Source organism: Atractosteus spatula, chromosome 20 (assembly GCF_055471065.1).
Source record: "Atractosteus spatula isolate fAtrSpa1 chromosome 20, fAtrSpa1.hap1, whole genome shotgun sequence".
Taxonomy (NCBI): domain Eukaryota; kingdom Metazoa; phylum Chordata; class Actinopteri; order Semionotiformes; family Lepisosteidae; genus Atractosteus; species Atractosteus spatula.
Genome location: NC_142725.1, coordinates 1,416,899 through 1,561,077, shown reverse-complemented (window position 1 = coordinate 1,561,077; position 144,179 = coordinate 1,416,899).

Genomic DNA, 144,179 nt, shown 5'->3' with positions numbered 1-144,179 from the left:
TGTTCCTGCCCTATAACTTACATGGGGGTGACCAACGTTGCCAAAACGTGTTTATTTCAGCAGAAAATCAAGTTGTGACAATTTCTGCACACTGGGGTTAAGGGCTGACTCAGTGTGCTCTTCTGAGCCAGGCAGTTACACTGTGATTCTAAGGGCTGAGAAAACGCGTTTATTTCGGGCTGAAAAACACGTTTTGAAAACTGTGCTGTTCCTGCCCTATAACTTACATGGGGGTGACCAAAGTTGCCAAAAAGTGTTTATTTCTGCTGAAAAGCACGTTGTGACAATTTCTGCCCACTGGGGTTAAGGTCTGACTCAGTTTGCTCTACTAAGCCAGGCAGTTACACTGTGATTCTAAGGGCTGAGAAAACGCGTTTATTTCGGGCTGAAAAACACGTTTTGAAAACTGTGCTGTTCCTGCCCTATAACTTTCATGGGGTTGACCAAAGTTGCCAAAACGTGTTTATTTGTGTTGAAAAACACGTTTTGACAATTTCTGATCATTGGGGTTAAGGGCTGACTCAGTGGGCTCTTCTGAGCCAGGCAGTTACACTGTGATTCTAAGGGATGAGAAAACGCGTTTATTTCGGGCTGAAAAACACGTTTTGAAAACTGTGCTGTTCCTGCCCTATAACTTACATGGGGGTGACCAAAGTTGCCAAAACGTGTTTATTTGTGCTGAAAAACACGTTTTGAAAACTGTGCTGTTCCTGCCCTATAACTTACATGGGGGTGACCAAAGTTGCCAAAACGTGTTTATTTCTGCTGAAAAACACGTTTTGACAAATTCTGATCATTGGGGTTAAGGGCTGACTCAGTTGGCTCTTCTGAGCCAGGCAGTTACACTGTGATTCTAAGGGCTGAGAAAACGCAATTATTTCGGGCTGAAAAACACGTTTTGAAAACTGTGCCTTTCCTGCCCTATAACTTACATGGGGTTGACCAAAGTTGCCAAAACGTGTTTATTTGAGTTGAAAAACACCTTTTGACAATTTCTGATCACTGGGGTTAAGAGCTGACTCAGTGGGCTCTTCTGACCCAGGCAGTTACACTGCGATTCCAAGGGTTGAGAAAACGCGTTTATTTCGGGCTGAAAAACACGTTTTGAAAACTGTGCTGTTCCTGCCCTATAACTTACATGGGGGTGACCAACGTTGCCAAAACGTGTTTATTTCAGCAGAAAAACAAGTTGTGACAATTTCTGCACACTGGGGTTAAGGGCTGACTCAGTGTGCTCTTCTGAGCCAGGCAGTTACACTGTTATTCTAAGGGCTGAGAAAACGCGTTTATTTCGGGCTGAAAAACACGTTTTGAAAAATGTGCTGTTCCTGCCCTATAACTTACATGGAGGTGACCAACGTTGCCAAAACGTGTTTATTTCAGCAGAAAAACAAGTTGTGACAATTTCTGCACACTGGGGTTAAGGGCTGACTCAATGTGCTCTTCTGAGCCAGGCAGTTACACTATGATTCTAAGGGCTGAGAAAACGCGTTTATTTCGGGCTGAAAAACACGTTTTGAAAACTGTGCTGTTCCTGCCCTATAACTTACATGGGGTTGACCAAAGTTGCCAAAACGTGTTTATTTGAGTTGAAAAACACGTTTTGACAATTTCTGATCACTGGGGTTAAGGGCTGACTCAGTGGGCTCTTCTGACCCAGGCAGTTACACTGCGATTCCAAGGGTTGAGAAAACGCGTTTATTTCGGGCTGAAAAACACGTTTTGAAAACTGTGCTGTACCTGCCCTATAACTTACATGGGGGTGACCAAAGTTGCCAAAACGTGTTTATTTCAGCAGAAAAACAAGTTGTGACAATTTCTGCACACTGGGGTTAAGGGCTGACCCAGTGTGCTCTACTAAGCCAGGTAGTTACACTGTGATTCTAAGGGCTGAGAAAACGCGTTTATTTCGGGCTGAAAAACACGTTTTGAAAACTGTGCTGTTCCTGCCCTATAACTTACATGGGGTTGACCAAAGTTGCCAAAACGTGTTTATTTGAGTTGAAAAACACGTTTTGACAATTTCTGATCACTGCGGTTAAGGGCTGACTCAGTGGGCTCTTCTGACCCAGGCAGTTACACTGCGATTCCAAGGGTTGAGAAAACGCGTTTATTTCGGGCTGAAAAACACGTTTTGAAAACTGTGCTGTTCCTGCCCTATAACTTACATGGGGGTGACCAACGTTGCCAAAACGTGTTTATTTCTGCTAAAAAACACGTTGTGACAATTTCTGCCCACTGGGGTTAAGGGCTGACTCAGTGTGCTCTACTAAGCCAGGCAGTTACACTGTGATTCTAAGGGCTGAGAAAACGCGTTTATTTCGGGCTGAAAAACACGTTTTGAAAACTGTGCTGTTCCTGCCCTATAACTTACATGGGGTTGACCAAAGTTGCCAAAACGTGTTTATTTGAGTTGAAAAACACGTTTTGACAATTTCTGATCACTGGGGTTAAGGGCTGACTCAGTGGGCTCTTCTGACCCAGGCAGTTACACTGCGATTCCAAGGGTTGAGAAAACGCGTTTATTTCGGGCTGAAAAACACGTTTTGAAAACTGTGCTGTTCCTGCCCTATAACTTACATGGGGGTGACCAACGTTGCCAAAACGTGTTTATTTCAGCAGAAAAACAAGTTGTGACAATTTCTGCACACTGGGGTTAAGGGCTGACTCAGTGTGCTCTTCTGAGCCAGGCAGTTACACTGTGATTCTAAGGGCTGAGAAAACGCGTTTATTTCGGGCTGAAAAACACGTTTTGAAAACTGTGCTGTTCCTGCCCTATAACTTACATGGGGGTGACCAACGTTGCCAAAACGTGTTTATTTCAGCAGAAAAACAAGTTGTGACAATTTCTGCACACTGGGGTTAAGGGCTGACTCAGTGTGCTCTTCTGAGCCAGGCAGTTACACTGTGATTCTAAGGGCTGAGAAAACGCGTTTATTTCGGGCTGAAAAACACGTTTTGAAAACTGTGCTGTTCCTGCCCTATAACTTACATGGGGGTGACCAAAGTTGCCAAAACGTGTTTATTTCTGCTGAAAAGCACGTTGTGACAATTTCTGCCCGCTGGGGTTAAGGTCTGACTCAGTTTGCTCTACTAAGCCAGGCAGTTACACTGTGATTCTAAGGGCTGAGAAAACGCGTTTATTTCGGGCTGAAAAACACGTTTTGAAAACTGTGCTGTTCCTGCCCTATAACTTACATGGGGTTGACCAAAGTTGCCAAAACGTGTTTATTTGTGTTGAAAAACACGTTTTGACAATTTCTGATCATTGGGGTTAAGGGCTGATTCAGTGGGCTCTTCTGAGCCAGGCAGTTACACTGTGATTCTAAGGGCTGAGCAAACGCGTTTATTTCGGGCTGAAAAACACGTTTTGAAAACTGTGCTGTTCCTGCCCTATAACTTACATGGGGGTGACCAAAGTTGCCAAAACGTGTTTATTTGTGCTGAAAAACACGTTTTGAAAACTGTGCTGTTCCTGCCCTATAACTTACATGGGGTTCACCAAAGTTGCCAAAACGTGTTTATTTCAGCAGAAAAACAAGTTGTGACAATTTCTGCACACTGGGGTAAGGGCTGACTCAGTGTGCTCTTCTGAGCCAGGCAGTTACACTGTGATTCTAAGGGCTGAGAAAACGCGTTTATTTCGGGCTGAAAAACACGTTTTGAAAACTGTGCTGTTCCTGCCCTATAACTTACATGGGGTTGACCAAAGTTGCCAAAACGTGTTTATTTGAGTTGAAAAACACGTTTTGACAATTTCTGATCACTGGGGTTAAGGGCTGACTCAGTGGGCTCTTCTGACCCAGGCAGTTACACTGCGATTCCAAGGGTTGAGAAAACGCGTTTATTTCGGGCTGAAAAACACGTTTTGAAAACTGTGCTGTTCCTGCCCTATAACTTACATGGGGGTGACCAACGTTGCCAAAACGTGTTTATTTCAGCAGAAAAACAAGTTGTGACAATTTCTGCACACTGGGGTTAAGGGCTGACTCAGTGGGCTCTTCTGAGCCAGGCAGATACACTGCGATTCTAAGGGCTGAGAAAACGCGTTTATTTCGGGCTGAAAAACACGTTTTGAAAACTGTGCTGTTCCTGCCCTATAACTTACAAGGGGGTGACCAAAGTTGCCAAAACGTGGTTATTACTGCTGAAAAGCACATTGTGACAATTTCTGCCCACTGGGGTTAAGGGCTGACTCAGTGTGCTCTACTAAGCCAGGCAGTTACACTGTGATTCTAAGGGCTGAGAAAACGCGTTTATTTCGGGCTGAAAAACACGTTTTGAAAACTGTGCTGTTCCTGCCCTATAACTTACATGGGGTTGACCAAAGTTGCCAAAACGTGTTTATTTGTGTTGAAAAACACATTTTGAAAATTTCTGATCATTGGGGTTAAGGGCTGACTCATTGGGCTCTTCTGAGCCAGGCAGTTACACTGTGATTCTAAGGGATGAGAAAACGCGTTTATTTCTGGCTGAAAAACACGTTTTGAAAACTGTGCTGGTCCTGCCCTATAACTTACATGGGGGTGACCAAAGTTGCCAAAACGTGTTTATTTCTGCTGAAAAACACGTTTTGACAAATTCTAATCACTGGGGTTAAGGGCTGACTCAGTGGGCTCTTCTGAGCCAGGCAGTTACACTGTGATTCTAAGGGCTGAGAAAACGCGATTATTTCTGGCTGAAAACACGTTTTGAAAACTGTTCTGTTCCTGCCCTATAACTTACATGGGGGTGACCAAAGTTGCCAAAACGTGTTTATTTGTGCTGAAAAACACGTTTTGACAATTTCTGATCAGTGGGGTTAAGGGCTGACTCAGTGGGCCCTTCTGAGCCAGGCAGATACACTGTGATTCAGAGGGCTGAGAAACCGCGTTTATTTCGGGCTGAAAAACACGTTTTGAAAACTGTGCTGTTCCTGCCCTATAACTTACATGGGGTTGACCAAAGTTGCCAAAACGTGTTTATTTGTGCTGAAAAACACGTTTTGACAATTTCGGCACACTGGGGTTAAGGGCTGACTCAGTGGGCTCTTCTGAGCCAGGCAGATACACTGCGATTCCAAAGGCTGAGAAAACGTGTTCATTTCTGGCTTAAAAACACGTTTTGAAAACGGTGCTGTACCTGGCCTATAACTTACATGGGGTTGACCAAAGTTGCCAAAACGTGTTTATTTGTGCTGAAAAACACGTTTTGAAAACTGTGCTGTTCCTGCCCTATAACTTACATGGGGTTGACCAAAGTTGCCAAAACGTGTTTATTTGAGTTGAAAAACACGTTTTGACAATTTCTGATCACTGGGGTTAAGGGCTGACTCAGTGGGCTCTTCTGACCCAGGCAGTTACACTGCGATTCCAACGGTTGAGAAAACGCGTTTATTTCGGGCTGAAAAACACGTTTTGAAAACTGTGCTGTTCCTGCCCTATAACTTACATGGGGGTGACCAACGTTGCCAAAACGTGTTTATTTCAGCAGAAAAACAAGTTGTGACAATTTCTGCACACTGGGGTTAAGGGCTGACTCAGTGTGCTCTTCTGAGCCAGGCAGTTACACTGTGATTCTAAGGGCTGAGAAAACGCGTTTATTTCGGGCTGAAAAACACGTTTTGAAAACTGTGCTGTTCCTGCCCTATAACTTACATGGGGGTGACCAACGTTGCCAAAACGTGTTTATTTCAGCAGAAAATCAAGTTGTGACAATTTCTGCACACTGGGGTTAAGGGCTGACTCAGTGTGCTCTTCTGAGCCAGGCAGTTACACTGTGATTCTAAGGGCTGAGAAAACGCGTTTATTTCGGGCTGAAAAACACGTTTTGAAAACTGTGCTGTTCCTGCCCTATAACTTACATGGGGGTGACCAAAGTTGCCAAAAAGTGTTTATTTCTGCTGAAAAGCACGTTGTGACAATTTCTGCCCACTGGGGTTAAGGTCTGACTCAGTTTGCTCTACTAAGCCAGGCAGTTACACTGTGATTCTAAGGGCTGAGAAAACGCGTTTATTTCGGGCTGAAAAACACGTTTTGAAAACTGTGCTGTTCCTGCCCTATAACTTTCATGGGGTTGACCAAAGTTGCCAAAACGTGTTTATTTGTGTTGAAAAACACGTTTTGACAATTTCTGATCATTGGGGTTAAGGGCTGACTCAGTGGGCTCTTCTGAGCCAGGCAGTTACACTGTGATTCTAAGGGATGAGAAAACGCGTTTATTTCGGGCTGAAAAACACGTTTTGAAAACTGTGCTGTTCCTGCCCTATAACTTACATGGGGGTGACCAAAGTTGCCAAAACGTGTTTATTTGTGCTGAAAAACACGTTTTGAAAACTGTGCTGTTCCTGCCCTATAACTTACATGGGGGTGACCAAAGTTGCCAAAACGTGTTTATTTCTGCTGAAAAACACGTTTTGACAAATTCTGATCATTGGGGTTAAGGGCTGACTCAGTTGGCTCTTCTGAGCCAGGCAGTTACACTGTGATTCTAAGGGCTGAGAAAACGCAATTATTTCGGGCTGAAAAACACGTTTTGAAAACTGTGCCTTTCCTGCCCTATAACTTACATGGGGTTGACCAAAGTTGCCAAAACGTGTTTATTTGAGTTGAAAAACACCTTTTGACAATTTCTGATCACTGGGGTTAAGAGCTGACTCAGTGGGCTCTTCTGACCCAGGCAGTTACACTGCGATTCCAAGGGTTGAGAAAACGCGTTTATTTCGGGCTGAAAAACACGTTTTGAAAACTGTGCTGTTCCTGCCCTATAACTTACATGGGGGTGACCAACGTTGCCAAAACGTGTTTATTTCAGCAGAAAAACAAGTTGTGACAATTTCTGCACACTGGGGTTAAGGGCTGACTCAGTGTGCTCTTCTGAGCCAGGCAGTTACACTGTTATTCTAAGGGCTGAGAAAAGGCGTTTATTTCGGGCTGAAAAACACGTTTTGAAAAATGTGCTGTTCCTGCCCTATAACTTACATGGAGGTGACCAACGTTGCCAAAACGTGTTTATTTCAGCAGAAAAACAAGTTGTGACAATTTCTGCACACTGGGGTTAAGGGCTGACTCAATGTGCTCTTCTGAGCCAGGCAGTTACACTATGATTCTAAGGGCTGAGAAAACGCGTTTATTTCGGGCTGAAAAACACGTTTTGAAAACTGTGCTGTTCCTGCCCTATAACTTACATGGGGTTGACCAAAGTTGCCAAAACGTGTTTATTTGAGTTGAAAAACACGTTTTGACAATTTCTGATCACTGGGGTTAAGGGCTGACTCAGTGGGCTCTTCTGACCCAGGCAGTTACACTGCGATTCCAAGGGTTGAGAAAACGCGTTTATTTCGGGCTGAAAAACACGTTTTGAAAACTGTGCTGTACCTGCCCTATAACTTACATGGGGGTGACCAAAGTTGCCAAAACGTGTTTATTTCAGCAGAAAAACAAGTTGTGACAATTTCTGCACACTGGGGTTAAGGGCTGACCCAGTGTGCTCTACTAAGCCAGGTAGTTACACTGTGATTCTAAGGGCTGAGAAAACGCGTTTATTTCGGGCTGAAAAACACGTTTTGAAAACTGTGCTGTTCCTGCCCTATAACTTACATGGGGTTGACCAAAGTTGCCAAAACGTGTTTATTTGAGTTGAAAAACACGTTTTGACAATTTCTGATCACTGCGGTTAAGGGCTGACTCAGTGGGCTCTTCTGACCCAGGCAGTTACACTGCGATTCCAAGGGTTGAGAAAACGCGTTTATTTCGGGCTGAAAAACACGTTTTGAAAACTGTGCTGTTCCTGCCCTATAACTTACATGGGGGTGACCAACGTTGCCAAAACGTGTTTATTTCTGCTAAAAAACACGTTGTGACAATTTCTGCCCACTGGGGTTAAGGGCTGACTCAGTGTGCTCTACTAAGCCAGGCAGTTACACTGTGATTCTAAGGGCTGAGAAAACGCGTTTATTTCGGGCTGAAAAACACGTTTTGAAAACTGTGCTGTTCCTGCCCTATAACTTACATGGGGTTGACCAAAGTTGCCAAAACGTGTTTATTTGAGTTGAAAAACACGTTTTGACAATTTCTGATCACTGGGGTTAAGGGCTGACTCAGTGGGCTCTTCTGACCCAGGCAGTTACACTGCGATTCCAAGGGTTGAGAAAACGCGTTTATTTCGGGCTGAAAAACACGTTTTGAAAACTGTGCTGTTCCTGCCCTATAACTTACATGGGGGTGACCAACGTTGCCAAAACGTGTTTATTTCAGCAGAAAAACAAGTTGTGACAATTTCTGCACACTGGGGTTAAGGGCTGACTCAGTGTGCTCTTCTGAGCCAAGCAGTTACACTGTGATTCTAAGGGCTGAGAAAACGCGTTTATTTCGGGCTGAAAAACACGTTTTGAATACTGTGCTGTTCCTGCCCTATAACTTACATGGGGGTGACCAAAGTTGCCAAAACGTGTTTATTTCTGCTGAAAAACACGTTTTGACAAATTCTGATCATTGGGGTTAAGGGCTGACTCAGTTGGCTCTTCTGAGCCAGGCAGTTACACTGTGATTCTAAGGGCTGAGAAAACGCAATTATTTCGGGCTGAAAAACACGTTTTGAAAACTGTGCCTTTCCTGCCCTATAACTTACATGCGGTTGACCAAAGTTGCCAAAACGTGTTTATTTGAGTTGAAAAACACCTTTTGACAATTTCTGATCACTGGGGTTAAGGGCTGACTCAGTGGGCTCTTCTGACCCAGGCAGTTACACTGCGATTCCAAGGGTTGAGAAAACGCGTTTATTTCGGGCTGAAAAACACGTTTTGAAAACTGTGCTGTTCCTGCCCTATAACTTACATGGGGTTGACCAAAGTTGCCAAAACGTGTTTATTTGTGTTGAAAAACACGTTTTGACAATTTCTGATCATTGGGGTTAAGGGCTGACTCAGTGGGCTCTTCTGAGCCAGGCAGTTACACTGTGATTCTAAGGGATGAGAAAACGCGTTTATTTCGGGCTGAAAAACACGTTTTGAAAACTGTGCTGTTCCTGCCCTATAACTTACATGGGGGTGACCAAAGTTGCCAAAACGTGTTTATTTGTGCTGAAAAACACGTTTTGAAAACTGTGCTGTTCCTGCCCTATAACTTACATGGGGTTGACCAAAGTTGCCAAAACGTGTTTATTTCAGCAGAAAAACAAGTTGTGACAATTTCTGCACACTGGGGTTAAGGGCTGACTCAGTGTGCTCTTCTGAGCCAGGCAGTTACACTATGATTCTAAGGGCTGAGAAAACGCGTTTATTTCGAGCAGAAAAACACGTTTTGAAAACTGTGCTGTTCCTGCCCTATAACTTACATGGGGTTGACCAAAGTTGCCAAAACGTGTTTATTTGAGTTGAAAAATACGTTTTGACAATTTCTGATCACTGGGGTTAAGGGCTGACTCAGTGGGCTCTTCTGACCCAGGCAGTTACACTGCGATTCCAAGGGTTGAGAAAACGCGTTTATTTCGGGCTGAAAAACACGTTTTGAAAACTGTGCTGTTCCTGCCCTATAACTTACATGGGGGGTGACCAAAGTTGCCAAAACGTGTTTATTTCATCAGAAAAACAAGTTGTGACAATTTCTGCACACTGGGGTTAAGGGCTGACTCAGTGTGCTCTACTAAGCCAGGCAGTTACACTGTGATTCTAAGGGCTGAGAAAACGCGTTTATTTCGGGCTGAAAAACACGTTTTGAAAACTGTGCTGTTCCTGCCCTATAACTTACATGGGGGTGACCAAAGTTGCCAAAACGTGTTTATTTCTGCTGAAAAACACGTTTTGACAAATTCTGATCTTTGGGGTTAAGGGCTGACTCAGTTGGCTCTTCTGAGCCAGGCAGTTACACTGTGATTCTAAGGGCTGAGAAAACGCAATTATTTCGGGCTGAAAAACACGTTTTGAAAACTGTGCCTTTCCTGCCCTATAACTTACATGGGGTTGACCAAAGTTGCCAAAACGTGTTTATTTGAGTTGAAAAACACCTTTTGACAATTTCTGATCACTGGGGTTAAGGGCTGACTCAGTGGGCTCTTCTGACCCAGGCAGTTACACTGCGATTCCAAGGGTTGAGAAAACGCGTTTATTTCGGGCTGAAAAACACGTTTTGAAAACTGTGCTGTTCCTGCCCTATAACTTACATGGGGGTGACCAACGTTGCCAAAACGTGTTTATTTCAGCAGAAAAACAAGTTGTGACAATTTCTGCACACTGGGGTTAAGGGCTGACTCAGTGTGCTCTTCTGAGCCAGGCAGTTACACTGTGATTCTAAGGGCTGAGAAAACGCGTTTATTTCGGGCTGAAAAACACGTTTTGAAAACTGTGCTGTTCCTGCCCTATAACTTACATGGGGGTGACCAAAGTTGCCAAAACGTGTTTATTTCTGCTGAAAAGCACGTTGTGACAATTTCTGCCCGCTGGGGTTAAGGTCTGACTCAGTTTGCTCTACTAAGCCAGGCAGTTACACTGTGATTCTAAGGGCTGAGAAAACGCGTTTATTTCGGGCTGAAAAACACGTTTTGAAAACTGTGCTGTTCCTGCCCTATAACTTACATGGGGTTGACCAAAGTTGCCAAAACGTGTTTATTTGTGTTGAAAAACACGTTTTGACAATTTCTGATCATTGGGGTTAAGGGCTGACTCAGTGGGCTCTTCTGAGCCAGGCAGTTACACTGTGATTCTAAGGGCTGAGCAAACGCGTTTATTTCGGGCTGAAAAACACGTTTTGAAAACTGTGCTGTTCCTGCCCTATAACTTACATGGGGGTGACCAAAGTTGCCAAAACGTGTTTATTTGTGCTGAAAAACACGTTTTGAAAACTGTGCTGTTCCTGCCCTATAACTTACATGGGGTTCACCAAAGTTGCCAAAACGTGTTTATTTCAGCAGAAAAACAAGTTGTGACAATTTCTGCACACTGGGGTAAGGGCTGACTCAGTGTGCTCTTCTGAGCCAGGCAGTTACACTGTGATTCTAAGGGCTGAGAAAACGCGTTTATTTCGGGCTGAAAAACACGTTTTGAAAACTGTGCTGTTCCTGCCCTATAACTTACATGGGGTTGACCAAAGTTGCCAAAACGTGTTTATTTGAGTTGAAAAACACGTTTTGACAATTTCTGATCACTGGGGTTAAGAGCTGACTCAGTGGGCTCTTCTGACCCAGGCAGTTACACTGCGATTCCAAGGGTTGAGAAAACGCGTTTATTTCGGGCTGAAAAACACGTTTTGAAAACTGTGCTGTTCCTGCCCTATAACTTACATGGGGGTGACCAACGTTGCCAAAACGTGTTTATTTCAGCAGAAAAACAAGTTGTGACAATTTCTGCACACTGGGGTTAAGGGCTGACTCAGTGGGCTCTTCTGAGCCAGGCAGATACACTGCGATTCTAAGGGCTGAGAAAACGCGATTATTTCGGGCTGAAAAACACGTTTTGAAAACTGTGCTGTTCCTGCCCTATAACTTACAAGGGGGTGACCAAAGTTGCCAAAACGTGGTTATTACTGCTGAAAAGCACATTGTGACAATTTCTGCCCACTGGGGTTAAGGGCTGACTCAGTGTGCTCTACTAAGCCAGGCAGTTACACTGTGATTCTAAGGGCTGAGAAAACGCGTTTATTTCGGGCTGAAAAACACGTTTTGAAAACTGTGCTGTTCCTGCCCTATAACTTACATGGGGTTGACCAAAGTTGCCAAAACGTGTTTATTTGTGTTGAAAAACACATTTTGAAAATTTCTGATCATTGGGGTTAAGGGCTGACTCAGTGGGCTCTTCTGAGCCAGGCAGTTACACTGTGATTCTAAGGGATGAGAAAACGCGTTTATTTCTGGCTGAAAAACACGTTTTGAAAACTGTGCTGGTCCTGCCCTATAACTTACATGGGGGTGACCAAAGTTGCCAAAACGTGTTTATTTCTGCTGAAAAACACGTTTTGACAAATTCTAATCACTGGGGTTAAGGGCTGACTCAGTGGGCTCTAGTGAGCCAGGCAGTTACACTGTGATTCTAAGGGCTGAGAAAACGCGATTATTTCTGGCTGAAAACACGTTTTGAAAACTGTTCTGTTCCTGCCCTATAACTTACATGGGGGTGACCAAAGTTGCCAAAACGTGTTTATTTGTGCTGAAAAACACGTTTTGACAATTTCTGATCAGTGGGGTTAAGGGCTGACTCAGTGGGCCCTTCTGAGCCAGGCAGATACACTGTGATTCAGAGGGCTGAGAAACCGCGTTTATTGCGGGCTGAAAAACGCGTTTTAAAAAGTTTGCTGTTCCTGCCCTACAAGTTACATGGGGGTGACCAACGTCGCCAAAACGTGTTTATTTCTGCTGAAAAACACGTTTTGACAATTTCGGCACACTGGGGTTAAGGGCTGACTCAGTGGGCTCTTCTGAGCCAGGCAGATACACTGCGATTCCAAGGGCTGAGAAAACGTGTTTATTTCTGGCTGAAAAACACGTTTTGAAAACTGTGCTGTTCCTGCCCTATACCTTACATGGGGGTGACCAAAGTTGCCAAAACGTGTTTATTTCAGCAGAAAAACAAGTTGTGACAATTTCTGCACACTGGGGTGAAGGGCTGACTCAGTGTGCTCTACTAAGCCAGGCAGTTACACTGTGATTCTAAGGGCTGAGAAAACGCGTTTATTTCTGGCTGAAAAACACGTTTTGAAAACTGTGCTGTTCCTGCCCTATAACTTACATGGGGTTGACCAAAGTTGCCAAAACGTGTTTATTTGTGCTGAAAAACACGTTTTGACAATTTCTGATCACTGGGGTTAAGGGCTGACTCAGTGGGCTCTTCTGAGCCAGGCAGATACACTGCGATTCCAAAGGCTGAGAAAACGTGTTCATTTCTGGCTGAAAAACACGTTTTGAAAACGGTGCTGTACCTGGCCTATAACTTACATGGGGTTGACCAAAGTTGCCAAAACGTGTTTATTTGTGCTGAAAAACACGTTTTGAAAACTGTGCTGTTCCTGCCCTATAACTTACATGGGGTTGACCAAAGTTGCCAAAACGTGTTTATTTGAGTTGAAAAACACGTTTTGACAATTTCTGATCACTGGGGTTAAGGGCTGACTCAGTGGGCTCTTCTGACCCAGGCAGTTACACTGCGATTCCAAGGGTTGAGAAAACGCGTTTATTTCGGGCTGAAAAACACGTTTTGAAAACTGTGCTGTTCCTGCCCTATAACTTACATGGGGGTGACCAACGTTGCCAAAACGTGTTTATTTCAGCAGAAAAACAAGTTGTGACAATTTCTGCACACTGGGGTTAAGGGCTGACTCAGTGTGCTCTTCTGAGCCAGGCAGTTACACTGTGATTCTAAGGGCTGAGAAAACGCGTTTATTTCGGGCTGAAAAACACGTTTTGAAAACTGTGCTGTTCCTGCCCTATAACTTACATGGGGGTGACCAACGTTGCCAAAACGTGTTTATTTCAGCAGAAAAACAAGTTGTGACAATTTCTGCACACTGGGGTTAAGGGCTGACTCAGTGTGCTCTTCTGAGCCATGCAGTTACACTGTGATTCTAAGGGCTGAGAAAACGCGTTTATTTCGGGCTGAAAAACACGTTTTGAAAACTGTGCTGTTCCTGCCCTATAACTTACATGGGGGTGACCAAAGTTGCCAAAAAGTGTTTATTTCTGCTGAAAAGCACGTTGTGACAATTTCTGCCCACTGGGGTTAAGGTCTGACTCAGTTTGCTCTACTAAGCCAGGCAGTTACACTGTGATTCTAAGGGCTGAGAAAACGCGTTTATTTCGGGCTGAAAAACACGTTTTGAAAACTGTGCTGTTCCTGCCCTATAACTTTCATGGGGTTGACCAAAGTTGCCAAAACGTGTTTATTTGTGTTGAAAAACACGTTTTGACAATTTCTGATCATTGGGGTTAAGGGCTGACTCAGTGGGCTCTTCTGAGCCAGGCAGTTACACTGTGATTCTAAGGGATGAGAAAACGCGTTTATTTCGGGCTGAAAAACACGTTTTGAAAACTGTGCTGTTCCTGCCCTATAACTTACATGGGGGTGACCAAAGTTGCCAAAACGTGTTTATTTGTGCTGAAAAACACGTTTTGAAAACTGTGCTGTTCCTGCCCTATAACTTACATGGGGTTGACCAAAGTTGCCAAAACTTGTTTATTTCAGCAGAAAAACAAGTTGTGACAATTTCTGCACACTGGGGTTAAGGGCTGACTCAGTGTGCTCTTCTGAGCCAGGCAGTTACACTATGATTCTAAGGGCTGAGAAAACGCGTTTATTTCGGGCTGAAAAACACGTTTTGAAAACTGTGCTGTTCCTGCCCTATAACTTACATGGGGTTGACCAAAGTTGCCAAAACGTGTTTATTTGAGTTGAAAAACACGTTTTGACAATTTCTGATCACTGGGGTTAAGGGCTGACTCAGTGGGCTCTTCTGACCCAGGCAGTTACACTGCGATTCCAAGGGTTGAGAAAACGCGTTTATTTCGGGCTGAAAAACACGTTTTGAAAACTGTGCTGTTCCTGCCCTATAACTTACATGGGGATGACCAAAGTTGCCAAAACGTGTTTATTTCAGCAGAAAAACAAGTTGTGACAATTTCTGCACACTGGGGTTAAGGGCTGACTCAGTGTGCTCTACTAAGCCAGGCAGTTACACTGTGATTCTAAGGGCTGAGAAAACGCGTTTATTTCGGGCTGAAAAACACGTTTTGAAAACTGTGCTGTTCCTGCCCTATAACTTACATGGGGTTGACCAAAGTTGCCAAAACGTGTTTATTTGAGTTGAAAAACACGTTTTGACAATTTCTGATCACTGGGGTTAAGGGCTGACTCAGTGGGCTCTTCTGACCCAGGCAGTTACACTGCGATTCCAAGGGTTGAGAAAACGCGTTTATTTCGGGCTGAAAAACACGTTTTGAAAACTGTGCTGTTCCTGCCCTATAACTTACATGGGGGTGACCAAAGTTGCCAAAACATGTTTATTTCTGCTAAAAAACACGTTGTGACAATTTCTGCCCACTGGGGTTAAGGGCTGACTCAGTGTGCTCTACTAAGCCAGGCAGTTACACTGTGATTCTAAGGGCTGAGAAAACGCGTTTATTTCGGGCTGAAAAACACGTTTTGAAAACTGTGCTGTTCCTGCCCTATAACTTACATGGGGTTGACCAAAGTTGCCAAAACGTGTTTATTTGAGTTGAAAAACACGTTTTGACAATTTCTGATCACTGGGGTTAAGGGCTGACTCAGTGGGCTCTTCTGACCCAGGCAGTTACACTGCGATTCCAAGGGTTGAGAAAACGCGTTTATTTCGGGCTGAAAAACACGTTTTGAAAACTGTGCTGTTCCTGCCCTATAACTTACATGGGGGTGACCAACGTTGCCAAAACGTGTTTATTTCAGCAGAAAAACAAGTTGTGACAATTTCTGCACACTGGGGTTAAGGGCTGACTCAGTGTGCTCTTCTGAGCCAAGCAGTTACACTGTGATTCTAAGGGCTGAGAAAACGCGTTTATTTCGGGCTGAAAAACACGTTTTGAAAACTGTGCTGTTCCTGCCCTATAACTTACATGGGGGTGACCAAAGTTGCCAAAACGTGTTTATTTCTGCTGAAAAACACGTTTTGACAAATTCTGATCATTGGGGTTAAGGGCTGACTCAGTTGGCTCTTCTGAGCCAGGCAGTTACACTGTGATTCTAAGGGCTGAGAAAACGCAATTATTTCGGGCTGAAAAACACGTTTTGAAAACTGTGCCTTTCCTGCCCTATAACTTACATGGGGTTGACCAAAGTTGCCAAAACGTGTTTATTTGAGTTGAAAAACACCTTTTGACAATTTCTGATCACTGGGGTTAAGGGCTGACTCAGTGGGCTCTTCTGACCCAGGCAGTTACACTGCGATTCCAAGGGTTGAGAAAACGCGTTTATTTCGGGCTGAAAAACACGTTTTGAAAACTGTGCTGTTCCTGCCCTATAACTTACATGGGGTTGACCAAAGTTGCCAAAACGTGTTTATTTGTGTTGAAAAACACGTTTTGACAATTTCTGATCATTGGGGTTAAGGGCTGACTCAGTGGGCTCTTCTGAGCCAGGCAGTTACACTGTGATTCTAAGGGATGAGAAAACGCGTTTATTTCGGGCTGAAAAACACGTTTTGAAAACTGTGCTGTTCCTGCCCTATAACTTACATGGGGGTGACCAAAGTTGCCAAAACGTGTTTATTTGTGCTGAAAAACACGTTTTGAAAACTGTGCTGTTCCTGCCCTATAACTTACATGGGGTTGACCAAAGTTGCCAAAACGTGTTTATTTCAGCAGAAAAACAAGTTGTGACAATTTCTGCACACTGGGGTTAAGGGCTGACTCAGTGTGCTCTTCTGAGCCAGGCAGTTACACTATGATTCTAAGGGCTGAGAAAACGCGTTTATTTCGGGCTGAAAAACACGTTTTGAAAACTGTGCTGTTCCTGCCCTATAACTTACATGGGGTTGACCAAAGTTGCCAAAACGTGTTTATTTGAGTTGAAAAATACGTTTTGACAATTTCTGATCACTGGGGTTAAGGGCTGACTCAGTGGGCTCTTCTGACCCAGGCAGTTACACTGCGATTCCAAGGGTTGAGAAAACGCGTTTATTTCGGGCTGAAAAACACGTTTTGAAAACTGTGCTGTTCCTGCCCTATAACTTACATGGGGGTGACCAAAGTTGCCAAAACGTGTTTATTTGTGCTGAAAAACACGTTTTGAAAACTGTGCTGTTCCTGCCCTATAACTTACAAGGGGGTGACCAAAGTTGCCAAAACGTGGTTATTACTGCTGAAAAGCACATTGTGACAATTTCTGCCCACTGGGGTTAAGGGCTGACTCAGTGTGCTCTACTAAGCCAGGCAGTTACACTATGATTCTAAGGGCTGAGAAAACGCGTTTATTTCGGGCTGAAAAACACGTTTTGAAAACTGTGCTGTTCCTGCCCTATAACTTACATGGGGTTGACCAAAGTTGCCAAAACGTGTTTATTTGTGTTGAAAAACACATTTTGAAAATTTCTGATCATTGGGGTTAAGGGCTGACTCAGTGGGCTCTTCTGAGCCAGGCAGTTACACTGTGATTCTAAGGGATGAGAAAACGCGTTTATTTCTGGCTGAAAAACACGTTTTGAAAACTGTGCTGGTCCTGCCCTATAACTTACATGGGGGTGACCAAAGTTGCCAAAACGTGTTTATTTCTGCTGAAAAACACGTTTTGACAAATTCTAATCACTGGGGTTAAGGGCTGACTCAGTGGGCTCTTCTGAGCCAGGCAGTTACACTATGATTCTAAGGGCTGAGAAAACGCGTTTATTTCGGGCTGAAAAACACGTTTTGAAAACTGTGCTGTTCCTGCCCTATAACTTACATGGGGTTGACCAAAGTTGCCAAAACGTGTTTATTTGAGTTGAAAAATACGTTTTGACAATTTCTGATCACTGGGGTTAAGGGCTGACTCAGTGGGCTCTTCTGACCCAGGCAGTTACACTGCGATTCCAAGGGTTGAGAAAACGCGTTTATTTCGGGCTGAAAAACACGTTTTGAAAACTGTGCTGTTCCTGCCCTATAACTTACATGGGGTTGACCAAAGTTGCCAAAACGTGTTTATTTGTGTTGAAAAACACGTTTTGACAATTTCTGATCATTGGGGTTAAGGGCTGACTCAGTGGGCTCTTCTGAGCCAGGCAGTTACACTGTGATTCTAAGGGATGAGAAAACGCGTTTATTTCGGGCTGAAAAACACGTTTTGAAAACTGTGCTGTTCCTGCCCTATAACTTACATGGGGGTGACCAAAGTTGCCAAAACGTGTTTATTTGTGCTGAAAAACACGTTTTGAAAACTGTGCTGTTCCTGCCCTATAACTTACATGGGGTTGACCAAAGTTGCCAAAACGTGTTTATTTCAGCAGAAAAACAAGTTGTGACAATTTCTGCACACTGGGGTTAAGGGCTGACTCAGTGTGCTCTTCTGAGCCAGGCAGTTACACTATGATTCTAAGGGCTGAGAAAACGCGTTTATTTCGGGCTGAAAAACACGTTTTGAAAACTGTGCTGTTCCTGCCCTATAACTTACATGGGGTTGACCAAAGTTGCCAAAACGTGTTTATTTGAGTTGAAAAATACGTTTTGACAATTTCTGATCACTGGGGTTAAGGGCTGACTCAGTGGGCTCTTCTGACCCAGGCAGTTACACTGCGATTCCAAGGGTTGAGAAAACGCGTTTATTTCGGGCTGAAAAACACGTTTTGAAAACTGTGCTGTTCCTGCCCTATAACTTACATGGGGGTGACCAAAGTTGCCAAAACGTGTTTATTTGTGCTGAAAAACACGTTTTGAAAACTGTGCTGTTCCTGCCCTATAACTTACAAGGGGGTGACCAAAGTTGCCAAAACGTGGTTATTACTGCTGAAAAGCACATTGTGACAATTTCTGCCCACTGGGGTTAAGGGCTGACTCAGTGTGCTCTACTAAGCCAGGCAGTTACACTATGATTCTAAGGGCTGAGAAAACGCGTTTATTTCGGGCTGAAAAACACGTTTTGAAAACTGTGCTGTTCCTGCCCTATAACTTACATGGGGTTGACCAAAGTTGCCAAAACGTGTTTATTTGTGTTGAAAAACACATTTTGAAAATTTCTGATCATTGGGGTTAAGGGCTGACTCAGTGGGCTCTTCTGAGCCAGGCAGTTACACTGTGATTCTAAGGGATGAGAAAACGCGTTTATTTCTGGCTGAAAAACACGTTTTGAAAACTGTGCTGGTCCTGCCCTATAACTTACATGGGGGTGACCAAAGTTGCCAAAACGTGTTTATTTCTGCTGAAAAACACGTTTTGACAAATTCTAATCACTGGGGTTAAGGGCTGACTCAGTGGGCTCTTCTGAGCCAGGCAGTTACACTATGATTCTAAGGGCTGAGAAAACGCGTTTATTTCGGGCTGAAAAACACGTTTTGAAAACTGTGCTGTTCCTGCCCTATAACTTACATGGGGGTGACCAACGTTGCCAAAACGTGTTTATTTCAGCAGAAAAACAAGTTGTGACAATTTCTGCACACTGGGGTTAAGGGCTGACTCAGTGGGCTCTTCTGACCCAGGCAGTTACACTGCGATTCCAAGGGTTGAGAAAACGCGTTTATTTCGGGCTGAAAAACACGTTTTGAAAACTGTGCTGTTCCTGCCCTATAACTTACATGGGGTTGACCAAAGTTGCCAAAACGTGTTTATTTGTGTTGAAAAACACGTTTTGACAATTTCTGATCATTGGGGTTAAGGGCTGACTCAGTGGGCTCTTCTGAGCCAGGCAGTTACACTGTGATTCTAAGGGATGAGAAAACGCGTTTATTTCGGGCTGAAAAACACGTTTTGAAAACTGTGCTGTTCCTGCCCTATAACTTACATGGGGGTGACCAAAGTTGCCAAAACGTGTTTATTTGTGCTGAAAAACACGTTTTGAAAACTGTGCTGTTCCTGCCCTATAACTTACATGGGGTTGACCAAAGTTGCCAAAACGTGTTTATTTCAGCAGAAAAACAAGTTGTGACAATTTCTGCACACTGGGGTTAAGGGCTGACTCAGTGTGCTCTTCTGAGCCAGGCAGTTACACTATGATTCTAAGGGCTGAGAAAACGCGTTTATTTCGGGCTGAAAAACACGTTTTGAAAACTGTGCTGTTCCTGCCCTATAACTTACATGGGGTTGACCAAAGTTGCCAAAACGTGTTTATTTGAGTTGAAAAATACGTTTTGACAATTTCTGATCACTGGGGTTAAGGGCTGACTCAGTGGGCTCTTCTGACCCAGGCAGTTACACTGCGATTCCAAGGGTTGAGAAAACGCGTTTATTTCGGGCTGAAAAACACGTTTTGAAAACTGTGCTGTTCCTGCCCTATAACTTACATGGGGGTGACCAAAGTTGCCAAAACGTGTTTATTTGTGCTGAAAAACACGTTTTGAAAACTGTGCTGTTCCTGCCCTATAACTTACAAGGGGGTGACCAAAGTTGCCAAAACGTGGTTATTACTGCTGAAAAGCACATTGTGACAATTTCTGCCCACTGGGGTTAAGGGCTGACTCAGTGTGCTCTACTAAGCCAGGCAGTTACACTATGATTCTAAGGGCTGAGAAAACGCGTTTATTTCGGGCTGAAAAACACGTTTTGAAAACTGTGCTGTTCCTGCCCTATAACTTACATGGGGTTGACCAAAGTTGCCAAAACGTGTTTATTTGTGTTGAAAAACACATTTTGAAAATTTCTGATCATTGGGGTTAAGGGCTGACTCAGTGGGCTCTTCTGAGCCAGGCAGTTACACTGTGATTCTAAGGGATGAGAAAACGCGTTTATTTCTGGCTGAAAAACACGTTTTGAAAACTGTGCTGGTCCTGCCCTATAACTTACATGGGGGTGACCAAAGTTGCCAAAACGTGTTTATTTCTGCTGAAAAACACGTTTTGACAAATTCTAATCACTGGGGTTAAGGGCTGACTCAGTGGGCTCTTCTGAGCCAGGCAGTTACACTATGATTCTAAGGGCTGAGAAAACGCGTTTATTTCGGGCTGAAAAACACGTTTTGAAAACTGTGCTGTTCCTGCCCTATAACTTACATGGGGTTGACCAAAGTTGCCAAAACGTGTTTATTTGAGTTGAAAAATACGTTTTGACAATTTCTGATCACTGGGGTTAAGGGCTGACTCAGTGGGCTCTTCTGACCCAGGCAGTTACACTGCGATTCCAAGGGTTGAGAAAACGCGTTTATTTCGGGCTGAAAAACACGTTTTGAAAACTGTGCTGTACCTGCCCTATAACTTACATGGGGGTGACCAAAGTTGCCAAAACGTGTTTATTTCAGCAGAAAAACAAGTTGTGACAATTTCTGCACACTGGGGTTAAGGGCTGACCCAGTGTGCTCTACTAAGCCAGGTAGTTACACTGTGATTCTAAGGGCTGAGAAAACGCGTTTATTTCGGGCTGAAAAACACGTTTTGAAAACTGTGCTGTTCCTGCCCTATAACTTACATGGGGTTGACCAAAGTTGCCAAAACGTGTTTATTTGAGTTGAAAAACACGTTTTGACAATTTCTGATCACTGCGGTTAAGGGCTGACTCAGTGGGCTCTTCTGACCCAGGCAGTTACACTGCGATTCCAAGGGTTGAGAAAACGCGTTTATTTCGGGCTGAAAAACACGTTTTGAAAACTGTGCTGTTCCTGCCCTATAACTTACATGGGGGTGACCAACGTTGCCAAAACGTGTTTATTTCTGCTAAAAAACACGTTGTGACAATTTCTGCCCACTGGGGTTAAGGGCTGACTCAGTGTGCTCTACTAAGCCAGGCAGTTACACTGTGATTCTAAGGGCTGAGAAAACGCGTTTATTTCGGGCTGAAAAACACGTTTTGAAAACTGTGCAGTTCCTGCCCTATAACTTACATGGGGTTGACCAAAGTTGCCAAAACGTGTTTATTTGAGTTGAAAAACACGTTTTGACAATTTCTGATCACTGGGGTTAAGGGCTGACTCAGTGGGCTCTTCTGACCCAGGCAGTTACACTGCGATTCCAAGGGTTGAGAAAACGCGTTTATTTCGGGCTGAAAAACACGTTTTGAAAACTGTGCTGTTCCTGCCCTATAACTTACATGGGGGTGACCAACGTTGCCAAAACGTGTTTATTTCAGCAGAAAAACAAGTTGTGACAATTTCTGCACACTGGGGTTAAGGGCTGACTCAGTGTGCTCTTCTGAGCCAAGCAGTTACACTGTGATTCTAAGGGCTGAGAAAACACGTTTATTTCGGGCTGAAAAACACGTTTTGAATACTGTGCTGTTCCTGCCCTATAACTTACATGGGGGTGACCAAAGTTGCCAAAACGTGTTTATTTCTGCTGAAAAACACGTTTTGACAAATTCTGATCATTGGGGTTAAGGGCTGACTCAGTTGGCTCTTCTGAGCCAGGCAGTTACACTGTGATTCTAAGGGCTGAGAAAACGCAATTATTTCGGGCTGAAAAACACGTTTTGAAAACTGTGCCTTTCCTGCCCTATAACTTACATGCGGTTGACCAAAGTTGCCAAAACGTGTTTATTTGAGTTGAAAAACACCTTTTGACAATTTCTGATCACTGGGGTTAAGGGCTGACTCAGTGGGCTCTTCTGACCCAGGCAGTTACACTGCGATTCCAAGGGTTGAGAAAACGCGTTTATTTCGGGCTGAAAAACACGTTTTGAAAACTGTGCTGTTCCTGCCCTATAACTTACATGGGGTTGACCAAAGTTGCCAAAACGTGTTTATTTGTGTTGAAAAACACGTTTTGACAATTTCTGATCATTGGGGTTAAGGGCTGACTCAGTGGGCTCTTCTGAGCCAGGCAGTTACACTGTGATTCTAAGGGATGAGAAAACGCGTTTATTTCGGGCAGAAAAACACGTTTTGAAAACTGTGCTGTTCCTGCCCTATAACTTACATGGGGTTGACCAAAGTTGCCAAAACGTGTTTATTTGAGTTGAAAAATACGTTTTGACAATTTCTGATCACTGGGGTTAAGGGCTGACTCAGTGGGCTCTTCTGACCCAGGCAGTTACACTGCGATTCCAAGGGTTGAGAAAACGCGTTTATTTCGGGCTGAAAAACACGTTTTGAAAACTGTGCTGTTCCTGCCCTATAACTTACATGGGGGGTGACCAAAGTTGCCAAAACGTGTTTATTTCATCAGAAAAACAAGTTGTGACAATTTCTGCACACTGGGGTTAAGGGCTGACTCAGTGTGCTCTACTAAGCCAGGCAGTTACACTGTGATTCTAAGGGCTGAGAAAACGCGTTTATTTCGGGCTGAAAAACACGTTTTGAAAACTGTGCTGTTCCTGCCCTATAACTTACATGGGGGTGACCAAAGTTGCCAAAACGTGTTTATTTCTGCTGAAAAACACGTTTTGACAAATTCTGATCTTTGGGGTTAAGGGCTGACTCAGTTGGCTCTTCTGAGCCAGGCAGTTACACTGTGATTCTAAGGGCTGAGAAAACGCAATTATTTCGGGCTGAAAAACACGTTTTGAAAACTGTGCCTTTCCTGCCCTATAACTTACATGGGGTTGACCAAAGTTGCCAAAACGTGTTTATTTGAGTTGAAAAACACCTTTTGACAATTTCTGATCACTGGGGTTAAGGGCTGACTCAGTGGGCTCTTCTGACCCAGGCAGTTACACTGCGATTCCAAGGGTTGAGAAAACGCGTTTATTTCGGGCTGAAAAACACGTTTTGAAAACTGTGCTGTTCCTGCCCTATAACTTACATGGGGGTGACCAACGTTGCCAAAACGTGTTTATTTCAGCAGAAAAACAAGTTGTGACAATTTCTGCACACTGGGGTTAAGGGCTGACTCAGTGTGCTCTTCTGAGCCAGGCAGTTACACTGTGATTCTAAGGGCTGAGAAAACGCGTTTATTTCGGGCTGAAAAACACGTTTTGAAAACTGTGCTGTTCCTGCCCTATAACTTACATGGGGGTGACCAACGTTGCCAAAACGTGTTTATTTCAGCAGAAAAACAAGTTGTGACAATTTCTGCACACTGGGGTTAAGGGCTGACTCAGTGTGCTCTTCTGAGCCAGGCAGTTACACTGTGATTCTAAGGGCTGAGAAAACGCGTTTATTTCGGGCTGAAAAACACGTTTTGAAAACTGTGCTGTTCCTGCCCTATAACTTACATGGGGGTGACCAAAGTTGCCAAAACGTGTTTATTTCTGCTGAAAAGCACGTTGTGACAATTTCTGCCCGCTGGGGTTAAGGTCTGACTCAGTTTGCTCTACTAAGCCAGGCAGTTACACTGTGATTCTAAGGGCTGAGAAAACGCGTTTATTTCGGGCTGAAAAACACGTTTTGAAAACTGTGCTGTTCCTGCCCTATAACTTACATGGGGTTGACCAAAGTTGCCAAAACGTGTTTATTTGTGTTGAAAAACACGTTTTGACAATTTCTGATCATTGGGGTTAAGGGCTGACTCAGTGGGCTCTTCTGAGCCAGGCAGTTACACTGTGATTCTAAGGGCTGAGCAAACGCGTTTATTTCGGGCTGAAAAACACGTTTTGAAAACTGTGCTGTTCCTGCCCTATAACTTACATGGGGGTGACCAAAGTTGCCAAAACGTGTTTATTTGTGCTGAAAAACACGTTTTGAAAACTGTGCTGTTCCTGCCCTATAACTTACATGGGGTTCACCAAAGTTGCCAAAACGTGTTTATTTCAGCAGAAAAACAAGTTGTGACAATTTCTGCACACTGGGGTAAGGGCTGACTCAGTGTGCTCTTCTGAGCCAGGCAGTTACACTGTGATTCTAAGGGCTGAGAAAACGCGTTTATTTCGGGCTGAAAAACACGTTTTGAAAACTGTGCTGTTCCTGCCCTATAACTTACATGGGGTTGACCAAAGTTGCCAAAACGTGTTTATTTGAGTTGAAAAACACGTTTTGACAATTTCTGATCACTGGGGTTAAGGGCTGACTCAGTGGGCTCTTCTGACCCAGGCAGTTACACTGCGATTCCAAGGGTTGAGAAAACGCGTTTATTTCGGGCTGAAAAACACGTTTTGAAAACTGTGCTGTTCCTGCCCTATAACTTACATGGGGGTGACCAACGTTGCCAAAACGTGTTTATTTCAGCAGAAAAACAAGTTGTGACAATTTCTGCACACTGGGGTTAAGGGCTGACTCAGTGGGCTCTTCTGAGCCAGGCAGATACACTGCGATTCTAAGGGCTGAGAAAACGCGATTATTTCGGGCTGAAAAACACGTTTTGAAAACTGTGCTGTTCCTGCCCTATAACTTACAAGGGGGTGACCAAAGTTGCCAAAACGTGGTTATTACTGCTGAAAAGCACATTGTGACAATTTCTGCCCACTGGGGTTAAGGGCTGACTCAGTGTGCTCTACTAAGCCAGGCAGTTACACTGTGATTCTAAGGGCTGAGAAAACGCGTTTATTTCGGGCTGAAAAACACGTTTTGAAAACTGTGCTGTTCCTGCCCTATAACTTACATGGGGTTGACCAAAGTTGCCAAAACGTGTTTATTTGTGTTGAAAAACACATTTTGAAAATTTCTGATCATTGGGGTTAAGGGCTGACTCAGTGGGCTCTTCTGAGCCAGGCAGTTACACTGTGATTCTAAGGGATGAGAAAACGCGTTTATTTCTGGCTGAAAAACACGTTTTGAAAACTGTGCTGGTCCTGCCCTATAACTTACATGGGGGTGACCAAAGTTGCCAAAACGTGTTTATTTCTGCTGAAAAACACGTTTTGACAAATTCTAATCACTGGGGTTAAGGGCTGACTCAGTGGGCTCTAGTGAGCCAGGCAGTTACACTGTGATTCTAAGGGCTGAGAAAACGCGATTATTTCTGGCTGAAAACACGTTTTGAAAACTGTTCTGTTCCTGCCCTATAACTTACATGGGGGTGACCAAAGTTGCCAAAACGTGTTTATTTGTGCTGAAAAACACGTTTTGACAATTTCTGATCAGTGGGGTTAAGGGCTGACTCAGTGGGCCCTTCTGAGCCAGGCAGATACACTGTGATTCAGAGGGCTGAGAAACCGCGTTTATTGCGGGCTGAAAAACGCCTTTTAAAAAGTTTGCTGTTCCTGCCCTACAAGTTACATGGGGGTGACCAACGTCGCCAAAACGTGTTTATTTCTGCTGAAAAACACGTTTTGACAATTTCGGCACACTGGGGTTAAGGGCTGACTCAGTGGGCTCTTCTGAGCCAGGCAGATACACTGCGATTCCAAGGGCTGAGAAAACGTGTTTATTTCTGGCTGAAAAACACGTTTTGAAAACTGTGCTGTTCCTGCCCTATACCTTACATGGGGGTGACCAAAGTTGCCAAAACGTGTTTATTTCAGCAGAAAAACAAGTTGTGACAATTTCTGCACACTGGGGTGAAGGGCTGACTCAGTGTGCTCTACTAAGCCAGGCAGTTACACTGTGATTCTAAGGGCTGAGAAAACGCGTTTATTTCTGGCTGAAAAACACGTTTTGAAAACTGTGCTGTTCCTGCCCTATAACTTACATGGGGTTGACCAAAGTTGCCAAAACGTGTTTATTTGTGCTGAAAAACACGTTTTGACAATTTCTGATCACTGGGGTTAAGGGCTGACTCAGTGGGCTCTTCTGAGCCAGGCAGATACACTGCGATTCCAAAGGCTGAGAAAACGTGTTCATTTCTGGCTGAAAAACACGTTTTGAAAACGGTGCTGTACCTGGCCTATAACTTACATGGGGTTGACCAAAGTTGCCAAAACGTGTTTATTTGTGCTGAAAAACACGTTTTGAAAACTGTGCTGTTCCTGCCCTATAACTTACATGGGGTTGACCAAAGTTGCCAAAACGTGTTTATTTGAGTTGAAAAACACGTTTTGACAATTTCTGATCACTGGGGTTAAGGGCTGACTCAGTGGGCTCTTCTGACCCAGGCAGTTACACTGCGATTCCAAGGGTTGAGAAAACGCGTTTATTTCGGGCTGAAAAACACGTTTTGAAAACTGTGCTGTTCCTGCCCTATAACTTACATGGGGGTGACCAACGTTGCCAAAACGTGTTTATTTCAGCAGAAAAACAAGTTGTGACAATTTCTGCACACTGGGGTTAAGGGCTGACTCAGTGTGCTCTTCTGAGCCAGGCAGTTACACTGTGATTCTAAGGGCTGAGAAAACGCGTTTATTTCGGGCTGAAAAACACGTTTTGAAAACTGTGCTGTTCCTGCCCTATAACTTACATGGGGGTGACCAACGTTGCCAAAACGTGTTTATTTCAGCAGAAAAACAAGTTGTGACAATTTCTGCACACTGGGGTTAAGGGCTGACTCAGTGTGCTCTTCTGAGCCATGCAGTTACACTGTGATTCTAAGGGCTGAGAAAACGCGTTTATTTCGGGCTGAAAAACACGTTTTGAAAACTGTGCTGTTCCTGCCCTATAACTTACATGGGGGTGACCAAAGTTGCCAAAAAGTGTTTATTTCTGCTGAAAAGCACGTTGTGACAATTTCTGCCCACTGGGGTTAAGGTCTGACTCAGTTTGCTCTACTAAGCCAGGCAGTTACACTGTGATTCTAAGGGCTGAGAAAACGCGTTTATTTCGGGCTGAAAAACACGTTTTGAAAACTGTGCTGTTTTTGCCCTATAACTTTCATGGGGTTGACCAAAGTTGCCAAAACGTGTTTATTTGTGTTGAAAAACACGTTTTGACAATTTCTGATCATTGGGGTTAAGGGCTGACTCAGTGGGCTCTTCTGAGCCAGGCAGTTACACTGTGATTCTAAGGGATGAGAAAACGCGTTTATTTCGGGCTGAAAAACACGTTTTGAAAACTGTGCTGTTCCTGCCCTATAACTTACATGGGGGTGACCAAAGTTGCCAAAACGTGTTTATTTGTGCTGAAAAACACGTTTTGAAAACTGTGCTGTTCCTGCCCTATAACTTACATGGGGTTGACCAAAGTTGCCAAAACGTGTTTATTTCAGCAGAAAAACAAGTTGTGACAATTTCTGCACACTGGGGTTAAGGGCTGACTCAGTGTGCTCTTCTGAGCCAGGCAGTTACACTATGATTCTAAGGGCTGAGAAAACGCGTTTATTTCGGGCTGAAAAACACGTTTTGAAAACTGTGCTGTTCCTGCCCTATAACTTACATGGGGTTGACCAAAGTTGCCAAAACGTGTTTATTTGAGTTGAAAAACACGTTTTGACAATTTCTGATCACTGGGGTTAAGGGCTGACTCAGTGGGCTCTTCTGACCCAGGCAGTTACACTGCGATTCCAAGGGTTGAGAAAACGCGTTTATTTCGGGCTGAAAAACACGTTTTGAAAACTGTGCTGTTCCTGCCCTATAACTTACATGGGGGTGACCAACGTTGCCAAAACGTGTTTATTTCAGCAGAAAAACAAGTTGTGACAATTTCTGCACACTGGGGTTAAGGGCTGACTCAGTGTGCTCTTCTGAGCCAAGCAGTTACACTGTGATTCTAAGGGCTGAGAAAACGCGTTTATTTCGGGCTGAAAAACACGTTTTGAAAACTGTGCTGTTCCTGCCCTATAACTTACATGGGGGTGACCAAAGTTGCCAAAACGTGTTTATTTCTGCTGAAAAACACGTTTTGACAAATTCTGATCATTGGGGTTAAGGGCTGACTCAGTTGGCTCTTCTGAGCCAGGCAGTTACACTGTGATTCTAAGGGCTGAGAAAACGCAATTATTTCGGGCTGAAAAACACGTTTTGAAAACTGTGCCTTTCCTGCCCTATAACTTACATGGGGTTGACCAAAGTTGCCAAAACGTGTTTATTTGAGTTGAAAAACACCTTTTGACAATTTCTGATCACTGGGGTTAAGGGCTGACTCAGTGGGCTCTTCTGACCCAGGCAGTTACACTGCGATTCCAAGGGTTGAGAAAACGCGTTTATTTCGGGCTGAAAAACACGTTTTGAAAACTGTGCTGTTCCTGCCCTATAACTTACATGGGGTTGACCAAAGTTGCCAAAACGTGTTTATTTGTGTTGAAAAACACGTTTTGACAATTTCTGATCATTGGGGTTAAGGGCTGACTCAGTGGGCTCTTCTGAGCCAGGCAGTTACACTGTGATTCTAAGGGATGAGAAAACGCGTTTATTTCGGGCTGAAAAACACGTTTTGAAAACTGTGCTGTTCCTGCCCTATAACTTACATGGGGGTGACCAAAGTTGCCAAAACGTGTTTATTTGTGCTGAAAAACACGTTTTGAAAACTGTGCTGTTCCTGCCCTATAACTTACATGGGGTTGACCAAAGTTGCCAAAACGTGTTTATTTCAGCAGAAAAACAAGTTGTGACAATTTCTGCACACTGGGGTTAAGGGCTGACTCAGTGTGCTCTTCTGAGCCAGGCAGTTACACTATGATTCTAAGGGCTGAGAAAACGCGTTTATTTCGGGCTGAAAAACACGTTTTGAAAACTGTGCTGTTCCTGCCCTATAACTTACATGGGGGTGACCAAAGTTGCCAAAACGTGTTTATTTGTGCTGAAAAACACGTTTTGAAAACTGTGCTGTTCCTGCCCTATAACTTACAAGGGGGTGACCAAAGTTGCCAAAACGTGGTTATTACTGCTGAAAAGCACATTGTGACAATTTCTGCCCACTGGGGTTAAGGGCTGACTCAGTGTGCTCTACTAAGCCAGGCAGTTACACTATGATTCTAAGGGCTGAGAAAACGCGTTTATTTCGGGCTGAAAAACACGTTTTGAAAACTGTGCTGTTCCTGCCCTATAACTTACATGGGGTTGACCAAAGTTGCCAAAACGTGTTTATTTGTGTTGAAAAACACATTTTGAAAATTTCTGATCATTGGGGTTAAGGGCTGACTCAGTGGGCTCTTCTGAGCCAGGCAGTTACACTGTGATTCTAAGGGATGAGAAAACGCGTTTATTTCTGGCTGAAAAACACGTTTTGAAAACTGTGCTGGTCCTGCCCTATAACTTACATGGGGGTGACCAAAGTTGCCAAAACGTGTTTATTTCTGCTGAAAAACACGTTTTGACAAATTCTAATCACTGGGGTTAAGGGCTGACTCAGTGGGCTCTTCTGAGCCAGGCAGTTACACTATGATTCTAAGGGCTGAGAAAACGCGTTTATTTCGGGCTGAAAAACACGTTTTGAAAACTGTGCTGTTCCTGCCCTATAACTTACATGGGGTTGACCAAAGTTGCCAAAACGTGTTTATTTGAGTTGAAAAATACGTTTTGACAATTTCTGATCACTGGGGTTAAGGGCTGACTCAGTGGGCTCTTCTGACCCAGGCAGTTACACTGCGATTCCAAGGGTTGAGAAAACGCGTTTATTTCGGGCTGAAAAACACGTTTTGAAAACTGTGCTGTTCCTGCCCTATAACTTACATGGGGGTGACCAAAGTTGCCAAAACGTGTTTATTTCAGCAGAAAAACAAGTTGTGACAATTTCTGCACACTGGGGTTAAGGGCTGACTCAGTGTGCTCTACTAAGCCAGGCAGTTACACTGTGATTCTAAGGGCTGAGAAAACGCTTTTATTTCGGGCTGAAAAACACGTTTTGAAAACTGTGCTGTTCCTGCCCTATAACTTACATGGGGGTGACTAAAGTTGCCAAAACGTGTTTATTTCTGCTGAAAAACACGTTTTGACAAATTCTGATCTTTGGGGTTAAGGGCTGACTCAGTTGGCTCTTCTGAGCCAGGCAGTTACACTGTGATTCTAAGGGCTGAGAAAACGCAATTATTTCGGGCTGAAAAACACGTTTTGAAAACTGTGCCTTTCCTGCCCTATAACTTACATGGGGTTGACCAAAGTTGCCAAAACGTGTTTATTTGAGTTGAAAAACACCTTTTGACAATTTCTGATCACTGGGGTTAAGGGCTGACTCAGTGGGCTCTTCTGACCCAGGCAGTTACACTGTGATTCTAAGGGCTGAGAAAACGCGTTTATTTCGGGCTGAAAAACACGTTTTGAAAACTGTGCCTTTCCTGCCCTATAACTTACATGGGGTTGACCAAAGTTGCCAAAACGTGTTTATTTGAGTTGAAAAACACCTTTTGACAATTTCTGATCACTGGGGTTAAGGGCTGACTCAGTGTGCTCTTCTGAGCCAGGCAGTTACACTGTGATTCTAAGGGCTGAGAAAACGCGTTTATTTCGGGCTGAAAAACACGTTTTGAAAACTGTGCTGTTCCTGCCCTATAACTTACATGTGGGTGACCAACGTTGCCAAAACGTGTTTATTTCAGCAGAAAAACAAGTTGTGACAATTTCTGCACACTGGGGTTAAGGGCTGACTCAGTGGGCTCTTCTGAGCCAGGCAGATACACTGTGATTCTAAGGGCTGAGAAAACGCGTTTATTTCGGGCTGAAAAACACGTTTTGAAAACTGTGCTGTTCCTGCCCTATAACTTACATGGGGGTGACCAAAGTTGCCAAAACGTGTTTATTTCTGCTGAAAAGCACGTTTTGACAATTTCTGATCATTGGGGTTAAGGGCTGACTCAGTGGGCTCTTCTGAGCCAGGCAGTTACACTGTGATTCTAAGGGCTGAGAAAACGCGTTTATTTCGGGCTGAAAAACACGTTTTGAAAACTGTGCTGTTCCTGCCCTATAACTTACATGGGGGTGACCAACGTTGCCAAAACGTGTTTATTTCAGCAGAAAAACAAGTTGTGACAATTTCTGCACACTGGGGTTAAGGGCTGACTCAGTGGGCTCTTCTGAGCCAGGCAGATACACTGCGATTCTAAGGGCTGAGAAAACGCGTTTATTTCGGGCTGAAAAACACGTTTTGAAAACTGTGCTGTTCCTGCCCTATAACTTACAAGGGGGTGACCAAAGTTGCCAAAACGTGGTTATTACTGCTGAAAAGCACATTGTGACAATTTCTGCCCACTGGGGTTAAGGGCTGACTCAGTGTGCTCTACTAAGCCAGGCAGTTACACTGTGATTCTAAGGGCTGAGAAAACGCGATTATTTCGGGCTGAAAAACACGTTTTGAAAACTGTGCTGTTCCTGCCCTATAACTTACATGGGGTTGACCAAAGTTGCCAAAACGTGTTTATTTGTGTTGAAAAACACATTTTGAAAATTTCTGATCATTGGGGTTAAGGGCTGACTCAGTGGGCTCTTCTGAGCCAGGCAGTTACACTGTGATTCTAAGGGATGAGAAAACGCGTTTATTTCTGGCTGAAAAACACGTTTTGAAAACTGTGCTGGTCCTGCCCTATAACTTACATGGGGGTGACCAAAGTTGCCAAAACGTGTTTATTTCTGCTGAAAAACACGTTTTGACAAATTCTAATCACTGGGGTTAAGGGCTGACTCAGTGGGCTCTTCTGAGCCAGGCAGTTACACTGTGATTCTAAGGGCTGAGAAAACGCGATTATTTCTGGCTGAAAACACGTTTTGAAAACTGTTCTGTTCCTGCCCTATAACTTACATGGGGGTGACCAAAGTTGCCAAAACGTGTTTATTTGTGCTGAAAAACACGATTTGACAATTTCTGATCAGTGGGGTTAAGGGCTGACTCAGTGGGCCCTTCTGAGCCAGGCAGATACACTGTGATTCAGAGGGCTGAGAAACCGCGTTTATTTCGGGCTGAAAAACGCGTTTTAAAAAGTTTGCTGTTCCTGCCCTACAAGTTACATGGGGGTGACCAACGTTGCCAAAACGTGTTTATTTCTGCTGAAAAACACGTTTTGACAATTTCGGCACACTGGGGTTAAGGGCTGACTCAGTGGGCTCTTCTGAGCCAGGCAGATACACTGCGATTCCAAGGGCTGAGAAAACGTGTTTATTTCGGGCTGAAAAACACGTTTTGAAAACTGTGCTGTTCCTGCCCTATACCTTACATGGGGGTGACCAAAGTTGCCAAAACGTGTTTATTTCAGCAGAAAAACAAGTTGTGACAATTTCTGCACACTGGGGTGAAGGGCTGACTCAGTGTGCTCTACTAAGCCAGGCAGTTACACTGTGATTCTAAGGGCTGAGAAAACGCGTTTATTTCTGGCTGAAAAACACGTTTTGAAAACTGTGCTGTTCCTGCCCTATAACTTACATGGGGTTGACCAAAGTTGCCAAAACGTGTTTATTTGTGCTGAAAAACACGTTTTGACAATTTCTGATCACTGGGGTTAAGGGCTGACTCAGTGGGCTCTTCTGAGCCAGGCAGATACACTGCGATTCCAAAGGCTGAGAAAACGTGTTCATTTCTGGCTGAAAAACACGTTTTGAAAACCGTGCTGTACCTGGCCTATAACTTACATGGGGTTGACCAAAGTTGCCAAAACGTGTTTATTTGTGCTGAAAAACACGTTTTGAAAACTGTGCTGTTCCTGCCCTATAACTTACATGGGGTTGACCAAAGTTGCCAAAACGTGTTTATTTGAGTTGAAAAACACGTTTTGACAATTTCTGATCACTGGGGTTAAGGGCTGACTCAGTGGGCTCTTCTGACCCAGGCAGTTACACTGCGATTCCAAGGGTTGAGAAAACGCGTTTATTTCGGGCTGAAAAACACGTTTTGAAAACTGTGCTGTTCCTGCCCTATAACTTACATGGGGGTGACCAACGTTGCCAAAACGTGTTTATTTCAGCAGAAAAACAAGTTGTGACAATTTCTGCACACTGGGGTTAAGGGCTGACTCAGTGTGCTCTTCTGAGCCAGGCAGTTACACTGTGATTCTAAGGGCTGAGAAAACGCGTTTATTTCGGGCTGAAAAACACGTTTTGAAAACTGTGCTGTTCCTGCCCTATAACTTACATGGGGGTGACCAACGTTGCCAAAACGTGTTTATTTCAGCAGAAAAACAAGTTGTGACAATTTCTGCACACTGGGGTTAAGGGCTGACTCAGTGTGCTCTTCTGAGCCAGGCAGTTACACTGTGATTCTAAGGGCTGAGAAAACGCGTTTATTTCGGGCTGAAAAACACGTTTTGAAAACTGTGCTGTTCCTGCCCTATAACTTACATGGGGGTGACCAAAGTTGCCAAAAAGTGTTTATTTCTGCTGAAAAGCACGTTGTGACAATTTCTGCCCACTGGGGTTAAGGTCTGACTCAGTTTGCTCTACTAAGCCAGGCAGTTACACTGTGATTCTAAGGGCTGAGAAAACGCGTTTATTTCGGGCTGAAAAACACGTTTTGAAAACTGTGCTGTTCCTGCCCTATAACTTTCATGGGGTTGACCAAAGTTGCCAAAACGTGTTTATTTGTGTTGAAAAACACGTTTTGACAATTTCTGATCACTGGGGTTAAGGGCTGACTCAGTGGGCTCTTCTGACCCAGGCAGTTACACTGCGATTCCAAGGGTTGAGAAAACGCGTTTATTTCGGGCTGAAAAACACGTTTTGAAAACTGTGCTGTTCCTGCCCTATAACTTACATGGGGGTGACCAAAGTTGCCAAAACGTGTTTATTTCAGCAGAAAAACAAGTTGTGACAATTTCTGCACACTGGGGTTAAGGGCTGACTCAGTGTGCTCTACTAAGCCAGGCAGTTACACTGTGATTCTAAGGGCTGAGAAAACGCGTTTATTTTGGGCTGAAAAACACGTTTTGAAAACTGTGCTGTTCCTGCCTTATAACTTACATGGGGTTGACCAAAGTTGCCAAAACGTGTTTATTTGAGTTGAAAAACACGTTTTGACAATTTCTGATCACTGGGGTTAAGGGCTGACTCAGTGGGCTCTTCTGACCCAGGCAGTTACACTGCGATTCCAAGGGTTGAGAAAACGCGTTTATTTCGGGCTGAAAAACACGTTTTGAAAACTGTGCTGTTCCTGCCCTATAACTTACATGGGGGTGACCAAAGTTGCCAAAACGTGTTTATTTCTGCTGAAAAGCACGTTTTGACAATTTCTGATCATTGGGGTTAAGGGCTGACTCAGTGGGCTCTTCTGAGCCAGGCAGTTACACTGTGATTCTAAGGGCTGAGAAAACGCGTTTATTTCGGGCTGAAAAACACGTTTTGAAAACTGTGCTGTTCCTGCCCTATAACTTACATGGGGGTGACCAACGTTGCCAAAACGTGTTTATTTCAGCAGAAAAACAAGTTGTGACAATTTCTGCACACTGGGGTTAAGGGCTGACTCAGTGGGCTCTTCTGAGCCAGGCAGATACACTGCGATTCTAAGGGCTGAGAAAACGCGTTTATTTCGGGCTGAAAAACACGTTTTGAAAACTGTGCTGTTCCTGCCCTATAACTTACAAGGGGGTGACCAAAGTTGCCAAAACGTGGTTATTACTGCTGAAAAGCACATTGTGACAATTTCTGCCCACTGGGGTTAAGGGCTGACTCAGTGTGCTCTACTAAGCCAGGCAGTTACACTGTGATTCTAAGGGCTGAGAAAACGCGATTATTTCGGGCTGAAAAACACGTTTTGAAAACTGTGCTGTTCCTGCCCTATAACTTACATGGGGTTGACCAAAGTTGCCAAAACGTGTTTATTTGTGTTGAAAAACACATTTTGAAAATTTCTGATCATTGGGGTTAAGGGCTGACTCAGTGGGCTCTTCTGAGCCAGGCAGTTACACTGTGATTCTAAGGGATGAGAAAACGCGTTTATTTCTGGCTGAAAAACACGTTTTGAAAACTGTGCTGGTCCTGCCCTATAACTTACATGGGGGTGACCAAAGTTGCCAAAACGTGTTTATTTCTGCTGAAAAACACGTTTTGACAAATTCTAATCACTGGGGTTAAGGGCTGACTCAGTGGGCTCTTCTGAGCCAGGCAGTTACACTGTGATTCTAAGGGCTGAGAAAACGCGATTATTTCTGGCTGAAAACACGTTTTGAAAACTGTTCTGTTCCTGCCCTATAACTTACATGGGGGTGACCAAAGTTGCCAAAACGTGTTTATTTGTGCTGAAAAACACGATTTGACAATTTCTGATCAGTGGGGTTAAGGGCTGACTCAGTGGGCCCTTCTGAGCCAGGCAGATACACTGTGATTCAGAGGGCTGAGAAACCGCGTTTATTTCGGGCTGAAAAACGCGTTTTAAAAAGTTTGCTGTTCCTGCCCTACAAGTTACATGGGGGTGACCAACGTTGCCAAAACGTGTTTATTTCTGCTGAAAAACACGTTTTGACAATTTCGGCACACTGGGGTTAAGGGCTGACTCAGTGGGCTCTTCTGAGCCAGGCAGATACACTGCGATTCCAAGGGCTGAGAAAACGTGTTTATTTCTGGCTGAAAAACACGTTTTGAAAACTGTGCTGTTCCTGCCCTATACCTTACATGGGGGTGACCAAAGTTGCCAAAACGTGTTTATTTCAGCAGAAAAACAAGTTGTGACAATTTCTGCACACTGGGGTGAAGGGCTGACTCAGTGTGCTCTACTAAGCCAGGCAGTTACACTGTGATTCTAAGGGCTGAGAAAACGCGTTTATTTCTGGCTGAAAAACACGTTTTGAAAACTGTGCTGTTCCTGCCCTATAACTTACATGGGGTTGACCAAAGTTGCCAAAACGTGTTTATTTGTGCTGAAAAACACGTTTTGACAATTTCTGATCACTGGGGTTAAGGGCTGACTCAGTGGGCTCTTCTGAGCCAGGCAGATACACTGCGATTCCAAAGGCTGAGAAAACGTGTTCATTTCTGGCTGAAAAACACGTTTTGAAAACCGTGCTGTACCTGGCCTATAACTTACATGGGGTTGACCAAAGTTGCCAAAACGTGTTTATTTGTGCTGAAAAACACGTTTTGAAAACTGTGCTGTTCCTGCCCTATAACTTACATGGGGTTGACCAAAGTTGCCAAAACGTGTTTATTTGAGTTGAAAAACACGTTTTGACAATTTCTGATCACTGGGGTTAAGGGCTGACTCAGTGGGCTCTTCTGACCCAGGCAGTTACACTGCGATTCCAAGGGTTGAGAAAACGCGTTTATTTCGGGCTGAAAAACACGTTTTGAAAACTGTGCTGTTCCTGCCCTATAACTTACATGGGGGTGACCAACGTTGCCAAAACGTGTTTATTTCAGCAGAAAAACAAGTTGTGACAATTTCTGCACACTGGGGTTAAGGGCTGACTCAGTGTGCTCTTCTGAGCCAGGCAGTTACACTGTGATTCTAAGGGCTGAGAAAACGCGTTTATTTCGGGCTGAAAAACACGTTTTGAAAACTGTGCTGTTCCTGCCCTATAACTTACATGGGGGTGACCAACGTTGCCAAAACGTGTTTATTTCAGCAGAAAAACAAGTTGTGACAATTTCTGCACACTGGGGTTAAGGGCTGACTCAGTGTGCTCTTCTGAGCCAGGCAGTTACACTGTGATTCTAAGGGCTGAGAAAACGCGTTTATTTCGGGCTGAAAAACACGTTTTGAAAACTGTGCTGTTCCTGCCCTATAACTTACATGGGGGTGACCAAAGTTGCCAAAAAGTGTTTATTTCTGCTGAAAAGCACGTTGTGACAATTTCTGCCCACTGGGGTTAAGGTCTGACTCAGTTTGCTCTACTAAGCCAGGCAGTTACACTGTGATTCTAAGGGCTGAGAAAACGCGTTTATTTCGGGCTGAAAAACACGTTTTGAAAACTGTGCTGTTCCTGCCCTATAACTTTCATGGGGTTGACCAAAGTTGCCAAAACGTGTTTATTTGTGTTGAAAAACACGTTTTGACAATTTCTGATCACTGGGGTTAAGGGCTGACTCAGTGGGCTCTTCTGACCCAGGCAGTTACACTGCGATTCCAAGGGTTGAGAAAACGCGTTTATTTCGGGCTGAAAAACACGTTTTGAAAACTGTGCTGTTCCTGCCCTATAACTTACATGGGGGTGACCAAAGTTGCCAAAACGTGTTTATTTCAGCAGAAAAACAAGTTGTGACAATTTCTGCACACTGGGGTTAAGGGCTGACTCAGTGTGCTCTACTAAGCCAGGCAGTTACACTGTGATTCTAAGGGCTGAGAAAACGCGTTTATTTTGGGCTGAAAAACACGTTTTGAAAACTGTGCTGTTCCTGCCTTATAACTTACATGGGGTTGACCAAAGTTGCCAAAACGTGTTTATTTGAGTTGAAAAACACGTTTTGACAATTTCTGATCACTGGGGTTAAGGGCTGACTCAGTGGGCTCTTCTGACCCAGGCAGTTACACTGCGATTCCAAGGGTTGAGAAAACGCGTTTATTTCGGGCTGAAAAACACGTTTTGAAAACTGTGCTGTTCCTGCCCTATAACTTACATGGGGGTGACCAAAGTTGCCAAAACGTGTTTATTTCTGCTAAAAAACACGTTGTGACAATTTCTGCCCACTGGGGTTAAGGGCTGACTCAGTGTGCTCTACTAAGCCAGGCAGTTACACTGTGATTCTAAGGGCTGAGAAAACGCGTTTATTTCGGGCTGAAAAACACGTTTTGAAAACTGTGCTGTTCCTGCCCTATAACTTACATGGGGGTGACCAAAGTTGCCAAAACGTGTTTATTTGTGCTGAAAAACACGTTTTGAAAACTGTGCTGTTCCTGCCCTATAACTTACATGGGGTTGACCAAAGTTGCCAAAACGTGTTTATTTCAGCAGAAAAACAAGTTGTGACAATTTCTGCACACTGGGGTTAAGGGCTGACTCAGTGTGCTCTTCTGAGCCAGGCAGTTACACTATGATTCTAAGGGCTGAGAAAACGCGTTTATTTCGGGCTGAAAAACACGTTTTGAAAACTGTGCTGTTCCTGCCCTATAACTTACATGGGGTTGACCAAAGTTGCCAAAACTTGTTTATTTGAGTTGAAAAATACGTTTTGACAATTTCTGATCACTGGGGTTAAGGGCTGACTCAGTGGGCTCTTCTGACCCAGGCAGTTACACTGCGATTCCAAGGGTTGAGAAAACGCGTTTATTTCGGGCTGAAAAACACGTTTTGAAAACTGTGCTGTTCCTGCCCTATAACTTACATGGGGGTGACCAAAGTTGCCAAAACGTGTTTATTTGTGCTGAAAAACACGTTTTGAAAACTGTGCTGTTCCTGCCCTATAACTTACAAGGGGGTGACCAAAGTTGCCAAAACGTGGTTATTACTGCTGAAAAGCACATTGTGACAATTTCTGCCCACTGGGGTTAAGGGCTGACTCAGTGTGCTCTACTAAGCCAGGCAGTTACACTATGATTCTAAGGGCTGAGAAAACGCGTTTATTTCGGGCTGAAAAACACGTTTTGAAAACTGTGCTGTTCCTGCCCTATAACTTACATGGGGTTGACCAAAGTTGCCAAAACGTGTTTATTTGTGTTGAAAAACACATTTTGAAAATTTCTGATCATTGGGGTTAAGGGCTGACTCAGTGGGCTCTTCTGAGCCAGGCAGTTACACTGTGATTCTAAGGGATGAGAAAACGCGTTTATTTCTGGCTGAAAAACACGTTTTGAAAACTGTGCTGGTCCTGCCCTATAACTTACATGGGGGTGACCAAAGTTGCCAAAACGTGTTTATTTCTGCTGAAAAACACGTTTTGACAAATTCTAATCACTGGGGTTAAGGGCTGACTCAGTGGGCTCTTCTGAGCCAGGCAGTTACACTATGATTCTAAGGGCTGAGAAAACGCGTTTATTTCGGGCTGAAAAACACGTTTTGAAAACTGTGCTGTTCCTGCCCTATAACTTACATGGGGTTGACCAAAGTTGCCAAAACGTGTTTATTTGAGTTGAAAAATACGTTTTGACAATTTCTGATCACTGGGGTTAAGGGCTGACTCAGTGGGCTCTTCTGACCCAGGCAGTTACACTGCGATTCCAAGGGTTGAGAAAACGCGTTTATTTCGGGCTGAAAAACACGTTTTGAAAACTGTGCTGTTCCTGCCCTATAACTTACATGGGGGTGACCAAAGTTGCCAAAACGTGTTTATTTCAGCAGAAAAACAAGTTGTGACAATTTCTGCACACTGGGGTTAAGGGCTGACTCAGTGTGCTCTACTAAGCCAGGCAGTTACACTGTGATTCTAAGGGCTGAGAAAACGCTTTTATTTCGGGCTGAAAAACACGTTTTGAAAACTGTGCTGTTCCTGCCCTATAACTTACATGGGGGTGACTAAAGTTGCCAAAACGTGTTTATTTCTGCTGAAAAACACGTTTTGACAAATTCTGATCTTTGGGGTTAAGGGCTGACTCAGTTGGCTCTTCTGAGCCAGGCAGTTACACTGTGATTCTAAGGGCTGAGAAAACGCAATTATTTCGGGCTGAAAAACACGTTTTGAAAACTGTGCCTTTCCTGCCCTATAACTTACATGGGGTTGACCAAAGTTGCCAAAACGTGTTTATTTGAGTTGAAAAACACCTTTTGACAATTTCTGATCACTGGGGTTAAGGGCTGACTCAGTGGGCTCTTCTGACCCAGGCAGTTACACTGCGATTCTAAGGGCTGAGAAAACGCGATTATTTCTGGCTGAAAACACGTTTTGAAAACTGTTCTGTTCCTGCCCTATAACTTACATGGGGGTGACCAAAGTTGCCAAAACGTGTTTATTTGTGCTGAAAAACACGTTTTGACAATTTCTGATCAGTGGGGTTAAGGGCTGACTCAGTGGGCCCTTCTGAGCCAGGCAGATACACTGTGATTCAGAGGGCTGAGAAACCGCGTTTATTTCGGGCTGAAAAACGCGTTTTAAAAAGTTTGCTGTTCCTGCCCTACAAGTTACATGGGGGTGACCAACGTTGCCAAAACGTGTTTATTTCTGCTGAAAAACACGTTTTGACAATTTCGGCACACTGGGGTTAAGGGCTGACTCAGTGGGCTCTTCTGAGCCAGGCAGATACACTGCGATTCCAAGGGCTGAGAAAACGTGTTTATTTCTGGCTGAAAAACACGTTTTGAAAACTGTGCTGTTCCTGCCCTATACCTTACATGGGGGTGACCAAAGTTGCCAAAACGTGTTTATTTCAGCAGAAAAACAAGTTGTGACAATTTCTGCACACTGGGGTGAAGGGCTGACTCAGTGTGCTCTACTAAGCCAGGCAGTTACACTGTGATTCTAAGGGCTGAGAAAACGCGTTTATTTCTGGCTGAAAAACACGTTTTGAAAACTGTGCTGTTCCTGCCCTATAACTTACATGGGGTTGACCAAAGTTGCCAAAACGTGTTTATTTGTGCTGAAAAACACGTTTTGACAATTTCTGATCACTGGGGTTAAGGGCTGACTCAGTGGGCTCTTCTGAGCCAGGCAGATACACTGCGATTCCAAAGGCTGAGAAAACGTGTTCATTTCTGGCTGAAAAACACGTTTTGAAAACCGTGCTGTACCTGGCCTATAACTTACATGGGGTTGACCAAAGTTGCCAAAACGTGTTTATTTGTGCTGAAAAACACGTTTTGAAAACTGTGCTGTTCCTGCCCTATAACTTACATGGGGTTGACCAAAGTTGCCAAAACGTGTTTATTTGAGTTGAAAAACACGTTTTGACAATTTCTGATCACTGGGGTTAAGGGCTGACTCAGTGGGCTCTTCTGACCCAGGCAGTTACACTGCGATTCCAAGGGTTGAGAAAACGCGTTTATTTCGGGCTGAAAAACACGTTTTGAAAACTGTGCTGTTCCTGCCCTATAACTTACATGGGGGTGACCAACGTTGCCAAAACGTGTTTATTTCAGCAGAAAAACAAGTTGTGACAATTTCTGCACACTGGGGTTAAAGGCTGACTCAGTGTGCTCTTCTGAGCCAGGCAGTTACACTGTGATTCTAAGGGCTGAGAAAACGCGTTTATTTCGGGCTGAAAAACACGTTTTGAAAACTGTGCTGTTCCTGCCCTATAACTTACATGGGGGTGACCAACGTTGCCAAAACGTGTTTATTTCTGCTGAAAAACACGTTTTGACAAATTCTGATCTTTGGGGTTAAGGGCTGACTCAGTTGGCTCTTCTGAGCCAGGCAGTTACACTGTGATTCTAAGGGCTGAGAAAACGCAATTATTTCGGGCTGAAAAACACGTTTTGAAAACTGTGCCTTTCCTGCCCTATAACTTACATGGGGTTGACCAAAGTTGCCAAAACGTGTTTATTTGAGTTGAAAAACACCTTTTGACAATTTCTGATCACTGGGGTTAAGGGCTGACTCAGTGGGCTCTTCTGACCCAGGCAGTTACACTGCGATTCCAAGGGTTGAGAAAACGCGTTTATTTCGGGCTGAAAAACACGTTTTGAAAACTGTGCTGTTCCTGCCCTATAACTTACATGGGGGTGACCAACGTTGCCAAAACGTGTTTATTTCAGCAGAAAAACAAGTTGTGACAATTTCTGCACACTGGGGTTAAGGGCTGACTCAGTGTGCTCTTCTGAGCCAGGCAGTTACACTGTGATTCTAAGGGCTGAGAAAACGCGTTTATTTCGGGCTGAAAAACACGTTTTGAAAACTGTGCTGTTCCTGCCCTATAACTTACATGTGGGTGACCAACGTTGCCAAAACGTGTTTATTTCAGCAGAAAAACAAGTTGTGACAATTTCTGCACACTGGGGTTAAGGGCTGACTCAGTGTGCTCTTCTGAGCCAGGCAGTTACACTGTGATTCTAAGGGCTGAGAAAACGCGTTTATTTCGGGCTGAAAAACACGTTTTGAAAACTGTGCTGTTCCTGCCCTATAACTTACATGGGGGTGACCAAAGTTGCCAAAACGTGTTTATTTCTGCTGAAAAGCACGTTTTGACAATTTCTGATCATTGGGGTTAAGGGCTGACTCAGTGGGCTCTTCTGAGCCAGGCAGTTACACTGTGATTCTAAGGGCTGAGAAAACGCGTTTATTTCGGGCTGAAAAACACGTTTTGAAAACTGTGCTGTTCCTGCCCTATAACTTACATGGGGGTGACCAACGTTGCCAAAACGTGTTTATTTCAGCAGAAAAACAAGTTGTGACAATTTCTGCACACTGGGGTTAAGGGCTGACTCAGTGGGCTCTTCTGAGCCAGGCAGATACACTGCGATTCTAAGGGCTGAGAAAACGCGTTTATTTCGGGCTGAAAAACACGTTTTGAAAACTGTGCTGTTCCTGCCCTATAACTTACAAGGGGGTGACCAAAGTTGCCAAAACGTGGTTATTACTGCTGAAAAGCACATTGTGACAATTTCTGCCCACTGGGGTTAAGGGCTGACTCAGTGTGCTCTACTAAGCCAGGCAGTTACACTGTGATTCTAAGGGCTGAGAAAACGCGATTATTTCGGGCTGAAAAACACGTTTTGAAAACTGTGCTGTTCCTGCCCTATAACTTACATGGGGTTGACCAAAGTTGCCAAAACGTGTTTATTTGTGTTGAAAAACACATTTTGAAAATTTCTGATCATTGGGGTTAAGGGCTGACTCAGTGGGCTCTTCTGAGCCAGGCAGTTACACTGTGATTCTAAGGGATGAGAAAACGCGTTTATTTCTGGCTGAAAAACACGTTTTGAAAACTGTGCTGGTCCTGCCCTATAACTTACATGGGGGTGACCAAAGTTGCCAAAACGTGTTTATTTCTGCTGAAAAACACGTTTTGACAAATTCTAATCACTGGGGTTAAGGGCTGACTCAGTGGGCTCTTCTGAGCCAGGCAGTTACACTGTGATTCTAAGGGCTGAGAAAACGCGATTATTTCTGGCTGAAAACACGTTTTGAAAACTGTTCTGTTCCTGCCCTATAACTTACATGGGGGTGACCAAAGTTGCCAAAACGTGTTTATTTGTGCTGAAAAACACGTTTTGACAATTTCTGATCAGTGGGGTTAAGGGCTGACTCAGTGGGCCCTTCTGAGCCAGGCAGATACACTGTGATTCAGAGGGCTGAGAAACCGCGTTTATTTCGGGCTGAAAAACGCGTTTTAAAAAGTTTGCTGTTCCTGCCCTACAAGTTACATGGGGGTGACCAACGTTGCCAAAACGTGTTTATTTCTGCTGAAAAACACGTTTTGACAATTTCGGCACACTGGGGTTAAGGGCTGACTCAGTGGGCTCTTCTGAGCCAGGCAGATACACTGCGATTCCAAGGGCTGAGAAAACGTGTTTATTTCTGGCTGAAAAACACGTTTTGAAAACTGTGCTGTTCCTGCCCTATACCTTACATGGGGGTGACCAAAGTTGCCAAAACGTGTTTATTTCAGCAGAAAAACAAGTTGTGACAATTTCTGCACACTGGGGTGAAGGGCTGACTCAGTGTGCTCTACTAAGCCAGGCAGTTACACTGTGATTCTAAGGGCTGAGAAAACGCGTTTATTTCTGGCTGAAAAACACGTTTTGAAAACTGTGCTGTTCCTGCCCTATAACTTACATGGGGTTGACCAAAGTTGCCAAAACGTGTTTATTTGTGCTGAAAAACACGTTTTGACAATTTCTGATCACTGGGGTTAAGGGCTGACTCAGTGGGCTCTTCTGAGCCAGGCAGATACACTGCGATTCCAAAGGCTGAGAAAACGTGTTCATTTCTGGCTGAAAAACACGTTTTGAAAACCGTGCTGTACCTGGCCTATAACTTACATGGGGTTGACCAAAGTTGCCAAAACGTGTTTATTTGTGCTGAAAAACACGTTTTGAAAACTGTGCTGTTCCTGCCCTATAACTTACATGGGGTTGACCAAAGTTGCCAAAACGTGTTTATTTGAGTTGAAAAACACGTTTTGACAATTTCTGATCACTGGGGTTAAGGGCTGACTCAGTGGGCTCTTCTGACCCAGGCAGTTACACTGCGATTCCAAGGGTTGAGAAAACGCGTTTATTTCGGGCTGAAAAACACGTTTTGAAAACTGTGCTGTTCCTGCCCTATAACTTACATGGGGGTGACCAACGTTGCCAAAACGTGTTTATTTCAGCAGAAAAACAAGTTGTGACAATTTCTGCACACTGGGGTTAAGGGCTGACTCAGTGTGCTCTTCTGAGCCAGGCAGTTACACTGTGATTCTAAGGGCTGAGAAAACGCGTTTATTTCGGGCTGAAAAACACGTTTTGAAAACTGTGCTGTTCCTGCCCTATAACTTACATGGGGGTGACCAACGTTGCCAAAACGTGTTTATTTCAGCAGAAAAACAAGTTGTGACAATTTCTGCACACTGGGGTTAAGGGCTGACTCAGTGTGCTCTTCTGAGCCAGGCAGTTACACTGTGATTCTAAGGGCTGAGAAAACGCGTTTATTTCGGGCTGAAAAACACGTTTTGAAAACTGTGCTGTTCCTGCCCTATAACTTACATGGGGGTGACCAAAGTTGCCAAAAAGTGTTTATTTCTGCTGAAAAGCACGTTGTGACAATTTCTGCCCACTGGGGTTAAGGTCTGACTCAGTTTGCTCTACTAAGCCAGGCAGTTACACTGTGATTCTAAGGGCTGAGAAAACGCGTTTATTTCGGGCTGAAAAACACGTTTTGAAAACTGTGCTGTTCCTGCCCTATAACTTTCATGGGGTTGACCAAAGTTGCCAAAACGTGTTTATTTGTGTTGAAAAACACGTTTTGACAATTTCTGATCATTGGGGTTAAGGGCTGACTCAGTGGGCTCTTCTGAGCCAGGCAGTTACACTGTGATTCTAAGGGATGAGAAAACGCGTTTATATCGGGTTGAAAAACACGTTTTGAAAACTGTGCTGTTCCTGCCCTATAACTTACATGGGGGTGACCAAAGTTGCCAAAACGTGTTTATTTGTGCTGAAAAACACGTTTTGAAAACTGTGCTGTTCCTGCCCTATAACTTACATGTGGGTGACCAACGTTGCCAAAACGTGTTTATTTCAGCAGAAAAACAAGTTGTGACAATTTCTGCACACTGGGGTTAAGGGCTGACTCAGTGTGCTCTTCTGAGCCAGGCAGTTACACTGTGATTCTAAGGGCTGAGAAAACGCGTTTATTTCGGGCTGAAAAACACGTTTTGAAAACTGTGCTGTTCCTGCCCTATAACTTACATGGGGGTGACCAAAGTTGCCAAAACGTGTTTATTTCTGCTGAAAAGCACGTTTTGACAATTTCTGATCATTGGGGTTAAGGGCTGACTCAGTGGGCTCTTCTGAGCCAGGCAGTTACACTGTGATTCTAAGGGCTGAGAAAACGCGTTTATTTCGGGCTGAAAAACACGTTTTGAAAACTGTGCTGTTCCTGCCCTATAACTTACATGGGGGTGACCAACGTTGCCAAAACGTGTTTATTTCAGCAGAAAAACAAGTTGTGACAATTTCTGCACACTGGGGTTAAGGGCTGACTCAGTGGGCTCTTCTGAGCCAGGCAGATACACTGCGATTCTAAGGGCTGAGAAAACGCGTTTATTTCGGGCTGAAAAACACGTTTTGAAAACTGTGCTGTTCCTGCCCTATAACTTACAAGGGGGTGACCAAAGTTGCCAAAACGTGGTTATTACTGCTGAAAAGCACATTGTGACAATTTCTGCCCACTGGGGTTAAGGGCTGACTCAGTGTGCTCTACTAAGCCAGGCAGTTACACTGTGATTCTAAGGGCTGAGAAAACGCGATTATTTCGGGCTGAAAAACACGTTTTGAAAACTGTGCTGTTCCTGCCCTATAACTTACATGGGGTTGACCAAAGTTGCCAAAACGTGTTTATTTGTGTTGAAAAACACATTTTGAAAATTTCTGATCATTGGGGTTAAGGGCTGACTCAGTGGGCTCTTCTGAGCCAGGCAGTTACACTGTGATTCTAAGGGATGAGAAAACGCGTTTATTTCTGGCTGAAAAACACGTTTTGAAAACTGTGCTGGTCCTGTCCTATAACTTACATGGGGGTGACCAAAGTTGCCAAAACGTGTTTATTTCTGCTGAAAAACACGTTTTGACAAATTCTAATCACTGGGGTTAAGGGCTGACTCAGTGGGCTCTTCTGAGCCAGGCAGTTACACTGTGATTCTAAGGGCTGAGAAAACGCGATTATTTCTGGCTGAAAACACGTTTTGAAAACTGTTCTGTTCCTGCCCTATAACTTACATGGGGGTGACCAAAGTTGCCAAAACGTGTTTATTTGTGCTGAAAAACACGTTTTGACAATTTCTGATCAGTGGGGTTAAGGGCTGACTCAGTGGGCCCTTCTGAGCCAGGCAGATACACTGTGATTCAGAGGGCTGAGAAACCGCGTTTATTTCGGGCTGAAAAACGCGTTTTAAAAAGTTTGCTGTTCCTGCCCTACAAGTTACATGGGGGTGACCAACGTTGCCAAAACGTGTTTATTTCTGCTGAAAAACACGTTTTGACAATTTCGGCACACTGGGGTTAAGGGCTGACTCAGTGGGCTCTTCTGAGCCAGGCAGATACACTGCGATTCCAAGGGCTGAGAAAACGTGTTTATTTCTGGCTGAAAAACACGTTTTGAAAACTGTGCTGTTCCTGCCCTATACCTTACATGGGGGTGACCAAAGTTGCCAAAACGTGTTTATTTCAGCAGAAAAACAAGTTGTGACAATTTCTGCACACTGGGGTGAAGGGCTGACTCAGTGTGCTCTACTAAGCCAGGCAGTTACACTGTGATTCTAAGGGCTGAGAAAACGCGTTTATTTCTGGCTGAAAAACACGTTTTGAAAACTGTGCTGTTCCTGCCCTATAACTTACATGGGGTTGACCAAAGTTGCCAAAACGTGTTTATTTGTGCTGAAAAACACGTTTTGACAATTTCTGATCACTGGGGTTAAGGGCTGACTCAGTGGGCTCTTCTGAGCCAGGCAGATACACTGCGATTCCAAAGGCTGAGAAAACGTGTTCATTTCTGGCTGAAAAACACGTTTTGAAAACCGTGCTGTACCTGGCCTATAACTTACATGGGGTTGACCAAAGTTGCCAAAACGTGTTTATTTGTGCTGAAAAACACGTTTTGAAAACTGTGCTGTTCCTGCCCTATAACTTACATGGGGTTGACCAAAGTTGCCAAAACGTGTTTATTTGAGTTGAAAAACACGTTTTGACAATTTCTGATCACTGGGGTTAAGGGCTGACTCAGTGGGCTCTTCTGACCCAGGCAGTTACACTGCGATTCCAAGGGTTGAGAAAACGCGTTTATTTCGGGCTGAAAAACACGTTTTGAAAACTGTGCTGTTCCTGCCCTATAACTTACATGGGGGTGACCAACGTTGCCAAAACGTGTTTATTTCAGCAGAAAAACAAGTTGTGACAATTTCTGCACACTGGGGTTAAGGGCTGACTCAGTGTGCTCTTCTGAGCCAGGCAGTTACACTGTGATTCTAAGGGCTGAGAAAACGCGTTTATTTCGGGCTGAAAAACACGTTTTGAAAACTGTGCTGTTCCTGCCCTATAACTTACATGGGGGTGACCAACGTTGCCAAAACGTGTTTATTTCAGCAGAAAAACAAGTTGTGACAATTTCTGCACACTGGGGTTAAGGGCTGACTCAGTGTGCTCTTCTGAGCCAGGCAGTTACACTGTGATTCTAAGGGCTGAGAAAACGCGTTTATTTCGGGCTGAAAAACACGTTTTGAAAACTGTGCTGTTCCTGCCCTATAACTTACATGGGGGTGACCAAAGTTGCCAAAAAGTGTTTATTTCTGCTGAAAAGCACGTTGTGACAATTTCTGCCCACTGGGGTTAAGGTCTGACTCAGTTTGCTCTACTAAGCCAGGCAGTTACACTGTGATTCTAAGGGCTGAGAAAACGCGTTTATTTCGGGCTGAAAAACACGTTTTGAAAACTGTGCTGTTCCTGCCCTATAACTTTCATGGGGTTGACCAAAGTTGCCAAAACGTGTTTATTTGTGTTGAAAAACACGTTTTGACAATTTCTGATCATTGGGGTTAAGGGCTGACTCAGTGGGCTCTTCTGAGCCAGGCAGTTACACTGTGATTCTAAGGGATGAGAAAACGCGTTTATATCGGGCTGAAAAACACGTTTTGAAAACTGTGCTGTTCCTGCCCTATAACTTACATGGGGGTGACCAAAGTTGCCAAAACGTGTTTATTTGTGCTGAAAAACACGTTTTGAAAACTGTGCTGTTCCTGCCCTATAACTTACATGGGGTTGACCAAAGTTGCCAAAACGTGTTTATTTCAGCAGAAAAACAAGTTGTGACAATTTCTGCACACTGGGGTTAAGGGCTGACTCAGTGTGCTCTTCTGAGCCAGGCAGTTACACTATGATTCTAAGGGCTGAGAAAACGCGTTTATTTCGGGCTGAAAAACACGTTTTGAAAACTGTGCTGTTCCTGCCCTATAACTTACATGGGGTTGACCAAAGTTGCCAAAACGTGTTTATTTGAGTTGAAAAACACGTTTTGACAATTTCTGATCACTGGGGTTAAGGGCTGACTCAGTGGGCTCTTCTGACCCAGGCAGTTACACTGCGATTCCAAGGGTTGAGAAAACGCGTTTATTTCGGGCTGAAAAACACGTTTTGAAAACTGTGCTGTTCCTGCCCTATAACTTACATGGGGGTGACCAAAGTTGCCAAAACGTGTTTATTTCAGCAGAAAAACAAGTTGTGACAATTTCTGCACACTGGGGTTAAGGGCTGACTCAGTGTGCTCTACTAAGCCAGGCAGTTACACTGTGATTCTAAGGGCTGAGAAAACGCGTTTATTTCGGGCTGAAAAACACGTTTTGAAAACTGTGCTGTTCCTGCCCTATAACTTACATGGGGTTGACCAAAGTTGCCAAAACGTGTTTATTTGAGTTGAAAAACACGTTTTGACAATTTCTGATCACTGGGGTTAAGGGCTGACTCAGTGGGCTCTTCTGACCCAGGCAGTTACACTGCGATTCCAAGGGTTGAGAAAACGCGTTTATTTCGGGCTGAAAAACACGTTTTGAAAACTGTGCTGTTCCTGCCCTATAACTTACATGGGGGTGACCAAAGTTGCCAAAACGTGTTTATTTCTGCTAAAAAACACGTTGTGACAATTTCTGCCCACTGGGGTTAAGGGCTGACTCAGTGTGCTCTACTAAGCCAGGCAGTTACACTGTGATTCTAAGGGCTGAGAAAACGCGTTTATTTCGGGCTGAAAAACACGTTTTGAAAACTGTGCTGTTCCTGCCCTATAACTTACATGGGGGTGACCAAAGTTGCCAAAACGTGTTTATTTGTGCTGAAAAACACGTTTTGAAAACTGTGCTGTTCCTGCCCTATAACTTACATGGGGTTGACCAAAGTTGCCAAAACGTGTTTATTTCAGCAGAAAAACAAGTTGTGACAATTTCTGCACACTGGGGTTAAGGGCTGACTCAGTGTGCTCTTCTGAGCCAGGCAGTTACACTATGATTCTAAGGGCTGAGAAAACGCGTTTATTTCGGGCTGAAAAACACGTTTTGAAAACTGTGCCTTTCCTGCCCTATAACTTACATGGGGTTGACCAAAGTTGCCAAAACGTGTTTATTTGAGTTGAAAAACACCTTTTGACATTTTCTGATCACTGGGGTTAAGGGCTGACTCAGTGGGCTCTTCTGACCCAGGCAGTTACACTGCGATTCCAAGGGTTGAGAAAACGCGTTTATTTCGGGCTGAAAAACACGTTTTGAAAACTGTGCTGTTCCTGCCCTATAACTTACATGGGGGTGACCAACGTTGCCAAAACGTGTTTATTTCAGCAGAAAAACAAGTTGTGACAATTTCTGCACACTGGGGTTAAGGGCTGACTCAGTGTGCTCTTCTGAGCCAGGCAGTTACACTGTGATTCTAAGGGCTGAGAAAACGCGTTTATTTCGGGCTGAAAAACACGTTTTGAAAACTGTGCTGTTCCTGCCCTATAACTTACATGTGGGTGACCAACGTTGCCAAAACGTGTTTATTTCAGCAGAAAAACAAGTTGTGACAATTTCTGCACACTGGGGTTAAGGGCTGACTCAGTGTGCTCTTCTGAGCCAGGCAGTTACACTGTGATTCTAAGGGCTGAGAAAACGCGTTTATTTCGGGCTGAAAAACACGTTTTGAAAACTGTGCTGTTCCTGCCCTATAACTTACATGGGGGTGACCAAAGTTGCCAAAACGTGTTTATTTCTGCTGAAAAGCACGTTTTGACAATTTCTGATCATTGGGGTTAAGGGCTGACTCAGTGGGCTCTTCTGAGCCAGGCAGTTACACTGTGATTCTAAGGGCTGAGAAAACGCGTTTATTTCGGGCTGAAAAACACGTTTTGAAAACTGTGCTGTTCCTGCCCTATAACTTACATGGGGGTGACCAACGTTGCCAAAACGTGTTTATTTCAGCAGAAAAACAAGTTGTGACAATTTCTGCACACTGGGGTTAAGGGCTGACTCAGTGGGCTCTTCTGAGCCAGGCAGATACACTGCGATTCTAAGGGCTGAGAAAACGCGTTTATTTCGGGCTGAAAAACACGTTTTGAAAACTGTGCTGTTCCTGCCCTATAACTTACAAGGGGGTGACCAAAGTTGCCAAAACGTGGTTATTACTGCTGAAAAGCACATTGTGACAATTTCTGCCCACTGGGGTTAAGGGCTGACTCAGTGTGCTCTACTAAGCCAGGCAGTTACACTGTGATTCTAAGGGCTGAGAAAACGCGATTATTTCGGGCTGAAAAACACGTTTTGAAAACTGTGCTGTTCCTGCCCTATAACTTACATGGGGTTGACCAAAGTTGCCAAAACGTGTTTATTTGTGTTGAAAAACACATTTTGAAAATTTCTGATCATTGGGGTTAAGGGCTGACTCAGTGGGCTCTTCTGAGCCAGGCAGTTACACTGTGATTCTAAGGGATGAGAAAACGCGTTTATTTCTGGCTGAAAAACACGTTTTGAAAACTGTGCTGGTCCTGCCCTATAACTTACATGGGGGTGACCAAAGTTGCCAAAACGTGTTTATTTCTGCTGAAAAACACGTTTTGACAAATTCTAATCACTGGGGTTAAGGGCTGACTCAGTGGGCTCTTCTGAGCCAGGCAGTTACACTGTGATTCTAAGGGCTGAGAAAACGCGATTATTTCTGGCTGAAAACACGTTTTGAAAACTGTTCTGTTCCTGCCCTATAACTTACATGGGGGTGACCAAAGTTGCCAAAACGTGTTTATTTGTGCTGAAAAACACGTTTTGACAATTTCTGATCAGTGGGGTTAAGGGCTGACTCAGTGGGCCCTTCTGAGCCAGGCAGATACACTGTGATTCAGAGGGCTGAGAAACCGCGTTTATTTCGGGCTGAAAAACGCGTTTTAAAAAGTTTGCTGTTCCTGCCCTACAAGTTACATGGGGGTGACCAACGTTGCCAAAACGTGTTTATTTCTGCTGAAAAACACGTTTTGACAATTTCGGCACACTGGGGTTAAGGGCTGACTCAGTGGGCTCTTCTGAGCCAGGCAGATACACTGCGATTCCAAGGGCTGAGAAAACGTGTTTATTTCGGGCTGAAAAACACGTTTTGAAAACTGTGCTGTTCCTGCCCTATACCTTACATGGGGGTGACCAAAGTTGCCAAAACGTGTTTATTTCAGCAGAAAAACAAGTTGTGACAATTTCTGCACACTGGGGTGAAGGGCTGACTCAGTGTGCTCTACTAAGCCAGGCAGTTACACTGTGATTCTAAGGGCTGAGAAAACGCGTTTATTTCTGGCTGAAAAACACGTTTTGAAAACTGTGCTGTTCCTGCCCTATAACTTACATGGGGTTGACCAAAGTTGCCAAAACGTGTTTATTTGTGCTGAAAAACACGTTTTGACAATTTCTGATCACTGGGGTTAAGGGCTGACTCAGTGGGCTCTTCTGAGCCAGGCAGATACACTGCGATTCCAAAGGCTGAGAAAACGTGTTCATTTCTGGCTGAAAAACACGTTTTGAAAACCGTGCTGTACCTGGCCTATAACTTACATGGGGTTGACCAAAGTTGCCAAAACGTGTTTATTTGTGCTGAAAAACACGTTTTGAAAACTGTGCTGTTCCTGCCCTATAACTTACATGGGGTTGACCAAAGTTGCCAAAACGTGTTTATTTGAGTTGAAAAACACGTTTTGACAATTTCTGATCACTGGGGTTAAGGGCTGACTCAGTGGGCTCTTCTGACCCAGGCAGTTACACTGCGATTCCAAGGGTTGAGAAAACGCGTTTATTTCGGGCTGAAAAACACGTTTTGAAAACTGTGCTGTTCCTGCCCTATAACTTACATGGGGGTGACCAACGTTGCCAAAACGTGTTTATTTCAGCAGAAAAACAAGTTGTGACAATTTCTGCACACTGGGGTTAAGGGCTGACTCAGTGTGCTCTTCTGAGCCAGGCAGTTACACTGTGATTCTAAGGGCTGAGAAAACGCGTTTATTTCGGGCTGAAAAACACGTTTTGAAAACTGTGCTGTTCCTGCCCTATAACTTACATGGGGGTGACCAACGTTGCCAAAACGTGTTTATTTCAGCAGAAAAACAAGTTGTGACAATTTCTGCACACTGGGGTTAAGGGCTGACTCAGTGTGCTCTTCTGAGCCAGGCAGTTACACTGTGATTCTAAGGGCTGAGAAAACGCGTTTATTTCGGGCTGAAAAACACGTTTTGAAAACTGTGCTGTTCCTGCCCTATAACTTACATGGGGGTGACCAAAGTTGCCAAAAAGTGTTTATTTCTGCTGAAAAGCACGTTGTGACAATTTCTGCCCACTGGGGTTAAGGTCTGACTCAGTTTGCTCTACTAAGCCAGGCAGTTACACTGTGATTCTAAGGGCTGAGAAAACGCGTTTATTTCGGGCTGAAAAACACGTTTTGAAAACTGTGCTGTTCCTGCCCTATAACTTTCATGGGGTTGACCAAAGTTGCCAAAACGTGTTTATTTGTGTTGAAAAACACGTTTTGACAATTTCTGATCACTGGGGTTAAGGGCTGACTCAGTGGGCTCTTCTGACCCAGGCAGTTACACTGCGATTCCAAGGGTTGAGAAAACGCGTTTATTTCGGGCTGAAAAACACGTTTTGAAAACTGTGCTGTTCCTGCCCTATAACTTACATGGGGGTGACCAAAGTTGCCAAAACGTGTTTATTTCAGCAGAAAAACAAGTTGTGACAATTTCTGCACACTGGGGTTAAGGGCTGACTCAGTGTGCTCTACTAAGCCAGGCAGTTACACTGTGATTCTAAGGGCTGAGAAAACGCGTTTATTTTGGGCTGAAAAACACGTTTTGAAAACTGTGCTGTTCCTGCCTTATAACTTACATGGGGTTGACCAAAGTTGCCAAAACGTGTTTATTTGAGTTGAAAAACACGTTTTGACAATTTCTGATCACTGGGGTTAAGGGCTGACTCAGTGGGCTCTTCTGACCCAGGCAGTTACACTGCGATTCCAAGGGTTGAGAAAACGCGTTTATTTCGGGCTGAAAAACACGTTTTGAAAACTGTGCTGTTCCTGCCCTATAACTTACATGGGGGTGACCAAAGTTGCCAAAACGTGTTTATTTCTGCTGAAAAGCACGTTTTGACAATTTCTGATCATTGGGGTTAAGGGCTGACTCAGTGGGCTCTTCTGAGCCAGGCAGTTACACTGTGATTCTAAGGGCTGAGAAAACGCGTTTATTTCGGGCTGAAAAACACGTTTTGAAAACTGTGCTGTTCCTGCCCTATAACTTACATGGGGGTGACCAACGTTGCCAAAACGTGTTTATTTCAGCAGAAAAACAAGTTGTGACAATTTCTGCACACTGGGGTTAAGGGCTGACTCAGTGGGCTCTTCTGAGCCAGGCAGATACACTGCGATTCTAAGGGCTGAGAAAACGCGTTTATTTCGGGCTGAAAAACACGTTTTGAAAACTGTGCTGTTCCTGCCCTATAACTTACAAGGGGGTGACCAAAGTTGCCAAAACGTGGTTATTACTGCTGAAAAGCACATTGTGACAATTTCTGCCCACTGGGGTTAAGGGCTGACTCAGTGTGCTCTACTAAGCCAGGCAGTTACACTGTGATTCTAAGGGCTGAGAAAACGCGATTATTTCGGGCTGAAAAACACGTTTTGAAAACTGTGCTGTTCCTGCCCTATAACTTACATGGGGTTGACCAAAGTTGCCAAAACGTGTTTATTTGTGTTGAAAAACACATTTTGAAAATTTCTGATCATTGGGGTTAAGGGCTGACTCAGTGGGCTCTTCTGAGCCAGGCAGTTACACTGTGATTCTAAGGGATGAGAAAACGCGTTTATTTCTGGCTGAAAAACACGTTTTGAAAACTGTGCTGGTCCTGCCCTATAACTTACATGGGGGTGACCAAAGTTGCCAAAACGTGTTTATTTCTGCTGAAAAACACGTTTTGACAAATTCTAATCACTGGGGTTAAGGGCTGACTCAGTGGGCTCTTCTGAGCCAGGCAGTTACACTGTGATTCTAAGGGCTGAGAAAACGCGATTATTTCTGGCTGAAAACACGTTTTGAAAACTGTTCTGTTCCTGCCCTATAACTTACATGGGGGTGACCAAAGTTGCCAAAACGTGTTTATTTGTGCTGAAAAACACGATTTGACAATTTCTGATCAGTGGGGTTAAGGGCTGACTCAGTGGGCCCTTCTGAGCCAGGCAGATACACTGTGATTCAGAGGGCTGAGAAACCGCGTTTATTTCGGGCTGAAAAACGCGTTTTAAAAAGTTTGCTGTTCCTGCCCTACAAGTTACATGGGGGTGACCAACGTTGCCAAAACGTGTTTATTTCTGCTGAAAAACACGTTTTGACAATTTCGGCACACTGGGGTTAAGGGCTGACTCAGTGGGCTCTTCTGAGCCAGGCAGATACACTGCGATTCCAAGGGCTGAGAAAACGTGTTTATTTCTGGCTGAAAAACACGTTTTGAAAACTGTGCTGTTCCTGCCCTATACCTTACATGGGGGTGACCAAAGTTGCCAAAACGTGTTTATTTCAGCAGAAAAACAAGTTGTGACAATTTCTGCACACTGGGGTGAAGGGCTGACTCAGTGTGCTCTACTAAGCCAGGCAGTTACACTGTGATTCTAAGGGCTGAGAAAACGCGTTTATTTCTGGCTGAAAAACACGTTTTGAAAACTGTGCTGTTCCTGCCCTATAACTTACATGGGGTTGACCAAAGTTGCCAAAACGTGTTTATTTGTGCTGAAAAACACGTTTTGACAATTTCTGATCACTGGGGTTAAGGGCTGACTCAGTGGGCTCTTCTGAGCCAGGCAGATACACTGCGATTCCAAAGGCTGAGAAAACGTGTTCATTTCTGGCTGAAAAACACGTTTTGAAAACCGTGCTGTACCTGGCCTATAACTTACATGGGGTTGACCAAAGTTGCCAAAACGTGTTTATTTGTGCTGAAAAACACGTTTTGAAAACTGTGCTGTTCCTGCCCTATAACTTACATGGGGTTGACCAAAGTTGCCAAAACGTGTTTATTTGAGTTGAAAAACACGTTTTGACAATTTCTGATCACTGGGGTTAAGGGCTGACTCACTGGGCTCTTCTGACCCAGGCAGTTACACTGCGATTCCAAGGGTTGAGAAAACGCGTTTATTTCGGGCTGAAAAACACGTTTTGAAAACTGTGCTGTTCCTGCCCTATAACTTACATGGGGGTGACCAACGTTGCCAAAACGTGTTTATTTCAGCAGAAAAACAAGTTGTGACAATTTCTGCACACTGGGGTTAAGGGCTGACTCAGTGTGCTCTTCTGAGCCAGGCAGTTACACTGTGATTCTAAGGGCTGAGAAAACGCGTTTATTTCGGGCTGAAAAACACGTTTTGAAAACTGTGCTGTTCCTGCCCTATAACTTACATGGGGGTGACCAACGTTGCCAAAACGTGTTTATTTCAGCAGAAAAACAAGTTGTGACAATTTCTGCACACTGGGGTTAAGGGCTGACTCAGTGTGCTCTTCTGAGCCAGGCAGTTACACTGTGATTCTAAGGGCTGAGAAAACGCGTTTATTTCGGGCTGAAAAACACGTTTTGAAAACTGTGCTGTTCCTGCCCTATAACTTACATGGGGGTGACCAAAGTTGCCAAAAAGTGTTTATTTCTGCTGAAAAGCACGTTGTGACAATTTCTGCCCACTGGGGTTAAGGTCTGACTCAGTTTGCTCTACTAAGCCAGGCAGTTACACTGTGATTCTAAGGGCTGAGAAAACGCGTTTATTTCGGGCTGAAAAACACGTTTTGAAAACTGTGCTGTTCCTGCCCTATAACTTTCATGGGGTTGACCAAAGTTGCCAAAACGTGTTTATTTGTGTTGAAAAACACGTTTTGACAATTTCTGATCACTGGGGTTAAGGGCTGACTCAGTGGGCTCTTCTGACCCAGGCAGTTACACTGCGATTCCAAGGGTTGAGAAAACGCGTTTATTTCGGGCTGAAAAACACGTTTTGAAAACTGTGCTGTTCCTGCCCTATAACTTACATGGGGGTGACCAAAGTTGCCAAAACGTGTTTATTTCAGCAGAAAAACAAGTTGTGACAATTTCTGCACACTGGGGTTAAGGGCTGACTCAGTGTGCTCTACTAAGCCAGGCAGTTACACTGTGATTCTAAGGGCTGAGAAAACGCGTTTATTTTGGGCTGAAAAACACGTTTTGAAAACTGTGCTGTTCCTGCCTTATAACTTACATGGGGTTGACCAAAGTTGCCAAAACGTGTTTATTTGAGTTGAAAAACACGTTTTGACAATTTCTGATCACTGGGGTTAAGGGCTGACTCAGTGGGCTCTTCTGACCCAGGCAGTTACACTGCGATTCCAAGGGTTGAGAAAACGCGTTTATTTCGGGCTGAAAAACACGTTTTGAAAACTGTGCTGTTCCTGCCCTATAACTTACATGGGGGTGACCAAAGTTGCCAAAACGTGTTTATTTCTGCTAAAAAACACGTTGTGACAATTTCTGCCCACTGGGGTTAAGGGCTGACTCAGTGTGCTCTACTAAGCCAGGCAGTTACACTGTGATTCTAAGGGCTGAGAAAACGCGTTTATTTCGGGCTGAAAAACACGTTTTGAAAACTGTGCTGTTCCTGCCCTATAACTTACATGGGGGTGACCAAAGTTGCCAAAACGTGTTTATTTGTGCTGAAAAACACGTTTTGAAAACTGTGCTGTTCCTGCCCTATAACTTACATGGGGTTGACCAAAGTTGCCAAAACGTGTTTATTTCAGCAGAAAAACAAGTTGTGACAATTTCTGCACACTGGGGTTAAGGGCTGACTCAGTGTGCTCTTCTGAGCCAGGCAGTTACACTATGATTCTAAGGGCTGAGAAAACGCGTTTATTTCGGGCTGAAAAACACGTTTTGAAAACTGTGCTGTTCCTGCCCTATAACTTACATGGGGTTGACCAAAGTTGCCAAAACTTGTTTATTTGAGTTGAAAAATACGTTTTGACAATTTCTGATCACTGGGGTTAAGGGCTGACTCAGTGGGCTCTTCTGACCCAGGCAGTTACACTGCGATTCCAAGGGTTGAGAAAACGCGTTTATTTCGGGCTGAAAAACACGTTTTGAAAACTGTGCTGTTCCTGCCCTATAACTTACATGGGGGTGACCAAAGTTGCCAAAACGTGTTTATTTGTGCTGAAAAACACGTTTTGAAAACTGTGCTGTTCCTGCCCTATAACTTACAAGGGGGTGACCAAAGTTGCCAAAACGTGGTTATTACTGCTGAAAAGCACATTGTGACAATTTCTGCCCACTGGGGTTAAGGGCTGACTCAGTGTGCTCTACTAAGCCAGGCAGTTACACTATGATTCTAAGGGCTGAGAAAACGCGTTTATTTCGGGCTGAAAAACACGTTTTGAAAACTGTGCTGTTCCTGCCCTATAACTTACATGGGGTTGACCAAAGTTGCCAAAACGTGTTTATTTGTGTTGAAAAACACATTTTGAAAATTTCTGATCATTGGGGTTAAGGGCTGACTCAGTGGGCTCTTCTGAGCCAGGCAGTTACACTGTGATTCTAAGGGATGAGAAAACGCGTTTATTTCTGGCTGAAAAACACGTTTTGAAAACTGTGCTGGTCCTGCCCTATAACTTACATGGGGGTGACCAAAGTTGCCAAAACGTGTTTATTTCTGCTGAAAAACACGTTTTGACAAATTCTAATCACTGGGGTTAAGGGCTGACTCAGTGGGCTCTTCTGAGCCAGGCAGTTACACTATGATTCTAAGGGCTGAGAAAACGCGTTTATTTCGGGCTGAAAAACACGTTTTGAAAACTGTGCTGTTCCTGCCCTATAACTTACATGGGGTTGACCAAAGTTGCCAAAACGTGTTTATTTGAGTTGAAAAATACGTTTTGACAATTTCTGATCACTGGGGTTAAGGGCTGACTCAGTGGGCTCTTCTGACCCAGGCAGTTACACTGCGATTCCAAGGGTTGAGAAAACGCGTTTATTTCGGGCTGAAAAACACGTTTTGAAAACTGTGCTGTTCCTGCCCTATAACTTACATGGGGGTGACCAAAGTTGCCAAAACGTGTTTATTTCAGCAGAAAAACAAGTTGTGACAATTTCTGCACACTGGGGTTAAGGGCTGACTCAGTGTGCTCTACTAAGCCAGGCAGTTACACTGTGATTCTAAGGGCTGAGAAAACGCTTTTATTTCGGGCTGAAAAACACGTTTTGAAAACTGTGCTGTTCCTGCTCTATAACTTACATGGGGGTGACTAAAGTTGCCAAAACGTGTTTATTTCTGCTGAAAAACACGTTTTGACAAATTCTGATCTTTGGGGTTAAGGGCTGACTCAGTTGGCTCTTCTGAGCCAGGCAGTTACACTGTGATTCTAAGGGCTGAGAAAACGCAATTATTTCGGGCTGAAAAACACGTTTTGAAAACTGTGCCTTTCCTGCCCTATAACTTACATGGGGTTGACCAAAGTTGCCAAAACGTGTTTATTTGAGTTGAAAAACACCTTTTGACAATTTCTGATCACTGGGGTTAAGGGCTGACTCAGTGGGCTCTTCTGACCCAGGCAGTTACACTGCGATTCTAAGGGCTGAGAAAACGCGATTATTTCTGGCTGAAAACACGTTTTGAAAACTGTTCTGTTCCTGCCCTATAACTTACATGGGGGTGACCAAAGTTGCCAAAACGTGTTTATTTGTGCTGAAAAACACGTTTTGACAATTTCTGATCAGTGGGGTTAAGGGCTGACTCAGTGGGCCCTTCTGAGCCAGGCAGATACACTGTGATTCAGAGGGCTGAGAAACCGCGTTTATTTCGGGCTGAAAAACGCGTTTTAAAAAGTTTGCTGTTCCTGCCCTACAAGTTACATGGGGGTGACCAACGTTGCCAAAACGTGTTTATTTCTGCTGAAAAACACGTTTTGACAATTTCGGCACACTGGGGTTAAGGGCTGACTCAGTGGGCTCTTCTGAGCCAGGCAGATACACTGCGATTCCAAGGGCTGAGAAAACGTGTTTATTTCTGGCTGAAAAACACGTTTTGAAAACTGTGCTGTTCCTGCCCTATACCTTACATGGGGGTGACCAAAGTTGCCAAAACGTGTTTATTTCAGCAGAAAAACAAGTTGTGACAATTTCTGCACACTGGGGTGAAGGGCTGACTCAGTGTGCTCTACTAAGCCAGGCAGTTACACTGTGATTCTAAGGGCTGAGAAAACGCGTTTATTTCTGGCTGAAAAACACGTTTTGAAAACTGTGCTGTTCCTGCCCTATAACTTACATGGGGTTGACCAAAGTTGCCAAAACGTGTTTATTTGTGCTGAAAAACACGTTTTGACAATTTCTGATCACTGGGGTTAAGGGCTGACTCAGTGGGCTCTTCTGAGCCAGGCAGATACACTGCGATTCCAAAGGCTGAGAAAACGTGTTCATTTCTGGCTGAAAAACACGTTTTGAAAACCGTGCTGTACCTGGCCTATAACTTACATGGGGTTGACCAAAGTTGCCAAAACGTGTTTATTTGTGCTGAAAAACACGTTTTGAAAACTGTGCTGTTCCTGCCCTATAACTTACATGGGGTTGACCAAAGTTGCCAAAACGTGTTTATTTGAGTTGAAAAACACGTTTTGACAATTTCTGATCACTGGGGTTAAGGGCTGACTCAGTGGGCTCTTCTGACCCAGGCAGTTACACTGCGATTCCAAGGGTTGAGAAAACGCGTTTATTTCGGGCTGAAAAACACGTTTTGAAAACTGTGCTGTTCCTGCCCTATAACTTACATGGGGGTGACCAACGTTGCCAAAACGTGTTTATTTCAGCAGAAAAACAAGTTGTGACAATTTCTGCACACTGGGGTTAAAGGCTGACTCAGTGTGCTCTTCTGAGCCAGGCAGTTACACTGTGATTCTAAGGGCTGAGAAAACGCGTTTATTTCGGGCTGAAAAACACGTTTTGAAAACTGTGCTGTTCCTGCCCTATAACTTACATGGGGGTGACCAACGTTGCCAAAACGTGTTTATTTCTGCTGAAAAACACGTTTTGACAAATTCTGATCTTTGGGGTTAAGGGCTGACTCAGTTGGCTCTTCTGAGCCAGGCAGTTACACTGTGATTCTAAGGGCTGAGAAAACGCAATTATTTCGGGCTGAAAAACACGTTTTGAAAACTGTGCCTTTCCTGCCCTATAACTTACATGGGGTTGACCAAAGTTGCCAAAACGTGTTTATTTGAGTTGAAAAACACCTTTTGACAATTTCTGATCACTGGGGTTAAGGGCTGACTCAGTGGGCTCTTCTGACCCAGGCAGTTACACTGCGATTCCAAGGGTTGAGAAAACGCGTTTATTTCGGGCTGAAAAACACGTTTTGAAAACTGTGCTGTTCCTGCCCTATAACTTACATGGGGGTGACCAACGTTGCCAAAACGTGTTTATTTCAGCAGAAAAACAAGTTGTGACAATTTCTGCACACTGGGGTTAAGGGCTGACTCAGTGTGCTCTTCTGAGCCAGGCAGTTACACTGTGATTCTAAGGGCTGAGAAAACGCGTTTATTTCGGGCTGAAAAACACGTTTTGAAAACTGTGCTGTTCCTGCCCTATAACTTACATGTGGGTGACCAACGTTGCCAAAACGTGTTTATTTCAGCAGAAAAACAAGTTGTGACAATTTCTGCACACTGGGGTTAAGGGCTGACTCAGTGTGCTCTTCTGAGCCAGGCAGTTACACTGTGATTCTAAGGGCTGAGAAAACGCGTTTATTTCGGGCTGAAAAACACGTTTTGAAAACTGTGCTGTTCCTGCCCTATAACTTACATGGGGGTGACCAAAGTTGCCAAAACGTGTTTATTTCTGCTGAAAAGCACGTTTTGACAATTTCTGATCATTGGGGTTAAGGGCTGACTCAGTGGGCTCTTCTGAGCCAGGCAGTTACACTGTGATTCTAAGGGCTGAGAAAACGCGTTTATTTCGGGCTGAAAAACACGTTTTGAAAACTGTGCTGTTCCTGCCCTATAACTTACATGGGGGTGACCAACGTTGCCAAAACGTGTTTATTTCAGCAGAAAAACAAGTTGTGACAATTTCTGCACACTGGGGTTAAGGGCTGACTCAGTGGGCTCTTCTGAGCCAGGCAGATACACTGCGATTCTAAGGGCTGAGAAAACGCGTTTATTTCGGGCTGAAAAACACGTTTTGAAAACTGTGCTGTTCCTGCCCTATAACTTACAAGGGGGTGACCAAAGTTGCCAAAACGTGGTTATTACTGCTGAAAAGCACATTGTGACAATTTCTGCCCACTGGGGTTAAGGGCTGACTCAGTGTGCTCTACTAAGCCAGGCAGTTACACTGTGATTCTAAGGGCTGAGAAAACGCGATTATTTCGGGCTGAAAAACACGTTTTGAAAACTGTGCTGTTCCTGCCCTATAACTTACATGGGGTTGACCAAAGTTGCCAAAACGTGTTTATTTGTGTTGAAAAACACATTTTGAAAATTTCTGATCATTGGGGTTAAGGGCTGACTCAGTGGGCTCTTCTGAGCCAGGCAGTTACACTGTGATTCTAAGGGATGAGAAAACGCGTTTATTTCTGGCTGAAAAACACGTTTTGAAAACTGTGCTGGTCCTGCCCTATAACTTACATGGGGGTGACCAAAGTTGCCAAAACGTGTTTATTTCTGCTGAAAAACACGTTTTGACAAATTCTAATCACTGGGGTTAAGGGCTGACTCAGTGGGCTCTTCTGAGCCAGGCAGTTACACTGTGATTCTAAGGGCTGAGAAAACGCGATTATTTCTGGCTGAAAACACGTTTTGAAAACTGTTCTGTTCCTGCCCTATAACTTACATGGGGGTGACCAAAGTTGCCAAAACGTGTTTATTTGTGCTGAAAAACACGTTTTGACAATTTCTGATCAGTGGGGTTAAGGGCTGACTCAGTGGGCCCTTCTGAGCCAGGCAGATACACTGTGATTCAGAGGGCTGAGAAACCGCGTTTATTTCGGGCTGAAAAACGCGTTTTAAAAAGTTTGCTGTTCCTGCCCTACAAGTTACATGGGGGTGACCAACGTTGCCAAAACGTGTTTATTTCTGCTGAAAAACACGTTTTGACAATTTCGGCACACTGGGGTTAAGGGCTGACTCAGTGGGCTCTTCTGAGCCAGGCAGATACACTGCGATTCCAAGGGCTGAGAAAACGTGTTTATTTCTGGCTGAAAAACACGTTTTGAAAACTGTGCTGTTCCTGCCCTATACCTTACATGGGGGTGACCAAAGTTGCCAAAACGTGTTTATTTCAGCAGAAAAACAAGTTGTGACAATTTCTGCACACTGGGGTGAAGGGCTGACTCAGTGTGCTCTACTAAGCCAGGCAGTTACACTGTGATTCTAAGGGCTGAGAAAACGCGTTTATTTCTGGCTGAAAAACACGTTTTGAAAACTGTGCTGTTCCTGCCCTATAACTTACATGGGGTTGACCAAAGTTGCCAAAACGTGTTTATTTGTGCTGAAAAACACGTTTTGACAATTTCTGATCACTGGGGTTAAGGGCTGACTCAGTGGGCTCTTCTGAGCCAGGCAGATACACTGCGATTCCAAAGGCTGAGAAAACGTGTTCATTTCTGGCTGAAAAACACGTTTTGAAAACCGTGCTGTACCTGGCCTATAACTTACATGGGGTTGACCAAAGTTGCCAAAACGTGTTTATTTGTGCTGAAAAACACGTTTTGAAAACTGTGCTGTTCCTGCCCTATAACTTACATGGGGTTGACCAAAGTTGCCAAAACGTGTTTATTTGAGTTGAAAAACACGTTTTGACAATTTCTGATCACTGGGGTTAAGGGCTGACTCAGTGGGCTCTTCTGACCCAGGCAGTTACACTGCGATTCCAAGGGTTGAGAAAACGCGTTTATTTCGGGCTGAAAAACACGTTTTGAAAACTGTGCTGTTCCTGCCCTATAACTTACATGGGGGTGACCAACGTTGCCAAAACGTGTTTATTTCAGCAGAAAAACAAGTTGTGACAATTTCTGCACACTGGGGTTAAGGGCTGACTCAGTGTGCTCTTCTGAGCCAGGCAGTTACACTGTGATTCTAAGGGCTGAGAAAACGCGTTTATTTCGGGCTGAAAAACACGTTTTGAAAACTGTGCTGTTCCTGCCCTATAACTTACATGGGGGTGACCAACGTTGCCAAAACGTGTTTATTTCAGCAGAAAAACAAGTTGTGACAATTTCTGCACACTGGGGTTAAGGGCTGACTCAGTGTGCTCTTCTGAGCCAGGCAGTTACACTGTGATTCTAAGGGCTGAGAAAACGCGTTTATTTCGGGCTGAAAAACACGTTTTGAAAACTGTGATGTTCCTGCCCTATAACTTACATGGGGGTGACCAAAGTTGCCAAAAAGTGTTTATTTCTGCTGAAAAGCACGTTGTGACAATTTCTGCCCACTGGGGTTAAGGTCTGACTCAGTTTGCTCTACTAAGCCAGGCAGTTACACTGTGATTCTAAGGGCTGAGAAAACGCGTTTATTTCGGGCTGAAAAACACGTTTTGAAAACTGTGCTGTTCCTGCCCTATAACTTTCATGGGGTTGACCAAAGTTGCCAAAACGTGTTTATTTGTGTTGAAAAACACGTTTTGACAATTTCTGATCATTGGGGTTAAGGGCTGACTCAGTGGGCTCTTCTGAGCCAGGCAGTTACACTGTGATTCTAAGGGATGAGAAAACGCGTTTATATCGGGTTGAAAAACACGTTTTGAAAACTGTGCTGTTCCTGCCCTATAACTTACATGGGGGTGACCAAAGTTGCCAAAACGTGTTTATTTGTGCTGAAAAACACGTTTTGAAAACTGTGCTGTTCCTGCCCTATAACTTACATGTGGGTGACCAACGTTGCCAAAACGTGTTTATTTCAGCAGAAAAACAAGTTGTGACAATTTCTGCACACTGGGGTTAAGGGCTGACTCAGTGTGCTCTTCTGAGCCAGGCAGTTACACTGTGATTCTAAGGGCTGAGAAAACGCGTTTATTTCGGGCTGAAAAACACGTTTTGAAAACTGTGCTGTTCCTGCCCTATAACTTACATGGGGGTGACCAAAGTTGCCAAAACGTGTTTATTTCTGCTGAAAAGCACGTTTTGACAATTTCTGATCATTGGGGTTAAGGGCTGACTCAGTGGGCTCTTCTGAGCCAGGCAGTTACACTGTGATTCTAAGGGCTGAGAAAACGCGTTTATTTCGGGCTGAAAAACACGTTTTGAAAACTGTGCTGTTCCTGCCCTATAACTTACATGGGGGTGACCAACGTTGCCAAAACGTGTTTATTTCAGCAGAAAAACAAGTTGTGACAATTTCTGCACACTGGGGTTAAGGGCTGACTCAGTGGGCTCTTCTGAGCCAGGCAGATACACTGCGATTCTAAGGGCTGAGAAAACGCGTTTATTTCGGGCTGAAAAACACGTTTTGAAAACTGTGCTGTTCCTGCCCTATAACTTACAAGGGGGTGACCAAAGTTGCCAAAACGTGGTTATTACTGCTGAAAAGCACATTGTGACAATTTCTGCCCACTGGGGTTAAGGGCTGACTCAGTGTGCTCTACTAAGCCAGGCAGTTACACTGTGATTCTAAGGGCTGAGAAAACGCGATTATTTCGGGCTGAAAAACACGTTTTGAAAACTGTGCTGTTCCTGCCCTATAACTTACATGGGGTTGACCAAAGTTGCCAAAACGTGTTTATTTGTGTTGAAAAACACATTTTGAAAATTTCTGATCATTGGGGTTAAGGGCTGACTCAGTGGGCTCTTCTGAGCCAGGCAGTTACACTGTGATTCTAAGGGATGAGAAAACGCGTTTATTTCTGGCTGAAAAACACGTTTTGAAAACTGTGCTGGTCCTGTCCTATAACTTACATGGGGGTGACCAAAGTTGCCAAAACGTGTTTATTTCTGCTGAAAAACACGTTTTGACAAATTCTAATCACTGGGGTTAAGGGCTGACTCAGTGGGCTCTTCTGAGCCAGGCAGTTACACTGTGATTCTAAGGGCTGAGAAAACGCGATTATTTCTGGCTGAAAACACGTTTTGAAAACTGTTCTGTTCCTGCCCTATAACTTACATGGGGGTGACCAAAGTTGCCAAAACGTGTTTATTTGTGCTGAAAAACACGTTTTGACAATTTCTGATCAGTGGGGTTAAGGGCTGACTCAGTGGGCCCTTCTGAGCCAGGCAGATACACTGTGATTCAGAGGGCTGAGAAACCGCGTTTATTTCGGGCTGAAAAACGCGTTTTAAAAAGTTTGCTGTTCCTGCCCTACAAGTTACATGGGGGTGACCAACGTTGCCAAAACGTGTTTATTTCTGCTGAAAAACACGTTTTGACAATTTCGGCACACTGGGGTTAAGGGCTGACTCAGTGGGCTCTTCTGAGCCAGGCAGATACACTGCGATTCCAAGGGCTGAGAAAACGTGTTTATTTCTGGCTGAAAAACACGTTTTGAAAACTGTGCTGTTCCTGCCCTATACCTTACATGGGGGTGACCAAAGTTGCCAAAACGTGTTTATTTCAGCAGAAAAACAAGTTGTGACAATTTCTGCACACTGGGGTGAAGGGCTGACTCAGTGTGCTCTACTAAGCCAGGCAGTTACACTGTGATTCTAAGGGCTGAGAAAACGCGTTTATTTCTGGCTGAAAAACACGTTTTGAAAACTGTGCTGTTCCTGCCCTATAACTTACATGGGGTTGACCAAAGTTGCCAAAACGTGTTTATTTGTGCTGAAAAACACGTTTTGACAATTTCTGATCACTGGGGTTAAGGGCTGACTCAGTGGGCTCTTCTGAGCCAGGCAGATACACTGCGATTCCAAAGGCTGAGAAAACGTGTTCATTTCTGGCTGAAAAACACGTTTTGAAAACCGTGCTGTACCTGGCCTATAACTTACATGGGGTTGACCAAAGTTGCCAAAACGTGTTTATTTGTGCTGAAAAACACGTTTTGAAAACTGTGCTGTTCCTGCCCTATAACTTACATGGGGTTGACCAAAGTTGCCAAAACGTGTTTATTTGAGTTGAAAAACACGTTTTGACAATTTCTGATCACTGGGGTTAAGGGCTGACTCAGTGGGCTCTTCTGACCCAGGCAGTTACACTGCGATTCCAAGGGTTGAGAAAACGCGTTTATTTCGGGCTGAAAAACACGTTTTGAAAACTGTGCTGTTCCTGCCCTATAACTTACATGGGGGTGACCAACGTTGCCAAAACGTGTTTATTTCAGCAGAAAAACAAGTTGTGACAATTTCTGCACACTGGGGTTAAGGGCTGACTCAGTGTGCTCTTCTGAGCCAGGCAGTTACACTGTGATTCTAAGGGCTGAGAAAACGCGTTTATTTCGGGCTGAAAAACACGTTTTGAAAACTGTGCTGTTCCTGCCCTATAACTTACATGGGGGTGACCAACGTTGCCAAAACGTGTTTATTTCAGCAGAAAAACAAGTTGTGACAATTTCTGCACACTGGGGTTAAGGGCTGACTCAGTGTGCTCTTCTGAGCCAGGCAGTTACACTGTGATTCTAAGGGCTGAGAAAACGCGTTTATTTCGGGCTGAAAAACACGTTTTGAAAACTGTGCTGTTCCTGCCCTATAACTTACATGGGGGTGACCAAAGTTGCCAAAAAGTGTTTATTTCTGCTGAAAAGCACGTTGTGACAATTTCTGCCCACTGGGGTTAAGGTCTGACTCAGTTTGCTCTACTAAGCCAGGCAGTTACACTGTGATTCTAAGGGCTGAGAAAACGCGTTTATTTCGGGCTGAAAAACACGTTTTGAAAACTGTGCTGTTCCTGCCCTATAACTTTCATGGGGTTGACCAAAGTTGCCAAAACGTGTTTATTTGTGTTGAAAAACACGTTTTGACAATTTCTGATCATTGGGGTTAAGGGCTGACTCAGTGGGCTCTTCTGAGCCAGGCAGTTACACTGTGATTCTAAGGGATGAGAAAACGCGTTTATATCGGGCTGAAAAACACGTTTTGAAAACTGTGCTGTTCCTGCCCTATAACTTACATGGGGGTGACCAAAGTTGCCAAAACGTGTTTATTTGTGCTGAAAAACACGTTTTGAAAACTGTGCTGTTCCTGCCCTATAACTTACATGGGGTTGACCAAAGTTGCCAAAACGTGTTTATTTCAGCAGAAAAACAAGTTGTGACAATTTCTGCACACTGGGGTTAAGGGCTGACTCAGTGTGCTCTTCTGAGCCAGGCAGTTACACTATGATTCTAAGGGCTGAGAAAACGCGTTTATTTCGGGCTGAAAAACACGTTTTGAAAACTGTGCTGTTCCTGCCCTATAACTTACATGGGGTTGACCAAAGTTGCCAAAACGTGTTTATTTGAGTTGAAAAACACGTTTTGACAATTTCTGATCACTGGGGTTAAGGGCTGACTCAGTGGGCTCTTCTGACCCAGGCAGTTACACTGCGATTCCAAGGGTTGAGAAAACGCGTTTATTTCGGGCTGAAAAACACGTTTTGAAAACTGTGCTGTTCCTGCCCTATAACTTACATGGGGGTGACCAAAGTTGCCAAAACGTGTTTATTTCAGCAGAAAAACAAGTTGTGACAATTTCTGCACACTGGGGTTAAGGGCTGACTCAGTGTGCTCTACTAAGCCAGGCAGTTACACTGTGATTCTAAGGGCTGAGAAAACGCGTTTATTTCGGGCTGAAAAACACGTTTTGAAAACTGTGCTGTTCCTGCCCTATAACTTACATGGGGTTGACCAAAGTTGCCAAAACGTGTTTATTTGAGTTGAAAAACACGTTTTGACAATTTCTGATCACTGGGGTTAAGGGCTGACTCAGTGGGCTCTTCTGACCCAGGCAGTTACACTGCGATTCCAAGGGTTGAGAAAACGCGTTTATTTCGGGCTGAAAAACACGTTTTGAAAACTGTGCTGTTCCTGCCCTATAACTTACATGGGGGTGACCAAAGTTGCCAAAACGTGTTTATTTCTGCTAAAAAACACGTTGTGACAATTTCTGCCCACTGGGGTTAAGGGCTGACTCAGTGTGCTCTACTAAGCCAGGCAGTTACACTGTGATTCTAAGGGCTGAGAAAACGCGTTTATTTCGGGCTGAAAAACACGTTTTGAAAACTGTGCTGTTCCTGCCCTATAACTTACATGGGGGTGACCAAAGTTGCCAAAACGTGTTTATTTGTGCTGAAAAACACGTTTTGAAAACTGTGCTGTTCCTGCCCTATAACTTACATGGGGTTGACCAAAGTTGCCAAAACGTGTTTATTTCAGCAGAAAAACAAGTTGTGACAATTTCTGCACACTGGGGTTAAGGGCTGACTCAGTGTGCTCTTCTGAGCCAGGCAGTTACACTATGATTCTAAGGGCTGAGAAAACGCGTTTATTTCGGGCTGAAAAACACGTTTTGAAAACTGTGCCTTTCCTGCCCTATAACTTACATGGGGTTGACCAAAGTTGCCAAAACGTGTTTATTTGAGTTGAAAAACACCTTTTGACATTTTCTGATCACTGGGGTTAAGGGCTGACTCAGTGGGCTCTTCTGACCCAGGCAGTTACACTGCGATTCCAAGGGTTGAGAAAACGCGTTTATTTCGGGCTGAAAAACACGTTTTGAAAACTGTGCTGTTCCTGCCCTATAACTTACATGGGGGTGACCAACGTTGCCAAAACGTGTTTATTTCAGCAGAAAAACAAGTTGTGACAATTTCTGCACACTGGGGTTAAGGGCTGACTCAGTGTGCTCTTCTGAGCCAGGCAGTTACACTGTGATTCTAAGGGCTGAGAAAACGCGTTTATTTCGGGCTGAAAAACACGTTTTGAAAACTGTGCTGTTCCTGCCCTATAACTTACATGTGGGTGACCAACGTTGCCAAAACGTGTTTATTTCAGCAGAAAAACAAGTTGTGACAATTTCTGCACACTGGGGTTAAGGGCTGACTCAGTGTGCTCTTCTGAGCCAGGCAGTTACACTGTGATTCTAAGGGCTGAGAAAACGCGTTTATTTCGGGCTGAAAAACACGTTTTGAAAACTGTGCTGTTCCTGCCCTATAACTTACATGGGGGTGACCAAAGTTGCCAAAACGTGTTTATTTCTGCTGAAAAGCACGTTTTGACAATTTCTGATCATTGGGGTTAAGGGCTGACTCAGTGGGCTCTTCTGAGCCAGGCAGTTACACTGTGATTCTAAGGGCTGAGAAAACGCGTTTATTTCGGGCTGAAAAACACGTTTTGAAAACTGTGCTGTTCCTGCCCTATAACTTACATGGGGGTGACCAACGTTGCCAAAACGTGTTTATTTCAGCAGAAAAACAAGTTGTGACAATTTCTGCACACTGGGGTTAAGGGCTGACTCAGTGGGCTCTTCTGAGCCAGGCAGATACACTGCGATTCTAAGGGCTGAGAAAACGCGTTTATTTCGGGCTGAAAAACACGTTTTGAAAACTGTGCTGTTCCTGCCCTATAACTTACAAGGGGGTGACCAAAGTTGCCAAAACGTGGTTATTACTGCTGAAAAGCACATTGTGACAATTTCTGCCCACTGGGGTTAAGGGCTGACTCAGTGTGCTCTACTAAGCCAGGCAGTTACACTGTGATTCTAAGGGCTGAGAAAACGCGTTTATTTCGGGCTGAAAAACACGTTTTGAAAACTGTGCTGTTCCTGCCCTATAACTTACATGGGGTTGACCAAAGTTGCCAAAACGTGTTTATTTGTGTTGAAAAACACATTTTGAAAATTTCTGATCATTGGGGTTAAGGGCTGACTCAGTGGGCTCTTCTGAGCCAGGCAGTTACACTGTGATTCTAAGGGATGAGAAAACGCGTTTATTTCTGGCTGAAAAACACGTTTTGAAAACTGTGCTGGTCCTGCCCTATAACTTACATGGGGGTGACCAAAGTTGCCAAAACGTGTTTATTTCTGCTGAAAAACACGTTTTGACAAATTCTAATCACTGGGGTTAAGGGCTGACTCAGTGGGCTCTTCTGAGCCAGGCAGTTACACTGTGATTCTAAGGGCTGAGAAAACGCGATTATTTCTGGCTGAAAACACGTTTTGAAAACTGTTCTGTTCCTGCCCTATAACTTACATGGGGGTGACCAAAGTTGCCAAAACGTGTTTATTTGTGCTGAAAAACACGTTTTGACAATTTCTGATCAGTGGGGTTAAGGGCTGACTCAGTGGGCCCTTCTGAGCCAGGCAGATACACTGTGATTCAGAGGGCTGAGAAACCGCGTTTATTTCGGGCTGAAAAACGCGTTTTAAAAAGTTTGCTGTTCCTGCCCTACAAGTTACATGGGGGTGACCAACGTTGCCAAAACGTGTTTATTTCTGCTGAAAAACACGTTTTGACAATTTCGGCACACTGGGGTTAAGGGCTGACTCAGTGGGCTCTTCTGAGCCAGGCAGATACACTGCGATTCCAAGGGCTGAGAAAACGTGTTTATTTCTGGCTGAAAAACACGTTTTGAAAACTGTGCTGTTCCTGCCCTATACCTTACATGGGGGTGACCAAAGTTGCCAAAACGTGTTTATTTCAGCAGAAAAACAAGTTGTGACAATTTCTGCACACTGGGGTGAAGGGCTGACTCAGTGTGCTCTACTAAGCCAGGCAGTTACACTGTGATTCTAAGGGCTGAGAAAACGCGTTTATTTCTGGCTGAAAAACACGTTTTGAAAACTGTGCTGTTCCTGCCCTATAACTTACATGGGGTTGACCAAAGTTGCCAAAACGTGTTTATTTGTGCTGAAAAACACGTTTTGACAATTTCTGATCACTGGGGTTAAGGGCTGACTCAGTGGGCTCCTCTGAGCCAGGCAGATACACTGCGATTCCAAAGGCTGAGAAAACGTGTTCATTTCTGGCTGAAAAACACGTTTTGAAAACCGTGCTGTACCTGGCCTATAACTTACATGGGGTTGACCAAAGTTGCCAAAACGTGTTTATTTGTGCTGAAAAACACGTTTTGAAAACTGTGCTGTTCCTGCCCTATAACTTACATGGGGTTGACCAAAGTTGCCAAAACGTGTTTATTTGAGTTGAAAAACACGTTTTGACAATTTCTGATCACTGGGGTTAAGGGCTGACTCAGTGGGCTCTTCTGACCCAGGCAGTTACACTGCGATTCCAAGGGTTGAGAAAACGCGTTTATTTCGGGCTGAAAAACACGTTTTGAAAACTGTGCTGTTCCTGCCCTATAACTTACATGGGGGTGACCAACGTTGCCAAAACGTGTTTATTTCAGCAGAAAAACAAGTTGTGACAATTTCTGCACACTGGGGTTAAGGGCTGACTCAGTGTGCTCTTCTGAGCCAGGCAGTTACACTGTGATTCTAAGGGCTGAGAAAACGCGTTTATTTCGGGCTGAAAAACACGTTTTGAAAACTGTGCTGTTCCTGCCCTATAACTTACATGGGGGTGACCAACGTTGCCAAAACGTGTTTATTTCAGCAGAAAAACAAGTTGTGACAATTTCTGCACACTGGGGTTAAGGGCTGACTCAGTGTGCTCTTCTGAGCCATGCAGTTACACTGTGATTCTAAGGGCTGAGAAAACGCGTTTATTTCGGGCTGAAAAACACGTTTTGAAAACTGTGCTGTTCCTGCCCTATAACTTACATGGGGGTGACCAAAGTTGCCAAAAAGTGTTTATTTCTGCTGAAAAGCACGTTGTGACAATTTCTGCCCACTGGGGTTAAGGTCTGACTCAGTTTGCTCTACTAAGCCAGGCAGTTACACTGTGATTCTAAGGGCTGAGAAAACGCGTTTATTTCGGGCTGAAAAACACGTTTTGAAAACTGTGCTGTTCCTGCCCTATAACTTTCATGGGGTTGACCAAAGTTGCCAAAACGTGTTTATTTGTGTTGAAAAACACGTTTTGACAATTTCTGATCATTGGGGTTAAGGGCTGACTCAGTGGGCTCTTCTGAGCCAGGCAGTTACACTGTGATTCTAAGGGATGAGAAAACGCGTTTATTTCGGGCTGAAAAACACGTTTTGAAAACTGTGCTGTTCCTGCCCTATAACTTACATGGGGGTGACCAAAGTTGCCAAAACGTGTTTATTTGTGCTGAAAAACACGTTTTGAAAACTGTGCTGTTCCTGCCCTATAACTTACATGGGGTTGACCAAAGTTGCCAAAACGTGTTTATTTCAGCAGAAAAACAAGTTGTGACAATTTCTGCACACTGGGGTTAAGGGCTGACTCAGTGTGCTCTTCTGAGCCAGGCAGTTACACTATGATTCTAAGGGCTGAGAAAACGCGTTTATTTCGGGCTGAAAAACACGTTTTGAAAACTGTGCTGTTCCTGCCCTATAACTTACATGGGGTTGACCAAAGTTGCCAAAACGTGTTTATTTGAGTTGAAAAACACGTTTTGACAATTTCTGATCACTGGGGTTAAGGGCTGACTCAGTGGGCTCTTCTGACCCAGGCAGTTACACTGCGATTCCAAGGGTTGAGAAAACGCGTTTATTTCGGGCTGAAAAACACGTTTTGAAAACTGTGCTGTTCCTGCCCTATAACTTACATGGGGATGACCAAAGTTGCCAAAACGTGTTTATTTCAGCAGAAAAACAAGTTGTGAAAATTTCTGCACACTGGGGTTAAGGGCTGACTCAGTGTGCTCTACTAAGCCAGGCAGTTACACTGTGATTCTAAGGGCTGAGAAAACGCGTTTATTTCGGGCTGAAAAACACGTTTTGAAAACTGTGCTGTTCCTGCCCTATAACTTACATGGGGTTGACCAAAGTTGCCAAAACGTGTTTATTTGAGTTGAAAAACACGTTTTGACAATTTCTGATCACTGGGGTTAAGGGCTGACTCAGTGGGCTCTTCTGACCCAGGCAGTTACACTGCGATTCCAAGGGTTGAGAAAACGCGTTTATTTCGGGCTGAAAAACACGTTTTGAAAACTGTGCTGTTCCTGCCCTATAACTTACATGGGGGTGACCAAAGTTGCCAAAACATGTTTATTTCTGCTAAAAAACACGTTGTGACAATTTCTGCCCACTGGGGTTAAGGGCTGACTCAGTGTGCTCTACTAAGCCAGGCAGTTACACTGTGATTCTAAGGGCTGAGAAAACGCGTTTATTTCGGGCTGAAAAACACGTTTTGAAAACTGTGCTGTTCCTGCCCTATAACTTACATGGGGTTGACCAAAGTTGCCAAAACGTGTTTATTTGAGTTGAAAAACACGTTTTGACAATTTCTGATCACTGGGGTTAAGGGCTGACTCAGTGGGCTCTTCTGACCCAGGCAGTTACACTGCGATTCCAAGGGTTGAGAAAACGCGTTTATTTCGGGCTGAAAAACACGTTTTGAAAACTGTGCTGTTCCTGCCCTATAACTTACATGGGGGTGACCAACGTTGCCAAAACGTGTTTATTTCAGCAGAAAAACAAGTTGTGACAATTTCTGCACACTGGGGTTAAGGGCTGACTCAGTGTGCTCTTCTGAGCCAAGCAGTTACACTGTGATTCTAAGGGCTGAGAAAACGCGTTTATTTCGGGCTGAAAAACACGTTTTGAAAACTGTGCTGTTCCTGCCCTATAACTTACATGGGGGTGACCAAAGTTGCCAAAACGTGTTTATTTCTGCTGAAAAACACGTTTTGACAAATTCTGATCATTGGGGTTAAGGGCTGACTCAGTTGGCTCTTCTGAGCCAGGCAGTTACACTGTGATTCTAAGGGCTGAGAAAACGCAATTATTTCGGGCTGAAAAACACGTTTTGAAAACTGTGCCTTTCCTGCCCTATAACTTACATGGGGTTGACCAAAGTTGCCAAAACGTGTTTATTTGAGTTGAAAAACACCTTTTGACAATTTCTGATCACTGGGGTTAAGGGCTGACTCAGTGGGCTCTTCTGACCCAGGCAGTTACACTGCGATTCCAAGGGTTGAGAAAACGCGTTTATTTCGGGCTGAAAAACACGTTTTGAAAACTGTGCTGTTCCTGCCCTATAACTTAAATGGGGTTGACCAAAGTTGCCAAAACGTGTTTATTTGTGTTGAAAAACACGTTTTGACAATTTCTGATCATTGGGGTTAAGGGCTGACTCAGTGGGCTCTTCTGAGCCAGGCAGTTACACTGTGATTCTAAGGGATGAGAAAACGCGTTTATTTCGGGCTGAAAAACACGTTTTGAAAACTGTGCTGTTCCTGCCCTATAACTTACATGGGGGTGACCAAAGTTGCCAAAACGTGTTTATTTGTGCTGAAAAACACGTTTTGAAAACTGTGCTGTTCCTGCCCTATAACTTACATGGGGTTGACCAAAGTTGCCAAAACGTGTTTATTTCAGCAGAAAAACAAGTTGTGACAATTTCTGCACACTGGGGTTAAGGGCTGACTCAGTGTGCTCTTCTGAGCCAGGCAGTTACACTATGATTCTAAGGGCTGAGAAAACGCGTTTATTTCGGGCTGAAAAACACGTTTTGAAAACTGTGCTGTTCCTGCCCTATAACTTACATGGGGTTGACCAAAGTTGCCAAAACGTGTTTATTTGAGTTGAAAAATACGTTTTGACAATTTCTGATCACTGGGGTTAAGGGCTGACTCAGTGGGCTCTTCTGACCCAGGCAGTTACACTGCGATTCCAAGGGTTGAGAAAACGCGTTTATTTCGGGCTGAAAAACACGTTTTGAAAACTGTGCTGTTCCTGCCCTATAACTTACATGGGGGTGACCAAAGTTGCCAAAACGTGGTTATTACTGCTGAAAAGCACATTGTGACAATTTCTGCCCACTGGGGTTAAGGGCTGACTCAGTGTGCTCTACTAAGCCAGGCAGTTACACTATGATTCTAAGGGCTGAGAAAACGCGTTTATTTCGGGCTGAAAAACACGTTTTGAAAACTGTGCTGTTCCTGCCCTATAACTTACATGGGGTTGACCAAAGTTGCCAAAACGTGTTTATTTGTGTTGAAAAACACATTTTGAAAATTTCTGATCATTGGGGTTAAGGGCTGACTCAGTGGGCTCTTCTGAGCCAGGCAGTTACACTGTGATTCTAAGGGATGAGAAAACGCGTTTATTTCTGGCTGAAAAACACGTTTTGAAAACTGTGCTGGTCCTGCCCTATAACTTACATGGGGGTGACCAAAGTTGCCAAAACGTGTTTATTTCTGCTGAAAAACACGTTTTGACAAATTCTAATCACTGGGGTTAAGGGCTGACTCAGTGGGCTCTTCTGAGCCAGGCAGTTACACTATGATTCTAAGGGCTGAGAAAACGCGTTTATTTCGGGCTGAAAAACACGTTTTGAAAACTGTGCTGTTCCTGCCCTATAACTTACATGGGGTTGACCAAAGTTGCCAAAACGTGTTTATTTGTGCTGAAAAACACGTTTTGAAAACTGTGCTGTTCCTGCCCTATAACTTACATGGGGTTGACCAAAGTTGCCAAAACGTGTTTATTTGAGTTGAAAAACACGTTTTGACAATTTCTGATCACTGGGGTTAAGGGCTGACTCAGTGGGCTCTTCTGACCCAGGCAGTTACACTGCGATTCCAAGGGTTGAGAAAACGCGTTTATTTCGGGCTGAAAAACACGTTTTGAAAACTGTGCTGTTCCTGCCCTATAACTTACATGGGGGTGACCAACGTTGCCAAAACGTGTTTATTTCAGCAGAAAAACAAGTTGTGACAATTTCTGCACACTGGGGTTAAGGGCTGACTCAGTGTGCTCTTCTGAGCCAGGCAGTTACACTGTGATTCTAAGGGCTGAGAAAACGCGTTTATTTCGGGCTGAAAAACACGTTTTGAAAACTGTGCTGTTCCTGCCCTATAACTTACATGGGGGTGACCAACGTTGCCAAAACGTGTTTATTTCAGCAGAAAAACAAGTTGTGACAATTTCTGCACACTGGGGTTAAGGGCTGACTCAGTGTGCTCTTCTGAGCCATGCAGTTACACTGTGATTCTAAGGGCTGAGAAAACGCGTTTATTTCGGGCTGAAAAACACGTTTTGAAAACTGTGCTGTTCCTGCCCTATAACTTACATGGGGGTGACCAAAGTTGCCAAAAAGTGTTTATTTCTGCTGAAAAGCACGTTGTGACAATTTCTGCCCACTGGGGTTAAGGTCTGACTCAGTTTGCTCTACTAAGCCAGGCAGTTACACTGTGATTCTAAGGGCTGAGAAAACGCGTTTATTTCGGGCTGAAAAACACGTTTTGAAAACTGTGCTGTTCCTGCCCTATAACTTACATGGGGTTGACCAAAGTTGCCAAAACGTGTTTATTTGAGTTGAAAAACACCTTTTGACAATTTCTGATCACTGGGGTTAAGGGCTGACTCAGTGGGCTCTTCTGACCCAGGCAGTTACACTGCGATTCCAAGGGTTGAGAAAACGCGTTTATTTCGGGCTGAAAAACACGTTTTGAAAACTGTGCTGTTCCTGCCCTATAACTTAAATGGGGTTGACCAAAGTTGCCAAAACGTGTTTATTTGTGTTGAAAAACACGTTTTGACAATTTCTGATCATTGGGGTTAAGGGCTGACTCAGTGGGCTCTTCTGAGCCAGGCAGTTACACTGTGATTCTAAGGGATGAGAAAACGCGTTTATTTCGGGCTGAAAAACACGTTTTGAAAACTGTGCTGTTCCTGCCCTATAACTTACATGGGGGTGACCAAAGTTGCCAAAACGTGTTTATTTGTGCTGAAAAACACGTTTTGAAAACTGTGCTGTTCCTGCCCTATAACTTACATGGGGTTGACCAAAGTTGCCAAAACGTGTTTATTTCAGCAGAAAAACAAGTTGTGACAATTTCTGCACACTGGGGTTAAGGGCTGACTCAGTGTGCTCTTCTGAGCCAGGCAGTTACACTATGATTCTAAGGGCTGAGAAAACGCGTTTATTTCGGGCTGAAAAACACGTTTTGAAAACTGTGCTGTTCCTGCCCTATAACTTACATGGGGTTGACCAAAGTTGCCAAAACGTGTTTATTTGAGTTGAAAAATACGTTTTGACAATTTCTGATCACTGGGGTTAAGGGCTGACTCAGTGGGCTCTTCTGACCCAGGCAGTTACACTGCGATTCCAAGGGTTGAGAAAACGCGTTTATTTCGGGCTGAAAAACACGTTTTGAAAACTGTGCTGTTCCTGCCCTATAACTTACATGGGGGTGACCAAAGTTGCCAAAACGTGTTTATTTGTGCTGAAAAACACGTTTTGAAAACTGTGCTGTTCCTGCCCTATAACTTACAAGGGGGTGACCAAAGTTGCCAAAACGTGGTTATTACTGCTGAAAAGCACGTTTTGACAATTTCGGCACACTGGGGTTAAGGGCTGACTCAGTGGGCTCTTCTGAGCCAGGCAGATACACTGCGATTCCAAGGGCTGAGAAAACGTGTTTATTTCTGGCTGAAAAACACGTTTTGAAAACTGTGCTGTTCCTGCCCTATACCTTACATGGGGGTGACCAAAGTTGCCAAAACGTGTTTATTTCAGCAGAAAAACAAGTTGTGACAATTTCTGCACACTGGGGTGAAGGGCTGACTCAGTGTGCTCTACTAAGCCAGGCAGTTACACTGTGATTCTAAGGGCTGAGAAAACGCGTTTATTTCTGGCTGAAAAACACGTTTTGAAAACTGTGCTGTTCCTGCCCTATAACTTACATGGGGTTGACCAAAGTTGCCAAAACGTGTTTATTTGTGCTGAAAAACACGTTTTGACAATTTCTGATCACTGGGGTTAAGGGCTGACTCAGTGGGCTCCTCTGAGCCAGGCAGATACACTGCGATTCCAAAGGCTGAGAAAACGTGTTCATTTCTGGCTGAAAAACACGTTTTGAAAACCGTGCTGTACCTGGCCTATAACTTACATGGGGTTGACCAAAGTTGCCAAAACGTGTTTATTTGTGCTGAAAAACACGTTTTGAAAACTGTGCTGTTCCTGCCCTATAACTTACATGGGGTTGACCAAAGTTGCCAAAACGTGTTTATTTGAGTTGAAAAACACGTTTTGACAATTTCTGATCACTGGGGTTAAGGGCTGACTCAGTGGGCTCTTCTGAGCCAGGCAGATACACTGCGATTCCAAAGGCTGAGAAAACGTGTTCATTTCTGGCTGAAAAACACGTTTTGAAAACCGTGCTGTACCTGGCCTATAACTTACATGGGGTTGACCAAAGTTGCCAAAACGTGTTTATTTGTGCTGAAAAACACGTTTTGAAAACTGTGCTGTTCCTGCCCTATAACTTACATGGGGTTGACCAAAGTTGCCAAAACGTGTTTATTTGAGTTGAAAAACACGTTTTGACAATTTCTGATCACTGGGGTTAAGGGCTGACTCAGTGGGCTCTTCTGACCCAGGCAGTTACACTGCGATTCCAAGGGTTGAGAAAACGCGTTTATTTCGGGCTGAAAAACACGTTTTGAAAACTGTGCTGTTCCTGCCCTATAACTTACATGGGGGTGACCAACGTTGCCAAAACGTGTTTATTTCAGCAGAAAAACAAGTTGTGACAATTTCTGCACACTGGGGTTAAGGGCTGACTCAGTGTGCTCTTCTGAGCCAGGCAGTTACACTGTGATTCTAAGGGCTGAGAAAACGCGTTTATTTCGGGCTGAAAAACACGTTTTGAAAACTGTGCTGTTCCTGCCCTATAACTTACATGGGGGTGACCAACGTTGCCAAAACGTGTTTATTTCAGCAGAAAAACAAGTTGTGACAATTTCTGCACACTGGGGTTAAGGGCTGACTCAGTGTGCTCTTCTGAGCCAGGCAGTTACACTGTGATTCTAAGGGCTGAGAAAACGCGTTTATTTCGGGCTGAAAAACACGTTTTGAAAACTGTGCTGTTCCTGCCCTATAACTTACATGGGGGTGACCAAAGTTGCCAAAAAGTGTTTATTTCTGCTGAAAAGCACGTTGTGACAATTTCTGCCCACTGGGGTTAAGGTCTGACTCAGTTTGCTCTACTAAGCCAGGCAGTTACACTGTGATTCTAAGGGCTGAGAAAACGCGTTTATTTCGGGCTGAAAAACACGTTTTGAAAACTGTGCTGTTCCTGCCCTATTACTTTCATGGGGTTGACCAAAGTTGCCAAAACGTGTTTATTTGTGTTGAAAAACACGTTTTGACAATTTCTGATCATTGGGGTTAAGGGCTGACTCAGTGGGCTCTTCTGAGCCAGGCAGTTACACTGTGATTCTAAGGGATGAGAAAACGCGTTTATATCGGGTTGAAAAACACGTTTTGAAAACTGTGCTGTTCCTGCCCTATAACTTACATGGGGGTGACCAAAGTTGCCAAAACGTGTTTATTTGTGCTGAAAAACACGTTTTGAAAACTGTGCTGTTCCTGCCCTATAACTTACATGTGGGTGACCAACGTTGCCAAAACGTGTTTATTTCAGCAGAAAAACAAGTTGTGACAATTTCTGCACACTGGGGTTAAGGGCTGACTCAGTGTGCTCTTCTGAGCCAGGCAGTTACACTGTGATTCTAAGGGCTGAGAAAACGCGTTTATTTCGGGCTGAAAAACACGTTTTGAAAACTGTGCTGTTCCTGCCCTATAACTTACATGGGGGTGACCAAAGTTGCCAAAACGTGTTTATTTCTGCTGAAAAGCACGTTTTGACAATTTCTGATCATTGGGGTTAAGGGCTGACTCAGTGGGCTCTTCTGAGCCAGGCAGTTACACTGTGATTCTAAGGGCTGAGAAAACGCGTTTATTTCGGGCTGAAAAACACGTTTTGAAAACTGTGCTGTTCCTGCCCTATAACTTACATGGGGGTGACCAACGTTGCCAAAACGTGTTTATTTCAGCAGAAAAACAAGTTGTGACAATTTCTGCACACTGGGGTTAAGGGCTGACTCAGTGGGCTCTTCTGAGCCAGGCAGATACACTGCGATTCTAAGGGCTGAGAAAACGCGTTTATTTCGGGCTGAAAAACACGTTTTGAAAACTGTGCTGTTCCTGCCCTATAACTTACAAGGGGGTGACCAAAGTTGCCAAAACGTGGTTATTACTGCTGAAAAGCACATTGTGACAATTTCTGCCCACTGGGGTTAAGGGCTGACTCAGTGTGCTCTACTAAGCCAGGCAGTTACACTGTGATTCTAAGGGCTGAGAAAACGCGATTATTTCGGGCTGAAAAACACGTTTTGAAAACTGTGCTGTTCCTGCCCTATAACTTACATGGGGTTGACCAAAGTTGCCAAAACGTGTTTATTTGTGTTGAAAAACACATTTTGAAAATTTCTGATCATTGGGGTTAAGGGCTGACTCAGTGGGCTCTTCTGAGCCAGGCAGTTACACTGTGATTCTAAGGGATGAGAAAACGCGTTTATTTCTGGCTGAAAAACACGTTTTGAAAACTGTGCTGGTCCTGTCCTATAACTTACATGGGGGTGACCAAAGTTGCCAAAACGTGTTTATTTCTGCTGAAAAACACGTTTTGACAAATTCTAATCACTGGGGTTAAGGGCTGACTCAGTGGGCTCTTCTGAGCCAGGCAGTTACACTGTGATTCTAAGGGCTGAGAAAACGCGATTATTTCTGGCTGAAAACACGTTTTGAAAACTGTTCTGTTCCTGCCCTATAACTTACATGGGGGTGACCAAAGTTGCCAAAACGTGTTTATTTGTGCTGAAAAACACGTTTTGACAATTTCTGATCAGTGGGGTTAAGGGCTGACTCAGTGGGCCCTTCTGAGCCAGGCAGATACACTGTGATTCAGAGGGCTGAGAAACCGCGTTTATTTCGGGCTGAAAAACGCGTTTTAAAAAGTTTGCTGTTCCTGCCCTACAAGTTACATGGGGGTGACCAACGTTGCCAAAACGTGTTTATTTCTGCTGAAAAACACGTTTTGACAATTTCGGCACACTGGGGTTAAGGGCTGACTCAGTGGGCTCTTCTGAGCCAGGCAGATACACTGCGATTCCAAGGGCTGAGAAAACGTGTTTATTTCTGGCTGAAAAACACGTTTTGAAAACTGTGCTGTTCCTGCCCTATACCTTACATGGGGGTGACCAAAGTTGCCAAAACGTGTTTATTTCAGCAGAAAAACAAGTTGTGACAATTTCTGCACACTGGGGTGAAGGGCTGACTCAGTGTGCTCTACTAAGCCAGGCAGTTACACTGTGATTCTAAGGGCTGAGAAAACGCGTTTATTTCTGGCTGAAAAACACGTTTTGAAAACTGTGCTGTTCCTGCCCTATAACTTACATGGGGTTGACCAAAGTTGCCAAAACGTGTTTATTTGTGCTGAAAAACACGTTTTGACAATTTCTGATCACTGGGGTTAAGGGCTGACTCAGTGGGCTCTTCTGAGCCAGGCAGATACACTGCGATTCCAAAGGCTGAGAAAACGTGTTCATTTCTGGCTGAAAAACACGTTTTGAAAACCGTGCTGTACCTGGCCTATAACTTACATGGGGTTGACCAAAGTTGCCAAAACGTGTTTATTTGTGCTGAAAAACACGTTTTGAAAACTGTGCTGTTCCTGCCCTATAACTTACATGGGGTTGACCAAAGTTGCCAAAACGTGTTTATTTGAGTTGAAAAACACGTTTTGACAATTTCTGATCACTGGGGTTAAGGGCTGACTCAGTGGGCTCTTCTGACCCAGGCAGTTACACTGCGATTCCAAGGGTTGAGAAAACGCGTTTATTTCGGGCTGAAAAACACGTTTTGAAAACTGTGCTGTTCCTGCCCTATAACTTACATGGGGGTGACCAACGTTGCCAAAACGTGTTTATTTCAGCAGAAAAACAAGTTGTGACAATTTCTGCACACTGGGGTTAAGGGCTGACTCAGTGTGCTCTTCTGAGCCAGGCAGTTACACTGTGATTCTAAGGGCTGAGAAAACGCGTTTATTTCGGGCTGAAAAACACGTTTTGAAAACTGTGCTGTTCCTGCCCTATAACTTACATGGGGGTGACCAACGTTGCCAAAACGTGTTTATTTCAGCAGAAAAACAAGTTGTGACAATTTCTGCACACTGGGGTTAAGGGCTGACTCAGTGTGCTCTTCTGAGCCAGGCAGTTACACTGTGATTCTAAGGGCTGAGAAAACGCGTTTATTTCGGGCTGAAAAACACGTTTTGAAAACTGTGCTGTTCCTGCCCTATAACTTACATGGGGGTGACCAAAGTTGCCAAAAAGTGTTTATTTCTGCTGAAAAGCACGTTGTGACAATTTCTGCCCACTGGGGTTAAGGTCTGACTCAGTTTGCTCTACTAAGCCAGGCAGTTACACTGTGATTCTAAGGGCTGAGAAAACGCGTTTATTTCGGGCTGAAAAACACGTTTTGAAAACTGTGCTGTTCCTGCCCTATAACTTTCATGGGGTTGACCAAAGTTGCCAAAACGTGTTTATTTGTGTTGAAAAACACGTTTTGACAATTTCTGATCATTGGGGTTAAGGGCTGACTCAGTGGGCTCTTCTGAGCCAGGCAGTTACACTGTGATTCTAAGGGATGAGAAAACGCGTTTATATCGGGCTGAAAAACACGTTTTGAAAACTGTGCTGTTCCTGCCCTATAACTTACATGGGGGTGACCAAAGTTGCCAAAACGTGTTTATTTGTGCTGAAAAACACGTTTTGAAAACTGTGCTGTTCCTGCCCTATAACTTACATGGGGTTGACCAAAGTTGCCAAAACGTGTTTATTTCAGCAGAAAAACAAGTTGTGACAATTTCTGCACACTGGGGTTAAGGGCTGACTCAGTGTGCTCTTCTGAGCCAGGCAGTTACACTATGATTCTAAGGGCTGAGAAAACGCGTTTATTTCGGGCTGAAAAACACGTTTTGAAAACTGTGCTGTTCCTGCCCTATAACTTACATGGGGTTGACCAAAGTTGCCAAAACGTGTTTATTTGAGTTGAAAAACACGTTTTGACAATTTCTGATCACTGGGGTTAAGGGCTGACTCAGTGGGCTCTTCTGACCCAGGCAGTTACACTGCGATTCCAAGGGTTGAGAAAACGCGTTTATTTCGGGCTGAAAAACACGTTTTGAAAACTGTGCTGTTCCTGCCCTATAACTTACATGGGGGTGACCAAAGTTACCAAAACGTGTTTATTTCAGCAGAAAAACAAGTTGTGACAATTTCTGCACACTGGGGTTAAGGGCTGACTCAGTGTGCTCTACTAAGCCAGGCAGTTACACTGTGATTCTAAGGGCTGAGAAAACGCGTTTATTTCGGGCTGAAAAACACGTTTTGAAAACTGTGCTGTTCCTGCCCTATAACTTACATGGGGTTGACCAAAGTTGCCAAAACGTGTTTATTTGAGTTGAAAAACACGTTTTGACAATTTCTGATCACTGGGGTTAAGGGCTGACTCAGTGGGCTCTTCTGACCCAGGCAGTTACACTGCGATTCCAAGGGTTGAGAAAACGCGTTTATTTCGGGCTGAAAAACACGTTTTGAAAACTGTGCTGTTCCTGCCCTATAACTTACATGGGGGTGACCAAAGTTGCCAAAACGTGTTTATTTCTGCTAAAAAACACGTTGTGACAATTTCTGCCCACTGGGGTTAAGGGCTGACTCAGTGTGCTCTACTAAGCCAGGCAGTTACACTGTGATTCTAAGGGCTGAGAAAACGCGTTTATTTCGGGCTGAAAAACACGTTTTGAAAACTGTGCTGTTCCTGCCCTATAACTTACATGGGGGTGACCAAAGTTGCCAAAACGTGTTTATTTGTGCTGAAAAACACGTTTTGAAAACTGTGCTGTTCCTGCCCTATAACTTACATGGGGTTGACCAAAGTTGCCAAAACGTGTTTATTTCAGCAGAAAAACAAGTTGTGACAATTTCTGCACACTGGGGTTAAGGGCTGACTCAGTGTGCTCTTCTGAGCCAGGCAGTTACACTATGATTCTAAGGGCTGAGAAAACGCGTTTATTTCGGGCTGAAAAACACGTTTTGAAAACTGTGCCTTTCCTGCCCTATAACTTACATGGGGTTGACCAAAGTTGCCAAAACGTGTTTATTTGAGTTGAAAAACACCTTTTGACATTTTCTGATCACTGGGGTTAAGGGCTGACTCAGTGGGCTCTTCTGACCCAGGCAGTTACACTGCGATTCCAAGGGTTGAGAAAACGCGTTTATTTCGGGCTGAAAAACACGTTTTGAAAACTGTGCTGTTCCTGCCCTATAACTTACATGGGGGTGACCAACGTTGCCAAAACGTGTTTATTTCAGCAGAAAAACAAGTTGTGACAATTTCTGCACACTGGGGTTAAGGGCTGACTCAGTGTGCTCTTCTGAGCCAGGCAGTTACACTGTGATTCTAAGGGCTGAGAAAACGCGTTTATTTCGGGCTGAAAAACACGTTTTGAAAACTGTGCTGTTCCTGCCCTATAACTTACATGTGGGTGACCAACGTTGCCAAAACGTGTTTATTTCAGCAGAAAAACAAGTTGTGACAATTTCTGCACACTGGGGTTAAGGGCTGACTCAGTGTGCTCTTCTGAGCCAGGCAGTTACACTGTGATTCTAAGGGCTGAGAAAACGCGTTTATTTCGGGCTGAAAAACACGTTTTGAAAACTGTGCTGTTCCTGCCCTATAACTTACATGGGGGTGACCAAAGTTGCCAAAACGTGTTTATTTCTGCTGAAAAGCACGTTTTGACAATTTCTGATCATTGGGGTTAAGGGCTGACTCAGTGGGCTCTTCTGAGCCAGGCAGTTACACTGTGATTCTAAGGGCTGAGAAAACGCGTTTATTTCGGGCTGAAAAACACGTTTTGAAAACTGTGCTGTTCCTGCCCTATAACTTACATGGGGGTGACCAACGTTGCCAAAACGTGTTTATTTCAGCAGAAAAACAAGTTGTGACAATTTCTGCACACTGGGGTTAAGGGCTGACTCAGTGGGCTCTTCTGAGCCAGGCAGATACACTGCGATTCTAAGGGCTGAGAAAACGCGTTTATTTCGGGCTGAAAAACACGTTTTGAAAACTGTGCTGTTCCTGCCCTATAACTTACAAGGGGGTGACCAAAGTTGCCAAAACGTGGTTATTACTGCTGAAAAGCACATTGTGACAATTTCTGCCCACTGGGGTTAAGGGCTGACTCAGTGTGCTCTACTAAGCCAGGCAGTTACACTGTGATTCTAAGGGCTGAGAAAACGCGATTATTTCGGGCTGAAAAACACGTTTTGAAAACTGTGCTGTTCCTGCCCTATAACTTACATGGGGTTGACCAAAGTTGCCAAAACGTGTTTATTTGTGTTGAAAAACACATTTTGAAAATTTCTGATCATTGGGGTTAAGGGCTGACTCAGTGGGCTCTTCTGAGCCAGGCAGTTACACTGTGATTCTAAGGGATGAGAAAACGCGTTTATTTCTGGCTGAAAAACACGTTTTGAAAACTGTGCTGGTCCTGCCCTATAACTTACATGGGGGTGACCAAAGTTGCCAAAACGTGTTTATTTCTGCTGAAAAACACGTTTTGACAAATTCTAATCACTGGGGTTAAGGGCTGACTCAGTGGGCTCTTCTGAGCCAGGCAGTTACACTGTGATTCTAAGGGCTGAGAAAACGCGATTATTTCTGGCTGAAAACACGTTTTGAAAACTGTTCTGTTCCTGCCCTATAACTTACATGGGGGTGACCAAAGTTGCCAAAACGTGTTTATTTGTGCTGAAAAACACGTTTTGACAATTTCTGATCAGTGGGGTTAAGGGCTGACTCAGTGGGCCCTTCTGAGCCAGGCAGATACACTGTGATTCAGAGGGCTGAGAAACCGCGTTTATTTCGGGCTGAAAAACGCGTTTTAAAAAGTTTGCTGTTCCTGCCCTACAAGTTACATGGGGGTGACCAACGTTGCCAAAACGTGTTTATTTCTGCTGAAAAACACGTTTTGACAATTTCGGCACACTGGGGTTAAGGGCTGACTCAGTGGGCTCTTCTGAGCCAGGCAGATACACTGCGATTCCAAGGGCTGAGAAAACGTGTTTATTTCTGGCTGAAAAACACGTTTTGAAAACTGTGCTGTTCCTGCCCTATACCTTACATGGGGGTGACCAAAGTTGCCAAAACGTGTTTATTTCAGCAGAAAAACAAGTTGTGACAATTTCTGCACACTGGGGTGAAGGGCTGACTCAGTGTGCTCTACTAAGCCAGGCAGTTACACTGTGATTCTAAGGGCTGAGAAAACGCGTTTATTTCTGGCTGAAAAACACGTTTTGAAAACTGTGCTGTTCCTGCCCTATAACTTACATGGGGTTGACCAAAGTTGCCAAAACGTGTTTATTTGTGCTGAAAAACACGTTTTGACAATTTCTGATCACTGGGGTTAAGGGCTGACTCAGTGGGCTCCTCTGAGCCAGGCAGATACACTGCGATTCCAAAGGCTGAGAAAACGTGTTCATTTCTGGCTGAAAAACACGTTTTGAAAACCGTGCTGTACCTGGCCTATAACTTACATGGGGTTGACCAAAGTTGCCAAAACGTGTTTATTTGTGCTGAAAAACACGTTTTGAAAACTGTGCTGTTCCTGCCCTATAACTTACATGGGGTTGACCAAAGTTGCCAAAACGTGTTTATTTGAGTTGAAAAACACGTTTTGACAATTTCTGATCACTGGGGTTAAGGGCTGACTCAGTGGGCTCTTCTGACCCAGGCAGTTACACTGCGATTCCAAGGGTTGAGAAAACGCGTTTATTTCGGGCTGAAAAACACGTTTTGAAAACTGTGCTGTTCCTGCCCTATAACTTACATGGGGGTGACCAACGTTGCCAAAACGTGTTTATTTCAGCAGAAAAACAAGTTGTGACAATTTCTGCACACTGGGGTTAAGGGCTGACTCAGTGTGCTCTTCTGAGCCAGGCAGTTACACTGTGATTCTAAGGGCTGAGAAAACGCGTTTATTTCGGGCTGAAAAACACGTTTTGAAAACTGTGCTGTTCCTGCCCTATAACTTACATGGGGGTGACCAACGTTGCCAAAACGTGTTTATTTCAGCAGAAAAACAAGTTGTGACAATTTCTGCACACTGGGGTTAAGGGCTGACTCAGTGTGCTCTTCTGAGCCATGCAGTTACACTGTGATTCTAAGGGCTGAGAAAACGCGTTTATTTCGGGCTGAAAAACACGTTTTGAAAACTGTGCTGTTCCTGCCCTATAACTTACATGGGGGTGACCAAAGTTGCCAAAAAGTGTTTATTTCTGCTGAAAAGCACGTTGTGACAATTTCTGCCCACTGGGGTTAAGGTCTGACTCAGTTTGCTCTACTAAGCCAGGCAGTTACACTGTGATTCTAAGGGCTGAGAAAACGCGTTTATTTCGGGCTGAAAAACACGTTTTGAAAACTGTGCTGTTCCTGCCCTATAACTTTCATGGGGTTGACCAAAGTTGCCAAAACGTGTTTATTTGTGTTGAAAAACACGTTTTGACAATTTCTGATCATTGGGGTTAAGGGCTGACTCAGTGGGCTCTTCTGAGCCAGGCAGTTACACTGTGATTCTAAGGGATGAGAAAACGCGTTTATTTCGGGCTGAAAAACACGTTTTGAAAACTGTGCTGTTCCTGCCCTATAACTTACATGGGGGTGACCAAAGTTGCCAAAACGTGTTTATTTGTGCTGAAAAACACGTTTTGAAAACTGTGCTGTTCCTGCCCTATAACTTACATGGGGTTGACCAAAGTTGCCAAAACGTGTTTATTTCAGCAGAAAAACAAGTTGTGACAATTTCTGCACACTGGGGTTAAGGGCTGACTCAGTGTGCTCTTCTGAGCCAGGCAGTTACACTATGATTCTAAGGGCTGAGAAAACGCGTTTATTTCGGGCTGAAAAACACGTTTTGAAAACTGTGCTGTTCCTGCCCTATAACTTACATGGGGTTGACCAAAGTTGCCAAAACGTGTTTATTTGAGTTGAAAAACACGTTTTGACAATTTCTGATCACTGGGGTTAAGGGCTGACTCAGTGGGCTCTTCTGACCCAGGCAGTTACACTGCGATTCCAAGGGTTGAGAAAACGCGTTTATTTCGGGCTGAAAAACACGTTTTGAAAACTGTGCTGTTCCTGCCCTATAACTTACATGGGGATGACCAAAGTTGCCAAAACGTGTTTATTTCAGCAGAAAAACAAGTTGTGACAATTTCTGCACACTGGGGTTAAGGGCTGACTCAGTGTGCTCTACTAAGCCAGGCAGTTACACTGTGATTCTAAGGGCTGAGAAAACGCGTTTATTTCGGGCTGAAAAACACGTTTTGAAAACTGTGCTGTTCCTGCCCTATAACTTACATGGGGTTGACCAAAGTTGCCAAAACGTGTTTATTTGAGTTGAAAAACACGTTTTGACAATTTCTGATCACTGGGGTTAAGGGCTGACTCAGTGGGCTCTTCTGACCCAGGCAGTTACACTGCGATTCCAAGGGTTGAGAAAACGCGTTTATTTCGGGCTGAAAAACACGTTTTGAAAACTGTGCTGTTCCTGCCCTATAACTTACATGGGGGTGACCAAAGTTGCCAAAACATGTTTAATTCTGCTAAAAAACACGTTGTGACAATTTCTGCCCACTGGGGTTAAGGGCTGACTCAGTGTGCTCTACTAAGCCAGGCAGTTACACTGTGATTCTAAGGGCTGAGAAAACGCGTTTATTTCGGGCTGAAAAACACGTTTTGAAAACTGTGCTGTTCCTGCCCTATAACTTACATGGGGGTGACCAAAGTTGCCAAAACGTGTTTATTTGTGCTGAAAAACACGTTTTGAAAACTGTGCTGTTCCTGCCCTATAACTTACATGGGGTTGACCAAAGTTGCCAAAACGTGTTTATTTCAGCAGAAAAACAAGTTGTGACAATTTCTGCACACTGGGGTTAAGGGCTGACTCAGTGTGCTCTTCTGAGCCAGGCAGTTACACTATGATTCTAAGGGCTGAGAAAACGCGTTTATTTCGGGCTGAAAAACACGTTTTGAAAACTGTGCTGTTCCTGCCCTATAACTTACATGGGGTTGACCAAAGTTGCCAAAACGTGTTTATTTGAGTTGAAAAACACGTTTTGACAATTTCTGATCACTGGGGTTAAGGGCTGACTCAGTGGGCTCTTCTGACCCAGGCAGTTACACTGCGATTCCAAGGGTTGAGAAAACGCGTTTATTTCGGGCTGAAAAACACGTTTTGAAAACTGTGCTGTTCCTGCCCTATAACTTACATGGGGATGACCAAAGTTGCCAAAACGTGTTTATTTCAGCAGAAAAACAAGTTGTGACAATTTCTGCACACTGGGGTTAAGGGCTGACTCAGTGTGCTCTACTAAGCCAGGCAGTTACACTGTGATTCTAAGGGCTGAGAAAACGCGTTTATTTCGGGCTGAAAAACACGTTTTGAAAACTGTGCTGTTCCTGCCCTATAACTTACATGGGGTTGACCAAAGTTGCCAAAACGTGTTTATTTGAGTTGAAAAACACGTTTTGACAATTTCTGATCACTGGGGTTAAGGGCTGACTCAGTGGGCTCTTCTGACCCAGGCAGTTACACTGCGATTCCAAGGGTTGAGAAAACGCGTTTATTTCGGGCTGAAAAACACGTTTTGAAAACTGTGCTGTTCCTGCCCTATAACTTACATGGGGGTGACCAAAGTTGCCAAAACATGTTTAATTCTGCTAAAAAACACGTTGTGACAATTTCTGCCCACTGGGGTTAAGGGCTGACTCAGTGTGCTCTACTAAGCCAGGCAGTTACACTGTGATTCTAAGGGCTGAGAAAACGCGTTTATTTCGGGCTGAAAAACACGTTTTGAAAACTGTGCTTTTCCTGCCCTATAACTTACATGGGGTTGACCAAAGTTGCCAAAACGTGTTTATTTGAGTTGAAAAACACGTTTTGACAATTTCTGATCACTGGGGTTAAGGGCTGACTCAGTGGGCTCTTCTGACCCAGGCAGTTACACTGCGATTCCAAGGGTTGAGAAAACGCGTTTATTTCGGGCTGAAAAACACGTTTTGAAAACTGTGCTGTTCCTGCCCTATAACTTACATGGGGGTGACCAACGTTGCCAAAACGTGTTTATTTCAGCAGAAAAACAAGTTGTGACAATTTCTGCACACTGGGGTTAAGGGCTGACTCAGTGTGCTCTTCTGAGCCAAGCAGTTACACTGTGATTCTAAGGGCTGAGAAAACGCGTTTATTTCGGGCTGAAAAACACGTTTTGAAAACTGTGCTGTTCCTGCCCTATAACTTACATGGGGGTGACCAAAGTTGCCAAAACGTGTTTATTTCTGCTGAAAAACACGTTTTGACAAATTCTGATCATTGGGGTTAAGGGCTGACTCAGTTGGCTCTTCTGAGCCAGGCAGTTACACTGTGATTCTAAGGGCTGAGAAAACGCAATTATTTCGGGCTGAAAAACACGTTTTGAAAACTGTGCCTTTCCTGCCCTATAACTTACATGGGGTTGACCAAAGTTGCCAAAACGTGTTTATTTGAGTTGAAAAACACCTTTTGACAATTTCTGATCACTGGGGTTAAGGGCTGACTCAGTGGGCTCTTCTGACCCAGGCAGTTACACTGCGATTCCAAGGGTTGAGAAAACGCGTTTATTTCGGGCTGAAAAACACGTTTTGAAAACTGTGCTGTTCCTGCCCTATAACTTAAATGGGGTTGACCAAAGTTGCCAAAACGTGTTTATTTGTGTTGAAAAACACGTTTTGACAATTTCTGATCATTGGGGTTAAGGGCTGACTCAGTGGGCTCTTCTGAGCCAGGCAGTTACACTGTGATTCTAAGGGATGAGAAAACGCGTTTATTTCGGGCTGAAAAACACGTTTTGAAAACTGTGCTGTTCCTGCCCTATAACTTACATGGGGGTGACCAAAGTTGCCAAAACGTGTTTATTTGTGCTGAAAAACACGTTTTGAAAACTGTGCTGTTCCTGCCCTATAACTTACATGGGGTTGACCAAAGTTGCCAAAACGTGTTTATTTCAGCAGAAAAACAAGTTGTGACAATTTCTGCACACTGGGGTTAAGGGCTGACTCAGTGTGCTCTTCTGAGCCAGGCAGTTACACTATGATTCTAAGGGCTGAGAAAACGCGTTTATTTCGGGCTGAAAAACACGTTTTGAAAACTGTGCTGTTCCTGCCCTATAACTTACATGGGGTTGACCAAAGTTGCCAAAACGTGTTTATTTGAGTTGAAAAATACGTTTTGACAATTTCTGATCACTGGGGTTAAGGGCTGACTCAGTGGGCTCTTCTGACCCAGGCAGTTACACTGCGATTCCAAGGGTTGAGAAAACGCGTTTATTTCGGGCTGAAAAACACGTTTTGAAAACTGTGCTGTTCCTGCCCTATAACTTACATGGGGGTGACCAAAGTTGCCAAAACGTGTTTATTTGTGCTGAAAAACACGTTTTGAAAACTGTGCTGTTCCTGCCCTATAACTTACAAGGGGGTGACCAAAGTTGCCAAAACGTGGTTATTACTGCTGAAAAGCACATTGTGACAATTTCTGCCCACTGGGGTTAAGGGCTGACTCAGTGTGCTCTACTAAGCCAGGCAGTTACACTATGATTCTAAGGGCTGAGAAAACGCGTTTATTTCGGGCTGAAAAACACGTTTTGAAAACTGTGCTGTTCCTGCCCTATAACTTACATGGGGTTGACCAAAGTTGCCAAAACGTGTTTATTTGTGTTGAAAAACACATTTTGAAAATTTCTGATCATTGGGGTTAAGGGCTGACTCAGTGGGCTCTTCTGAGCCAGGCAGTTACACTGTGATTCTAAGGGATGAGAAAACGCGTTTATTTCTGGCTGAAAAACACGTTTTGAAAACTGTGCTGGTCCTGCCCTATAACTTACATGGGGGTGACCAAAGTTGCCAAAACGTGTTTATTTCTGCTGAAAAACACGTTTTGACAAATTCTAATCACTGGGGTTAAGGGCTGACTCAGTGGGCTCTTCTGAGCCAGGCAGTTACACTATGATTCTAAGGGCTGAGAAAACGCGTTTATTTCGGGCTGAAAAACACGTTTTGAAAACTGTGCTGTTCCTGCCCTATAACTTACATGGGGTTGACCAAAGTTGCCAAAACGTGTTTATTTGAGTTGAAAAATACGTTTTGACAATTTCTGATCACTGGGGTTAAGGGCTGACTCAGTGGGCTCTTCTGACCCAGGCAGTTACACTGCGATTCCAAGGGTTGAGAAAACGCGTTTATTTCGGGCTGAAAAACACGTTTTGAAAACTGTGCTGTACCTGCCCTATAACTTACATGGGGGTGACCAAAGTTGCCAAAACGTGTTTATTTCAGCAGAAAAACAAGTTGTGACAATTTCTGCACACTGGGGTTAAGGGCTGACCCAGTGTGCTCTACTAAGCCAGGTAGTTACACTGTGATTCTAAGGGCTGAGAAAACGCGTTTATTTCGGGCTGAAAAACACGTTTTGAAAACTGTGCTGTTCCTGCCCTATAACTTACATGGGGTTGACCAAAGTTGCCAAAACGTGTTTATTTGAGTTGAAAAACACGTTTTGACAATTTCTGATCACTGCGGTTAAGGGCTGACTCAGTGGGCTCTTCTGACCCAGGCAGTTACACTGCGATTCCAAGGGTTGAGAAAACGCGTTTATTTCGGGCTGAAAAACACGTTTTGAAAACTGTGCTGTTCCTGCCCTATAACTTACATGGGGGTGACCAACGTTGCCAAAACGTGTTTATTTCTGCTAAAAAACACGTTGTGACAATTTCTGCCCACTGGGGTTAAGGGCTGACTCAGTGTGCTCTACTAAGCCAGGCAGTTACACTGTGATTCTAAGGGCTGAGAAAACGCGTTTATTTCGGGCTGAAAAACACGTTTTGAAAACTGTGCTGTTCCTGCCCTATAACTTACATGGGGTTGACCAAAGTTGCCAAAACGTGTTTATTTGAGTTGAAAAACACGTTTTGACAATTTCTGATCACTGGGGTTAAGGGCTGACTCAGTGGGCTCTTCTGACCCAGGCAGTTACACTGCGATTCCAAGGGTTGAGAAAACGCGTTTATTTCGGGCTGAAAAACACGTTTTGAAAACTGTGCTGTTCCTGCCCTATAACTTACATGGGGGTGACCAACGTTGCCAAAACGTGTTTATTTCAGCAGAAAAACAAGTTGTGACAATTTCTGCACACTGGGGTTAAGGGCTGACTCAGTGTGCTCTTCTGAGCCAAGCAGTTACACTGTGATTCTAAGGGCTGAGAAAACACGTTTATTTCGGGCTGAAAAACACGTTTTGAATACTGTGCTGTTCCTGCCCTATAACTTACATGGGGGTGACCAAAGTTGCCAAAACGTGTTTATTTCTGCTGAAAAACACGTTTTGACAAATTCTGATCATTGGGGTTAAGGGCTGACTCAGTTGGCTCTTCTGAGCCAGGCAGTTACACTGTGATTCTAAGGGCTGAGAAAACGCAATTATTTCGGGCTGAAAAACACGTTTTGAAAACTGTGCCTTTCCTGCCCTATAACTTACATGCGGTTGACCAAAGTTGCCAAAACGTGTTTATTTGAGTTGAAAAACACCTTTTGACAATTTCTGATCACTGGGGTTAAGGGCTGACTCAGTGGGCTCTTCTGACCCAGGCAGTTACACTGCGATTCCAAGGGTTGAGAAAACGCGTTTATTTCGGGCTGAAAAACACGTTTTGAAAACTGTGCTGTTCCTGCCCTATAACTTACATGGGGTTGACCAAAGTTGCCAAAACGTGTTTATTTGTGTTGAAAAACACGTTTTGACAATTTCTGATCATTGGGGTTAAGGGCTGACTCAGTGGGCTCTTCTGAGCCAGGCAGTTACACTGTGATTCTAAGGGATGAGAAAACGCGTTTATTTCGGGCAGAAAAACACGTTTTGAAAACTGTGCTGTTCCTGCCCTATAACTTACATGGGGTTGACCAAAGTTGCCAAAACGTGTTTATTTGAGTTGAAAAATACGTTTTGACAATTTCTGATCACTGGGGTTAAGGGCTGACTCAGTGGGCTCTTCTGACCCAGGCAGTTACACTGCGATTCCAAGGGTTGAGAAAACGCGTTTATTTCGGGCTGAAAAACACGTTTTGAAAACTGTGCTGTTCCTGCCCTATAACTTACATGGGGGGTGACCAAAGTTGCCAAAACGTGTTTATTTCATCAGAAAAACAAGTTGTGACAATTTCTGCACACTGGGGTTAAGGGCTGACTCAGTGTGCTCTACTAAGCCAGGCAGTTACACTGTGATTCTAAGGGCTGAGAAAACGCGTTTATTTCGGGCTGAAAAACACGTTTTGAAAACTGTGCTGTTCCTGCCCTATAACTTACATGGGGGTGACCAAAGTTGCCAAAACGTGTTTATTTCTGCTGAAAAACACGTTTTGACAAATTCTGATCTTTGGGGTTAAGGGCTGACTCAGTTGGCTCTTCTGAGCCAGGCAGTTACACTGTGATTCTAAGGGCTGAGAAAACGCAATTATTTCGGGCTGAAAAACACGTTTTGAAAACTGTGCCTTTCCTGCCCTATAACTTACATGGGGTTGACCAAAGTTGCCAAAACGTGTTTATTTGAGTTGAAAAACACCTTTTGACAATTTCTGATCACTGGGGTTAAGGGCTGACTCAGTGGGCTCTTCTGACCCAGGCAGTTACACTGCGATTCCAAGGGTTGAGAAAACGCGTTTATTTCGGGCTGAAAAACACGTTTTGAAAACTGTGCTGTTCCTGCCCTATAACTTACATGGGGGTGACCAACGTTGCCAAAACGTGTTTATTTCAGCAGAAAAACAAGTTGTGACAATTTCTGCACACTGGGGTTAAGGGCTGACTCAGTGTGCTCTTCTGAGCCAGGCAGTTACACTGTGATTCTAAGGGCTGAGAAAACGCGTTTATTTCGGGCTGAAAAACACGTTTTGAAAACTGTGCTGTTCCTGCCCTATAACTTACATGGGGGTGACCAACGTTGCCAAAACGTGTTTATTTCAGCAGAAAAACAAGTTGTGACAATTTCTGCACACTGGGGTTAAGGGCTGACTCAGTGTGCTCTTCTGAGCCAGGCAGTTACACTGTGATTCTAAGGGCTGAGAAAACGCGTTTATTTCGGGCTGAAAAACACGTTTTGAAAACTGTGCTGTTCCTGCCCTATAACTTACATGGGGGTGACCAAAGTTGCCAAAACGTGTTTATTTCTGCTGAAAAGCACGTTGTGACAATTTCTGCCCGCTGGGGTTAAGGTCTGACTCAGTTTGCTCTACTAAGCCAGGCAGTTACACTGTGATTCTAAGGGCTGAGAAAACGCGTTTATTTCGGGCTGAAAAACACGTTTTGAAAACTGTGCTGTTCCTGCCCTATAACTTACATGGGGTTGACCAAAGTTGCCAAAACGTGTTTATTTGTGTTGAAAAACACGTTTTGACAATTTCTGATCATTGGGGTTAAGGGCTGACTCAGTGGGCTCTTCTGAGCCAGGCAGTTACACTGTGATTCTAAGGGCTGAGCAAACGCGTTTATTTCGGGCTGAAAAACACGTTTTGAAAACTGTGCTGTTCCTGCCCTATAACTTACATGGGGGTGACCAAAGTTGCCAAAACGTGTTTATTTGTGCTGAAAAACACGTTTTGAAAACTGTGCTGTTCCTGCCCTATAACTTACATGGGGTTCACCAAAGTTGCCAAAACGTGTTTATTTCAGCAGAAAAACAAGTTGTGACAATTTCTGCACACTGGGGTAAGGGCTGACTCAGTGTGCTCTTCTGAGCCAGGCAGTTACACTGTGATTCTAAGGGCTGAGAAAACGCGTTTATTTCGGGCTGAAAAACACGTTTTGAAAACTGTGCTGTTCCTGCCCTATAACTTACATGGGGTTGACCAAAGTTGCCAAAACGTGTTTATTTGAGTTGAAAAACACGTTTTGACAATTTCTGATCACTGGGGTTAAGGGCTGACTCAGTGGGCTCTTCTGACCCAGGCAGTTACACTGCGATTCCAAGGGTTGAGAAAACGCGTTTATTTCGGGCTGAAAAACACGTTTTGAAAACTGTGCTGTTCCTGCCCTATAACTTACATGGGGGTGACCAACGTTGCCAAAACGTGTTTATTTCAGCAGAAAAACAAGTTGTGACAATTTCTGCACACTGGGGTTAAGGGCTGACTCAGTGGGCTCTTCTGAGCCAGGCAGATACACTGCGATTCTAAGGGCTGAGAAAACGCGATTATTTCGGGCTGAAAAACACGTTTTGAAAACTGTGCTGTTCCTGCCCTATAACTTACAAGGGGGTGACCAAAGTTGCCAAAACGTGGTTATTACTGCTGAAAAGCACATTGTGACAATTTCTGCCCACTGGGGTTAAGGGCTGACTCAGTGTGCTCTACTAAGCCAGGCAGTTACACTGTGATTCTAAGGGCTGAGAAAACGCGTTTATTTCGGGCTGAAAAACACGTTTTGAAAACTGTGCTGTTCCTGCCCTATAACTTACATGGGGTTGACCAAAGTTGCCAAAACGTGTTTATTTGTGTTGAAAAACACATTTTGAAAATTTCTGATCATTGGGGTTAAGGGCTGACTCAGTGGGCTCTTCTGAGCCAGGCAGTTACACTGTGATTCTAAGGGATGAGAAAACGCGTTTATTTCGGGCTGAAAAACACGTTTTGAAAACTGTGCTGTTCCTGCCCTATAACTTACATGGGGGTGACCAAAGTTGCCAAAACGTGTTTATTTGTGCTGAAAAACACGTTTTGAAAACTGTGCTGTTCCTGCCCTATAACTTACATGGGGTTGACCAAAGTTGCCAAAACGTGTTTATTTCAGCAGAAAAACAAGTTGTGACAATTTCTGCACACTGGGGTTAAGGGCTGACTCAGTGTGCTCTTCTGAGCCAGGCAGTTACACTATGATTCTAAGGGCTGAGAAAACGCGTTTATTTCGGGCTGAAAAACACGTTTTGAAAACTGTGCTGTTCCTGCCCTATAACTTACATGGGGTTGACCAAAGTTGCCAAAACGTGTTTATTTGAGTTGAAAAACACGTTTTGACAATTTCTGATCACTGGGGTTAAGGGCTGACTCAGTGGGCTCTTCTGACCCAGGCAGTTACACTGCGATTCCAAGGGTTGAGAAAACGCGTTTATTTCGGGCTGAAAAACACGTTTTGAAAACTGTGCTGTTCCTGCCCTATAACTTACATGGGGATGACCAAAGTTGCCAAAACGTGTTTATTTCAGCAGAAAAACAAGTTGTGACAATTTCTGCACACTGGGGTTAAGGGCTGACTCAGTGTGCTCTACTAAGCCAGGCAGTTACACTGTGATTCTAAGGGCTGAGAAAACGCGTTTATTTCGGGCTGAAAAACACGTTTTGAAAACTGTGCTGTTCCTGCCCTATAACTTACATGGGGTTGACCAAAGTTGCCAAAACGTGTTTATTTGAGTTGAAAAACACGTTTTGACAATTTCTGATCACTGGGGTTAAGGGCTGACTCAGTGGGCTCTTCTGACCCAGGCAGTTACACTGCGATTCCAAGGGTTGAGAAAACGCGTTTATTTCGGGCTGAAAAACACGTTTTGAAAACTGTGCTGTTCCTGCCCTATAACTTACATGGGGGTGACCAAAGTTGCCAAAACATGTTTATTTCTGCTAAAAAACACGTTGTGACAATTTCTGCCCACTGGGGTTAAGGGCTGACTCAGTGTGCTCTACTAAGCCAGGCAGTTACACTGTGATTCTAAGGGCTGAGAAAACGCGTTTATTTCGGGCTGAAAAACACGTTTTGAAAACTGTGCTGTTCCTGCCCTATAACTTACATGGGGTTGACCAAAGTTGCCAAAACGTGTTTATTTGAGTTGAAAAACACGTTTTGACAATTTCTGATCACTGGGGTTAAGGGCTGACTCAGTGGGCTCTTCTGACCCAGGCAGTTACACTGCGATTCCAAGGGTTGAGAAAACGCGTTTATTTCGGGCTGAAAAACACGTTTTGAAAACTGTGCTGTTCCTGCCCTATAACTTACATGGGGGTGACCAACGTTGCCAAAACGTGTTTATTTCAGCAGAAAAACAAGTTGTGACAATTTCTGCACACTGGGGTTAAGGGCTGACTCAGTGTGCTCTTCTGAGCCAAGCAGTTACACTGTGATTCTAAGGGCTGAGAAAACGCGTTTATTTCGGGCTGAAAAACACGTTTTGAAAACTGTGCTGTTCCTGCCCTATAACTTACATGGGGGTGACCAAAGTTGCCAAAACGTGTTTATTTCTGCTGAAAAACACGTTTTGACAAATTCTGATCATTGGGGTTAAGGGCTGACTCAGTTGGCTCTTCTGAGCCAGGCAGTTACACTGTGATTCTAAGGGCTGAGAAAACGCAATTATTTCGGGCTGAAAAACACGTTTTGAAAACTGTGCCTTTCCTGCCCTATAACTTACATGGGGTTGACCAAAGTTGCCAAAACGTGTTTATTTGAGTTGAAAAACACCTTTTGACAATTTCTGATCACTGGGGTTAAGGGCTGACTCAGTGGGCTCTTCTGACCCAGGCAGTTACACTGCGATTCCAAGGGTTGAGAAAACGCGTTTATTTCGGGCTGAAAAACACGTTTTGAAAACTGTGCTGTTCCTGCCCTATAACTTACATGGGGTTGACCAAAGTTGCCAAAACGTGTTTATTTGTGTTGAAAAACACGTTTTGACAATTTCTGATCATTGGGGTTAAGGGCTGACTCAGTGGGCTCTTCTGAGCCAGGCAGTTACACTGTGATTCTAAGGGATGAGAAAACGCGTTTATTTCGTGCTGAAAAACACGTTTTGAAAACTGTGCTGTTCCTGCCCTATAACTTACATGGGGGTGACCAAAGTTGCCAAAACGTGTTTATTTGTGCTGAAAAACACGTTTTGAAAACTGTGCTGTTCCTGCCCTATAACTTACATGGGGTTGACCAAAGTTGCCAAAACGTGTTTATTTCAGCAGAAAAACAAGTTGTGACAATTTCTGCACACTGGGGTTAAGGGCTGACTCAGTGTGCTCTTCTGAGCCAGGCAGTTACACTATGATTCTAAGGGCTGAGAAAACGCGTTTATTTCGGGCTGAAAAACACGTTTTGAAAACTGTGCTGTTCCTGCCCTATAACTTACATGGGGTTGACCAAAGTTGCCAAAACGTGTTTATTTGAGTTGAAAAATACGTTTTGACAATTTCTGATCACTGGGGTTAAGGGCTGACTCAGTGGGCTCTTCTGACCCAGGCAGTTACACTGCGATTCCAAGGGTTGAGAAAACGCGTTTATTTCGGGCTGAAAAACACGTTTTGAAAACTGTGCTGTTCCTGCCCTATAACTTACATGGGGGTGACCAAAGTTGCCAAAACGTGTTTATTTGTGCTGAAAAACACGTTTTGAAAACTGTGCTGTTCCTGCCCTATAACTTACAAGGGGGTGACCAAAGTTGCCAAAACGTGGTTATTACTGCTGAAAAGCACATTGTGACAATTTCTGCCCACTGGGGTTAAGGGCTGACTCAGTGTGCTCTACTAAGCCAGGCAGTTACACTATGATTCTAAGGGCTGAGAAAACGCGTTTATTTCGGGCTGAAAAACACGTTTTGAAAACTGTGCTGTTCCTGCCCTATAACTTACATGGGGTTGACCAAAGTTGCCAAAACGTGTTTATTTGTGTTGAAAAACACATTTTGAAAATTTCTGATCATTGGGGTTAAGGGCTGACTCAGTGGGCTCTTCTGAGCCAGGCAGTTACACTGTGATTCTAAGGGATGAGAAAACGCGTTTATTTCTGGCTGAAAAACACGTTTTGAAAACTGTGCTGGTCCTGCCCTATAACTTACATGGGGGTGACCAAAGTTGCCAAAACGTGTTTATTTCTGCTGAAAAACACGTTTTGACAAATTCTAATCACTGGGGTTAAGGGCTGACTCAGTGGGCTCTTCTGAGCCAGGCAGTTACACTATGATTCTAAGGGCTGAGAAAACGCGTTTATTTCGGGCTGAAAAACACGTTTTGAAAACTGTGCTGTTCCTGCCCTATAACTTACATGGGGGTGACCAAAGTTGCCAAAACGTGTTTATTTCAGCAGAAAAACAAGTTGTGACAATTTCTGCACACTGGGGTTAAGGGCTGACTCAGTGTGCTCTACTAAGCCAGGCAGTTACACTGTGATTCTAAGGGCTGAGAAAACGCTTTTATTTCGGGCTGAAAAACACGTTTTGAAAACTGTGCTGTTCCTGCCCTATAACTTACATGGGGGTGACTAAAGTTGCCAAAACGTGTTTATCTCTGCTGAAAAACACGTTTTGACAAATTCTGATCTTTGGGGTTAAGGGCTGACTCAGTTGGCTCTTCTGAGCCAGGCAGTTACACTGTGATTCTAAGGGCTGAGAAAACGCAATTATTTCGGGCTGAAAAACACGTTTTGAAAACTGTGCCTTTCCTGCCCTATAACTTACATGGGGTTGACCAAAGTTGCCAAAACGTGTTTATTTGAGTTGAAAAACACCTTTTGACAATTTCTGATCACTGGGGTTAAGGGCTGACTCAGTGGGCTCTTCTGACCCAGGCAGTTACACTGCGATTCCAAGGGTTGAGAAAACGCGTTTATTTCGGGCTGAAAAACACGTTTTGAAAACTGTGCTGTTCCTGCCCTATAACTTACATGGGGGTGACCAACGTTGCCAAAACGTGTTTATTTCAGCAGAAAAACAAGTTGTGACAATTTCTGCACACTGGGGTTAAGGGCTGACTCAGTGTGCTCTTCTGAGCCAGGCAGTTACACTGTGATTCTAAGGGCTGAGAAAACGCGTTTATTTCGGGCTGAAAAACACGTTTTGAAAACTGTGCTGTTCCTGCCCTATAACTTACATGTGGGTGACCAACGTTGCCAAAACGTGTTTATTTCAGCAGAAAAACAAGTTGTGACAATTTCTGCACACTGGGGTTAAGGGCTGACTCAGTGTGCTCTTCTGAGCCAGGCAGTTACACTGTGATTCTAAGGGCTGAGAAAACGCGTTTATTTCGGGCTGAAAAACACGTTTTGAAAACTGTGCTGTTCCTGCTCTATAACTTACATGGGGGTGACCAAAGTTGCCAAAACGTGTTTATTTCTGCTGAAAAGCACGTTTTGACAATTTCTGATCATTGGGGTTAAGGGCTGACTCAGTGGGCTCTTCTGAGCCAGGCAGTTACACTGTGATTCTAAGGGCTGAGAAAACGCGTTTATTTCGGGCTGAAAAACACGTTTTGAAAACTGTGCTGTTCCTGCCCTATAACTTACATGGGGGTGACCAACGTTGCCAAAACGTGTTTATTTCAGCAGAAAAACAAGTTGTGACAATTTCTGCACACTGGGGTTAAGGGCTGACTCAGTGGGCTCTTCTGAGCCAGGCAGATACACTGCGATTCTAAGGGCTGAGAAAACGCGTTTATTTCGGGCTGAAAAACACGTTTTGAAAACTGTGCTGTTCCTGACCTATAACTTACAAGGGGGTGACCAAAGTTGCCAAAACGTGGTTATTACTGCTGAAAAGCACATTGTGACAATTTCTGCCCACTGGGGTTAAGGGCTGACTCAGTGTGCTCTACTAAGCCAGGCAGTTACACTGTGATTCTAAGGGCTGAGAAAACGCGATTATTTCGGGCTGAAAAACACGTTTTGAAAACTGTGCTGTTCCTGCCCTATAACTTACATGGGGTTGACCAAAGTTGCCAAAACGTGTTTATTTGTGTTGAAAAACACATTTTGAAAATTTCTGATCATTGGGGTTAAGGGCTGACTCAGTGGGCTCTTCTGAGCCAGGCAGTTACACTGTGATTCTAAGGGATGAGAAAACGCGTTTATTTCTGGCTGAAAAACACGTTTTGAAAACTGTGCTGGTCCTGCCCTATAACTTACATGGGGGTGACCAAAGTTGCCAAAACGTGTTTATTTCTGCTGAAAAACACGTTTTGACAAATTCTAATCACTGGGGTTAAGGGCTGACTCAGTGGGCTCTTCTGAGCCAGGCAGTTACACTGTGATTCTAAGGGCTGAGAAAACGCGATTATTTCTGGCTGAAAACACGTTTTGAAAACTGTTCTGTTCCTGCCCTATAACTTACATGGGGGTGACCAAAGTTGCCAAAACGTGTTTATTTGTGCTGAAAAACACGTTTTGACAATTTCTGATCAGTGGGGTTAAGGGCTGACTCAGTGGGCCCTTCTGAGCCAGGCAGATACACTGTGATTCAGAGGGCTGAGAAACCGCGTTTATTTCGGGCTGAAAAACGCGTTTTAAAAAGTTTGCTGTTCCTGCCCTACAAGTTACATGGGGGTGACCAACGTTGCCAAAACGTGTTTATTTCTGCTGAAAAACACGTTTTGACAATTTCGGCACACTGGGGTTAAGGGCTGACTCAGTGGGCTCTTCTGAGCCAGGCAGATACACTGCGATTCCAAGGGCTGAGAAAACGTGTTTATTTCTGGCTGAAAAACACGTTTTGAAAACTGTGCTGTTCCTGCCCTATACCTTACATGGGGGTGACCAAAGTTGCCAAAACGTGTTTATTTCAGCAGAAAAACAAGTTGTGACAATTTCTGCACACTGGGGTGAAGGGCTGACTCAGTGTGCTCTACTAAGCCAGGCAGTTACACTGTGATTCTAAGGGCTGAGAAAACGCGTTTATTTCTGGCTGAAAAACACGTTTTGAAAACTGTGCTGTTCCTGCCCTATAACTTACATGGGGTTGACCAAAGTTGCCAAAACGTGTTTATTTGTGCTGAAAAACACGTTTTGACAATTTCTGATCACTGGGGTTAAGGGCTGACTCAGTGGGCTCTTCTGAGCCAGGCAGATACACTGCGATTCCAAAGGCTGAGAAAACGTGTTCATTTCTGGCTGAAAAACACGTTTTGAAAACCGTGCTGTACCTGGCCTATAACTTACATGGGGTTGACCAAAGTTGCCAAAACGTGTTTATTTGTGCTGAAAAACACGTTTTGAAAACTGTGCTGTTCCTGCCCTATAACTTACATGGGGTTGACCAAAGTTGCCAAAACGTGTTTATTTGAGTTGAAAAACACGTTTTGACAATTTCTGATCACTGGGGTTAAGGGCTGACTCAGTGGGCTCTTCTGACCCAGGCAGTTACACTGCGATTCCAAGGGTTGAGAAAACGCGTTTATTTCGGGCTGAAAAACACGTTTTGAAAACTGTGCTGTTCCTGCCCTATAACTTACATGGGGGTGACCAACGTTGCCAAAACGTGTTTATTTCAGCAGAAAAACAAGTTGTGACAATTTCTGCACACTGGGGTTAAGGGCTGACTCAGTGTGCTCTTCTGAGCCAGGCAGTTACACTGTGATTCTAAGGGCTGAGAAAACGCGTTTATTTCGGGCTGAAAAACACGTTTTGAAAACTGTGCTGTTCCTGCCCTATAACTTACATGGGGGTGACCAACGTTGCCAAAACGTGTTTATTTCAGCAGAAAAACAAGTTGTGACAATTTCTGCACACTGGGGTTAAGGGCTGACTCAGTGTGCTCTTCTGAGCCAGGCAGTTACACTGTGATTCTAAGGGCTGAGAAAACGCGTTTATTTCGGGCTGAAAAACACGTTTTGAAAACTGTGCTGTTCCTGCCCTATAACTTACATGGGGGTGACCAAAGTTGCCAAAAAGTGTTTATTTCTGCTGAAAAGCACGTTGTGACAATTTCTGCCCACTGGGGTTAAGGTCTGACTCAGTTTGCTCTACTAAGCCAGGCAGTTACACTGTGATTCTAAGGGCTGAGAAAACGCGTTTATTTCGGGCTGAAAAACACGTTTTGAAAACTGTGCTGTTCCTGCCCTATAACTTTCATGGGGTTGACCAAAGTTGCCAAAACGTGTTTATTTGTGTTGAAAAACACGTTTTGACAATTTCTGATCACTGGGGTTAAGGGCTGACTCAGTGGGCTCTTCTGACCCAGGCAGTTACACTGCGATTCCAAGGGTTGAGAAAACGCGTTTATTTCGGGCTGAAAAACACGTTTTGAAAACTGTGCTGTTCCTGCCCTATAACTTACATGGGGGTGACCAAAGTTGCCAAAACGTGTTTATTTCAGCAGAAAAACAAGTTGTGACAATTTCTGCACACTGGGGTTAAGGGCTGACTCAGTGTGCTCTACTAAGCCAGGCAGTTACACTGTGATTCTAAGGGCTGAGAAAACGCGTTTATTTTGGGCTGAAAAACACGTTTTGAAAACTGTGCTGTTCCTGCCTTATAACTTACATGGGGTTGACCAAAGTTGCCAAAACGTGTTTATTTGAGTTGAAAAACACGTTTTGACAATTTCTGATCACTGGGGTTAAGGGCTGACTCAGTGGGCTCTTCTGACCCAGGCAGTTACACTGCGATTCCAAGGGTTGAGAAAACGCGTTTATTTCGGGCTGAAAAACACGTTTTGAAAACTGTGCTGTTCCTGCCCTATAACTTACATGGGGGTGACCAAAGTTGCCAAAACGTGTTTATTTCTGCTAAAAAACACGTTGTGACAATTTCTGCCCACTGGGGTTAAGGGCTGACTCAGTGTGCTCTACTAAGCCAGGCAGTTACACTGTGATTCTAAGGGCTGAGAAAACGCGTTTATTTCGGGCTGAAAAACACGTTTTGAAAACTGTGCTGTTCCTGCCCTATAACTTACATGGGGGTGACCAAAGTTGCCAAAACGTGTTTATTTGTGCTGAAAAACACGTTTTGAAAACTGTGCTGTTCCTGCCCTATAACTTACATGGGGTTGACCAAAGTTGCCAAAACGTGTTTATTTCAGCAGAAAAACAAGTTGTGACAATTTCTGCACACTGGGGTTAAGGGCTGACTCAGTGTGCTCTTCTGAGCCAGGCAGTTACACTATGATTCTAAGGGCTGAGAAAACGCGTTTATTTCGGGCTGAAAAACACGTTTTGAAAACTGTGCTGTTCCTGCCCTATAACTTACATGGGGTTGACCAAAGTTGCCAAAACTTGTTTATTTGAGTTGAAAAATACGTTTTGACAATTTCTGATCACTGGGGTTAAGGGCTGACTCAGTGGGCTCTTCTGACCCAGGCAGTTACACTGCGATTCCAAGGGTTGAGAAAACGCGTTTATTTCGGGCTGAAAAACACGTTTTGAAAACTGTGCTGTTCCTGCCCTATAACTTACATGGGGGTGACCAAAGTTGCCAAAACGTGTTTATTTGTGCTGAAAAACACGTTTTGAAAACTGTGCTGTTCCTGCCCTATAACTTACAAGGGGGTGACCAAAGTTGCCAAAACGTGGTTATTACTGCTGAAAAGCACATTGTGACAATTTCTGCCCACTGGGGTTAAGGGCTGACTCAGTGTGCTCTACTAAGCCAGGCAGTTACACTGTGATTCTAAGGGATGAGAAAACGCGTTTATTTCTGGCTGAAAAACACGTTTTGAAAACTGTGCTGGTCCTGCCCTATAACTTACATGGGGGTGACCAAAGTTGCCAAAACGTGTTTATTTCTGCTGAAAAACACGTTTTGACAAATTCTAATCACTGGGGTTAAGGGCTGACTCAGTGGGCTCTTCTGAGCCAGGCAGTTACACTATGATTCTAAGGGCTGAGAAAACGCGTTTATTTCGGGCTGAAAAACACGTTTTGAAAACTGTGCTGTTCCTGCCCTATAACTTACATGGGGTTGACCAAAGTTGCCAAAACGTGTTTATTTGAGTTGAAAAATACGTTTTGACAATTTCTGATCACTGGGGTTAAGGGCTGACTCAGTGGGCTCTTCTGACCCAGGCAGTTACACTGCGATTCCAAGGGTTGAGAAAACGCGTTTATTTCGGGCTGAAAAACACGTTTTGAAAACTGTGCTGTTCCTGCCCTATAACTTACATGGGGGTGACCAAAGTTGCCAAAACGTGTTTATTTCAGCAGAAAAACAAGTTGTGACAATTTCTGCACACTGGGGTTAAGGGCTGACTCAGTGTGCTCTACTAAGCCAGGCAGTTACACTGTGATTCTAAGGGCTGAGAAAACGCTTTTATTTCGGGCTGAAAAACACGTTTTGAAAACTGTGCTGTTCCTGCCCTATAACTTACATGGGGGTGACTAAAGTTGCCAAAACGTGTTTATTTCTGCTGAAAAACACGTTTTGACAAATTCTGATCTTTGGGGTTAAGGGCTGACTCAGTTGGCTCTTCTGAGCCAGGCAGTTACACTGTGATTCTAAGGGCTGAGAAAACGCAATTATTTCGGGCTGAAAAACACGTTTTGAAAACTGTGCCTTTCCTGCCCTATAACTTACATGGGGTTGACCAAAGTTGCCAAAACGTGTTTATTTGAGTTGAAAAACACCTTTTGACAATTTCTGATCACTGGGGTTAAGGGCTGACTCAGTGGGCTCTTCTGACCCAGGCAGTTACACTGCGATTCTAAGGGCTGAGAAAACGCGATTATTTCTGGCTGAAAACACGTTTTGAAAACTGTTCTGTTCCTGCCCTATAACTTACATGGGGGTGACCAAAGTTGCCAAAACGTGTTTATTTGTGCTGAAAAACACGTTTTGACAATTTCTGATCAGTGGGGTTAAGGGCTGACTCAGTGGGCCCTTCTGAGCCAGGCAGATACACTGTGATTCAGAGGGCTGAGAAACCGCGTTTATTTCGGGCTGAAAAACGCGTTTTAAAAAGTTTGCTGTTCCTGCCCTACAAGTTACATGGGGGTGACCAACGTTGCCAAAACGTGTTTATTTCTGCTGAAAAACACGTTTTGACAATTTCGGCACACTGGGGTTAAGGGCTGACTCAGTGGGCTCTTCTGAGCCAGGCAGATACACTGCGATTCCAAGGGCTGAGAAAACGTGTTTATTTCTGGCTGAAAAACACGTTTTGAAAACTGTGCTGTTCCTGCCCTATACCTTACATGGGGGTGACCAAAGTTGCCAAAACGTGTTTATTTCAGCAGAAAAACAAGTTGTGACAATTTCTGCACACTGGGGTGAAGGGCTGACTCAGTGTGCTCTACTAAGCCAGGCAGTTACACTGTGATTCTAAGGGCTGAGAAAACGCGTTTATTTCTGGCTGAAAAACACGTTTTGAAAACTGTGCTGTTCCTGCCCTATAACTTACATGGGGTTGACCAAAGTTGCCAAAACGTGTTTATTTGTGCTGAAAAACACGTTTTGACAATTTCTGATCACTGGGGTTAAGGGCTGACTCAGTGGGCTCTTCTGAGCCAGGCAGATACACTGCGATTCCAAAGGCTGAGAAAACGTGTTCATTTCTGGCTGAAAAACACGTTTTGAAAACCGTGCTGTACCTGGCCTATAACTTACATGGGGTTGACCAAAGTTGCCAAAACGTGTTTATTTGTGCTGAAAAACACGTTTTGAAAACTGTGCTGTTCCTGCCCTATAACTTACATGGGGTTGACCAAAGTTGCCAAAACGTGTTTATTTGAGTTGAAAAACACGTTTTGACAATTTCTGATCACTGGGGTTAAGGGCTGACTCAGTGGGCTCTTCTGACCCAGGCAGTTACACTGCGATTCCAAGGGTTGAGAAAACGCGTTTATTTCGGGCTGAAAAACACGTTTTGAAAACTGTGCTGTTCCTGCCCTATAACTTACATGGGGGTGACCAACGTTGCCAAAACGTGTTTATTTCAGCAGAAAAACAAGTTGTGACAATTTCTGCACACTGGGGTTAAAGGCTGACTCAGTGTGCTCTTCTGAGCCAGGCAGTTACACTGTGATTCTAAGGGCTGAGAAAACGCGTTTATTTCGGGCTGAAAAACACGTTTTGAAAACTGTGCTGTTCCTGCCCTATAACTTACATGGGGGTGACCAACGTTGCCAAAACGTGTTTATTTCTGCTGAAAAACACGTTTTGACAAATTCTGATCTTTGGGGTTAAGGGCTGACTCAGTTGGCTCTTCTGAGCCAGGCAGTTACACTGTGATTCTAAGGGCTGAGAAAACGCAATTATTTCGGGCTGAAAAACACGTTTTGAAAACTGTGCCTTTCCTGCCCTATAACTTACATGGGGTTGACCAAAGTTGCCAAAACGTGTTTATTTGAGTTGAAAAACACCTTTTGACAATTTCTGATCACTGGGGTTAAGGGCTGACTCAGTGGGCTCTTCTGACCCAGGCAGTTACACTGCGATTCCAAGGGTTGAGAAAACGCGTTTATTTCGGGCTGAAAAACACGTTTTGAAAACTGTGCTGTTCCTGCCCTATAACTTACATGGGGGTGACCAACGTTGCCAAAACGTGTTTATTTCAGCAGAAAAACAAGTTGTGACAATTTCTGCACACTGGGGTTAAGGGCTGACTCAGTGTGCTCTTCTGAGCCAGGCAGTTACACTGTGATTCTAAGGGCTGAGAAAACGCGTTTATTTCGGGCTGAAAAACACGTTTTGAAAACTGTGCTGTTCCTGCCCTATAACTTACATGTGGGTGACCAACGTTGCCAAAACGTGTTTATTTCAGCAGAAAAACAAGTTGTGACAATTTCTGCACACTGGGGTTAAGGGCTGACTCAGTGTGCTCTTCTGAGCCAGGCAGTTACACTGTGATTCTAAGGGCTGAGAAAACGCGTTTATTTCGGGCTGAAAAACACGTTTTGAAAACTGTGCTGTTCCTGCCCTATAACTTACATGGGGGTGACCAAAGTTGCCAAAACGTGTTTATTTCTGCTGAAAAGCACGTTTTGACAATTTCTGATCATTGGGGTTAAGGGCTGACTCAGTGGGCTCTTCTGAGCCAGGCAGTTACACTGTGATTCTAAGGGCTGAGAAAACGCGTTTATTTCGGGCTGAAAAACACGTTTTGAAAACTGTGCTGTTCCTGCCCTATAACTTACATGGGGGTGACCAACGTTGCCAAAACGTGTTTATTTCAGCAGAAAAACAAGTTGTGACAATTTCTGCACACTGGGGTTAAGGGCTGACTCAGTGGGCTCTTCTGAGCCAGGCAGATACACTGCGATTCTAAGGGCTGAGAAAACGCGTTTATTTCGGGCTGAAAAACACGTTTTGAAAACTGTGCTGTTCCTGCCCTATAACTTACAAGGGGGTGACCAAAGTTGCCAAAACGTGGTTATTACTGCTGAAAAGCACATTGTGACAATTTCTGCCCACTGGGGTTAAGGGCTGACTCAGTGTGCTCTACTAAGCCAGGCAGTTACACTGTGATTCTAAGGGCTGAGAAAACGCGATTATTTCGGGCTGAAAAACACGTTTTGAAAACTGTGCTGTTCCTGCCCTATAACTTACATGGGGTTGACCAAAGTTGCCAAAACGTGTTTATTTGTGTTGAAAAACACATTTTGAAAATTTCTGATCATTGGGGTTAAGGGCTGACTCAGTGGGCTCTTCTGAGCCAGGCAGTTACACTGTGATTCTAAGGGATGAGAAAACGCGTTTATTTCTGGCTGAAAAACACGTTTTGAAAACTGTGCTGGTCCTGCCCTATAACTTACATGGGGGTGACCAAAGTTGCCAAAACGTGTTTATTTCTGCTGAAAAACACGTTTTGACAAATTCTAATCACTGGGGTTAAGGGCTGACTCAGTGGGCCCTTCTGAGCCAGGCAGATACACTGCGATTCCAAAGGCTGAGAAAACGTGTTCATTTCTGGCTGAAAAACACGTTTTGAAAACCGTGCTGTACCTGGCCTATAACTTACATGGGGTTGACCAAAGTTGCCAAAACGTGTTTATTTGTGCTGAAAAACACGTTTTGAAAACTGTGCTGTTCCTGCCCTATAACTTACATGGGGTTGACCAAAGTTGCCAAAACGTGTTTATTTGAGTTGAAAAACACGTTTTGACAATTTCTGATCACTGGGGTTAAGGGCTGACTCAGTGGGCTCTTCTGACCCAGGCAGTTACACTGCGATTCCAAGGGTTGAGAAAACGCGTTTATTTCGGGCTGAAAAACACGTTTTGAAAACTGTGCTGTTCCTGCCCTATAACTTACATGGGGGTGACCAACGTTGCCAAAACGTGTTTATTTCAGCAGAAAAACAAGTTGTGACAATTTCTGCACACTGGGGTTAAGGGCTGACTCAGTGTGCTCTTCTGAGCCAGGCAGTTACACTGTGATTCTAAGGGCTGAGAAAACGCGTTTATTTCGGGCTGAAAAACACGTTTTGAAAACTGTGCTGTTCCTGCCCTATAACTTACATGGGGGTGACCAACGTTGCCAAAACGTGTTTATTTCAGCAGAAAAACAAGTTGTGACAATTTCTGCACACTGGGGTTAAGGGCTGACTCAGTGTGCTCTTCTGAGCCAGGCAGTTACACTGTGATTCTAAGGGCTGAGAAAACGCGTTTATTTCGGGCTGAAAAACACGTTTTGAAAACTGTGCTGTTCCTGCCCTATAACTTACATGGGGGTGACCAAAGTTGCCAAAAAGTGTTTATTTCTGCTGAAAAGCACGTTGTGACAATTTCTGCCCACTGGGGTTAAGGTCTGACTCAGTTTGCTCTACTAAGCCAGGCAGTTACACTGTGATTCTAAGGGCTGAGAAAACGCGTTTATTTCGGGCTGAAAAACACGTTTTGAAAACTGTGCTGTTCCTGCCCTATAACTTTCATGGGGTTGACCAAAGTTGCCAAAACGTGTTTATTTGTGTTGAAAAACACGTTTTGACAATTTCTGATCATTGGGGTTAAGGGCTGACTCAGTGGGCTCTTCTGAGCCAGGCAGTTACACTGTGATTCTAAGGGATGAGAAAACGCGTTTATATCGGGTTGAAAAACACGTTTTGAAAACTGTGCTGTTCCTGCCCTATAACTTACATGGGGGTGACCAAAGTTGCCAAAACGTGTTTATTTGTGCTGAAAAACACGTTTTGAAAACTGTGCTGTTCCTGCCCTATAACTTACATGTGGGTGACCAACGTTGCCAAAACGTGTTTATTTCAGCAGAAAAACAAGTTGTGACAATTTCTGCACACTGGGGTTAAGGGCTGACTCAGTGTGCTCTTCTGAGCCAGGCAGTTACACTGTGATTCTAAGGGCTGAGAAAACGCGTTTATTTCGGGCTGAAAAACACGTTTTGAAAACTGTGCTGTTCCTGCCCTATAACTTACATGGGGGTGACCAAAGTTGCCAAAACGTGTTTATTTCTGCTGAAAAGCACGTTTTGACAATTTCTGATCATTGGGGTTAAGGGCTGACTCAGTGGGCTCTTCTGAGCCAGGCAGTTACACTGTGATTCTAAGGGCTGAGAAAACGCGTTTATTTCGGGCTGAAAAACACGTTTTGAAAACTGTGCTGTTCCTGCCCTATAACTTACATGGGGGTGACCAACGTTGCCAAAACGTGTTTATTTCAGCAGAAAAACAAGTTGTGACAATTTCTGCACACTGGGGTTAAGGGCTGACTCAGTGGGCTCTTCTGAGCCAGGCAGATACACTGCGATTCTAAGGGCTGAGAAAACGCGTTTATTTCGGGCTGAAAAACACGTTTTGAAAACTGTGCTGTTCCTGCCCTATAACTTACAAGGGGGTGACCAAAGTTGCCAAAACGTGGTTATTACTGCTGAAAAGCACATTGTGACAATTTCTGCCCACTGGGGTTAAGGGCTGACTCAGTGTGCTCTACTAAGCCAGGCAGTTACACTGTGATTCTAAGGGCTGAGAAAACGCGATTATTTCGGGCTGAAAAACACGTTTTGAAAACTGTGCTGTTCCTGCCCTATAACTTACATGGGGTTGACCAAAGTTGCCAAAACGTGTTTATTTGTGTTGAAAAACACATTTTGAAAATTTCTGATCATTGGGGTTAAGGGCTGACTCAGTGGGCTCTTCTGAGCCAGGCAGTTACACTGTGATTCTAAGGGATGAGAAAACGCGTTTATTTCTGGCTGAAAAACACGTTTTGAAAACTGTGCTGGTCCTGCCCTATAACTTACATGGGGGTGACCAAAGTTGCCAAAACGTGTTTATTTCTGCTGAAAAACACGTTTTGACAAATTCTAATCACTGGGGTTAAGGGCTGACTCAGTGGGCTCTTCTGAGCCAGGCAGTTACACTGTGATTCTAAGGGCTGAGAAAACGCGATTATTTCTGGCTGAAAACACGTTTTGAAAACTGTTCTGTTCCTGCCCTATAACTTACATGGGGGTGACCAAAGTTGCCAAAACGTGTTTATTTGTGCTGAAAAACACGTTTTGACAATTTCTGATCAGTGGGGTTAAGGGCTGACTCAGTGGGCCCTTCTGAGCCAGGCAGATACACTGTGATTCAGAGGGCTGAGAAACCGCGTTTATTTCGGGCTGAAAAACGCGTTTTAAAAAGTTTGCTGTTCCTGCCCTACAAGTTACATGGGGGTGACCAACGTTGCCAAAACGTGTTTATTTCTGCTGAAAAACACGTTTTGACAATTTCGGCACACTGGGGTTAAGGGCTGACTCAGTGGGCTCTTCTGAGCCAGGCAGATACACTGCGATTCCAAGGGCTGAGAAAACGTGTTTATTTCTGGCTGAAAAACACGTTTTGAAAACTGTGCTGTTCCTGCCCTATACCTTACATGGGGGTGACCAAAGTTGCCAAAACGTGTTTATTTCAGCAGAAAAACAAGTTGTGACAATTTCTGCACACTGGGGTGAAGGGCTGACTCAGTGTGCTCTACTAAGCCAGGCAGTTACACTGTGATTCTAAGGGCTGAGAAAACGCGTTTATTTCTGGCTGAAAAACACGTTTTGAAAACTGTGCTGTTCCTGCCCTATAACTTACATGGGGTTGACCAAAGTTGCCAAAACGTGTTTATTTGTGCTGAAAAACACGTTTTGACAATTTCTGATCACTGGGGTTAAGGGCTGACTCAGTGGGCTCTTCTGAGCCAGGCAGATACACTGCGATTCCAAAGGCTGAGAAAACGTGTTCATTTCTGGCTGAAAAACACGTTTTGAAAACCGTGCTGTACCTGGCCTATAACTTACATTGGGTTGACCAAAGTTGCCAAAACGTGTTTATTTGTGCTGAAAAACACGTTTTGAAAACTGTGCTGTTCCTGCCCTATAACTTACATGGGGTTGACCAAAGTTGCCAAAACGTGTTTATTTGAGTTGAAAAACACATTTTGACAATTTCTGATCACTGGGGTTAAGGGCTGACTCAGTGGGCTCTTCTGACCCAGGCAGTTACACTGCGATTCCAAGGGTTGAGAAAACGCGTTTATTTCGGGCTGAAAAACACGTTTTGAAAACTGTGCTGTTCCTGCCCTATAACTTACATGGGGGTGACCAACGTTGCCAAAACGTGTTTATTTCAGCAGAAAAACAAGTTGTGACAATTTCTGCACACTGGGGTTAAGGGCTGACTCAGTGTGCTCTTCTGAGCCAGGCAGTTACACTGTGATTCTAAGGGCTGAGAAAACGCGTTTATTTCGGGCTGAAAAACACGTTTTGAAAACTGTGCTGTTCCTGCCCTATAACTTACATGGGGGTGACCAACGTTGCCAAAACGTGTTTATTTCAGCAGAAAAACAAGTTGTGACAATTTCTGCACACTGGGGTTAAGGGCTGACTCAGTGTGCTCTTCTGAGCCAGGCAGTTACACTGTGATTCTAAGGGCTGAGAAAACGCGTTTATTTCGGGCTGAAAAACACGTTTTGAAAACTGTGCTGTTCCTGCCCTATAACTTACATGGGGGTGACCAAAGTTGCCAAAAAGTGTTTATTTCTGCTGAAAAGCACGTTGTGACAATTTCTGCCCACTGGGGTTAAGGTCTGACTCAGTTTGCTCTACTAAGCCAGGCAGTTACACTGTGATTCTAAGGGCTGAGAAAACGCGTTTATTTCGGGCTGAAAAACACGTTTTGAAAACTGTGCTGTTCCTGCCCTATAACTTTCATGGGGTTGACCAAAGTTGCCAAAACGTGTTTATTTGTGTTGAAAAACACGTTTTGACAATTTCTGATCATTGGGGTTAAGGGCTGACTCAGTGGGCTCTTCTGAGCCAGGCAGTTACACTGTGATTCTAAGGGATGAGAAAACGCGTTTATATCGGGCTGAAAAACACGTTTTGAAAACTGTGCTGTTCCTGCCCTATAACTTACATGGGGGTGACCAAAGTTGCCAAAACGTGTTTATTTGTGCTGAAAAACACGTTTTGAAAACTGTGCTGTTCCTGCCCTATAACTTACATGGGGTTGACCAAAGTTGCCAAAACGTGTTTATTTCAGCAGAAAAACAAGTTGTGACAATTTCTGCACACTGGGGTTAAGGGCTGACTCAGTGTGCTCTTCTGAGCCAGGCAGTTACACTATGATTCTAAGGGCTGAGAAAACGCGTTTATTTCGGGCTGAAAAACACGTTTTGAAAACTGTGCTGTTCCTGCCCTATAACTTACATGGGGTTGACCAAAGTTGCCAAAACGTGTTTATTTGAGTTGAAAAACACGTTTTGACAATTTCTGATCACTGGGGTTAAGGGCTGACTCAGTGGGCTCTTCTGACCCAGGCAGTTACACTGCGATTCCAAGGGTTGAGAAAACGCGTTTATTTCGGGCTGAAAAACACGTTTTGAAAACTGTGCTGTTCCTGCCCTATAACTTACATGGGGGTGACCAAAGTTGCCAAAACGTGTTTATTTCAGCAGAAAAACAAGTTGTGACAATTTCTGCACACTGGGGTTAAGGGCTGACTCAGTGTGCTCTACTAAGCCAGGCAGTTACACTGTGATTCTAAGGGCTGAGAAAACGCGTTTATTTCGGGCTGAAAAACACGTTTTGAAAACTGTGCTGTTCCTGCCCTATAACTTACATGGGGTTGACCAAAGTTGCCAAAACGTGTTTATTTGAGTTGAAAAACACGTTTTGACAATTTCTGATCACTGGGGTTAAGGGCTGACTCAGTGGGCTCTTCTGACCCAGGCAGTTACACTGCGATTCCAAGGGTTGAGAAAACGCGTTTATTTCGGGCTGAAAAACACGTTTTGAAAACTGTGCTGTTCCTGCCCTATAACTTACATGGGGGTGACCAAAGTTGCCAAAACGTGTTTATTTCTGCTAAAAAACACGTTGTGACAATTTCTGCCCACTGGGGTTAAGGGCTGACTCAGTGTGCTCTACTAAGCCAGGCAGTTACACTGTGATTCTAAGGGCTGAGAAAACGCGTTTATTTCGGGCTGAAAAACACGTTTTGAAAACTGTGCTGTTCCTGCCCTATAACTTACATGGGGGTGACCAAAGTTGCCAAAACGTGTTTATTTGTGCTGAAAAACACGTTTTGAAAACTGTGCTGTTCCTGCCCTATAACTTACATGGGGTTGACCAAAGTTGCCAAAACGTGTTTATTTCAGCAGAAAAACAAGTTGTGACAATTTCTGCACACTGGGGTTAAGGGCTGACTCAGTGTGCTCTTCTGAGCCAGGCAGTTACACTATGATTCTAAGGGCTGAGAAAACGCGTTTATTTCGGGCTGAAAAACACGTTTTGAAAACTGTGCCTTTCCTGCCCTATAACTTACATGGGGTTGACCAAAGTTGCCAAAACGTGTTTATTTGAGTTGAAAAACACCTTTTGACAATTTCTGATCACTGGGGTTAAGGGCTGACTCAGTGGGCTCTTCTGACCCAGGCAGTTACACTGCGATTCCAAGGGTTGAGAAAACGCGTTTATTTCGGGCTGAAAAACACGTTTTGAAAACTGTGCTGTTCCTGCCCTATAACTTACATGGGGGTGACCAACGTTGCCAAAACGTGTTTATTTCAGCAGAAAAACAAGTTGTGACAATTTCTGCACACTGGGGTTAAGGGCTGACTCAGTGTGCTCTTCTGAGCCAGGCAGTTACACTGTGATTCTAAGGGCTGAGAAAACGCGTTTATTTCGGGCTGAAAAACACGTTTTGAAAACTGTGCTGTTCCTGCCCTATAACTTACATGTGGGTGACCAACGTTGCCAAAACGTGTTTATTTCAGCAGAAAAACAAGTTGTGACAATTTCTGCACACTGGGGTTAAGGGCTGACTCAGTGTGCTCTTCTGAGCCAGGCAGTTACACTGTGATTCTAAGGGCTGAGAAAACGCGTTTATTTCGGGCTGAAAAACACGTTTTGAAAACTGTGCTGTTCCTGCCCTATAACTTACATGGGGGTGACCAAAGTTGCCAAAACGTGTTTATTTCTGCTGAAAAGCACGTTTTGACAATTTCTGATCATTGGGGTTAAGGGCTGACTCAGTGGGCTCTTCTGAGCCAGGCAGTTACACTGTGATTCTAAGGGCTGAGAAAACGCGTTTATTTCGGGCTGAAAAACACGTTTTGAAAACTGTGCTGTTCCTGCCCTATAACTTACATGGGGGTGACCAACGTTGCCAAAACGTGTTTATTTCAGCAGAAAAACAAGTTGTGACAATTTCTGCACACTGGGGTTAAGGGCTGACTCAGTGGGCTCTTCTGAGCCAGGCAGATACACTGCGATTCTAAGGGCTGAGAAAACGCGTTTATTTCGGGCTGAAAAACACGTTTTGAAAACTGTGCTGTTCCTGCCCTATAACTTACAAGGGGGTGACCAAAGTTGCCAAAACGTGGTTATTACTGCTGAAAAGCACATTGTGACAATTTCTGCCCACTGGGGTTAAGGGCTGACTCAGTGTGCTCTACTAAGCCAGGCAGTTACACTGTGATTCTAAGGGCTGAGAAAACGCGATTATTTCGGGCTGAAAAACACGTTTTGAAAACTGTGCTGTTCCTGCCCTATAACTTACATGGGGTTGACCAAAGTTGCCAAAACGTGTTTATTTGTGTTGAAAAACACATTTTGAAAATTTCTGATCATTGGGGTTAAGGGCTGACTCAGTGGGCTCTTCTGAGCCAGGCAGTTACACTGTGATTCTAAGGGATGAGAAAACGCGTTTATTTCTGGCTGAAAAACACGTTTTGAAAACTGTGCTGGTCCTGCCCTATAACTTACATGGGGGTGACCAAAGTTGCCAAAACGTGTTTATTTCTGCTGAAAAACACGTTTTGACAAATTCTAATCACTGGGGTTAAGGGCTGACTCAGTGGGCTCTTCTGAGCCAGGCAGTTACACTGTGATTCTAAGGGCTGAGAAAACGCGATTATTTCTGGCTGAAAACACGTTTTGAAAACTGTTCTGTTCCTGCCCTATAACTTACATGGGGGTGACCAAAGTTGCCAAAACGTGTTTATTTGTGCTGAAAAACACGTTTTGACAATTTCTGATCAGTGGGGTTAAGGGCTGACTCAGTGGGCCCTTCTGAGCCAGGCAGATACACTGTGATTCAGAGGGCTGAGAAACCGCGTTTATTTCGGGCTGAAAAACGCGTTTTAAAAAGTTTGCTGTTCCTGCCCTACAAGTTACATGGGGGTGACCAACGTTGCCAAAACGTGTTTATTTCTGCTGAAAAACACGTTTTGACAATTTCGGCACACTGGGGTTAAGGGCTGACTCAGTGGGCTCTTCTGAGCCAGGCAGATACACTGCGATTCCAAGGGCTGAGAAAACGTGTTTATTTCTGGCTGAAAAACACGTTTTGAAAACTGTGCTGTTCCTGCCCTATACCTTACATGGGGGTGACCAAAGTTGCCAAAACGTGTTTATTTCAGCAGAAAAACAAGTTGTGACAATTTCTGCACACTGGGGTGAAGGGCTGACTCAGTGTGCTCTACTAAGCCAGGCAGTTACACTGTGATTCTAAGGGCTGAGAAAACGCGTTTATTTCTGGCTGAAAAACACGTTTTGAAAACTGTGCTGTTCCTGCCCTATAACTTACATGGGGTTGACCAAAGTTGCCAAAACGTGTTTATTTGTGCTGAAAAACACGTTTTGACAATTTCTGATCACTGGGGTTAAGGGCTGACTCAGTGGGCTCTTCTGAGCCAGGCAGATACACTGCGATTCCAAAGGCTGAGAAAACGTGTTCATTTCTGGCTGAAAAACACGTTTTGAAAACCGTGCTGTACCTGGCCTATAACTTACATGGGGTTGACCAAAGTTGCCAAAACGTGTTTATTTGTGCTGAAAAACACGTTTTGAAAACTGTGCTGTTCCTGCCCTATAACTTACATGGGGTTGACCAAAGTTGCCAAAACGTGTTTATTTGAGTTGAAAAACACGTTTTGACAATTTCTGATCACTGGGGTTAAGGGCTGACTCAGTGGGCTCTTCTGACCCAGGCAGTTACACTGCGATTCCAAGGGTTGAGAAAACGCGTTTATTTCGGGCTGAAAAACACGTTTTGAAAACTGTGCTGTTCCTGCCCTATAACTTACATGGGGGTGACCAACGTTGCCAAAACGTGTTTATTTCAGCAGAAAAACAAGTTGTGACAATTTCTGCACACTGGGGTTAAGGGCTGACTCAGTGTGCTCTTCTGAGCCAGGCAGTTACACTGTGATTCTAAGGGCTGAGAAAACGCGTTTATTTCGGGCTGAAAAACACGTTTTGAAAACTGTGCTGTTCCTGCCCTATAACTTACATGGGGGTGACCAACGTTGCCAAAACGTGTTTATTTCAGCAGAAAAACAAGTTGTGACAATTTCTGCACACTGGGGTTAAGGGCTGACTCAGTGTGCTCTTCTGAGCCAGGCAGTTACACTGTGATTCTAAGGGCTGAGAAAACGCGTTTATTTCGGGCTGAAAAACACGTTTTGAAAACTGTGCTGTTCCTGCCCTATAACTTACATGGGGGTGACCAAAGTTGCCAAAAAGTGTTTATTTCTGCTGAAAAGCACGTTGTGACAATTTCTGCCCACTGGGGTTAAGGTCTGACTCAGTTTGCTCTACTAAGCCAGGCAGTTACACTGTGATTCTAAGGGCTGAGAAAACGCGTTTATTTCGGGCTGAAAAACACGTTTTGAAAACTGTGCTGTTCCTGCCCTATAACTTTCATGGGGTTGACCAAAGTTGCCAAAACGTGTTTATTTGTGTTGAAAAACACGTTTTGACAATTTCTGATCATTGGGGTTAAGGGCTGACTCAGTGGGCTCTTCTGAGCCAGGCAGTTACACTGTGATTCTAAGGGATGAGAAAACGCGTTTATATCGGGCTGAAAAACACGTTTTGAAAACTGTGCTGTTCCTGCCCTATAACTTACATGGGGGTGACCAAAGTTGCCAAAACGTGTTTATTTGTGCTGAAAAACACGTTTTGAAAACTGTGCTGTTCCTGCCCTATAACTTACATGTGGGTGACCAACGTTGCCAAAACGTGTTTATTTCAGCAGAAAAACAAGTTGTGACAATTTCTGCACACTGGGGTTAAGGGCTGACTCAGTGTGCTCTTCTGAGCCAGGCAGTTACACTGTGATTCTAAGGGCTGAGAAAACGCGTTTATTTCGGGCTGAAAAACACGTTTTGAAAACTGTGCTGTTCCTGCCCTATAACTTACATGGGGGTGACCAAAGTTGCCAAAACGTGATTATTTCTGCTGAAAAGCACGTTTTGACAATTTCTGATCATTGGGGTTAAGGGCTGACTCAGTGGGCTCTTCTGAGCCAGGCAGTTACACTGTGATTCTAAGGGCTGAGAAAACGCGTTTATTTCGGGCTGAAAAACACGTTTTGAAAACTGTGCTGTTCCTGCCCTATAACTTACATGGGGGTGACCAACGTTGCCAAAACGTGTTTATTTCAGCAGAAAAACAAGTTGTGACAATTTCTGCACACTGGGGTTAAGGGCTGACTCAGTGGGCTCTTCTGAGCCAGGCAGATACACTGCGATTCTAAGGGCTGAGAAAACGCGTTTATTTCGGGCTGAAAAACACGTTTTGAAAACTGTGCTGTTCCTGCCCTATAACTTACAAGGGGGTGACCAAAGTTGCCAAAACGTGGTTATTACTGCTGAAAAGCACATTGTGACAATTTCTGCCCACTGGGGTTAAGGGCTGACTCAGTGTGCTCTACTAAGCCAGGCAGTTACACTGTGATTCTAAGGGCTGAGAAAACGCGATTATTTCGGGCTGAAAAACACGTTTTGAAAACTGTGCTGTTCCTGCCCTATAACTTACATGGGGTTGACCAAAGTTGCCAAAACGTGTTTATTTGTGTTGAAAAACACATTTTGAAAATTTCTGATCATTGGGGTTAAGGGCTGACTCAGTGGGCTCTTCTGAGCCAGGCAGTTACACTGTGATTCTAAGGGATGAGAAAACGCGTTTATTTCTGGCTGAAAAACACGTTTTGAAAACTGTGCTGGTCCTGCCCTATAACTTACATGGGGGTGACCAAAGTTGCCAAAACGTGTTTATTTCTGCTGAAAAACACGTTTTGACAAATTCTAATCACTGGGGTTAAGGGCTGACTCAGTGGGCTCTTCTGAGCCAGGCAGTTACACTGTGATTCTAAGGGCTGAGAAAACGCGATTATTTCTGGCTGAAAACACGTTTTGAAAACTGTTCTGTTCCTGCCCTATAACTTACATGGGGGTGACCAAAGTTGCCAAAACGTGTTTATTTGTGCTGAAAAACACGTTTTGACAATTTCTGATCAGTGGGGTTAAGGGCTGACTCAGTGGGCCCTTCTGAGCCAGGCAGATACACTGTGATTCAGAGGGCTGAGAAACCGCGTTTATTTCGGGCTGAAAAACGCGTTTTAAAAAGTTTGCTGTTCCTGCCCTACAAGTTACATGGGGGTGACCAACGTTGCCAAAACGTGTTTATTTCTGCTGAAAAACACGTTTTGACAATTTCGGCACACTGGGGTTAAGGGCTGACTCAGTGGGCTCTTCTGAGCCAGGCAGATACACTGCGATTCCAAGGGCTGAGAAAACGTGTTTATTTCTGGCTGAAAAACACGTTTTGAAAACTGTGCTGTTCCTGCCCTATACCTTACATGGGGGTGACCAAAGTTGCCAAAACGTGTTTATTTCAGCAGAAAAACAAGTTGTGACAATTTCTGCACACTGGGGTGAAGGGCTGACTCAGTGTGCTCTACTAAGCCAGGCAGTTACACTGTGATTCTAAGGGCTGAGAAAACGCGTTTATTTCTGGCTGAAAAACACGTTTTGAAAACTGTGCTGTTCCTGCCCTATAACTTACATGGGGTTGACCAAAGTTGCCAAAACGTGTTTATTTGTGCTGAAAAACACGTTTTGACAATTTCTGATCACTGGGGTTAAGGGCTGACTCAGTGGGCTCTTCTGAGCCAGGCAGATACACTGCGATTCCAAAGGCTGAGAAAACGTGTTCATTTCTGGCTGAAAAACACGTTTTGAAAACCGTGCTGTACCTGGCCTATAACTTACATGGGGTTGACCAAAGTTGCCAAAACGTGTTTATTTGTGCTGAAAAACACGTTTTGAAAACTGTGCTGTTCCTGCCCTATAACTTACATGGGGTTGACCAAAGTTGCCAAAACGTGTTTATTTGAGTTGAAAAACACGTTTTGACAATTTCTGATCACTGGGGTTAAGGGCTGACTCAGTGGGCTCTTCTGACCCAGGCAGTTACACTGCGATTCCAAGGGTTGAGAAAACGCGTTTATTTCGGGCTGAAAAACACGTTTTGAAAACTGTGCTGTTCCTGCCCTATAACTTACATGGGGGTGACCAACGTTGCCAAAACGTGTTTATTTCAGCAGAAAAACAAGTTGTGACAATTTCTGCACACTGGGGTTAAGGGCTGACTCAGTGTGCTCTTCTGAGCCAGGCAGTTACACTGTGATTCTAAGGGCTGAGAAAACGCGTTTATTTCGGGCTGAAAAACACGTTTTGAAAACTGTGCTGTTCCTGCCCTATAACTTACATGGGGGTGACCAACGTTGCCAAAACGTGTTTATTTCAGCAGAAAAACAAGTTGTGACAATTTCTGCACACTGGGGTTAAGGGCTGACTCAGTGTGCTCTTCTGAGCCAGGCAGTTACACTGTGATTCTAAGGGCTGAGAAAACGCGTTTATTTCGGGCTGAAAAACACGTTTTGAAAACTGTGCTGTTCCTGCCCTATAACTTACATGGGGGTGACCAAAGTTGCCAAAAAGTGTTTATTTCTGCTGAAAAGCACGTTGTGACAATTTCTGCCCACTGGGGTTAAGGTCTGACTCAGTTTGCTCTACTAAGCCAGGCAGTTACACTGTGATTCTAAGGGCTGAGAAAACGCGTTTATTTCGGGCTGAAAAACACGTTTTGAAAACTGTGCTGTTCCTGCCCTATAACTTTCATGGGGTTGACCAAAGTTGCCAAAACGTGTTTATTTGTGTTGAAAAACACGTTTTGACAATTTCTGATCATTGGGGTTAAGGGCTGACTCAGTGGGCTCTTCTGAGCCAGGCAGTTACACTGTGATTCTAAGGGATGAGAAAACGCGTTTATATCGGGCTGAAAAACACGTTTTGAAAACTGTGCTGTTCCTGCCCTATAACTTACATGGGGGTGACCAAAGTTGCCAAAACGTGTTTATTTGTGCTGAAAAACACGTTTTGAAAACTGTGCTGTTCCTGCCCTATAACTTACATGGGGTTGACCAAAGTTGCCAAAACGTGTTTATTTCAGCAGAAAAACAAGTTGTGACAATTTCTGCACACTGGGGTTAAGGGCTGACTCAGTGTGCTCTTCTGAGCCAGGCAGTTACACTATTATTCTAAGGGCTGAGAAAACGCGTTTATTTCGGGCTGAAAAACACGTTTTGAAAACTGTGCTGTTCCTGCCCTATAACTTACATGGGGTTGACCAAAGTTGCCAAAACGTGTTTATTTGAGTTGAAAAACACGTTTTGACAATTTCTGATCACTGGGGTTAAGGGCTGACTCAGTGGGCTCTTCTGACCCAGGCAGTTACACTGCGATTCCAAGGGTTGAGAAAACGCGTTTATTTCGGGCTGAAAAACACGTTTTGAAAACTGTGCTGTTCCTGCCCTATAACTTACATGGGGGTGACCAAAGTTGCCAAAACGTGTTTATTTCAGCAGAAAAACAAGTTGTGACAATTTCTGCACACTGGGGTTAAGGGCTGACTCAGTGTGCTCTACTAAGCCAGGCAGTTACACTGTGATTCTAAGGGCTGAGAAAACGCGTTTATTTCGGGCTGAAAAACACGTTTTGAAAACTGTGCTGTTCCTGCCCTATAACTTACATGGGGTTGACCAAAGTTGCCAAAACGTGTTTATTTGAGTTGAAAAACACGTTTTGACAATTTCTGATCACTGGGGTTAAGGGCTGACTCAGTGGGCTCTTCTGACCCAGGCAGTTACACTGCGATTCCAAGGGTTGAGAAAACGCGTTTATTTCGGGCTGAAAAACACGTTTTGAAAACTGTGCTGTTCCTGCCCTATAACTTACATGGGGGTGACCAAAGTTGCCAAAACGTGTTTATTTCTGCTAAAAAACACGTTGTGACAATTTCTGCCCACTGGGGTTAAGGGCTGACTCAGTGTGCTCTACTAAGCCAGGCAGTTACACTGTGATTCTAAGGGCTGAGAAAACGCGTTTATTTCGGGCTGAAAAACACGTTTTGAAAACTGTGCTGTTCCTGCCCTATAACTTACATGGGGGTGACCAAAGTTGCCAAAACGTGTTTATTTGTGCTGAAAAACACGTTTTGAAAACTGTGCTGTTCCTGCCCTATAACTTACATGGGGTTGACCAAAGTTGCCAAAACGTGTTTATTTCAGCAGAAAAACAAGTTGTGACAATTTCTGCACACTGGGGTTAAGGGCTGACTCAGTGTGCTCTTCTGAGCCAGGCAGTTACACTATGATTCTAAGGGCTGAGAAAACGCGTTTATTTCGGGCTGAAAAACACGTTTTGAAAACTGTGCTGTTCCTGCCCTATAACTTACATGGGGTTGACCAAAGTTGCCAAAACGTGTTTATTTGAGTTGAAAAATACGTTTTGACAATTTCTGATCACTGGGGTTAAGGGCTGACTCAGTGGGCTCTTCTGACCCAGGCAGTTACACTGCGATTCCAAGGGTTGAGAAAACGCGTTTATTTCGGGCTGAAAAACACGTTTTGAAAACTGTGCTGTTCCTGCCCTATAACTTACATGGGGGTGACCAAAGTTGCCAAAACGTGTTTATTTCAGCAGAAAAACAAGTTGTGACAATTTCTGCACACTGGGGTTAAGGGCTGACTCAGTGTGCTCTACTAAGCCAGGCAGTTACACTGTGATTCTAAGGGCTGAGAAAACGCTTTTATTTCGGGCTGAAAAACACGTTTTGAAAACTGTGCTGTTCCTGCCCTATAACTTACATGGGGGTGACTAAAGTTGCCAAAACGTGTTTATTTCTGCTGAAAAACACGTTTTGACAAATTCTGATCTTTGGGGTTAAGGGCTGACTCAGTTGGCTCTTCTGAGCCAGGCAGTTACACTGTGATTCTAAGGGCTGAGAAAACGCAATTATTTCGGGCTGAAAAACACGTTTTGAAAACTGTGCCTTTCCTGCCCTATAACTTACATGGGGTTGACCAAAGTTGCCAAAACGTGTTTATTTGAGTTGAAAAACACCTTTTGACAATTTCTGATCACTGGGGTTAAGGGCTGACTCAGTGGGCTCTTCTGACCCAGGCAGTTACACTGCGATTCCAAGGGTTGAGAAAACGCGTTTATTTCGGGCTGAAAAACACGTTTTGAAAACTGTGCTGTTCCTGCCCTATAACTTACATGGGGGTGACCAACGTTGCCAAAACGTGTTTATTTCAGCAGAAAAACAAGTTGTGACAATTTCTGCACACTGGGGTTAAGGGCTGACTCAGTGTGCTCTTCTGAGCCAGGCAGTTACACTGTGATTCTAAGGGCTGAGAAAACGCGTTTATTTCGGGCTGAAAAACACGTTTTGAAAACTGTGCTGTTCCTGCCCTATAACTTACATGGGGGTGACCAAAGTTGCCAAAACGTGTTTATTTCTGCTGAAAAGCACGTTTTGACAATTTCTGATCATTGGGGTTAAGGGCTGACTCAGTGGGCTCTTCTGAGCCAGGCAGTTACACTGCGATTCCAAGGGTTGAGAAAACGCGTTTATTTCGGGCTGAAAAACACGTTTTGAAAACTGTGCTGTTCCTGCCCTATAACTTACATGGGGGTGACCAAAGTTGCCAAAACGTGTTTATTTGTGCTGAAAAACACGTTTTGAAAACTGTGCTGTTCCTGCCCTATAACTTACAAGGGGGTGACCAAAGTTGCCAAAACGTGGTTATTACTGCTGAAAAGCACATTGTGACAATTTCTGCCCACTGGGGTTAAGGGCTGACTCAGTGTGCTCTACTAAGCCAGGCAGTTACACTATGATTCTAAGGGCTGAGAAAACGCGTTTATTTCGGGCTGAAAAACACGTTTTGAAAACTGTGCTGTTCCTGCCCTATAACTTACATGGGGTTGACCAAAGTTGCCAAAACGTGTTTATTTGTGTTGAAAAACACATTTTGAAAATTTCTGATCATTGGGGTTAAGGGCTGACTCAGTGGGCTCTTCTGAGCCAGGCAGTTACACTGTGATTCTAAGGGATGAGAAAACGCGTTTATTTCTGGCTGAAAAACACGTTTTGAAAACTGTGCTGGTCCTGCCCTATAACTTACATGGGGGTGACCAAAGTTGCCAAAACGTGTTTATTTCTGCTGAAAAACACGTTTTGACAAATTCTAATCACTGGGGTTAAGGGCTGACTCAGTGGGCTCTTCTGAGCCAGGCAGTTACACTATGATTCTAAGGGCTGAGAAAACGCGTTTATTTCGGGCTGAAAAACACGTTTTGAAAACTGTGCTGTTCCTGCCCTATAACTTACATGGGGTTGACCAAAGTTGCCAAAACGTGTTTATTTGAGTTGAAAAATACGTTTTGACAATTTCTGATCACTGGGGTTAAGGGCTGACTCAGTGGGCTCTTCTGACCCAGGCAGTTACACTGCGATTCCAAGGGTTGAGAAAACGCGTTTATTTCGGGCTGAAAAACACGTTTTGAAAACTGTGCTGTTCCTGCCCTATAACTTACATGGGGGTGACCAACGTTGCCAAAACGTGTTTATTTCAGCAGAAAAACAAGTTGTGACAATTTCTGCACACTGGGGTTAAGGGCTGACTCAGTGTGCTCTTCTGAGCCAAGCAGTTACACTGTGATTCTAAGGGCTGAGAAAACGCGTTTATTTCGGGCTGAAAAACACGTTTTGAAAACTGTGCTGTTCCTGCCCTATAACTTACATGGGGGTGACCAAAGTTGCCAAAACGTGTTTATTTCAGCAGAAAAACAAGTTGTGACAATTTCTGCACACTGGGGTTAAGGGCTGACTCAGTGTGCTCTACTAAGCCAGGCAGTTACACTGTGATTCTAAGGGCTGAGAAAACGCTTTTATTTCGGGCTGAAAAACACGTTTTGAAAACTGTGCTGTTCCTGCCCTATAACTTACATGGGGGTGACTAAAGTTGCCAAAACGTGTTTATTTCTGCTGAAAAACACGTTTTGACAAATTCTGATCTTTGGGGTTAAGGGCTGACTCAGTTGGCTCTTCTGAGCCAGGCAGTTACACTGTGATTCTAAGGGCTGAGAAAACGCAATTATTTCGGGCTGAAAAACACGTTTTGAAAACTGTGCCTTTCCTGCCCTATAACTTACATGGGGTTGACCAAAGTTGCCAAAACGTGTTTATTTGAGTTGAAAAACACCTTTTGACAATTTCTGATCACTGGGGTTAAGGGCTGACTCAGTGGGCTCTTCTGACCCAGGCAGTTACACTGCGATTCTAAGGGCTGAGAAAACGCGATTATTTCTGGCTGAAAACACGTTTTGAAAACTGTTCTGTTCCTGCCCTATAACTTACATGGGGGTGACCAAAGTTGCCAAAACGTGTTTATTTGTGCTGAAAAACACGTTTTGACAATTTCTGATCAGTGGGGTTAAGGGCTGACTCAGTGGGCCCTTCTGAACCAGGCAGATACACTGTGATTCAGAGGGCTGAGAAACCGCGTTTATTTCGGGCTGAAAAACGCGTTTTAAAAAGTTTGCTGTTCCTGCCCTACAAGTTACATGGGGGTGACCAACGTTGCCAAAACGTGTTTATTTCTGCTGAAAAACACGTTTTGACAATTTCGGCACACTGGGGTTAAGGGCTGACTCAGTGGGCTCTTCTGAGCCAGGCAGATACACTGCGATTCCAAGGGCTGAGAAAACGTGTTTATTTCTGGCTGAAAAACACGTTTTGAAAACTGTGCTGTTCCTGCCCTATACCTTACATGGGGGTGACCAAAGTTGCCAAAACGTGTTTATTTCAGCAGAAAAACAAGTTGTGACAATTTCTGCACACTGGGGTGAAGGGCTGACTCAGTGTGCTCTACTAAGCCAGGCAGTTACACTGTGATTCTAAGGGCTGAGAAAACGCGTTTATTTCTGGCTGAAAAACACGTTTTGAAAACTGTGCTGTTCCTGCCCTATAACTTACATGGTGTTGACCAAAGTTGCCAAAACGTGTTTATTTGTGCTGAAAAACACGTTTTGACAATTTCTGATCACTGGGGTTAAGGGCTGACTCAGTGGGCTCTTCTGAGCCAGGCAGATACACTGCGATTCCAAAGGCTGAGAAAACGTGTTCATTTCTGGCTGAAAAACACGTTTTGAAAACCGTGCTGTACCTGGCCTATAACTTACATGGGGTTGACCAAAGTTGCCAAAACGTGTTTATTTGTGCTGAAAAACACGTTTTGAAAACTGTGCTGTTCCTGCCCTATAACTTACATGGGGTTGACCAAAGTTGCCAAAACGTGTTTATTTGAGTTGAAAAACACGTTTTGACAATTTCTGATCACTGGGGTTAAGGGCTGACTCAGTGGGCTCTTCTGACCCAGGCAGTTACACTGCGATTCCAAGGGTTGAGAAAACGCGTTTATTTCGGGCTGAAAAACACGTTTTGAAAACTGTGCTGTTCCTGCCCTATAACTTACATGGGGGTGACCAACGTTGCCAAAACGTGTTTATTTCAGCAGAAAAACAAGTTGTGACAATTTCTGCACACTGGGGTTAAGGGCTGACTCAGTGTGCTCTTCTGAGCCAGGCAGTTACACTGTGATTCTAAGGGCTGAGAAAACGCGTTCATTTCGGGCTGAAAAACACGTTTTGAAAACTGTGCTGTTCCTGCCCTATAACTTACATGGGGGTGACCAACGTTGCCAAAACGTGTTTATTTCAGCAGAAAAACAAGTTGTGACAATTTCTGCACACTGGGGTTAAGGGCTGACTCAGTGTGCTCTTCTGAGCCAGGCAGTTACACTGTGATTCTAAGGGCTGAGAAAACGCGTTTATTTCGGGCTGAAAAACACGTTTTGAAAACTGTGCTGTTCCTGCCCTATAACTTACATGGGGGTGACCAAAGTTGCCAAAAAGTGTTTATTTCTGCTGAAAAGCACGTTGTGACAATTTCTGCCCACTGGGGTTAAGGTCTGACTCAGTTTGCTCTACTAAGCCAGGCAGTTACACTGTGATTCTAAGGGCTGAGAAAACGCGTTTATTTCGGGCTGAAAAACACGTTTTGAAAACTGTGCTGTTCCTGCCCTATAACTTTCATGGGGTTGACCAAAGTTGCCAAAACGTGTTTATTTGTGTTGAAAAACACGTTTTGACAATTTCTGATCATTGGGGTTAAGGGCTGACTCAGTGGGCTCTTCTGAGCCAGGCAGTTACACTGTGATTCTAAGGGATGAGAAAACGCGTTTATATCGGGCTGAAAAACACGTTTTGAAAACTGTGCTGTTCCTGCCCTATAACTTACATGGGGGTGACCAAAGTTGCCAAAACGTGTTTATTTGTGCTGAAAAACACGTTTTGAAAACTGTGCTGTTCCTGCCCTATAACTTACATGGGGTTGACCAAAGTTGCCAAAACGTGTTTATTTCAGCAGAAAAACAAGTTGTGACAATTTCTGCACACTGGGGTTAAGGGCTGACTCAGTGTGCTCTTCTGAGCCAGGCAGTTACACTATGATTCTAAGGGCTGAGAAAACGCGTTTATTTCGGGCTGAAAAACACGTTTTGAAAACTGTGCTGTTCCTGCCCTATAACTTACATGGGGTTGACCAAAGTTGCCAAAACGTGTTTATTTGAGTTGAAAAACACGTTTTGACAATTTCTGATCACTGGGGTTAAGGGCTGACTCAGTGGGCTCTTCTGACCCAGGCAGTTACACTGCGATTCCAAGGGTTGAGAAAACGCGTTTATTTCGGGCTGAAAAACACGTTTTGAAAACTGTGCTGTTCCTGCCCTATAACTTACATGGGGGTGACCAAAGTTGCCAAAACGTGTTTATTTCAGCAGAAAAACAAGTTGTGACAATTTCTGCACACTGGGGTTAAGGGCTGACTCAGTGTGCTCTACTAAGCCAGGCAGTTACACTGTGATTCTAAGGGCTGAGAAAACGCGTTTATTTCGGGCTGAAAAACACGTTTTGAAAACTGTGCTGTTCCTGCCCTATAACTTACATGGGGTTGACCAAAGTTGCCAAAACGTGTTTATTTGAGTTGAAAAACACGTTTTGACAATTTCTGATCACTGGGGTTAAGGGCTGACTCAGTGGGCTCTTCTGACCCAGGCAGTTACACTGCGATTCCAAGGGTTGAGAAAACGCGTTTATTTCGGGCTGAAAAACACGTTTTGAAAACTGTGCTGTTCCTGCCCTATAACTTACATGGGGGTGACCAAAGTTGCCAAAACGTGTTTATTTCTGCTAAAAAACACGTTGTGACAATTTCTGCCCACTGGGGTTAAGGGCTGACTCAGTGTGCTCTACTAAGCCAGGCAGTTACACTGTGATTCTAAGGGCTGAGAAAACGCGTTTATTTCGGGCTGAAAAACACGTTTTGAAAACTGTGCTGTTCCTGCCCTATAACTTACATGGGGGTGACCAAAGTTGCCAAAACGTGTTTATTTGTGCTGAAAAACACGTTTTGAAAACTGTGCTGTTCCTGCCCTATAACTTACATGGGGTTGACCAAAGTTGCCAAAACGTGTTTATTTCAGCAGAAAAACAAGTTGTGACAATTTCTGCACACTGGGGTTAAGGGCTGACTCAGTGTGCTCTTCTGAGCCAGGCAGTTACACTATGATTCTAAGGGCTGAGAAAACGCGTTTATTTCGGGCTGAAAAACACGTTTTGAAAACTGTGCTGTTCCTGCCCTATAACTTACATGGGGTTGACCAAAGTTGCCAAAACGTGTTTATTTCAGCAGAAAAACAAGTTGTGACAATTTCTGCACACTGGGGTTAAGGGCTGACTCAGTGTGCTCTTCTGAGCCAGGCAGTTACACTGCGATTCCAAGGGTTGAGAAAACGCGTTTATTTCGGGCTGAAAAACACGTTTTGAAAACTGTGCTGTTCCTGCCCTATAACTTACATGGGGGTGACCAAAGTTGCCAAAACGTGTTTATTTGTGCTGAAAAACACGTTTTGAAAACTGTGCTGTTCCTGCCCTATAACTTACAAGGGGGTGACCAAAGTTGCCAAAACGTGGTTATTACTGCTGAAAAGCACATTGTGACAATTTCTGCCCACTGGGGTTAAGGGCTGACTCAGTGTGCTCTACTAAGCCAGGCAGTTACACTATGATTCTAAGGGCTGAGAAAACGCGTTTATTTCGGGCTGAAAAACACGTTTTGAAAACTGTGCTGTTCCTGCCCTATAACTTACATGGGGTTGACCAAAGTTGCCAAAACGTGTTTATTTGTGTTGAAAAACACATTTTGAAAATTTCTGATCATTGGGGTTAAGGGCTGACTCAGTGGGCTCTTCTGAGCCAGGCAGTTACACTGTGATTCTAAGGGATGAGAAAACGCGTTTATTTCTGGCTGAAAAACACGTTTTGAAAACTGTGCTGGTCCTGCCCTATAACTTACATGGGGGTGACCAAAGTTGCCAAAACGTGTTTATTTCTGCTGAAAAACACGTTTTGACAAATTCTAATCACTGGGGTTAAGGGCTGACTCAGTGGGCTCTTCTGAGCCAGGCAGTTACACTATGATTCTAAGGGCTGAGAAAACGCGTTTATTTCGGGCTGAAAAACACGTTTTGAAAACTGTGCTGTTCCTGCCCTATAACTTACATGGGGTTGACCAAAGTTGCCAAAACGTGTTTATTTGAGTTGAAAAATACGTTTTGACAATTTCTGATCACTGGGGTTAAGGGCTGACTCAGTGGGCTCTTCTGACCCAGGCAGTTACACTGCGATTCCAAGGGTTGAGAAAACGCGTTTATTTCGGGCTGAAAAACACGTTTTGAAAACTGTGCTGTTCCTGCCCTATAACTTACATGGGGGTGACCAAAGTTGCCAAAACGTGTTTATTTCAGCAGAAAAACAAGTTGTGACAATTTCTGCACACTGGGGTTAAGGGCTGACTCAGTGTGCTCTACTAAGCCAGGCAGTTACACTGTGATTCTAAGGGCTGAGAAAACGCTTTTATTTCGGGCTGAAAAACACGTTTTGAAAACTGTGCTGTTCCTGCCCTATAACTTACATGGGGGTGACTAAAGTTGCCAAAACGTGTTTATTTCTGCTGAAAAACACGTTTTGACAAATTCTGATCTTTGGGGTTAAGGGCTGACTCAGTTGGCTCTTCTGAGCCAGGCAGTTACACTGTGATTCTAAGGGCTGAGAAAACGCAATTATTTCGGGCTGAAAAACACGTTTTGAAAACTGTGCCTTTCCTGCCCTATAACTTACATGGGGTTGACCAAAGTTGCCAAAACGTGTTTATTTGAGTTGAAAAACACCTTTTGACAATTTCTGATCACTGGGGTTAAGGGCTGACTCAGTGGGCTCTTCTGACCCAGGCAGTTACACTGCGATTCCAAGGGTTGAGAAAACGCGTTTATTTCGGGCTGAAAAACACGTTTTGAAAACTGTGCTGTTCCTGCCCTATAACTTACATGGGGGTGACCAACGTTGCCAAAACGTGTTTATTTCAGCAGAAAAACAAGTTGTGACAATTTCTGCACACTGGGGTTAAGGGCTGACTCAGTGTGCTCTTCTGAGCCAGGCAGTTACACTGTGATTCTAAGGGCTGAGAAAACGCGTTTATTTCGGGCTGAAAAACACGTTTTGAAAACTGTGCTGTTCCTGCCCTATAACTTACATGTGGGTGACCAACGTTGCCAAAACGTGTTTATTTCAGCAGAAAAACAAGTTGTGACAATTTCTGCACACTGGGGTTAAGGGCTGACTCAGTGTGCTCTTCTGAGCCAGGCAGTTACACTGTGATTCTAAGGGCTGAGAAAACGCGTTTATTTCGGGCTGAAAAACACGTTTTGAAAACTGTGCTGTTCCTGCCCTATAACTTACATGGGGGTGACCAAAGTTGCCAAAACGTGTTTATTTCTGCTGAAAAGCACGTTTTGACAATTTCTGATCATTGGGGTTAAGGGCTGACTCAGTGGGCTCTTCTGAGCCAGGCAGTTACACTGTGATTCTAAGGGCTGAGAAAACGCGTTTATTTCGGGCTGAAAAACACGTTTTGAAAACTGTGCTGTTCCTGCCCTATAACTTACATGGGGGTGACCAACGTTGCCAAAACGTGTTTATTTCAGCAGAAAAACAAGTTGTGACAATTTCTGCACACTGGGGTTAAGGGCTGACTCAGTGGGCTCTTCTGAGCCAGGCAGATACACTGCGATTCTAAGGGCTGAGAAAACGCGTTTATTTCGGGCTGAAAAACACGTTTTGAAAACTGTGCTGTTCCTGCCCTATAACTTACAAGGGGGTGACCAAAGTTGCCAAAACGTGGTTATTACTGCTGAAAAGCACATTGTGACAATTTCTGCCCACTGGGGTTAAGGGCTGACTCAGTGTGCTCTACTAAGCCAGGCAGTTACACTGTGATTCTAAGGGCTGAGAAAACGCGTTTATTTCTGGCTGAAAAACACGTTTTGAAAACTGTGCTGGTCCTGCCCTATAACTTACATGGGGGTGACCAAAGTTGCCAAAACGTGTTTATTTCTGCTGAAAAACACGTTTTGACAAATTCTAATCACTGGGGTTAAGGGCTGACTCAGTGGGCTCTTCTGAGCCAGGCAGTTACACTGTGATTCTAAGGGCTGAGAAAACGCGATTATTTCTGGCTGAAAACACGTTTTGAAAACTGTTCTGTTCCTGGCCTATAACTTACATGGGGGTGACCAAAGTTGCCAAAACGTGTTTATTTGTGCTGAAAAACACGTTTTGACAATTTCTGATCAGTGGGGTTAAGGGCTGACTCAGTGGGCCCTTCTGAGCCAGGCAGATACACTGTGATTCAGAGGGCTGAGAAACCGCGTTTATTTCGGGCTGAAAAACGCGTTTTAAAAAGTTTGCTGTTCCTGCCCTACAAGTTACATGGGGGTGACCAACGTTGCCAAAACGTGTTTATTTCTGCTGAAAAACACGTTTTGACAATTTCGGCACACTGGGGTTAAGGGCTGACTCAGTGGGCTCTTCTGAGCCAGGCAGATACACTGCGATTCCAAGGGCTGAGAAAACGTGTTTATTTCTGGCTGAAAAACACGTTTTGAAAACTGTGCTGTTCCTGCCCTATACCTTACATGGGGGTGACCAAAGTTGCCAAAACGTGTTTATTTCAGCAGAAAAACAAGTTGTGACAATTTCTGCACACTGGGGTGAAGGGCTGACTCAGTGTGCTCTACTAAGCCAGGCAGTTACACTGTGATTCTAAGGGCTGAGAAAACGCGTTTATTTCTGGCTGAAAAACACGTTTTGAAAACTGTGCTGTTCCTGCCCTATAACTTACATGGGGTTGACCAAAGTTGCCAAAACGTGTTTATTTGTGCTGAAAAACACGTTTTGACAATTTCTGATCACTGGGGTTAAGGGCTGACTCAGTGGGCTCTTCTGAGCCAGGCAGATACACTGCGATTCCAAAGGCTGAGAAAACGTGTTCATTTCTGGCTGAAAAACACGTTTTGAAAACCGTGCTGTACCTGGCCTATAACTTACATGGGGTTGACCAAAGTTGCCAAAACGTGTTTATTTGTGCTGAAAAACACGTTTTGAAAACTGTGCTGTTCCTGCCCTATAACTTACATGGGGTTGACCAAAGTTGCCAAAACGTGTTTATTTGAGTTGAAAAACACGTTTTGACAATTTCTGATCACTGGGGTTAAGGGCTGACTCAGTGGGCTCTTCTGACCCAGGCAGTTACACTGCGATTCCAAGGGTTGAGAAAACGCGTTTATTTCGGGCTGAAAAACACGTTTTGAAAACTGTGCTGTTCCTGCCCTATAACTTACATGGGGGTGACCAACGTTGCCAAAACGTGTTTATTTCAGCAGAAAAACAAGTTGTGACAATTTCTGCACACTGGGGTTAAGGGCTGACTCAGTGTGCTCTTCTGAGCCAGGCAGTTACACTGTGATTCTAAGGGCTGAGAAAACGCGTTTATTTCGGGCTGAAAAACACGTTTTGAAAACTGTGCTGTTCCTGCCCTATAACTTACATGGGGGTGACCAACGTTGCCAAAACGTGTTTATTTCAGCAGAAAAACAAGTTGTGACAATTTCTGCACACTGGGGTTAAGGGCTGACTCAGTGTGCTCTTCTGAGCCAGGCAGTTACACTGTGATTCTAAGGGCTGAGAAAACGCGTTTATTTCGGGCTGAAAAACACGTTTTGAAAACTGTGCTGTTCCTGCCTTATAACTTACATGGGGGTGACCAAAGTTGCCAAAAAGTGTTTATTTCTGCTGAAAAGCACGTTGTGACAATTTCTACCCACTGGGGTTAAGGTCTGACTCAGTTTGCTCTACTAAGCCAGGCAGTTACACTGTGATTCTAAGGGCTGAGAAAACGCGTTTATTTCGGGCTGAAAAACACGTTTTGAAAACTGTGCTGTTCCTGCCCTATAACTTTCATGGGGTTGACCAAAGTTGCCAAAACGTGTTTATTTGTGTTGAAAAACACGTTTTGACAATTTCTGATCATTGGGGTTAAGGGCTGACTCAGTGGGCTCTTCTGAGCCAGGCAGTTACACTGTGATTCTAAGGGATGAGAAAACGCGTTTATATCGGGCTGAAAAACACGTTTTGAAAACTGTGCTGTTCCTGCCCTATAACTTACATGGGGGTGACCAAAGTTGCCAAAACGTGTTTATTTGTGCTGAAAAACACGTTTTGAAAACTGTGCTGTTCCTGCCCTATAACTTACATGGGGTTGACCAAAGTTGCCAAAACGTGTTTATTTCAGCAGAAAAACAAGTTGTGACAATTTCTGCACACTGGGGTTAAGGGCTGACTCAGTGTGCTCTTCTGAGCCAGGCAGTTACACTATGATTCTAAGGGCTGAGAAAACGCGTTTATTTCGGGCTGAAAAACACGTTTTGAAAACTGTGCTGTTCCTGCCCTATAACTTACATGGGGGTGACCAAAGTTGCCAAAACGTGTTTATTTCAGCAGAAAAACAAGTTGTGACAATTTCTGCACACTGGGGTTAAGGGCTGACTCAGTGTGCTCTACTAAGCCAGGCAGTTACACTGTGATTCTAAGGGCTGAGAAAACGCGTTTATTTCGGGCTGAAAATCACGTTTTGAAAACTGTGCTGTTCCTGCCCTATAACTTACATGGGGTTGACCAAAGTTGCCAAAACGTGTTTATTTGAGTTGAAAAACACGTTTTGACAATTTCTGATCACTGGGGTTAAGGGCTGACTCAGTGGGCTCTTCTGACCCAGGCAGTTACACTGCGATTCCAAGGGTTGAGAAAACGCGTTTATTTCGGGCTGAAAAACACGTTTTGAAAACTGTGCTGTTCCTGCCCTATAACTTACATGGGGGTGACCAAAGTTGCCAAAACGTGTTTATTTCTGCTAAAAAACACGTTGTGACAATTTCTGCCCACTGGGGTTAAGGGCTGACTCAGTGTGCTCTACTAAGCCAGGCAGTTACACTGTGATTCTAAGGGCTGAGAAAACGCGTTTATTTCGGGCTGAAAAACACGTTTTGAAAACTGTGCTGTTCCTGCCCTATAACTTACATGGGGTTGACCAAAGTTGCCAAAACGTGTTTATTTGAGTTGAAAAACACGTTTTGACAATTTCTGATCACTGGGGTTAAGGGCTGACTCAGTGGGCTCTTCTGACCCAGGCAGTTACACTGCGATTCCAAGGGTTGAGAAAACGCGTTTATTTCGGGCTGAAAAACACGTTTTGAAAACTGTGCTGTTCCTGCCCTATAACTTACATGGGGGTGACCAACGTTGCCAAAACGTGTTTATTTCAGCAGAAAAACAAGTTGTGACAATTTCTGCACACTGGGGTTAAGGGCTGACTCAGTGTGCTCTTCTGAGCCAAGCAGTTACACTGTGATTCTAAGGGCTGAGAAAACGCGTTTATTTCGGGCTGAAAAACACGTTTTGAAAACTGTGCTGTTCCTGCCCTATAACTTACATGGGGGTGACCAAAGTTGCCAAAACGTGTTTATTTCTGCTGAAAAACACGTTTTGACAAATTCTGATCATTGGGGTTAAGGGCTGACTCAGTTGGCTCTTCTGAGCCAGGCAGTTACACTGTGATTCTAAGGGCTGAGAAAACGCAATTATTTCGGGCTGAAAAACACGTTTTGAAAACTGTGCCTTTCCTGCCCTATAACTTACATGGGGTTGACCAAAGTTGCCAAAACGTGTTTATTTGAGTTGAAAAACACCTTTTGACAATTTCTGATCACTGGGGTTAAGGGCTGACTCAGTGGGCTCTTCTGACCCAGGCAGTTACACTGCGATTCCAAGGGTTGAGAAAACGCGTTTATTTCTGGCTGAAAAACACTTTTTGAAAACTGTGCTGTTCCTGCCCTATAACTTACATGGGGTTGACCAAAGTTGCCAAAACGTGTTTATTTGTGTTGAAAAACACGTTTTGACAATTTCTGATCATTGGGGTTAAGGGCTGACTCAGTGGGCTCTTCTGAGCCAGGCAGTTACACTGTGATTCTAAGGGATGAGAAAACGCGTTTATTTCGGGCTGAAAAACACGTTTTGAAAACTGTGCTGTTCCTGCCCTATAACTTACATGGGGGTGACCAAAGTTGCCAAAACGTGTTTATTTGTGCTGAAAAACACGTTTTGAAAACTGTGCTGTTCCTGCCCTATAACTTACATGGGGTTGACCAAAGTTGCCAAAACGTGTTTATTTCAGCAGAAAAACAAGTTGTGACAATTTCTGCACACTGGGGTTAAGGGCTGACTCAGTGTGCTCTTCTGAGCCAGGCAGTTACACTATGATTCTAAGGGCTGAGAAAACGCGTTTATTTCGGGCTGAAAAACACGTTTTGAAAACTGTGCTGTTCCTGCCCTATAACTTACATGGGGTTGACCAAAGTTGCCAAAACGTGTTTATTTGAGTTGAAAAACACGTTTTGACAATTTCTGATCACTGGGGTTAAGGGCTGACTCAGTGGGCTCTTCTGACCCAGGCAGTTACACTGCGATTCCAAGGGTTGAGAAAACGCGTTTATTTCGGGCTGAAAAACACGTTTTGAAAACTGTGCTGTTCCTGCCCTATAACTTACATGGGGGTGACCAAAGTTGCCAAAACGTGTTTATTTCAGCAGAAAAACAAGTTGTGACAATTTCTGCACACTGGGGTTAAGGGCTGACTCAGTGTGCTCTACTAAGCCAGGCAGTTACACTGTGATTCTAAGGGCTGAGAAAACGCGTTTATTTCGGGCTGAAAAACACGTTTTGAAAACTGTGCTGTTCCTGCCCTATAACTTACATGGGGTTGACCAAAGTTGCCAAAACGTGTTTATTTGAGTTGAAAAACACGTTTTGACAATTTCTGATCACTGGGGTTAAGGGCTGACTCAGTGGGCTCTTCTGACCCAGGCAGTTACACTGCGATTCCAAGGGTTGAGAAAACGCGTTTATTTCGGGCTGAAAAACACGTTTTGAAAACTGTGCTGTTCCTGCCCTATAACTTACATGGGGTTGACCAAAGTTGCCAAAACGTGTTTATTTGAGTTGAAAAATACGTTTTGACAATTTCTGATCACTGGGGTTAAGGGCTGACTCAGTGGGCTCTTCTGACCCAGGCAGTTACACTGCGATTCCAAGGGCTGAGAAAACGCGTTTATTTCGGGCTGAAAAACACGTTTTGAAAACTGTGCTGTTCCTGCCCTATAACTTACATGGGGGTGACCAAAGTTGCCAAAACGTGTTTATTTGTGCTGAAAAACACGTTTTGAAAACTGTGCTGTTCCTGCCCTATAACTTACATGGGGTTGACCAAAGTTGCCAAAACGTGTTTATTTCAGCAGAAAAACAAGTTGTGACAATTTCTGCACACTGGGGTTAAGGGCTGACTCAGTGGGCTCTTCTGACCCAGGCAGTTACACTGCGATTCCAAGGGTTGAGAAAACGCGTTTATTTCGGGCTGAAAAACACGTTTTGAAAACTGTGCTGTTCCTGCCCTATAACTTACATGGGGTTGACCAAAGTTGCCAAAACGTGTTTATTTGAGTTGAAAAATACGTTTTGACAATTTCTGATCACTGGGGTTAAGGGCTGACTCAGTGGGCTCTTCTGACCCAGGCAGTTACACTGCGATTCCAAGGGTTGAGAAAACGCGTTTATTTCGGGCTGAAAAACACGTTTTGAAAACTGTGCTGTTCCTGCCCTATAACTTACATGGGGGTGACCAAAGTTGCCAAAACGTGTTTATTTGTGCTGAAAAACACGTTTTGAAAACTGTGCTGTTCCTGCCCTATAACTTACAAGGGGGTGACCAAAGTTGCCAAAACGTGGTTATTACTGCTGAAAAGCACATTGTGACAATTTCTGCCCACTGGGGTTAAGGGCTGACTCAGTGTGCTCTACTAAGCCAGGCAGTTACACTATGATTCTAAGGGCTGAGAAAACGCGTTTATTTCGGGCTGAAAAACACGTTTTGAAAACTGTGCTGTTCCTGCCCTATAACTTACATGGGGTTGACCAAAGTTGCCAAAACGTGTTTATTTGTGTTGAAAAACACATTTTGAAAATTTCTGATCATTGGGGTTAAGGGCTGACTCAGTGGGCTCTTCTGAGCCAGGCAGTTACACTGTGATTCTAAGGGATGAGAAAACGCGTTTATTTCTGGCTGAAAAACACGTTTTGAAAACTGTGCTGTTCCTGCCCTATAACTTACATGGGGTTGACCAAAGTTGCCAAAACGTGTTTATTTCAGCAGAAAAACAAGTTGTGACAATTTCTGCACACTGGGGTTAAGGGCTGACTCAGTGTGCTCTTCTGAGCCAGGCAGTTACACTATGATTCTAAGGGCTGAGAAAACGCGTTTATTTCGGGCTGAAAAACACGTTTTGAAAACTGTGCTGTTCCTGCCCTATAACTTACATGGGGTTGACCAAAGTTGCCAAAACGTGTTTATTTGAGTTGAAAAACACGTTTTGACAATTTCTGATCACTGGGGTTAAGGGCTGACTCAGTGGGCTCTTCTGACCCAGGCAGTTACACTGCGATTCCAAGGGTTGAGAAAACGCGTTTATTTCGGGCTGAAAAACACGTTTTGAAAACTGTGCTGTTCCTGCCCTATAACTTACATGGGGGTGACCAAAGTTGCCAAAACGTGTTTATTTCAGCAGAAAAACAAGTTGTGACAATTTCTGCACACTGGGGTTAAGGGCTGACTCAGTGTGCTCTACTAAGCCAGGCAGTTACACTGTGATTCTAAGGGCTGAGAAAACGCGTTTATTTCGGGCTGAAAAACACGTTTTGAAAACTGTGCTGTTCCTGCCCTATAACTTACATGGGGTTGACCAAAGTTGCCAAAACGTGTTTATTTGAGTTGAAAAACACGTTTTGACAATTTCTGATCACTGGGGTTAAGGGCTGACTCAGTGGGCTCTTCTGACCCAGGCAGTTACACTGCGATTCCAAGGGTTGAGAAAACGCGTTTATTTCGGGCTGAAAAACACGTTTTGAAAACTGTGCTGTTCCTGCCCTATAACTTACATGGGGGTGACCAAAGTTGCCAAAACGTGTTTATTTCTGCTAAAAAACACGTTGTGACAATTTCTGCCCACTGGGGTTAAGGGCTGACTCAGTGTGCTCTACTAAGCCAGGCAGTTACACTGTGATTCTAAGGGCTGAGAAAACGCGTTTATTTCGGGCTGAAAAACACGTTTTGAAAACTGTGCTGTTCCTGCCCTATAACTTACATGGGGGTGACCAAAGTTGCCAAAACGTGTTTATTTGTGCTGAAAAACACGTTTTGAAAACTGTGCTGTTCCTGCCCTATAACTTACATGGGGTTGACCAAAGTTGCCAAAACGTGTTTATTTCAGCAGAAAAACAAGTTGTGACAATTTCTGCACACTGGGGTTAAGGGCTGACTCAGTGGGCTCTTCTGACCCAGGCAGTTACACTGCGATTCCAAGGGTTGAGAAAACGCGTTTATTTCGGGCTGAAAAACACGTTTTGAAAACTGTGCTGTTCCTGCCCTATAACTTACATGGGGGTGACCAAAGTTGCCAAAACGTGTTTATTTGTGCTGAAAAACACGTTTTGAAAACTGTGCTGTTCCTGCCCTATAACTTACAAGGGGGTGACCAAAGTTGCCAAAACGTGGTTATTACTGCTGAAAAGCACATTGTGACAATTTCTGCCCACTGGGGTTAAGGGCTGACTCAGTGTGCTCTACTAAGCCAGGCAGTTACACTATGATTCTAAGGGCTGAGAAAACGCGTTTATTTCGGGCTGAAAAACACGTTTTGAAAACTGTGCTGTTCCTGCCCTATAACTTACATGGGGTTGACCAAAGTTGCCAAAACGTGTTTATTTGTGTTGAAAAACACATTTTGAAAATTTCTGATCATTGGGGTTAAGGGCTGACTCAGTGGGCTCTTCTGAGCCAGGCAGTTACACTGTGATTCTAAGGGATGAGAAAACGCGTTTATTTCTGGCTGAAAAACACGTTTTGAAAACTGTGCTGGTCCTGCCCTATAACTTACATGGGGGTGACCAAAGTTGCCAAAACGTGTTTATTTCTGCTGAAAAACACGTTTTGACAAATTCTAATCACTGGGGTTAAGGGCTGACTCAGTGGGCTCTTCTGAGCCAGGCAGTTACACTATGATTCTAAGGGCTGAGAAAACGCGTTTATTTCGGGCTGAAAAACACGTTTTGAAAACTGTGCTGTTCCTGCCCTATAACTTACATGGGGTTGACCAAAGTTGCCAAAACGTGTTTATTTGAGTTGAAAAATACGTTTTGACAATTTCTGATCACTGGGGTTAAGGGCTGACTCAGTGGGCTCTTCTCTCCCAGGCAGTTACACTGCGATTCCAAGGGTTGAGAAAACGCGTTTATTTCGGGCTGAAAAACACGTTTTGAAAACTGTGCTGTTCCTGCCCTATAACTTACATGGGGGTGACCAAAGTTGCCAAAACGTGTTTATTTCAGCAGAAAAACAAGTTGTGACAATTTCTGCACACTGGGGTTAAGGGCTGACTCAGTGTGCTCTACTAAGCCAGGCAGTTACACTGTGATTCTAAGGGCTGAGAAAACGCTTTTATTTCGGGCTGAAAAACACGTTTTGAAAACTGTGCTGTTACTGCCCTATAACTTACATGGGGGTGACTAAAGTTGCCAAAACGTGTTTATTTCTGCTGAAAAACACGTTTTGACAAATTCTGATCTTTGGGGTTAAGGGCTGACTCAGTTGGCTCTTCTGAGCCAGGCAGTTACACTGTGATTCTAAGGGCTGAGAAAACGCAATTATTTCGGGCTGAAAAACACGTTTTGAAAACTGTGCCTTTCCTGCCCTATAACTTACATGGGGTTGACCAAAGTTGCCAAAACGTGTTTATTTGAGTTGAAAAACACCTTTTGACAATTTCTGATCACTGGGGTTAAGGGCTGACTCAGTGGGCTCTTCTGACCCAGGCAGTTACACTGCGATTCCAAGGGTTGAGAAAACGCGTTTATTTCGGGCTGAAAAACACGTTTTGAAAACTGTGCTGTTCCTGCCCTATAACTTACATGGGGGTGACCAACGTTGCCAAAACGTGTTTATTTCAGCAGAAAAACAAGTTGTGACAATTTCTGCACACTGGGGTTAAGGGCTGACTCAGTGTGCTCTTCTGAGCCAGGCAGTTACACTGTGATTCTAAGGGCTGAGAAAACGCGTTTATTTCGGGCTGAAAAACACGTTTTGAAAACTGTGCTGTTCCTGCCCTATAACTTACATGTGGGTGACCAACGTTGCCAAAACGTGTTTATTTCAGCAGAAAAACAAGTTGTGACAATTTCTGCACACTGGGGTTAAGGGCTGACTCAGTGTGCTCTTCTGAGCCAGGCAGTTACACTGTGATTCTAAGGGCTGAGAAAACGCGTTTATTTCGGGCTGAAAAACACGTTTTGAAAACTGTGCTGTTCCTGCCCTATAACTTACATGGGGGTGACCAAAGTTGCCAAAACGTGTTTATTTCTGCTGAAAAGCACGTTTTGACAATTTCTGATCATTGGGGTTAAGGGCTGACTCAGTGGGCTCTTCTGAGCCAGGCAGTTACACTGTGATTCTAAGGGCTGAGAAAACGCGTTTATTTCGGGCTGAAAAACACGTTTTGAAAACTGTGCTGTTCCTGCCCTATAACTTACATGGGGGTGACCAACGTTGCCAAAACGTGTTTATTTCAGCAGAAAAACAAGTTGTGACAATTTCTGCACACTGGGGTTAAGGGCTGACTCAGTGGGCTCTTCTGAGCCAGGCAGATACACTGCGATTCTAAGGGCTGAGAAAACGCGTTTATTTCGGGCTGAAAAACACGTTTTGAAAACTGTGCTGTTCCTGCCCTATAACTTACAAGGGGGTGACCAAAGTTGCCAAAACGTGGTTATTACTGCTGAAAAGCACATTGTGACAATTTCTGCCCACTGGGGTTAAGGGCTGACTCAGTGTGCTCTACTAAGCCAGGCAGTTACACTGTGATTCTAAGGGCTGAGAAAACGCGTTTATTTCTGGCTGAAAAACACGTTTTGAAAACTGTGCTGGTCCTGCCCTATAACTTACATGGGGGTGACCAAAGTTGCCAAAACGTGTTTATTTCTGCTGAAAAACACGTTTTGACAAATTCTAATCACTGGGGTTAAGGGCTGACTCAGTGGGCTCTTCTGAGCCAGGCAGTTACACTGTGATTCTAAGGGCTGAGAAAACGCGATTATTTCTGGCTGAAAACACGTTTTGAAAACTGTTCTGTTCCTGCCCTATAACTTACATGGGGGTGACCAAAGTTGCCAAAACGTGTTTATTTGTGCTGAAAAACACGTTTTGACAATTTCTGATCAGTGGGGTTAAGGGCTGACTCAGTGGGCCCTTCTGAGCCAGGCAGATACACTGTGATTCAGAGGGCTGAGAAACCGCGTTTATTTCGGGCTGAAAAACGCGTTTTAAAAAGTTTGCTGTTCCTGCCCTACAAGTTACATGGGGGTGACCAACGTTGCCAAAACGTGTTTATTTCTGCTGAAAAACACGTTTTGACAATTTCGGCACACTGGGGTTAAGGGCTGACTCAGTGGGCTCTTCTGAGCCAGGCAGTTACACTATGATTCTAAGGGCTGAGAAAACGCGTTTATTTCGGGCTGAAAAACACGTTTTGAAAACTGTGCTGTTCCTGCCCTATAACTTACATGGGGTTGACCAAAGTTGCCAAAACGTGTTTATTTGAGTTGAAAAATACGTTTTGACAATTTCTGATCACTGGGGTTAAGGGCTGACTCAGTGGGCTCTTCTGACCCAGGCAGTTACACTGC